General features: G+C 39.8%; 1 protein-coding gene across 1 annotated transcript; it reads right to left on the bottom strand.

The window, feature by feature from the left end:
* Positions 1-34,990: 34,990 nt before the first annotated feature.
* Positions 34,991-108,942, bottom strand: LOC138423415 (ribosomal protein eL22-like). Its single transcript, XM_069559304.1, has 3 exons — positions 108,784-108,942; positions 36,539-36,851; positions 34,991-35,109 (listed from the first exon to the last, which is right to left on the bottom strand). Exons 1-3 carry the CDS (start codon positions 108,940-108,942, stop codon positions 34,991-34,993), a joined length of 591 nt encoding a protein of 196 aa, XP_069415405.1.
* Between the last annotated feature and the right edge of the window lie 35,237 nt (positions 108,943-144,179).

Below are 144,179 nucleotides of genomic sequence, written 5' to 3'. Positions count from 1 at the left end.
ATATTTTAATCACAGATGAGATTGGTACATAGATTACAATCTATGTTTTAAAATTCGTTAATTTTAACAAGCCTAAAATTTATTTTGACAAGCTATTTAAGGTAGCCTGTGATCCAGGTACTATATCCTAAGCACTTTGGCACTGTATTAGTTTTTATTTACTTAAACATCATAACTGTATTGGTACTATATTTATCATTAGCAATCCCATTTTCAAGATGGGTACTTGCTCATGTCTGAGCTGGGGTACAAGCCGAGCAGGCTGACTTGAGTCTGGGAGTCACACTGTTGCTCCCCAGTGCTAGCGACTATTGTTGCTCCACCCTTCCCTTAGTGGAGGGGTGGAGCCTGGAGTCATAGGGCTCACTAGACTTGACCAAGGGTCCATCATCAAGCTTAATGCCCACTGTGATCACAAGCCCTCCCAAGAAGTTCTTTTTGTGTTAATTCAACAAAATTACTATATTGCTCTTGGGGAGCAGCAAGTGGGAATTTCCATTAAAATGGAGGGAGAGGAGAAGTTAAAGAAGTCAATTTAAGGAGAAGACAGAGGATGAGATGGCTGGATGGCATCACAGACTCGATGGACGCGAGTCTGAGTGAACTCTGGGAGTTGGTGATGGACAGGGAGGCCTGGCGTGCTGTGATTCATGGGGTCGCAAAGAGTCGGACACGACTGAGCAACTGAACTGAACTGAACTGAATCTTTCACATGTAGTATGTGTTCTACCTTGTCCTGACCTTTGAAGAGAAGTCAGCAGATGCAAGAAGAAAGATTCTGAGCAGGGGAGGAGAGGTGATTGGTAAGGTAAGTAGGAAAAGAGGAAAGATCAGAGTGGGTTAGATAGATTGGTAGGAGATTACTGACTGACGGAACCATTCTATCACTTCTAAATGCAACTTCTGTTCCCTTTTCAGAGAGGTTAACCCATTAGGCATTATTTCTACCCCAAATCCCATACACTGCACTCTCCTTATTTAGCCACCTATTTCTGAATGTGACTCTGAGAGACTTCATGGAAACTTTCACAGTTGGATACCTCTTGGGTTGGTAGTTTGCCCAAATGTAGCTAGTAACCAGAGTCTTTTGAGGTAAGGATTAATGGAAAGTAAGAGAATGGCTGTGAGCCCTTAAACTGCTGTTTCAGTCTCTTAAAAGCTGCAAATAGCAAACTTGTGCAGGCAAGTTACACTATTAGAATTCAAATCATTGGCAACCAAATTTATTTTCTCATTCTGATGTCTTTTGGTAACAAAAAACGGCTTTGAAAATAAATTCTTCTAATCATCATCATTAAGATGTTTAGAAACCAAGTTTTTCAGGATAAAGATGTTTATACTGTTTTAGAATAGTGGAATTCTGGCTCCAGAGATTTTTCTAAATTGAAGCCAGGATACAGAAACATTGTCAAATAACAATTTTGAAGCATTGTAATTTAAATTTTTTTTTTTAAATTTTGCACATTCGAAAATCCCTTTTTCTGAGTCTAGGTTAATTATAGTGCATTTCGTCTATGCTATTTTTGTTTTTCTTTGAATTATCAGTAGTGGTAAATAAAACTCAAAACACTGTTTCTTTTTTCCCTTTGGCTTGAAATCTTTGCTTTAGGTGAAATAGAGACTGCTGTGCTGACCCTGGGCTTTTTAAAGCTCTGTTGTATAAGCTATAAATGGTTTCTTAACATGCCCCTCACATCTCAGATATCTTCGTCCACAAGGACTGCAGAATAACAAAATGTCCATCCAAGGCTCTGACACACAAATGAAAATAAAGAGAAGAGAAGGGAATTCATTTCATTATTAGAGTGGCTTAAGCAATGGAGAGGAAGAGGCAAAGGAATGAATGCCCTTATTGGTCTTCTGTAAAAGAATTGGGGTGTTTTCTTTTCCTGGTCTCTTAAGGATTCAATTACACAAGTTGGTGCATAAAACATATCCAGATGTGTAATTTCTAAGGGACTCTTTTCTTGACTGTATCTTTTGTCCTCTTCGTTCTTATTTCAGACAACCCCTTTCTCATGAGTATTTCTTTCGATTCTGTAATGGAAAAAAGGAAACAGATTTACTCCCGTGAGACATCACCATGGAGCAAAGGTAAAGAGAAAAGCGGAGAACTGGGAAAGGATGGGAACAAATGGATAGAGGAGAGCAATTAGCGGGGCGTTTGGAAAATGTTTTGCCTCAGGTCCCAGTGGGATCAATTTTAGAGCTACAGTTTCTAGTCTGTATGTAGGAGAGATGCATAAAATAACTTGCCTGAACACTTGTCTATGACTGCATCTCAGGTCTTCTCTGCTGGTTCCAATTCTACACGTAAAATGTAAGCTTAGTCTTTATTGAAATCCTGCTTCAGTATATTCCTGAGGCTTAGTGGGCTACAGAGGAAAGCAGAATTCCAAAAGACTGAAGCTTTTAAAATATTTCTTGGTACAAGAGACCCTTGACACATCAGTCTTGATCTTACAGATTCTATTGGTGTGAACCTTGGCAAAATTGATGAGAGTTACTTGCCTAAGGTCTAGGGCTATAACCCTGAGCTCATATGGAGCTGAAAACATTTAATCCCTGGTTTCCAGATGTCCCTTTTAGTATTAACAGCAGCAATAAAAACAAACCAGTATCTGTAATAAGCAGTGTACACAGGAAAGTGAAAAACTCAGTAAAGCATGATTCTGTGGAGCGGTGCTTAGTTGGCTTTATACCCTTGGCGTCCTCTTTCCCCCAAAGTCTGAGTATGGTCAGTAAGACCAACCCAGTTAGGCCCTGGAATGGTTTCTTTATTCTAGATTTTGATGAAAACACAAAAGGATATGTTCAGTTCAGTTCAGTTGCTCAGTCATGTCCGACTCTTTGCGACCCCATGAATCGCAGCACACCAGGCCACCCTGTCCATCACCAACGCCCGGAGTTCACTCAGGCTCACGTCCATCAAGTTGGTGATGCCATCCAGCCATCTCATCCTCTGTCACCCCCTTCTCCTCCTGCCCCCAATCCCTCCCAGCATCAGAGTCTTTTCCAGTGAGTCAACTCTTCACATGAGGTGGCCAAGGTATTGGAGTTTCAGCTTTAGCATCAGTCCTTCCAATGAACACCTAGGACTGATCTCCTTTAGAATGGACTGCTTGGATTTCCTTGCAGTCCAAGGAACTCTCAAGAGTCTTCTCCAACACCACAGTTCAAAAGCATCAATTCTTTGGTGCTCAGCCTTCTTCACAGTCCAACTCTCACATCCATACATGACCACTAGAAAAACCATAGCCTTGACTAGACGGATCTTAGTCGGCAAAGGAATGTCTCTGCTTTTGAATATACTATCTAGGTTGGTCATAACTTTTCTTCCAAGGAGTAAGTGTCTTTTAATTTCATGGCTTCAATCACCATCTGCAGTGATTTTGGAGCCCCCCAAAATAAAGTCTGACACTGTTTCCACTGTTTCCCCATCTATTTCCCATGAAGTGATGGGACCAGATGCCATAATCTTAGTTTTCTGAATGTTGAGCTGTAAGCCAACCTTTTCCTCTCCTCTTTCACTTTCATCAAGAGGCTTTTTAGCTCCTCTTCACTTTCTGCCATAAGGGTGGTGTCGTCTGCATATCTGAGGTTATTGATATTTCTCCCGGCAATCTTGATTCCAGCTTGTGCTTCTTCCAGCCCAGTGTTTCTCATGATGTACTCTGCATATAAGTTAAATAAGCAGGGTGACAATATACAGCCTTGACGTACTCCTTTTCCTGTTTGGAACCAGTCTGTTGTTCCATGTCCAGTTCTAACTGTTGCTTCCTGACCTGCATACAGATTTCTCAAGAGGCAGGTCAGGTGGTCTGGTATTCCCATCTCTTTCAGAATTTTCCACAGTTTATTGTGATCCACACAGTCAAAGGCTTTGGCATAGTCAATCAAGCAGAAATAGATGTTTTTCTGAAACTCTCTTGCCTTTTCGATGATCCAGTGGATGTTGTTAAGGATTATAAAAACAGTAACACGAGGAAGATACACATTTTTATGAGGTATACATACATCTATACACAAACCTTAAGCTTCACAAGGAGAGTTATCATGGTGTAGGGTTCATCGTTGAATCCTTAATTCCTAGCACAGTGCCTGAAGCCAGAGTCACGTGTGTCTGTTAAATAAAGGAAAGAAACAGTGAATTCTTTAAAAAACTTTTTTTAATTGAAGGATAATTGCTTTACAATGTTTTGTAAAGCATGGTGGTCTCTCATGGTTTCTGCCATACAACAGTGTGTATCAGCCATAAGTATACATATGTCCTCTCCCTCTTGAACCTTCCCCCACCGCCTCCCACCCCATCCCACCCCTCTAGGTTGTCAGAGAGTCCTGGGTTGAGCTCTCCGTCTTAGGCAGCAACTCCCCCTGAGCTGTCTGTTTTACATATGGTCATGTATATGTTTTAGCGCTACTCTCTCAATTCATCCCGCCCTTTCCCTCCCGCCTCGGGTCCACCAGTTTCTTCTCTATGTCTGTGTCTGTATTCCTGCTTTGCAAACAGATTCATCAGTACCATTAGAAACAGTGGATTCTGACAATAGTTTCTGTACGGATACTAACAACATTTACTTAGTGCCACTAAGCGAATAGTTCTGAATGTTCTGTGCATTTCAGATTTCCCTTCCCTTTTCTTTCCTTTCCATCTTTTCCCCCTTCAATTTTCCTTCCTTTTTTCTTTCCCAAATATCCTCTCTTCCTCCAGTCTTTCTTACCTTTCTTCCTCCTCTCTTTCACCCCAGGGATATTGTCTTACCTTTCCCATGCCATCTATCCTGGACTGTCAACCTTTTTTTTTTAGAACCCTAATTAAAATCACAGAAATTTCTTAGTCTTTGCTTAGTATTTGCTCAAAGTATAGTCTAGGCAATGAGCCTCTGTCTCTTGGTATTTAGGGAAAGGTTGATTTCTTCTAATATGTTCTGCGAAATACTGGAGTCCCACTTGATTACTCCTGGTGGGTCTTTGTTACACAGTTTTTTGACAGCTTCTTCTGTAACACCATTAAGAGTTTTAACAGCTCAAGTAGCAATTCACATGAATTAATTATGCTTTAATTACTATAAACTCAGTATCTTGTAGATTACATAGTTGTTCGCTGAATGCTTACCTTATGTTGGCGACGTTTGGCGTTACAATAAAAGATGAATTTTAATCCCTGGTTTCACATATCAGGTTTGGAGACCAGAAAAATATATGGAAGATAAATTTTAAAAATGCAAATAATTTGTAAAAACAATAAGCTTTCAATATTTCCTGATTTGGAAATACCAAGTTTTTTCATATTTGAAGAGACATTTTGCATCCTCTAATTCACCATAGTGTTGTTTTTAAGAAAGGTTGATGGTGCTCTTTGACAGCCTAGAGGGGTGGGATGGAGTGGGAAGTGGGAAAGAGTCTCAAGAAGGAGGGGACATATGTATGCCTATGTATGCTTATGGCTGATTCATGTTGATGTATGGCAGAAACAAACACAATGTTGTGAAACAATTATCCTCCAATTAAAAATAAATAATAAAGAAGGTTGAATAATTGAAACAAGAAATAGGTGATTTTAGTGGAGGAAATTTAATGTTTGAAGCAGGTAAATTGATTTCATTTCCCCAGCGTGTCAAAACCCTGTTTTTAATTTTTTTGAAATGAGTCATTTTATACTTTGTATTTTTCTCTTTTCTAGTTAGAATTTCTGAATTGTGGATTGGAAATTACTTTCTTTTGCTGCCATCCTGATGATGGACTATGTCTTAGGATCCCATCTCTTCCTTTGTTTTTTTTTTTTTAATTTCCGTTTTTAAAAATTTAAAACTTATTTTATTTGGCTGTACCAGGTCTTAGTTGTGGCATGTGGGATCTAGTTCCCTGACCAGAGATTTAACCCAGCCCCCTGCATTGGGAGCACAAACTCCTAGCCGCTGGACCACCAAGACAATCCTGATTTCTGATTTATACAAAGGAATTCTTCAATAGCTGCTTGAGAAAGGATGTTTGAGAAATAAATTTTTATGCTCTTTTGCATGTATGAAAATATCTTTATCTCATCTTCCTATGTTTAAATTTTATTTATAGCATTGTGGATTAAAATTGTATTTCCCTCAGAATATTGAAGATGTTTTCTTATATTCTACATTTCAGCATTGCTCTTGAGGCTTGCCATTCTGTTTCTTATGCCTTGTTTTATATTGATATCTGCTTGTTATTATTATTTTCAATATATATATTTCACTCTGGATTCTTTTTTTTTACCTTTTTATACCAATATTTTCTATACTTTAAAAAATTACTTATTGGAGTATAGTTGATTTACAGTGTTGTGTTAGTTACTACTATACAGCAAAGTGAATCAGCTATTACATATATCCACTTTTATAGATTCTTTTTCTATATAGGTCATTACACAGTATTGAATAGAGTTTTCGATGCTATAGAGTAGGTGCTTATTAATTAATTATCTATTTTATACACAGTAGTGTGTATTTGTCAATCCCAATCTCCCAATTTATTCCTTCTATCCTTCCCCCCGGTAGCCATAAATTTGTTTTTTACATCTGTGACTCTAATTTTGTTTTGTCAATAAGTTCATCTGCACCATTTTAAAAATGATCTTTCTCAGAGACACATGTACCCCAATGTTCATCGCAGCACTGTTTATAATAGCCAGGACATGGAAACAACCTAGATGTCCATCAGCAGATGAATGGATAAGAAAGCTGTGGAACATATACACAATGGAGTATTACTCAGCCGTTAAAAAGAATTCATTTGAATCAGTTCTGATGAGATGGATGAAACTGGAGCCGATTATACAGAGTGAAGTAAGCCAGAAAGAAAAACACCAATACAGTATACTAACACATATATATGGAATTTAGGAAGATGGCAATGACGACCCTGTATGCAAGACAGGGAAAGAGACACAGATGTGTATAACGGACTTTTGGACTCAGAGGGAGAGGGAGAGGGTGGGATGATTTGGGAGAATGACATTCTAACATGTATACTATCATGTGAATTGAATCACCAGTCTATGTCTGACGCAGGATGCAGCATGCTTGGGGCTGGTGCATGGGGATGACCCAGAAAGATGTTATGGGGAGGGAGGTGGGAGGGGGGTTCATGTTTGGGAATGCATGTAAGAATTAAAGATTTTAAAATTTAAAAAATAAAAAACTAAAAAAAAAAAAAAAAAAGATCTTTCTCATCAGTATTCCGAATCTCACAGCTGTCAGTCTTAGAGAGAGAGTGTATGTGTGTTGTTCATGACATTGGGCACTTAGTTCACCTTTGAAAATCTGGAATATATCTTTCAGTTTGGGAGATTTTCTTGAATTATTTAGTTTATTAGTTCCTTTCTTCTGTTCTCTCTTTCTTTCTGGAGCTATTATCCATCAGATAATGAATATCTTGAAAGAATCCTTCAAGTCTTTTCCTTTTTTTCTTATTTGTCAACTCTTTATATTTTTATTCAACTTTCTGGGAGAGTTCTTCAGCTTTATATTTTAAATCATTAAAAAACTTCCAATTTCTACTGTCATTTTTTCATTTCTAAAGGCTCTTTCTTTTCTCTAATTTTACCTTTTGTAAAAAGATTGCTCATATTGTTTTTGCTCTTAAAAGTGCTCTACTTTCTTTTTATTTTATTAAACAAGTTTTTATTGAAGTATAGTTGACTTATAATGTCATGTCAGTTCAAATGTACAGTAAAATGATTTTGTTACACACACACATATCCACATACATATCCACATATATGTGTATATATATATTCTTTTCCAGGTTATTTTCCTTTATAGGTCATTATAAAATGTTGAGTATAGTTCCCTGTGCTATACAGTAGGCCCTCGTTGGTCATCTATTTTTTTTTTTTTTGGTCATCTATTTTATATGAAGTAGTGTGTGTAGGTTAATCCCAAACTCCTAATTTATTCTTCCATCATTTACCCTCCATTCACGGTAAGTTTGTTTCCTATGTCTGTGAATCTGCTTCTATTTTATAAACAAATTCATTTGTATCATTTTTCTAAGAGTCCACATATAAGTGATATGGCTGATTCATGTTGATGTATTGCAGAAACCAATACAATATTGTAAAGTAATTATCCTCCAATTAAAAAAAATGAATAAAAGCTGAAAAGTTAAAACAAGAAATAGGTGATATTTCATATTTGTCTTTCTCTTTCTCTGTCTGACCTAACTTCATTTAGTACAATAATCTCTAGGTCCATCCATGTTGCTACATATGACATTATTTCATTATTTTTTATGACAGAGTGATATTCCATTGTATATACGTATCTCATCTTTCTCCATTTATCTGTCAGTGGAATTTAGGTTGCTTCTATGTCTTGACTATTGTAAACAGTGCTGCAATGAACATTGGGGTGCATGTATCTTTTCAAATTATAGTTTTCTTTGGATATAGGCTCAGGAGTGGGATTGCTGGATCATATGGTAGCTCTAGTTTCAATGTTTTAAGGAATCTCCGTATATACTGTCCTCCATAGTGGCTGTACCAATTTATATTCCCACCAACAGAGGAGGAAGGTTCCTTTTTCTCTACACCCTCCCCAGCATTTATTATTTTAAAAAAACGCTATCTTTTCTTATCTCTTTTAAGGTATTACTTGTAGAGTTTTATTTGTTTTATACTTGTCATTGTATGTTTCTTCTAGGCTACTGTTTTCTACCTGTTTGTTCTCTTCTACGCCTTTCATTGGAGAAGGTGATGGCACCCCACTCCGGTACTCTTGTCTGGAAAATCCCATGGACAGAGGAGCCTGGTAGGCTGCAGGTCACGAAGAGTCGGACAGGACTGAGCGACCCCACTTTCATTTTTCACTTTCATGCACTGGAGAAGGAAATGGCGACCCACTCCAGTGTTCTTGCCTGGAGAATCCCAGGGATGAGGGAGCCTGGTGGGCTGCCGTCTATAGGGTCACACAGAGTCAGACACGACTGAAGCAACTTAGCAGCAACAGTATGCCTTTCATGTTAGAGATTCAACTTTCTGGAGATCTGCACATGTCTGTTTTTATTTATAGCAGGGAATTGAAAGCCTGGCTGGAAGCTTTCTGCATGTCAAGCCAGGGCTTATTTACTAGCGGGTATCATTTTAGGGCAATTAGGAAGAAAGCTAGAGTTTGAGCTGGGATTGGGGATGAGGTTAGCTCTTAGATGTCAGCATTTCTAAGTCCTTTTTCTCGAGTTGTCAGTTTTTATTAGAGAAAGATTCAGTTTCTAATCAGTGGCCATAAGCCTGGCTGCCAGTATTCTGGGAATAGCATGATGCAAAAGATTAAGGTGGTCCTAGCATTCAGGATGCTAATGTTCTATTCTAGCACTTCTCCTCACGTCCCTTCTCTGCCTCTGGTATCCTAGAATCTGAGCCCTCTCGGGTTTATTCTACAGAGAATTTCCTCCTGGTCTCACCTGTGAGTGGAATATGTGTGAGAGATGGGTGAGTGGGGTTAGAAACATGGCAGTTTGCAATAAGGGAGTGTGCCTCGGGAAAATCAAACTACTCTGTATACAGAATTTCAATCTCTTTCCCTGTTTTCAACCTTCTGCCTCACTCCCACCTCTCATTGTCTTTGCGTTTGTTACATCTTTTTTTTTTTTTAAACTCCTATTATTTTAGTGTGATCATGATTTAGAAGGAGATATACATATGCCATTCATTTTCAAAATTTAATAGTAAGTTGAATGGTAGATTCTAAAGAGCTGTGTTGATGATAAAAAGCGATCTTCTGATTGGCTTTGGAAGGACTGAGGATGAGTGGATCTTCAAAGCTCTGCCTGGGTTGGACCCGTGATGTAAGCTGGACAGATCAGGAGGTTGGGTACCCTTGTCTGACGTGGAAGATGTTGAAGGGAAAGTTAGGATATAGAATGAGACAATGGGAAAGAGGAGGTTTGGGTTTTATGTGTGCAAAGGCAAAATTGGAAGGTTTTAAGATATTTAGGGATCTTTGATCAGGTATCTTACATAGTATTGTGCCAGAGTAAAAATGGATGAATACGGAGAGCTATTGTACTGTCTTTAGCTTAACTCAGCAGGCTTAGTTGGTCATAAAAGGACAGTGAAAAAGTCACTGTTTGATCAGGTCAGCTTTGTACCATGGGACTTATTCCTCATAGTTATAGACTCATCTCTCATTGTGACTTTTGGTGACACTGACATACCAATGCTCCAAAGAGGGTGTGAGTCAGTGCTACTGTTATTGGGAGGGTGACTGAAGCCAATGTCCCATTGGGACAAGTGGGCATGACACCCACTTGTATAGAAAGAAAAGAACCATTATTTTTATTAGAACATTTTTTCACATAGTTGGAATTTAAAACATGATGGCTGACATACTTACTGACTTGTATCAAGTTTATCCTGGTAGCCATTGATATTCCAAGTGTTAAATTTCATTTTTTAAACAATCTCATTTTTAGAAGGCATATAACCTAGTGAGGACTAGCATATTTTCCTTACAGATGAGTACTGAGCAAAACAGAGCAAAATTCAGATCTATTTTACTTTCATTTGACTCTGGGCATTGAGGCCTTTCCTTGGGTTTTAATTCTGTAATCTCCAAAATTCTACAAGAGTGATTTCTGTATAACAAAAGCTATCTGCATTATTATTTTGTTTCCTTTTATGTATTTGAACATTAAAATGCAAGCTTATAGGTTTAATCCCCAGTTTTGTCTTATAAGTGGTTATTAGACAGTGTTATTTTCAGATGTGTACTAGGCTTAGTCTGTCAGAAGTGGCTAAGGGATTATCAAAATGTAATGATCCCTAACTTTTTAATTTAAAGGGACAGTTAACAAAACTAAATGAAGTTAGGTTGCCAAGATTTTGCCAATGAACAAGTCATGCGTTCAGATGCTTTAGACTGGCAATCTAGTGATACTTGGTGGCAAATTCCACCTTCTCATCTGTCCATCTGTGTGTGGGTATTACAACCCCTGAACAGGAAATGGGAGTCACTGTTAAGTGCAGATCTAAGATTTGTCCATGCTGAGTGAGAATACTGTCTGATAGACTGGCATGTGCCAGGCACATAGGATCCTGATGTGTGAGCTGAGAATTTGATGGGCTGTAAAGGGAAGAGGAAGCTTTGAGAAATGCCGGGAGTTAAGAAGAATAAGAACGTTAAGGTCTATAGGACCCAATTTGTAGAAAATGAAAGCATGGAGAAAATACTTTCGAGGCACTGGGTTCCTCCAGCGTGTGCTTTGAGTCACTTTTGTCTGTGCCCACCTAGGCAATTTTAATTAGGGACAGGCAGAAGTGGACACAGAGGATTTGAATGGCAGCTAATCCTGGCTCTGCCACTTTACTGTGAGATCAGACATTATCTGTCTTATTTGTCAATTTCTTAACCTGTAACGTGGCCTTAATAGGGTTTTTAATGCAGTGTTATATATAAAAAACTTAATGAAAAAACTTGATGAAATGCTCAAGGGACATAAATTTGAGCAACCTTCAGGAGATAATGCAGGCCAGAGGAGCCTGGAGGGCTACAGCCCACAGGGTGGCAAAGAGTCAGAAATGACTTAGCAACTAAACAACAGGAACAGCACCAACAGTCAAATGCTACAGAAAACAGGCTCCATAAATGCTAGCTAGCCATTTGAAAAACATTGTGAATAGTGTTTTCTAAAATTTTTTTTGTGGTAAAAATCATATGATATAAAACATTCTATTTTAACCATATTTAACTTTACAGTCCAGTGGCACTAAGTACATTCACATTGTTCTGCAACTCGTCATCCCTCTCCTGAATTTATCATCATCCTTCTCCTGAATTTATCATCATCCATCTCCTGAATTTTTTACCTTCCTAAATGGAAACTGTCCTGATTAAACACTAACTCCTCATCCCCCCTCCAACATTGTTATTAATGGGGATTAAGAACCTTAAAGAAAGGTTCACTTGTCCTCAAGGAAGTAGACTAGGAAACAGAATGATTTAACTAACGGAGCACGCTAGCTTGGGAGACAGGGGGTTAATCACACTGCATGCTGATATGACAGTAATTGCACCCAATCTAGGGCTTCCCTGGTAGCTCAGATGGTAAAGAATCTGCTTGCAATTCAGGAGACTGGGGTTTGATCCCTGGGTGGGGAAGATCCCCTGGAGAAGGAAATGGCAACCCACTCCAGTATTCTTGCCTGGAGAATTTTATGGACAGAGGAGCCTGGTGGGCTACAGTCCATGGGGTCACAAAGAGTTTGATATGACTGAGAAACTAACACACTGGGTAGATAGAATTTGTTATCCCAGTGATCAGATGAGCCAAGAAAGAACCAATACTTAGTTAGATGGGAAAGAAGCAAGTTCAGGCTGGGGCACAGAACAGAGAATGAGCAGAGAGCAGAAGGGCTTGGTAAGGTGTGGGTAAGGGAAAAGACTAGGAATTAAGGGATAAACAAGAAAAGAAACTTGAATTGTACCTATGAAAATATATGTTAAGGATGTAACTTTTAAGTCATTTTATAATTTTCCTTCCCTAAAGCTGATCTTTTGCAAAGCAGTGTAAGTAGGTAAGCTCTGTGGTTTTAGGGGACTAGCAAATTATTTTCTTCTCTCTCTTTCATGTAGGTGATGATGGTGGCTGGAAGTCCTCTTGCTGCTGCTGCTGCGGCTGCTAAGTTGCTTCAGTTGTGTCCTTCTCTGTGCGACCCCATAGACGGCAGCCCACCAGGCTCCCCCGTCCCTGGGGTTCTCCAGGCAAGAACACTGGAGTGGCTTGCCATTTCCTTCTCTAACGCATGAAAGTGAAAAGTGAAAGTGAAGTCACTCAGTTGTGTCCGACTCTTTGCGACCCCATGGACTGCAGCCTACCAGGCTCCTCCGTCCATGGGATTTTCCAGGCAAGAGTACTGGAGTGGGGTGCCATTGCCTTCTTGGGGAAGTCCTCCTAACATATGACAAATATTTTCTTTGTACAACTAGTAGTTACACCTCAAATGCAAATACTCACAGGAGTGGTAACTTGAGGTAACTTATGTATTTAATTTCATATTAAGGTACAAATGACTAATAGAGCATTTTTAAAGTATGGATATTCATCACAGAGAGTGAAAGACCATTTGGCATCTGAAAATTAAGAAATAGGAAGAGCAGTACAGAAGGTATGTTTTCTTCTAGGGCTACTTACATGTATACACATTTTGAAGGTTTCATGAAGCTATAACATTATATCCACATTGGCTGACTGAGATTAGTAGCTGAGCTACCATTCAGTACATTTTATTTGGGGAAAGGTTTCTGGCCAATATAACCTAGAATATTGCTTATATTCTCTATTTAAAGATTTCCCTGGTGGCTTAGACGGTAAAGCGTCTGCCTACAATGCGGGAGACCTGGGATCGATCCCTGGGTGGGGAAGATCCTCTGGAGAAGGAAATGGCAACCCACTCCAGTACTCTTGCCTGGAAAATCCCATGGATGGAGGAACCTGGTAGGCTACAGTCCATGGGGTCACAAAGAGTCGGACATGACTGAGCGACTTCACCTCTTCTCTATTTCATTATTCCTTTGTAGATTCAATTTAAAGAATGCCCTAAAGCAAATGCATGCCATGTTGGAGGTTTGGCAGGAGCAGAAGTAGGATTCTGGAGCGGGGGGTGACTGTGATTGCAAAAGTTCCAGAGGGAAGAAAGCCTGAAATAAACTGAGGCCCAGGGCCTTGGGAAATGAGTGGTCAGCTCCAGGTAAGATGCAACAGGCAGAGTGCTTGTCAGTGAGCTCAACCTCAGGCAGTGACACCTTCTCTAGATGGTGGTTTTAGGTGTGCTCACACTCAATGGAAAGACAATGAAAATCTACTCCCCTCAGCGAGTTAAAAGTTCAAATCAGACAAACAGAATGTTTCCTATTTTTATATGGTTTTGCGAGAAGAGGTGGCAGGAATACACAGAAGAACTGTACAAAGAAGATCTTCATAATCCAGATAACCACAGTGGTGAGAGCCAGACATTCTGGAATGCAAAGTCAAGGGGGCCTTAGGAAGCATCACTACAAACAAAGCTAGTGGAGGCGATGGGATTCCAGTTGAGCTATTTCAAATCTTAAAAGATGATGGTGTGAAAGTGCTGCACTCAATATGCCAACAAATTTGGAAAACTCAGCAGTGGCCACAGGACTGGAAAAGGTCAGTTTTCATTCCAATCCCAAAGAAAAGCAATGCCAAAGAATGCTCAAACTACTGCACAATTGTGGTTATCTCATATGCTTGCAAAATATTCTCAAAATTCTTGAAGTTAGGCTTCAACAGTACACGAACCATGAGCTTCCAGATATTCAAGCTGGATTTAGAAAAGGCAGAGGAACCAGAGATCAAATTGCCAACATCGTTGGATCATTGAAGAAGCAAGAGAGTTCTGGAAAAGCATCTACTTCTGCTTTATTGACTATGCCAATGCCTTTGACTGTGTGGGTCACAACCAGACCACCTTACTGCCTCCTGAGAAATCTGTATACAGGTCAAGAAGCAACAGTTAGAACTGTACATGGAATGACAGACTGGTTCCATATCGAGAAAGGAGTATGCCAAGGCTGTATATTGTTACCCTGCTTATTTAACTTATATACAGAGTACATCATGTGAAATGCCAGGCTGGATGAAGCACAAACTGAAATGCCAGGCTGGGTGAAGTGCAAGCTGGAATCAAGATTGCCAGGAGAAATATCAATAACGTGATATGCAGATGACACCACCCTTATGCCAGAAAGTGAAGAAGAACTAAAGACTTCTTGATGAAAGTGAAAGAGGAGAGTGAAAAAGCTGGCATAAAAATCAACATTCGAAAAACAAAGTTCATGGCATCTGGTCCCATCACTTTATGGCAAATAGATGGGGAAACAATGGAAAAAGTGAGAGACTTTCTTTTGGGGGGCCCCAAAATCACTGCAGATGGTAACTGAAGCCATAAAGTTAAAAGATGCTTGCTCTTTGGAAGAAAAGTTTTGACCAACCTAGATGACATATTAAAAAGCAGAGACATTACTTTGCCAACAAAGCTCTGTCTAGTTAAAGCTCTGGTTTTTCCAGTAGTCATGAATGGATGTGAGAGCTGGACTATAAAGAAAGCTGAGTGCTGAAGAAATGATGCTTTTGAAGTGCGTTGTTGGAGAAGACTCTTGAGAGTCCCTTGGACTGCTGGAGATCGAACAGTCAATCCTAAAGGAAATTAGTTCTAAATACTCATTTGAAGGACTGACGCTGAAGTTGAAACTCCAATACTTTGGCCACCTGATGCGAAGAACTGACTCATTTGAAAAGACCCTGATGCTGGGCAAGATTGAAGGTGGGAGAAGAAGGGGATGACAGAGGATGAGATGTTTGGATGGCATCACCGACTTGATGGACATGAGTTTGAGCAAGCTCCGAAAGTTGGTGATGGACAGGGAAGCCTAGCGTGCTGTAGTCCATGGGTTTGCAAATAATTGGACATGACTGAGCTACTGAACTGAACTGATAAACATTTTCACATTACTAGCCTTAGTGTTTTTCTTTTCTGAATCAAGAAAGGTATACTAGATGATTAAGACTCCCCTTAAATTCTAGTGTGTGTGTAGGGAAGGGGAACGAGGGAATGGGTTGTTGTTGTTTAGTTGCTAAGTTGTGTCTGGCTCTTTGCAACTCCACAGACTATAACCTGCCATGCTCTTCTGTCCGTGAGATTTTCCAGGCAATAATATTGGAGTAGTTGCCTTTGCCTTCTCCAGGGAATGTTTCTGACCCAGAGATCAAACCCGCATCTCCTGAATTGCAGGTATATTCTTTACCCATGAGCCACCAGGGAAGCCCAGGGAAGGGGACCACGGGAGTGGGTGGCCAAAACATTGTACTGATATCCAGTGAATTATGGACATGAGCTCATTTTAATTCTCCCAGTGTACCGCATGAGAGAGGTACTGTGTTCCCATAGTACAGAGAAGGAGATGGGGATCTAGAGAATTCAAGTCACTACCCAGAGCAAGTAAGTTTTAAGGCCGGATTAGATTACAGAGCTGAGGCCACTTTTCTGATTCTGTAATTGAATGGTCTGAAAGCCAAGGGCTCCAAGTTTGTAGGAGAGCTAGCAGTTTCTCTGCTGTTTAAAAATTAGAATTGGGTGAAAAAAATCCGTAAGCAAAAGAAATAGCAATAGGATTCATTTAAATACCCACCCCCAAGATATTAAAAGAATATGATCTATGTAAATGAATAAACCCTTGAATCATATATTGGTGTTGGGGAACCTACTTCTCCTATAGTTGGTGTATTTGTTGTAACACTCCTTTGTTTTCCTTCTTAATGCTCTTGACTAAAGCTGACCTTCCCTTCTATGCCTTCTCTTTCCTAAATCCTATTCCTCTTTTTCCAATGATACCTGCTCTCATTTTGACCATTTGCTAATAACCTTGATTTAGGAGTTTTTTTCTAAACTCAGATGGAATTTCTTTTTATACACTCAGCTTAGTTAACTATTGTTTATAAGTTGGTAGCACTAGGTATGTTTCCATGGATGTATGCTTATGTTTCTTATCTTTGGGTCACTATCTTGGCTACCTCTCATCTGGCAGTGCCTTACTTTATGCACAATTATGTATCTGTAGAGTAACAGATTCACATTGTGTAGATGTAATTCACTTGAAGAAAATATAGCACCAAGAACGTAGGTTAAACAGCATGACAGCATGGTTAAAATCCAGGGTCTGGAGCCCATACTGTCAGGTCTGAATCCTGATTCTGCTACTTACCAGCTGTGTGATGTGGGACAAGATACTTAGCTCCAAGTTGCTTAGTTTCCTTGTCTGTTAGGTGATAATGGTAATTAATGGTTTTAGAGCATTTGAAATAGTATCAGCTATTACAAGTACTATACAGATTATACCATGATTGTTATTAAAGACAAAGATGAAGAAGATGATTGTCATCATTGATTTATTTAGAAATCTACAAATCAGTGGACCTATAAATTGGATTGGTTTAAATGGTTTTAATACTAATTAAAGTTCTAAGATCTAATTGAATATGTGTTAATTGATATGAATATTGAGGGAAAAGATGAGTCAAAGTAACATATAAGGTTTTGAAAATAAACACAAGCATTCTAAAATCTATTCTCTCATCTTCTAGAGTGGTAAATTCACAAATACAAGAAGTACCTGAAGGAAATGGCAGGATGCCTGTTCTGGCTCCCTTAGCTGTGAAGAGGTGATGATGGCCACCTCAGGCCACATTCAAACTCCTGAGCCGGGTAGGAGAGCTCTTCACAGATCCTTATTTGATATCAACTTTTCCAAAGGTAGCTGAGTTCTCCAGCTGGATAGTTTGAATGCAATCAAGTTCTCTGTGGGAGAACAAGAGGATAAATGACTCACCCCAAGCACATGGGCAGTCAAGATACATTCATTTTAGAGCAACGAGCTGAAAATCTTAATGTAGCAGATTTTAGTATTCTTATATCTACATTTCAGTGGGGCAATTGGAATGGTATAAAATCTATCAAAATAAAATTTCCATTTTGATACACATTACAAACTTCAATCTACTATTTCTGACTCCTAAGAATATAACCCTTCTAAGGGATACTCTTTCAGACATACTCCTAAATTGAGACAGGCGCTTAATTTTCTTCACACAAGCAATACTCTCTCAGAAAATTACTTGTATTATAGGATAAAAATCTTCTAAAGGTTGAAACTAGTACTTAATACGTCCAGTACAGTTTTGAAACCCTGAGATTTAAAAAGTGCAAGAAATATTTGAGTCTACTCCTTTTTAAAAATTGATGACAATATGAAAATATTGTTCTTTTGTGACCAGTTATTTAAAAGCAAATTTTCTTATGATATATCAAGAATTCTATTGTTGTTATTGTTTTAAAAAACATTCCTTTAAGAACCATCCCTCCTCCAATATCACCGCAAACTGTGATGCTCTAACGTAAGCTTTTATGTTATGGATGAATGTTGATAAATAGGTGTGCTGTCTGAGGTGTGACAAAGTCACATTGTTCTCAGATTAGTGCTTTATTCCCCTCTAGCCTGTTGGCCTCCAACTATCCTCTGAGCTGCATGTGAAGTAAGCACGCCAGCTTCCCAGCTTCGGCTCATTTCCCCTCCCCCACTGACCTGGAATGTTCTTTCCCCAGATATTGACATAAGCTGTTTGCTCACTCCTTTCAGATCTTTATTAAAGTCATCTGGGCTTCCCTGGTGGCTCCAACGATAAAGAATCTGTCTGCAGTGCAGGAGACCTGGGTTCTATCCCTGGGTCAGGAAGATCTCCTGGAGAAGGGAATGGCTACCCACTCCAGTATTCTTGCCTGAAGAATTCCATGAGAGAGGAGCCTGGTGGGCTATAGTCCATGGGGTCACAAAGAGTTGGACACAACTCACTGACTAACTTAAAATCACCTCAGGGAGGTTTCCTCACTGTCTTATAGCAAATCATACCTAGTCCTGACATCTCTCAACTCTCCCCTTTTTTTCCCTCTTTAGCACTTATCACTGTCTAACTTGTGTACATCTGTCTCCCCTCCTCTGCTTCAGACTATGACCTCCTTAGTAACAAAAACTTTGTCTTCTTTTCAGCCCTGTCTTCAGGACCTAGAATAGTTAGTGTCTGGCATAGACTGGTCATTTAAAATATTCAGTGAAAGATACAATGAATTAAAAATCTGTTATATATGACTTGGTGTTTATGAATATGTCCGATGTTCTGAGAATTTCAAACAAAATAATGAAGTCACAATGTAAAGAACAGAAAAACAGAACAAATCATTATTTTTGTAACACTCTACACATTTCAGAGGCTCTGGTGTTCATAGTCTTTTCCTTCCTTTTTTAAACATAGTCATTATTTTCTGAAGCAGCTCTGTTGGCCTCTGCCTAATCCGTTTCCAGTTCTCTATTGTGGAGGAATCTGTCTCTGAGGCTGCTGACTTTCCTTTCTTTCATTGTCTTGCTTCTTTACTATATACTCTACTCTTTTTTTGGGACCTACTCTCTCAAAAACTTTTCATTTATAGACAAAATTGGATCTATCTAATGACTTTTATTAAAGTGCTGAAATTTAAAATTTAATAAAACCCATGGGTGAAAGCAGCGCCGTTCTTTTGTGCAGATAGGTACGCAGTGTAATTCTAGTAACTGGCACTGTTGTATTCGTACAGATTTCTCGGGGATTCGGTTCGGCTGCATGAAACAAAAAACTCAAATAACAGTGGCATACATAAGAATAGAGGCTTGTTTTTTTTTTTTCCTTATGTAAAGAGAAGTCTCGTTGATGGTGTTGCCTTGGTGGCTGCTGGTGTCGGGGCTAAAATGTCTGCAATTCTTTGGGGCCTTTTTTCAAGACCTAAAGAAGGAAGAAGGGATAAGAGCAAAGTTCAAAAGTGACTTTGTCAACTGAGTTAAATTTCCTATTTTGGAGCTTTTCCGGAAGACAACAACAAATTCCATTTCCATGGCACTGGCCTGTTCTGTCTCATGACCATCCCAATCTTCAAGGGAGGTAGGAGATATAGGTCCTGTTTTTTCTTTTCTCTTTTTGAGCACATGGATGCTGCCAACAGAATTGGAATCCCATTAATGGCGAAGAGGAGGAGAGAGTGGATATTGAGTAGATAACCAGCAGTCTCTGACAAAGTAAAATATACCTGAAAGGTAGATAAAAATGTCTATTTGTAGGACTTCCCAGGTGGCACAGTGGTTAAGAGTCTGCCTTGCAATGCAGGGCATGTGGGTTCAAACCCTGGTCAGGGAACTAATATCCCACATGCTGTGGGGCTGGAGCCTATTATACAGAATGAAGTAAGCCAGAAAGAACAACACCAATACAGTATACTAACGCATATATATGGAATTTAGAAAGATGGTAATGATAACCCTGTATGCGAGATAGCAAAAGAGACACAGATGTATAGAACAGTCTTTTGGACTCTGTGGGACAGGGCGAGGGTGGGATGATTTTTGGGAGAATGGCATTGAAACATGTATATTATCATGTGTGAAATGAATGGCCAGTCCAGGTTCGATGCATGATACAGGGTGCTTGAGGCTGGTGCACTGGGATGACCTAGAGGGATGGGATGGGGAGGGAGGTTCGAGGGGGGTTCAGAATGGGGAACACATGTACACCCATGGTGGATTCATGTCAGTGTATGGCAAAACCAATACAATATTGAAAAGTTAAAAAAAAAAGACTGCTACACAACTACTTAGAATTTAAAATGCTCTTTACAATATAGTGTAGTTGGTAGATGTAATTTAGAGATAAAAAGATTTGTTAAATTCTTCAGAAGAACAATGGGTTTGACATCTATGTTGTTCTATCTATTGAAAGACTGCTCAGAAAAAGTTTTAAGTATCATCAGAGGTTCAAATTACAGTTCCTAATAACTCTGGACGGGCCAACATGGATAATAAAGATCACAGAATTTAGTAACAGATTGTATAATAGTTATTTAGATTATGTTACAATTTAAGGTGCATTGTTTAATAATTAAAATTTTATATTTTATAAGACATTATATAATAATAAAGCAATTATATATTTCAAACTGTTTATATTATTTGTAACTCAACTCTGATGCCAAAACAATGAAGAATATTGCAAATAATAAGCTTATATATCTGTAAGTTGCTATTAATTAATTTAGGATTACTTTATTGCAGAGGAATTTTAAATGTTTTTTATCATAGAATTTAATTTTTTAACTAAGAGTCATAGTGACCCAGAATATACATTGGGTAATCATAGGCAATGATAATTTAATACTCCTAGGAAAAACTTGATTTAATTTAAATTTCTTTTATTCTAGTAGTTACTTAGGAAATGACTTTAGGAGGCTTATCATATGTGCTATAAAAATAGTAAATGGAATGGAAGAAATCAAGTCCCTAAAGAATCAACACACTTCAATTTTTAAAATGTAGTCTATAATTATACAATAATGTGTTTTAATCCTAGGGGATGAGTTTTTTTGGATCTTATTTTTCCTTAATTTTAAATGAATGGGAACCTTGCTGAGTTTGAATTAACATAGCATATTGAATTTTAGTTTTCTTTGTTTTTCTTGATTTTAAATGATGGACAAAGAGTTACCTTATTTTCTCTAATTTTGTGGCTTAAGAAATGTATTGCAGGTGTTACGATAAAGCAAGACTCAGGAGATATAGTGTGACTCACACATGGTCTTTACATTTAGGAAGCTTCTTGTTTGATGGAAGAGATGTATGGGACATTAACTTCCTTTGCAATTAGGGACTATGTTAGAGACATGGACAAAAGTACCTTGGATGTCAGGAGGATGCGGAGATGATGCCAGAGGAAGTCAGGGAAAAATACAACATTTGGCTTGGATCTTGAAGCCATTTGACCAGGTACAAAATTAGAGGATGGAATTTCAGAGAGGGAACAGATGATGCAGAAGGAGAGTTTCCTGAATTGATGCTCAGTGGGGAGGGGCAATTAGAGGTGGCACTTGGCAAGAAGTTGAGGCTGACTGAGAAGGGTCTAGAATGTCTAGCTAAGAAATTTGGATTGCACTGGTAGGAGTGAGAGTTAACAGTTTTTAAGCAGTACAGGGACACGATCAGACTCAGTTTTAATGTATATGGCAGTTATGACTATTAAGAGGACAGACTGGGGCAGATAGTGATTGCTGGTGAGAGAGTCATTCATTTGCAGCCCAGGGGACCTGAAAGCATGAACAGCAGGACCATGAAGACAGACTCAAGAAGACTGCTCGGGGATCGTTTCTTTCAGGATTAGGTACCTGCTTATGGAAGAGTGTGTATTTGGCTGTGGGAGTTCTGAATCCCTGGAGCTGAGTGTAACTCTGTGTTTCTAGCTTGGAAGATGATGCAGCTGTCGCTTAACAAAGTCAAGAATTTAGGAAGCAGAGAGATATTTTAAAGTAAGATAATGATTCAATTTGGGACATTTATTTTCGAGAACATCTATCTAGTAGGCATTTGGAAATACAAATCTAGAATTAAAATTTAAGAGAGACAGATTCTGTAGTCATTCCCACATAGATAATAGTTAATAAAAGACCAGAGAGGAAAATATGTTGTCTTCATTTAGAACATCAGTTCATACTGAGAGAGGTTAACTGATTTGTTTAAGGTCACCAGGAGATGGTGAAAAGCCAACATCTAATCTAGGCCTTCTGTCCCAGGTCTATTATCAAATTTCTTTTAGCCTCAGTTTCTTCATATGTAAGGTGAGCATAATGATAACTTCCTTATACGATTACTGTTGCTGCTCACTTACTCAGTTGTGTCTGATTCTTTACAACCCCATCGAATGGAGCACTGTGCCAGGCTTCCCTGTCTTTCACCAACTCCCAGAGTCTGCTCAGACTTATGTCCGTTGATGGTGACTGCGGCCATGAAATTAAAAGACACTTGCTCCTCGTAAGAAAAGTTATGACAAACCTAGACAGCATATTAAAAAGTAGAGACTTGACTTTGCTGACAAAGGTCCATATAGTCAAAGCCATGGTTTTTTTCAGTAGTCATGTATGGATGTGAGAGTTGGACCATAAAGAAAGCTGAGTGCTGAAGAATTAATGCTTTTGAAGTGTGGTGTTGGAGAAGACTCTTGAGAGTCCCTTGATCTGTAAGGAGATCCAACCAGTCCATCCTAAAGGAGATCAGTCCTGAATGTTCATTGGAAGGACTGATGCTGAGGCTGAATGAAGCTCCAATACTTTGGCCACCAGATGCGAAGAACTGACTCATTGGGAAAGACCCTGATGGTGGGAAAGATTGAAGGCAGGAGGAGAAGAGGATAACAGAGGATGTGATGGTTGGATGGCATCACCGACTCAATGGACATGAGTTTGAGTAAACTCCGGGAATTGGTGAAGGACAGGGAAGCCTGGCACGCTGCTGTCCATGGAGTCACAAAGAATCAGACACGACTGAGTACCTGAACTGAACTGAGAGTTATCACTTATGCCATTTTTGTTGTTTAAAGACTAGAATGAAATAATATTAATATTAAAATCATGTTACCATAGTTGACTTTGGGAAGGGGCACAGATTATTTAGAAGGCGTTAGCTTATGGGAAGACTTAAAAGCTTCCTTTAAGGATGTCAGTAATTGTGCTATAGGTGTGTTAAGGGGCTGATGGATAGAGTCCTGGTGTTTCTAGTGCCCCTTAACTCTAATGAGGGCTTCCTGTGTGGCCCAGTGGTAAAGAATCCACCTGCCAATGCAGGAGATGCAGGTTCGATCCCTGGGTCAGGAAGACCCCCTGGAGGAGGAAACGGCAACCCACTTCAGTATTGTTGCCTGGGAAATCCCATGGATAGAGGAGGCTGGCAGGCTACAGTCCATGGGGTCGCAAAAGAGTCAGACACAACGCAGCGACTAAAGAACAGCAAAACTCTTTTAAGACTGACCTAAGGAAAAGGCAGAGTGAGGAAGTAAAGAGAATTGCAAGAGTCAGACATAAGGGGAAAGGATATTTGAGGGCAGAGTCAAAATAGCAGCTGCAGCGAATTAGTGTCTACTCAGGGAAACTTGTCAAGGTTCAGAGGGCTGCACAATGCATGAAAATTGGTAATTCAGAAGAGATGGCAAGGTGTGAGCTTTTATGAGGTCCTTAGGGTCTTGGCTTTGCATATGTTGCCTCAGTACATGCATACATGTACTACATGTACATACACCCATATCCGCATCACCCTCCCAATGCCGCACATCCATCCACATTGTAATTTTTAATGTCTGCTGCATTATCCAGTTACCCCAAAACTTAGTTGTTTAAAGCAACCAACATCTGCTTAAATGAATCACAGAAATCACAAGCCTCAAATAGGGCAGAATTTACAAACTCATACGTATGCTTGTTGGTGGGAATGTGCTCCTGGTAGGCCATTGGTCTGAGATCTCAGTTCCTCACTTGTTGGCTGGAGGCTACCCTTAGCCATGTGGGCTTCTCCACAGAGCAGCTCATAGCAGCTGGCCTCTATTAGAGGAAGTGAGAGAACAAGAGGGAAGATCAAGACAGAAGCTAGAATCTTTTTACACCTCAGTCTCAGAGGTAACATCCTGTCACTTTTGCCATATTCTATTAATTAGAAGCAAGTCACTAGGTCCAGCCAGCATAAAAAGGGATGATGAGGATACAATGGCCCAGGTATCACTGGGGCTGTTTTAGAAGCTGCCTACCACAAAATTACTTAACCAGTCTTACATCGCTGGACATTTAGATTGCTTCCAATCACATCACATACCTACAACATTCCACTGTTTTTCTCATGCCTATACTATACCTCAAACTTCCAAAAATTCAAGTTTCAAAGGAACCCTTTCTTCAAGTACAGACTGCAGAGAAATACATTACTCCCCTACCAACTCCTCTGGAATTTTAATTAATAATGTTTTCTTCATCCTGTTGCAGGTATTTTAGATCAAAGGGATATTGGTCATTTATCCCTTAATAAATTCTCAAGTTTAGAGTTGATATTCTGTACATACAGAGCTCTTCCAGTTCAAGAAATGAAAGACAATGTCCTCAATAGAAAATCAGGCAAAGAGACTAAACAAGTGAAAAACAGAAATGACAAATTAAGATATGAAAATATTAAATAAGAAAAAAGATAAATTATAACAAGATATTATTTTAATTAATCCAATTGACAAAGATTTTAAAATAGCATAATACCTAATGTTGGGAAGAATGTATATAACTATGTATTCTCAAACATTGCTGGAAGGAGTTTGCATTTATACCTTGAGACCCATGAATTCAATTTGCCTGGGTCTTCTGGGCCTTCTTCTGTATCTTGTAGTTAGAATTGGATTGTTGAATTTTTCCAGTGTTAGCTGTCACTGTGGGATCACTGTCACTATATTTGAGACATCAGACTATATCTGTCAAAGACGATCAAAACAATGGGGACTGTCGTAACAGAAACACGCCTCATTGCTTGTGATGAGGGTGTAGGTGCTATAGAGCAGAACCACTGGTATGTGCCTGCGAATACTTGAATAGCGCTGCATAATACAACAAGCTCTCTCCATTAGGTGGGGAAAAATGTTTTGTAAAACTTCACTTACATAATCTAAAGTTTCTCCAACTCATTTTCATTGTCTTTTGTCCTCATTTTAGTAGTTAATATGATAAATCTGGATCGAAAATAATTGATTTCTAGATCACTTGGAGGAAATGCCATATACGTAAATGACTATTTCATTCAAAGGGTGTGTTATTCTCTGTTGCTCTATCTTGCAAACAGGCTTATGTATCCCTTATAACTGTTCTCCAAGCATATGATGGGACTAGGGCTAGAAGCTGTTTACCATCTGTCTTTCTGTTCATGGTATAATCCTTGACACTTATGTAATACAGTGATTAAGTCATTTGACATAAAAGATAATTTGAAGATTAAGAAGGGAGAGGTGAATGTACAGGAGCACTTTGAAATTATAGGCCATGATTCTCTTCCAATTGAATATATCTGCTCATTGCCCTCTTTCCCTGGTCAAAACAGAGAGGAGACTTGATTTTCCTTGTGTATTGACTATAAAAAACCCACTGATAATATGAGTGAATGTGTAATATAAAAGCTTAATAGAAGTCTTTATTCTGGTTCTCAGAAGCTTGATATCTGAGAATATAATTTAGCCTTAGGACAGGAAAATTATTCTGCTTCTGTTGCCCCATTTCCTTTAAATCTGAAGCGAAAAATTCTACTTCCTTTCATGCCCCACTGGGACCAGACCAAAAAGCAAACAGAAAATTTATTGATTCTCACATCTTTTAAGTGTATCATGGCCCTGTGTGTATTTTACTTCTTGAGGTCCTTCCTTTTTTCTCAAGTTTTCTTTTTCCCTACCACATTGCATATTTTGTGTGGAACTCTAAGTAGTTCCATCTAATGGATTAATGACATATCCTTAGGAATTGTGTTGTGAAGTGGAATGAAAGTCACTAAGTTGTGTCCGACTCTTTGTGACCCCATGGACTATATAGTCCATGGATTTCTCCAGGCCAGAATACTTGAGTGGGTAGCCTTTCCTCTCTTTGGGGGATCTTCCCAACCCAGGGATCAAACCCAGGTCTCCCACATTGCAGTCAGATTCTTTACCAGCTGAGCCACAAGGGAAGCCCAAGAATACTGTATTAGACAGCCTATCCCTTCTCCAGCGGATCTTCCCAACCCAGGATTTGAACGGGAGTCTCCTGCATTGCAGGTGGATTCTTTACCAACTTGAGTTATCAGGCTGTTATTTGCTGATTAACTAATGGTGGGAATCCTTTTCTCACTTCTACCAGCCTGGCAATGTTCTACTGGCCCTTCTGAATTTCCAGTTACCACAGATAAGAGAAATTAATAACCTCTTGAATTCAAGAGGCTTACCCTATTTGTCTTCATAGCTGCAAAAAATTTCCAGTTAATATATACATTTTTTTCTCATATTTTGTAGAAAATTAACAAATTCTTATCAGTCTATCTTAATAAACAATAAACATGTTCTCCTTATAAAGTCGATAATTTGAACATTCTTTAGGGCTCCTTTACCTCATGTTTCTTTCTCTTTTACTTGTAGACCCTTCTACACAATTAAAGCAGCCAGAAAGCTCATCATGTCTTTCAGGTTTGATCCTTATGTAATGTTTTTTATTAGCTAATTTATTTATTTGGCTGTGCCTGATCTTAGTTGTGACACACAGGATCTTCAATCTTTTTCAGTCTTCTTTGATCTTTGATGTGGCATGCGGGGGTTTAGGTTGTGGCATGTGGGATCTAGTTTCCTGACCAGGGATGGAACCTAGGCCACCTGCATTGGGAGTGTAGAGTCTTAGCTGAAGGACCACCAGGGAAGTCCTAATCCTTGTCTAATTTGTGTTTCAAGATTGCAGAGGTCTATGTATTTAGAGATCCAATTGTATACTTTATCTAGATGTCTTATGGGCAGACTGTAAGCCTCCTGTTGTTCAGTCGCTCAGTCATGTCTGACTCTTTGCGACCCCATGGACCGCAGCACACCAGGCTTTCCTGTCCTTCACTATCTCCTGGAATTTGGTCAAATTCATGTCCATTGAGTTGATGATGCTATCCAACTATCTCATCCTCTGTCACCCCTTTCCTTTCTGCCCTCAATCTTTCCCAGCATCAGGGTCTTTTCCAATGAGTCGGCTCCTTGCATCAGGTGGCCGAAGTATTGGAGCTTCAGCATCAGTCCTTCTAGTGAATATTTAGGGTTAATTTCCTCTAGGGTTGACTGGTTTGATCTCTTTGCTGTCCAAGGGACTCTCAAGAGTCTTCTCCAGCACCACAGTTTGAAAGCATCAATTTCTTCAGCGCTCAGTCTTCTTCATGGTCCAACTCTCACATTGGTATGTGACTACTAGAAGAATCATAGCTTTGACTATATTGACCTTTGGTTGCAAAGTGATGTTTCTGCTTAAGTAAGCCTCCTGTGGGCCAAATAATTTAAGTAATGGTAAGCTAATTAACAGGCTTCCCTGATGGCTCAGTGGGTAAACAATATGCCTGCAGTGCAGGAGACACAGGAGATGTGGGTTCCATCCTTGGATCTGGAAGATGCCCTGGAGGACCAAATGGCAACCCACTCTAGTATTCTTGCTGAAAAATTCCATGGATAGAGGAGCCTGGCAGGCTACAGTCCAAAGAGTCACAGAGACACGACTGAGCAACTAAGCACGCAGGCATGAGCTAATTAACATTCCACATATTTGTTTGAGTGAGTAAAGTGTGGAAAGCCATTCCTCTGTAAGTATTGAGATTACTGCTGCTACTGCTAAGTCACTTCAGTTGTGTCCGACTCTGTGTGACCTCATAGATGGCAGCCCACCAGGCTCCCCTGTCCCTGGGATTCTCCAAGCAAGAACACTGGAGTGGGCTGCCATTTCCTTCTCCAACTGCGATTATCAGTATTCTAAATTAAGTGGCAAAAGGCCACACCAGGATAGCATGATATTTGGGAGTAGCACATTGATTGATGGGGTGTGTTAAAATTCTTACTATAAGATCTGGCTGAGTTGATGTGATCACTTCTGATAGAAAAGCTTGTAAGGAAGAAGATTCATTCATTGTGACTTGCATAGAGATTCTATATAGAATTAGTCAATTTAAAAATATCTTTTAAGTGCTTTAGTCTTTAAAGTGGCTTACATTTTTCTGCTGCTTGCTTGATTTTAGCTTATATTGTGTGGCCAGGAGACAGAAGAGCCTGGTTTTAAGTCCTAAATCTGCCATTAACTCACAGTGTGACTTTGAGTAGATGTTTATCTTTTCTAAGCTTCCTCATTCATGAAATAAGGGAGTTGTGCTAAACGATCTGCAAGGTACCACTGGCTTGAAACCCCTATGATCAGACCTTGTCTAAACGGTGTATCCTCAAATTTCTGATTATTTGAAGATAGTACCCAGTTGATTTAAAACACAAAACAAATGTGACCATCTAAAAATTTTCTATGCTATTACTACCATTTTAATTGTGAGGTCTACTTCTTATTTATGCCTTAGTCTTTGAGAAAGCTGAGGCTGGCTGTTAAATAGTTCTTCTAATTAGTATGAATGGTCACAGCATTTAAAATCCTTGTCCTGTCTTTGATAAGATCAAAATTAGAGTGAATAATATGCCTTGGTTGAATATTAGCATGCAAACCGTGTAGCTTGAAAAGATGTGTTTAGGCTCTGAGAATAAAGCAGAAGCCCGCACATTCTGACAGCTGTGAGAAACACAAAAAATATTAATGGTGGCAGTTAGAGAGTCAGACAGAGAATAGCAACGCACAGGTGCGTTTTCCCTAGTGCATGCGTCTCTTCTTTAGTATTCATGATAAGTTTTCAATACCTTCATCTTTACACAGGGATTAGAAAACAGTTCAGACTTATTAGTTTGACTGAGAAACAGCCTAGGACAGCTGAAAGAACAATGTCTAAAGGGGTATATATATCTTAATAAAGTAGTCTTCTATGATAATGCTTTAAATGTCACTATAATGCCATTTTTCTTTTCCAATAAAGTCATCATCATAAAAGTTTTATGGTTCTTTTAACACCTTACCTGAGTGGAGTGAAAACTTACATTAATTGTAGACTGTTTTATGTCACCGTGTCCACTACCTTTATAATTTTATTCGTCTATCTGGCTGTGTGGGTCTTTGTTACTATACAAGCTTTTCTTTAGCTGCAGAGTGTGGGGCTACTCTTCAGTTGTGATGTGCAGGCTTCTCATTGTGGTGGTGGCTTCTCTTGTTGTGGACCACAGGCTCTAGGGCACTCAGGCGTCTGTCGTTGCTGCATGTGGGATCAGTAGTTGCGTTTCCTGGGCTCTAGAGCACAGGATCAATAGTTGTGGAACATGGGCTTACTTGCTTCACGGCCTATGGGATCCTCCTGAATCAGAGACTGAACCTGTGTCTCCTGCCTTTGCAGGCAGATTATTTACCACTGAGCCACCAGGAAAGCTTGGTCACTATCTTTAAATCCAACTTTTCAATATCTATCTATCAACATTTTGATTTTAAATGCTAAAGTGTCATTTATGGTTTAGGATAATTATGTGAAAAAACTTTTAAGTCAGTATAGAAACTCATCACTTCAGACTAGCAAAAAACACAGAAACAAGAAGCATAAATTCTCACTAGAATATGTCTGAGCACATGATCACATTGAATCCCTGTGCACAGTCCACAAAATCCCCAAACAAACTTAAATAGATATTCTGAGTACTCTGTTCTCAGAGCTGTCAGGAGATATGATTCAATGTACATAAGGCAGGTTACTAGTGATATTGTATATCTCTCAAATTCACTGTCAATGAGCAATGTGAAATATCTGAGTCTTGAATGTCTGTACAGATCTCCTCCTTACCCTCAAACTTCTAGTCAACTCAGCTACTTGAAGAAAAATGATGAAAATGGTGTTATGCTGCCATAGACACATTACTAGTAGAATTCAAACAAGCCATTGAAGAAAATTTTCTTTTAGCTACAAAATCCAGAATGAAAGCTTGTATGTTAGTTTTTCTTTTAGGGAAAAATATTAGTTCTCAAGTCACCTTTCGTAATTAAAACCAAATGTCTTAGAATATGTACCAAAAGTACCTATTTAGAATTTGTATTGAAATGTAAATTAGGCAGATGGAAATTTAATTTTTAACTATCTCTTTAAGACTACTATATATGTGGGTCTGGTATATTCTAACAACAGCTAGGTGACTAACATTGGTCACTGTTATGATGGCATCACATATGACACTTTTGGAGTCTATCATCTTGGGATGTGTATACTTTATAATTTTGGAAGAAAGAACATATCTTCCTTGAAGACACATTTTCCCCCATTTTCCACCTTCCCTGCCCCACATTTCTCTTTCTCTAACTGTTATGTTCCTGAAGTTCTTCTGAAATTTTCCCTTGCTTGCTTATGATGTGCTGATACAGGGTGATATGACTTCATCAAATTCCTAATTACCAGATGTGATGTGTCAAGTGAGACTTAAGATTGGTTATGCAATCAGCAATGACTATATACACACATATGCACATATACACACATAATTTTAAAAATAAGAAAATTGTTCCAACTCTGTTTGAATTGATTTTGAGTATCAAGTTTCAAATGAGATGTTGTTGTGTTATATAGCAAACTGTATAATAGAATCTATATTGCCAAATTTTAAGCCCCGTTCTTAGAAAAGCTGATATTAGCTTATTGACTGAAGATTTTTCTTCTGGGTAGACACTTGATGATTATTATTTTTTTAATCTATAAAATTTTTTAGTTGTTTCCAATTTGAAATGGTATACCATTATTCGGAGAAGGCAATGGCACCCCACTCCAGTACTCTTGCCTGGAAAATCCTATGGATGGAGGAGTCTGGAAGGCTGCAGTGCATGGGGTCGCTAAGAGTCAGACACGACTGAACGACTTCACTTTCACTTTTCACTTTCATGCATTAGAGAGGAAATGACAACCCACTCCAGTGTACTTGCCTGGAGAATCCTGGGGACAGTTATTTTCATGACAAAGTCTTTTTATCTTTTTTATTCTGCTGTGGTGGATTTCCAGGTGGCACTAGTGGTAAAGGACTTCCCTGTAGCTCAAAGGGTAAAGAATCTGCTTGCAATGCAGGAGACCAGGGTTCGATCCCTTGGTCAGGAAAATCCTCTGGGGAAGGGAATGGCAATCCACTGCAGTGTTCTTACTTGGAGAACCCCATGGACAGAGGAGCCTGGCAGGCTATAATCTGTGGGGTTGCAGAGAGTCGGACACGACTGAGCAACTAACACACAAGTGGTAGTTATATACCTGCCTGCCAATGCAGGAAACATAAGAGATGTGGGTTTGATCCCTGGGTCTGGAAGATCCCCTGCAGGAGGGCATGGCAACCCACTGTAGTATTCTTGCCTAGAGAATCCCATGGACAGAAGAACCTGCTGGGCTACAGTCCATAGGGTTGCACAGAGTAGGACATGACTGAAGCAACTTAGCACACATGTGGTGGATTTCACCATAATAAGGTTAATTATTTCTTTGATTTAAAACTATCAATGAACTCACATGCCCTATTCCCCTTTTCTAAACAATCAAACTTTGAGGAAATCCAGCACAGATTTATAAAGAATATTTTTACTGTATGGATTTGTCTGGAGTTTTGAGCAGCAAAGCAGGTTTTTTTTTTTTTTTAAATAAAGCAGCCGTTTTATATTATATCATATTATTTCACATATGATATGCAAATAGATGTCAGCTCTTCTGTATTTTAAATTATTTTTGCCATTAGAACTTGTTCTGTAGCCTCTCTGATTCATGGTGATGCATTATGAAGACAGTATAAACAAATGGGTAGGTGGTACTGAAGCCTTTTCATTTAAGACATATGGTTTGAGCTCAAGTGACCACCGTGGAGCTGCTGTGATAAAAAGTCCCCTCTGATATCACAGCAGGTGATTGATTTCCTGGGCTACTCAGGAGCCATGAGAATCAAATCTTTGTCTCTGCTTTGATTTTACCACAGCTGGATCTCACATCCTCATTAATCCTTATCCTGACAAATAAATCAGTTCCATTCCCCAGTCCCAAACTATCTCCCAAAACATGATGCCCCTCATGTTTTTGATAGGCCACAGAATCCACAGCTACTGGCCTGACTGAAGGAAACTGCCCCTACAAGCATGCTTTTTCCTACCTTCAAGCCTGTAAATACTTCATTTACAAAATCAGACCTATATCATGAATGCTTTATGAAGCCTTAAAGCAATTAACTTTGCTTCCTCATTCCTAAATGCAAACAAAATCCACTCTTCAGACTAGTCTTACAGTATTTTGGACATGTGGTTAAAGATAAGGACAAAATTAAAAGCAGTTTTATAGATAATGTTTGGGTAAAATTATGTGTCTGTAAGGGAGAAAACGTCGGGTAGGAGAGAGAAAACTAAAGCCTTATGGATATGAAGTGCACCTATACTGGTGAATGCTGGGAAATATTAGAAGGCTATCATTTATTAATGCGGGCATAATGTAAATCACTGCAGATGGTGATTGCAGCCATGAAATTAAAAGATGCTTACTCATTGGAAGGAAAGTTATGATAGCATATTAAAAAGCTGAGACAGTACTTTGCCAACAAAGGTCCCTCTAGTTAAGGCTATGGTTTTTCCAGTGGTCATGTATGGATGTGAGAGTTGGACTGTGAAGAAAGCTGAGTGCTGAAGAATTGATGCTTTTGAACTGTGATGTTGGAGAAGACGCTTGAGAGTCCCTTGGACATCAAGGAGATCCAGCCAGACCATCCTAAAGGCGATCAGTCCTGGGTATTCATTGGAAGGATTGATGTTGAAGCTGAAACTCCAATACTTTGGCTACCTGATGCGAAGAGCTGACTCATTTGAAAAGACCCTGATTCTGGGAAAGATTGAGGGCAGGAGGAGAAGGGGATGACAGAAGATGAGATGGTTGGATGGCATCACCAACTCGATGGACATGGGTTTGGGTGAACTCTGGGAGTTGGTGATGGACAGGGCGGCCTGGCATGCTGCAGTTCCTGGGGTCGCAAAGAGTCAGACATGACTGAGCGACTGAACTGAATGCACAGAAATGTAATCTGACCACAATGAGATATCTTTATGCACCATTATAATAGCTAAATAAAAAATAGCGTTAGTACTAAATGCTACCAATAACATGGAGAAACTGGATCTCTCATATATTGCTATTGGAAATGTAAAATGGTGCACCCACTCTGGAAAACAATATGATAATTTTCTTGTAAAGTAAGTGTGCATTTATTGTATGATCCAGAAAATGCTCTTTAGGGCATTTTGCCCAAGGAAATGAAAACCTATGTTCACACAAAAACACGTGGATGAGTGTTCACAGCGTTTTCTTTGTAACAGCAAAAACTAGAAACCACCCAACTGTCCTTTCGTGCTTGAATAGAACAAACTGTGGAACATAGATACAGTGATATGCTACTCAGCAGCAGAAGGAACCAACTATTGATAATTATAACAACCTGGGTGGATCTCATGAGTATTATTTTTAATGAAAAAGATCTTAAAAGGTTATATACTATATGATTGTATTTGTATAACCTTTGTTAAACAATAAAACAGACCTAGTGGTTGGCAGGGAACAGGGATATAGTAGGGATGGGGGTACTTGTGTGGTGTGAACATAAACGGGTAGCTTGAGGAGTTCTTTGGCAGTGGTAGAACAGATTTGTATCGTTTTTTTAAATCTAAATATTTTATTATATAGTTATACCTAAAATTTTGCTTTTTTGCTATATACTTTTAACTTGAGGACATCTATAAAATCAGTACATTACAGAAATCCTGAAAGAAATTCCACTAGCTACAAGCTATTTAAATATTGCTTATACAAAGTATTTTAAGGGGAGGGGGACAAATGGTTATTTACAAAACAGAAGTCGGATGTAGAAAACTTAACGATTACCAGGGGAGACAGGGGAGAGGGATACATTGGGAGACTGATACTGGTGTATACACACTTGGATATGACTGAGCGACTTCACTTTTACTTTGTGCTTTCATGCATTGGAGAAGCAAATGGCACCCCACTCCGGTATTCTTGCCTGAAGAATCCCAGGGAAGGGGGAGCCTGGTGGGCTGCCATCTATGGGGTCGCACAGAGTCAGACACGACTGAAGTGACTTAGCATCATCAGTATACATAAAACTGGAGAAGGCAATGGCATCCCACTCCAGTACTCTTGCCTGGAAAATCCCATGGACGGAGGAGCCTGCTGGGCTGCAGTCCATGGGGTCGCTAAGAGTCGGACATGACTGAGTGACTTCATTTTCACTTTTCACTTTCATGCATTGGAGAAGGAAATGGCAACCCACTCCAGTGTTCTTGCCTGGAGAATCCCAGGGACGGGAGTTGGGGGAGGGGGGCTGGTGGGCTGCCGTCTGTGGGGTTGCACAGCGTTGACACGACTGAAGCGACTTAGCAGCAGCAGCAGCAGTAGCAGCAGCTTACATAAAACAGATAGAGTAGGAAATGGCATCCCACTCCAGTATTCTTGCCTGGAGAATCCCATGGATAGAGGAGCCTGGTGGGCTACAATCCATGGGTTTGCAAAGAGTCGGACACAGCTGAAGTGACTTAGCATACATAAAACATAAACTAAAAAACTGCTGTATAGCATGGGGAACTCTACTCAGTACTCTGTAATGGTCTATATGACTAAAGAACAAGTGGATATATGTATAACTCATTCACTTTGCTGTACACCTGAAACTAACACAACATTGTAAATCAACTATTCTCCAAAAAAAATATTAAAAAGTACTAAAGGAAAGCCAGCACCATATAAACAGCATATACTTAAATAAAAGCGATGGATGTTTAACATACAGAGTAATGTTTTTTATTCACTGATAAGCTAAAGGTCCATTTCCAGAAGTTTCTTGCTTTGATATGCTCAATTTGTTTTATTAGCAAGTAAAGCCCTATAAAGGATGGCATCATCTAGTCCTCAGACTCAGATTCATCTTCATCTTGACTAATCTGGAAGTAATGAAGCTCATAAGTCTCCTTGTCAGATGCAACCATAGGAAGCCAATCACGAAGATTGGTCTTTTTAAGGTGTTTCTTTGTTCAGTTCAGTTCAGTTCAGTTCAATTCAGTTCAGTCGCTCAGGCGTGTCCAACTCTTTGCAACCCCATGAATTGCAGCACACCAGGTCTCCCTGTCCATCACCAACTCCCGGAGTTCACTCAGACTCATGTCCATCGAGTCAGTGATGCCATCCAGCCAATCATCCTCGGTTGTCCCCATCTCCTCCTGCCCCCAATCCCTCCCAGCATCAGAGCCTTTTCCAATGAGTCGACTCTTCGCATGAGGTGGCCAAATACTGGAGTTTCAGCCTTAGCATCATTCCTTCCAAAGAAATCCCAGGGCTGATCTCCTTCAGAATGGACTGGTTGGATCTCCTTGCAGTCCAAGGGACTCTCAAGAGTCTTCTCCAACACCACAGTTCAAAAGCATCAATTCCTCAGTGCTCAGCCTTCTTCACAGTCCAACTCTCACATCCATACATGACCACTGGAAATACCATAGCCTTGACTAGATGGACCTTTGTTGGCAAAGTAATGTCTCTGCTTTTCAATATGCTATCTAGGTTGGTCATAACTTTTCTTCCAAGGAGTAAGCATCTTTTAATTTCGTGGCTTCAGTCACCATCTGCAGTGATTTTGGAGCCCCTCAAAATAAAGTCTGATACTGTTTCCACTGTTTCCCCATCTATTTGCCATGAAGTGATGGGACCGGATGCCATGATCTTTGTTTTTTGAATGTTGAGCTTTAAGCCAACTTTTTCATTCTCCACTTTCACTTTCATCAAGAGGCTTTTTAGTTCCTCTTCACTTTCTGCCATAAGGGTGGTGTCATCTGCATATCTGAGGTTATTGATATTTCTCCCGGCAATCTTGATTCCAGCTTGTATTTCGTCCAGTCCAGCGTTTCTCATGATGTTCTCTGCATAGAAGTTAAATAAGCAGGGTGAAAATATACAGCCTTGATGTACTCCTTTTCCTATGTGGAACCAGTCTGTTGTTCCATGTCCAGTTCTAACTGTTGCTTCCTGACCTGCATCCAGATTTCTCAAGAGGCAGGTCAGGTGGTCTGGTATTCCCATCTCTTTTAGAATTTTCCAGTTTGTTGTGATCAACACAGTCAAAGGCTTTAGCATAGTCAATAAAGCAGAAATAGATGGTTCTCTGGAACTCTCTTGCTTTTTCCATGATCCAGTGGATGTTGGTAATTTGATCTCCAGTTCCTCTGCCTTTTCTAAAACCAGCTTGAACATCTGGAAGTTCACAGTTCACGTATTGCTGAAGCCTGGCTTGGAGAGTTTTGAGCATTACTTTACTAGCGTGTGAGATGAGTGCAATTGTGCGGTAGTTTGAGCATTCTCTGGCATTGCCTTTCTTTGGGATTGGAATGAAAACTGACCTTTTCCAGTCCTGTGGCCACTGCTGAGTTTTCCAAATTTGCTGGCATATTGAGTATTGGCATATTTCTTGGTAAGGTACTTTAAATACCTTTTGGAAAACTGTTTCTCAGAAATGACTATGATTTTATTCTTGACAAGTTCAATGTGAATGACATTCCCAAGGTTTCCAGTCCTTCCATTCACTTTAACCTTCTCCCACAGAAACTGTTCAAAATTTCCAGAATCAAAAATTCCATCTTCTACTGGACGAGTAAGATTCAAATTAAACTTCCAGGTTGACTTCTTAGGCTTCTTGTCTTTCTTCGGTGGGATCTTGAAGGCTTGCCACACGATCAGAGAGCAGATTTGTGTCTTGATTGTGGTGGTTTTAGAAATCTATATGTTTGGGATAAAATTTTATAGAACTACAAAACACATACATACATATAAACATGTGAATGTAAAATATTATAAAAACAGAATAAATTCTGTAGTCTCTAGTCAGTAGTCCAGTGAACATATTTTACCAATGTCAGTTTCCTGGTTTTGATATTATACTACAGTTGAATAAGATGTCACTGTTGGGGGAAACTAGGTTAAGGGTACAAGGGACTCTATGTACTCATTTTACATCTTCCTGAGAGCTTATGATTATTTAAAAAATATAAACAAACATCAAAACCAGGCTGTTTTTGTTTTAATGATGAATATCACAGGTCTCCTTGCCTCTACAGTATAAATACTTACTGTGCTGGTCATTTATAATGCATCTTGTACTATTTTTGGAGGATTACATTTGGTAATTATATGAGAAAAAGACACGGTCTTCCAATGCCAGATAGAGATGTAAAAATGGTGTTAAACTGAAATACAGACTAATTATCACACTGAAGCAACTCTCTTCTCTGGGTGCTATAATAGAAAACTGGATCTTGCATCAGTACCATGTTTGATCAGTGGACAAGAGTAGGTACATGTATTCTTTTGTTCTAAGGAAGGAAGGAAGTGAAGAACTAAAGAGCTTCTTGATCAAAGTGAAAGAGGAGAGTGAAAAAGTTGACTTAAAACTCCACATTCAGAAAACTAAAATCATAGCATCTGGTCCCATCACTTCATGGCAAATAGACAGGGAAACAGGGGAAACAGTGGAAACAGTGTCAGACTTTATTTCTCTGGGCTCCAAAATCACTGCAGATGGTGATTGCAGCCATGAAATTAAAAGATCCTTACTCCTTGGAAGGAAAGTTATGACCAACCTAGATAGCATATTGAAAAGCAGAGACATTACTTTGTCAACAAAGGTCTGTCTAGTCAAGGCTATGGTTTTTCCAGTGGTCATATATGGATGTGAGAGTTGGACTATAAAGAAAGCTGAGCGCCGAAGAATTGATGCTTTTGAACTGTGGTGTTGGAGAAGACTCTTGAGAATCCCTTGGACTGCAAGGAGATCCAATCAGTCCATCCTAAAGGAGATCAGTCTTGGGTGTTCATTGGAAGGACTGATGTTGAAGCTGAAACTCCAATACTTTGGCTACCTGATGTGAAGAGCTGACTCATTTGAAAAGACCCTGATGCTGGGAAAGATTGAGGTCAGGAGGAGAAGGGGACAACGGAGGATGAGATGGTTGGATGGCATCACTGACTCGATGGACATGGGTTTGGGTGGACTCCGGGTGTTGATGATGGACAGGGAGGCCTGGTGTGCTGCGGTTCATGGGGTCACAAAGAGTTGGGCACGACTGAGCAACTGAACTAGACTGAAGGAGGGATCATGGTACATGGAATGTTACTTCCTATGTGCAAAACATCGATGGTCTGTGAATAAAACACCGAACAAGAGCCTCACTGCCAATCCACAATTGGGCCAAGAAATGTGCAATACGTAAATGTGCCACTTTACAACAGTAAAATTAAAGCTAGTCCAGAGAAACAAGTAGGTCCTTAATTTCCATTATCAAATTAGTTTATTTTAGGGGGGAAAAAGTGGATTATTTTGATGGAGAAAGATAAAGTAATAAGGTGAGCTTTGGCACATTCTGTTAGGCATGAACAAATAGAAGACAAATAACAAAATGAAATAAGATTCAATGCTTCCCTTTCCTGTTTGTATAGTAACCACCTTAACACACTGGAACCCCTGTCAGACAAGATATTGTATTCAATCAACAGTGGTTTCCTAATTATTTTGGCTCAGAGTATGTCTCAAGGGTTTTCAAATTGTTAAAAATCCAATAATCGCTTCCAAAGGCTGCACACCTGAACACCCCCACACTACTTCTTTTTGCCTGAGTTCCATCAACTAAGACAGGTTTTGGTTTACGTATGATGAACTATGTTTAGTTTCTTTTTTACAAGCAAATAAATAATTTTGCGGCTCATTAGGCTGATCATTTTTTTGATTTGTTCGACCTTTGCTGTGCTTTTTTATCAGCTGGTTTTCTCAGACCTCATTTTCCCCTGTAAGGCTCCAGTAATCAAATGAATTCCTGGACTTGTCAATCTGATGCCATGACCTGTTAAAATGGGATTCATCAGGAGAATTTCATTATGGTTTTGTTAGAACAGTTGTCAGAAATCTTTCATTCCTGCTCTCTGTCCCATTGAGTGATAGGTGACAGATACAAACATGAAAGAAGTGAAACATTTATTAAGAGTTTTAAGTTGAGATGCCAGCTGAGTCAAAAGCTTCCTACATATAGTATAAATACTCTGCAGAAAAGATTTTCCCAAAGCCTTTTGTGGACAATTAAACTTGGAATCTCCTCTTGTTGAAGGATTTACCTAGGTGGGAGAGTACTCTCAGTTTAAATATCGAATGGAATGTGCTTTTGGTTTGTAGCAAGTCCCCAAGGAGGATTTAAATTGCATTTGCATTTGCAAAGAGGATTTTAGTCTGATTGCTGTTTGCCTTAAGAATAATCATTCACTGAAGCAATTAACCTGCAAAATAGAATTATGGGACTAAACCAGAGAAAAGGGGGATCTTTATTGAACCAGATGCAGATAGTTTTCATTATGTTCTTTCCAAGGCTGTAAATAGTGACCTGGGTGGCTGTAACATTCCTCTCAGCTAGACTAAACTTTGGAAAGTTTCTTCTTGACAATAGACCCTGACCTCTCTTTTCTTTGGAGAAGGAAATGGCAACCCACTCCAGTATTCTTGCCTGGAGAATCCCATGGAGGGAGGAGCTTGGTGGGCTACAGTCCATGGGTGGCAAAGAGTCAGACACAACTGAGCGACTTCACTTTCACTTTCTCTTTTCTTAGAGTGTTTACTTTAGAAAACTTGCTATTGTAAATTCTCTCTTTGCCTTTTGAGATGTAAGTCTTCTACAAGTCTAGAATGTTTTTCTCAACAACGTGGGAGCCGGTATTTGAAATATGATCCACAAGAAAAATAGAGTCCCTGTGTCCCATTCTTTTTGAGAGGGTAGAAGTCTAATTTCAATAAACATCAATTAGCAAACACAAATGCATAATCACATTGACCAATCTCTACACTGATGTCCTCCAGAACTTTCCTGTTAGCTCACTGCCACACTTAAAAGTCTTCCTGCATTTTATTCACTGAGCTGTGTTCATTCTCTCCCTATTGCAATAGTCTCTCTCCCCCATTACAACAGTCTTGAATTAAAGTCTTCCTCGACTGCTTGGCCTTCCCAAGTGCTGCTAGTTAGTGGTAAGGAAACTTCCTGCCAATGCAGAAGAAACAAGAGATGCAGGTTCCATCCCTGGGTCAGGAAGACCCCCTGGAGGAGGGCATGGCAACCCACTCCACTATTCTTGCCTAGAGAATCCTGCAGACAGAGGAGCCCAGTAGGCTATACTCAGTTCATAGGGTCTCACAGAGTCAGACATGAGTGAAGTGACTTAGCATGCACTTGACTGTATGATTGCTCTGGTGCAATTCTTCTTTTACAATAGATCCCAGATAATTTTTTTTTTTTTTACTTTATTTGCAACCTCTACAAATCTGTTTTGATATATTTTAAGAATGAAAAGTTTGTGCATTCAGTTTTGACTCTGTCATTAGATTACTTAAAAAAGCTCTAAATGAATATCATTTAGGAGTTAAGCCCATCTTTCTATCTATCTACGTATGTATACATACATATATATATATATATATATGTCAAAGGCATATCTATGCCTGTCAAAGGCAACTGTAGGCATTGTATAATATACTCCTCTCCTTCTGGCATGTTTCTCCTTGGCTATGTTGGGTCTTAGTTGCAGCATGCAGAATCCTTGGTTGCAGTGCATGGACTCTCTGGTTGTTGCATGCAGGCTCAGTAGTTGTGGCATGTGGGTTCTTTTGTTGAAGCACGTGGGCTCTCTAGTTGTGGTGCAAGGGCTCCAGAGTGCTGGACACAGTAGTTGTGATCTGGGTTTAGTTGCTCTGTGGCTTGTGGGATCTTAGTTCCCTGATCAGATATCAAATCCACATACCCTACATTGCAAGGTGGATTCTTAATCACTGGACCACCAGGGAAATCCACAGTAACAAGTATTTATTGCATCCTTACTATGTTCCAGGTGCCAAGCATCACAAATGTTGCTCTTGTCTTTCTTATTTTCAAATAATTTACTTCCACTAGCTCCTTCCTTTAAGCTTATGAAATACTGTTCAGATCTCTGCAATTGTTAGAAAAGAAGGAAAAGTAAACAGAACACCTATTTTTTGATCCTACGCACTTCGACTCAACATCAAGTTCTCCATGCAAGAATCCGGAGAGTTATCCTAAATCCCAAATTCTTTATTATCTCCCATATCCAGCTGATCAGGTCTAGAAATATCTTTTCAGTTCATCCTTTCTTCTCATCATGAAGGCACTGCCTTTGGCCATGCCATATTATTTATTACCTGGCCATGGAACAGTCTCCATTATATTGCTGGTAGAATGATCATTATAAATGTATATCTGATTCTCATTTTTCTTCTTAAAATCTTTCAGTTCTCTCATTGTAGGATAAGGTGCAAACTGTTGAATATTGCTTATAGGACTCTACAATTTGGGTCCTACCAAGAACTTCCTAATCTCTTCCACTCCTTCCCCTCACTGTCTTTGAATTCTATCTTCCAGTCTGTTGACCTCTTACCATATTGAGAAATCCTATAAAGGAGATCTGATAAGTCAAAAGCAACCTCCTTCTTGGTACTTCTGTTTTGCATAAGAAATCAGATCTGCTTCAGTTTTATACACATATTTGCATCACTAATTTAATCAGTTAGTAGGCCACATTATTCTTTGTAATCAACATTTAAAAAAAATTGGATCATGAAACTTGGGGGTCATACCCTCATCTAATGTGGCATAGTCAAATCTTCCAACAATGCAATGCCTTCCACTAATAAATTCTGGTGATTTAAATTTTCTTCCTCTTACTATGTAATTATTTTCTTTACCTATTTCTCCAAGAATCTGTTATCATCATTGAGGGAAAAACTTATCTTCAGTCAGTTCAGTCACTCAGTCATGTCTGACTCTTTGTGACCCCATGAATCGCAGCATGCCAGGCCTCCCTGTCCATCACCAACTCCTGGAGTCCACTCAGACTCACATCCATCGAGTCTGTGATGCCATCCAGCCATCTCATCCTTGGTCGTCCCCTTCTCCTCCTGCCCCCAATCCCTCCCAGCATCAGAGTCTTTTCCAATGAGTCAGCTCTTCGCATGAGGTGGCCAAAATATTGGAGTTTCAGCTTCAGCATCATTCTCTCCAAAGAAATCTCAGGGCCGATCTCCTTCAGAATGGACTGGTTGGATCTCCCTGCAGTCCAAAGGACTCTCAAGAGTCTTCTCCAACACCACAGTTCAAAAGCATCAATTCTTCGGCGCTCAGCTTTCTTCACAGTCCAACTCACATCCATACATGACCACTGGAAAAACCATAGACTTGACTGTATCTCCTGGACCCAGTATATTGCTCAACAAAGGTTTGCTGAATGAACTTAACAAATTTAGAAGTTTTTTTTAATTGTTTTGTAGATCTTCTTGTAAAATTTTCACTTATCTCATCCCAATAACTAATTTACAAGAGAAAAAAAGAACAGAAATTAGCCAATAATTGCAAAGTAAATCTTACAAGTCTAGAGTTAGAAGCTTTGTTCATACCTCACTGACAATGATGTAGTGAACATCTTTGAATGATGAAGATTAAAGAAATGATGGCTTACACCATAAATTCTTGATGTTATCAAAGTAAAATTCTCAGCAGATAGACAGACTGTTGTTTCACCAGTGTTCATGGTTGGCAAATATCTTGTATGTTTGTTATACTACTGTGTTAATAACAGAATTTCATTTTTTCTTATGTGGATATTAAATATAAAGAGAGAAAAGTGAAATTGGGAAACAGCCCATTTTAATTTGTCTTTTCCTGAAAAAAGTCACATCTTATTTTTAACTAATTACATTTCAACTCTAAAATTTCAATTTACTTAGCTATTTCTCAGAATGCATGAAAATACAAACAGGTTTGCTGATGAGCAATGAAATGTAATTAGCATATGAGTTCAAAAATTTTTTTTCTAATCAATCCCTGGACTAGATTTTGTGCTTTAATAGGTATACTTATCAGTCACAGGTCAACTTTTAAAGTAATCTCAGATAAGTAACAAACAGGACAATCCTAAAATAGTTTTTAATAATTTTTGGCTTGAATACTAGTTGACTACTTTCAGTTCAGTTCAGTTCAGTTCAGTTCAGTTCAGTCGCTCAGTCCTGTCCGACTCTTTGCGACCCCATGAATCACAGCACGCCAGGCCTCCCTGTCCATCACCAACTCCCGGAGTTCACTCAGACTGGCGTCCGTCGAGTCAGTGATGCCATCCAGCCATCTCATCCTCGGTCGTCCCCTTCTCCTCCTGCCCCTAATCCCTCCCAGCATCAGAGTCTTTTCCAATGAGTCAACTCTTCGCATGAGTCGTTCCTCGACTGACTTGACTGACGTCGCTCAGTTGTGTCCGACTCTTTGCGACCCCATAGACTGTAGCCTACCAGGCTCCTCTGTTCATGGGATTCTCCAGGCAATAGTACTGGAGTGGATTGCCATTTCCTTCTCCAGAGTATCTTCCCAACCCAGGGCTTGAACCCAGGTCTCCTGCATTGTAGACAGACGCTTTACCATCTGAGCCACCAGGGAAGTCCTATAGCATCATTCCTTAGAGAGATAAAAATAAAAATGGCTTAAACAAAATAGGAACTTTTTTTAAAAAGTGAAGCTTGGGATAAGGGTTGCAGGGTGCATGATCAGCTCATGGACTTTCTTCTGATTGGTTGGTGGTAAGATAACAGCGTGATGTATTGGGAATCATAATCATCAATCTTGTGGCTCCAACTGAGGCAGGAGGCAGATGCCCTCACCCCCACCTCCCCACCACCAGGGTAAAGCTGTCAGAGATTCATTCTCTGTTAACTGAAACTCTAAGATCAGGATAGCAGAGCAATTAAGGGAGAAGGTTGGGCCCTGCCCAGAACACATATCTCTCATTCTCCAAGTCAGGAAACCTTCCTGACCACACATACACAGAAAGGCTCCTTGCAGGCCAAAAAGGTGAGCAATGGCAAGGGATGCTCTACTCAGATGCCTTTTAAGTAAACTGCATCTTGGCTAAGAGATGTGTGTGCACACTTGGGCAGATCCTGAGATATACCAAATATGGACTCTGAATCAGGCAAATCAAAATGATTGGCCAAAGGAAACTCAGAAGAAATGCCCCATAAAAGTAGTTCAGACTGCCACAAGGGCACCACTCAGTGATTCTCTCTCTCCTTGAGTCTGACAGTGAGTCTATACACAGACTCATTTTTTCCCCTCTTAATAAATACTTTACTTGCCTCACTATTTTCCATCTTTGTGGAAATTCCTTGCTGCAAAACCAAAGGGCCAGGGACCTTGTCACTGACCACTCTGTCTAGGCTAGGATCTAGTGCTTTCATCGCCTTGACTCAGTCCAGTCTCTGTCTGGGAATCCAAGCCCTGCTCCAAGCCATTGCAAGCCAAGGTCACCCAAGATCACAATCTGGGATCTGTACATGTGGTCAACAGTTTCTATCTGGTGGGGGCCTGGTTTCTGTACAGCAGCTCAAGGATGTGCATCTAATTATTGTCTATCTACACTGAGAAGGAATTAGGAGTACCGACTGTATTATCTATCATTCAACTAGTATTTAAGCTACTATTACTTTTCTTACTTGACTGCTCTTCCTTTGTTTCTATATCTTTTCAAATCTCGAATCATTAACAATTTGAGTCAGCTTTGGAAAGTTGAGGAAGGCCTAGGAAACTAAATTTTTTTTTTTTTTTTTGGTGCAAACAAGACATGGGAGACACACAGAGGTCCATCACTTGCAGGGTCCTGCTCCATTTACTTGGTTGCCTGTTTTAAGTTAGTTCACGACCAATACATTAGAGTTCCAGTGCTGAAAGGGAGAAAGAAGTGGCTTATGTGGCTTTCACATTACTTTAGATCATCCTATTGGCTGCAAAGGGGTGCTGAGGAATATAGAACCCTTATTTAACTGCAAGGGAACTAGGAAGTATAGTCTGTACCTTGGACACAAAATGTCCACTTAATACTAAAAGAAAGAAAGGGATAATGGATAGTAAAAGGCAGTGAACAGTTTTTATCACAGTTGTGCAAACTCAAAGATAGAAAGGTTTTCCATAGATAAATAAATGCCTAGTCTGTAGTTTCTTGGGGTAAATCAATGTTTAGAATTGAAGAAGTCAAAGAAGAATGCCAAAATACTTGTAATTCTTTGCTGGCAGCAGTCAATCAGATGAGGAGGATATAAGCATTTTATCCACTGTAGCATATCTCAGTCTATTGTTCATACATAGTTCAGTGATGTACAACGTGGAAAAAAATGAGAAGCAACAATAGCAATGTTTGGATTGCTAAATGTGATTCTACATAGTGTAAATCCTTTTCTTCAGAATGTTTAAATGGCAACATCAATGCCAAGATGAATTCTTCAGCAGCTACCTGCTTAAAAATCAGGAAAACAACCCCCCCTGGAAGTGTGCCTGGAAGAGAAATGACCAGAGTTGTTTTATATTACTCATTGTCCATTATAGTTACTTCCTAATGAAATTTCAGGTCTGTCCTGATTTCATCGCAGTTGCTCCTGAGGAAGAGAAAACTCTCCTGGGAAAATACAATTCTTTCAAGTTCTCTAACAGGTTTCTGTCGATCTAGCTACCCTCAACTTCAGATCAACCAGATTTCCTTGCTTGTTTGTCCAAATTCTCTATCACATGGTGACTAAAGCATAGCTTCTGACATTTCACATAGATCATTAGAAACACCTTTAGGCAATGGATGACATCAGAACAATTTGCATCTGAAATCCTATTATTCACTGAGATTAATTAACAGTGTGGTATTTAGGGAATTAACATTACAATTCCTCTTGATGCTAGTTGCAGCTTGTGTCCCCTGCAGGGATGACACTGAATGAAATCTTGCAAGTCATTTCAAAATAAAATAACTATGAGAAATAAATGTGTGCTGAGCTAGTCCCAGAAAATACTTGAAAAAATTGCTTGCAAAGCTCCCTTATTTAATATGTTAGATTTTGGTTAGCTTTGCTCTAATTATAAGTTTATAACCAACCTGAAAGTGAGAAAAAGTAAGCAACTAGAGCTGAATACAAAAACATTCCCTGCCCTCCCTGCCACCACCCCAAACTGTGTATGGTTTTGTTAAAGGATCCGTTCTTTGCACTCCTTGAAATGTAGTTGGTATCTTCAGTCATGTCCGGAGTGGATAGCCTTTCCCTTCTGCAGGGGATCTTCCCAACCCAGGGATCAAACCCAGATCTCCCACATTGCAGGCAGATTCTTTATCAGCTAAGCCACAAGGGAAGCCCAAGAATACCGGAGTGGGTAGCCTATCCCTTCTCCAGTGGATCTTCCTGACCCAGGAATCGAACCGAGGTCTCCTGCATTGCAAGCGGATTCTTTACCAACTGAGCTATCAGGGAAGCAGTTGGTATCTTCAGCCTGGTTATTTGTCTCAGTCTTGGTTTAGGTCTGTGAAAATTAATAAATAGAAGCCTCATTTAAAAAGCACTCAGGAGGTCAGAAGGGGGAGTGCTCATGTCTTACCATTCCATACTGATTTCAGACCCAACAGGAAGAAAGTTCAGTTCAGTTCAGTTCAGTTCAGTTGCTCAGTCGTGTCTGACTCTTTGCGACCCCATGAACTGCAGCATGCCTGCCCTCCCTGTCAACTCCCGGAGTTCACCCAAATCCATGTCCATTGAGTCGGCGATGCCATCCAACGATCTCATCCTCTGTCATCCTCTTCTCCTCCTGCCCTCAATCTTTCCCAGCGTCAGGGTCTTTTCAAATGAGTCAGCTCTTTGCATGAGGTGACCAAAGTATTGGAGTTTCAGGTTCAGCATCAGTCCTTCCAATGAACACCCAGGACAGATCTCCTTTAGGATGGACTGGTTGTATCTCCTTGTAGTCCAAGGGACTCTCAAGAGTCTTCTCCAACACCACAGAATTTTTTATAGAGGTGGGTAATTTCATAGACTAATGAGTAGGAGGAGTATGCCAGCTATTTTGAAGAAGAGGTGAGGATTTCCAGGAATTGGGTGACTGCCCACTTTTTGACATTTGTGGTCAACCTTGGAACTGCCATGGTGCCTGTGGGTGTGTCATTTAGCTTGTTGATGTGTTAAAATGAACATATATTGAGGCTCTGCTGCTGCTAAGTCGCTTCAGTTGTGTCCGACTCTGTGAGACCCCAGAGACGGCAGCCCACCAGGCTCCCCCATCCCTGGGATTCTCCAGGCAAGAACACTAGAGTGGGTTGCCATTTCCTTCTCCAATGCATGAAAGTGAAAAGTGAAAGTGAAGTCGCTCAGTCGTGTCTGACTCTTAGCGACCCCATGGACTGCAGCCCTCCAGGGTGCTCTATCCATGGGATTTTCCAGGCAAGAGTACTGGAGTGGGGTGCCATTGCCTTCTCCATTATTGAGGCTCAAGGTCTAGTAAAAGCCGACTTCTTCCCCATCTTGGACCTATTTGGTTCTAATCAGTTTATGTCTGTGCCTTCTGGCTCTGTCGGTCTTTTAAAGGTCGTGCCCTGCCCTCTTCCCCCCTGTTTCACAGGAAGATACTTTATCCATTTTTCAAGGTTGTTTGCTATACAAACTTCCTTGAAGAGACAGTCTGGAACAAAACCTGTCGGTGCTTCTGCTTGCAAGATTTGAAGAAACATGAGAGAACCACAGAGAATTTTCTCTCAACATAACAATACAGATTTGAATTTCTAAGTGCAGATGTTATTTTATGTATAACATTACCCATCTAATTGCTAAATCTTCACTTCCTAATCAGCTGCAGTGATAAAGAGAAATTATTCTAATCTCTTGACTGTGTTCTCATCTTATTTTACAAAAATGGAGTGCGTATAAAAAGCTTGTTAGATGAGATTATATCTGCTCTCGTTTCTTATTATTTTGTATCTACTGTTTAAAGTATTGCACAGATATTTAGAAAACATGGGTGCTATTTTTGAGTAATTTATGTAACCAAGAGGTAAAATAATAACCACCTCAGGCACTTATTAGCTATGGAATAGTTTGCCTTACTTGTCGAGTGGAGAAGGAATGTTAAAGATGCCCTTGATATTTTATGCCTGGAAGAAGCCTCGAGCAGTAACCATTGCTCCATGAATATTTTGATTCGATGACTGAAGTTGCCAGATGTCTTTGAATCCTTCATTTCCTCATCCATTTTCCACTTTATCATGTTTCTGCTTCTACTCCTTTCATTTCCTTAAAGCCTATAAACTCCTGTTGATTCTAAATTCAAATAATCAAAGAACCTAGATGCTAAATTTGTGTGTGTGAGTTATAGCATACTTTTACAAAAAAATCAAAATAGAAAGATAATATGTAACAAAGTCCTGACAAGGCTTAGTTCAAAAGCATGACTTCCACAGCATATTTCAAGGTCAGTGCAGTTTCAGTTTGTCTTCCTAATTCTAACGATAACACATCCAACAACTATAACAGTAACTGCTATTTACTGAAGGCAAATTATTTGCAAGCTACATGCCAGAAGCTTTGTTATTCCTAATCCTCAGAATAGTCCTTCAGTGCAGGTGTTATCCCTAATTTATGGATCAGAAATTGAGGTTCAGGGGTTAAAGTTTACTTACCCTAGGTAACAACCCAAGACCTTTTAGGACCATGCAATTCTTTTGAATTATCAAATGCAGAGATCATTATGTTTAAGGTGTCTTTTGAAAATTGATAACCCCAAACTTGCTATCCCTTACTGTTTCTGTTCCAAAATGTTCAATTCATTTTCACATCCATTTTAAAGGCATACATCATGCATTTACATTAGCTAATATCTGAATTTAAATATGTATACATGTATCTCTTTTTCTCACTATGTATATGTATACATATATATAAAACATTTCATCACCAATTAATGACATGGATTTTTTTCTCTTTGGAAGTCTTCTTTGACATATGTTGTTCTTTATTTTCTTACCCCTCTGTGATCACTTAAAGCTATATTTAAGTGAATATATTTATATAAGTGAATATATATTTATATATTAAATATATGTATATATTTTTAATTGAAGTAAAATATTTTATAATTAAAATGATAATATAATATATACAAAATAATAATGTAATTAAATATATTTACATATATTAAACACATATTTATATATTTATAAGTGAATATATTTATATTCCCTCAACTATAGCATTTAATGCCTTGTCCTGTAATCAGATTTTTAGGTGATTACTGGGCCTCTTAAGGCCCTGTAGAATAGGAACCATTTCCTATCTATCTTTCTATCTGTGGGGTCTAGTCTAGTAACTGGAACTTCAGTAGTGATAAACTTGTTTTTAAATGAAAGAAAAAGTGACTGTTTTACACTATACACATTACAGGCACTGCTGGGGCCTTAATTTTTAATTTATAAAAAGGGCTGTTATGCTTCACCAGTTTTATTTTAATAGTTTTAAAGAGTCACTGTGAATATTAAAATAACCAACATATTCTATAGAATTTGCTGATTAGCCTAGAGTATGAACCATACTGCTTTTCTCTGTGACCTATTTCTTTCTAACCATGGTATTATACTAAAGAGTGTAAAACCATAAGTCTGGAGGAAATTTGAGTGGTTATATAATATAATGCCTTATCATTAGGCAGCTTGTAACCTAAACCAGATTAGACACCATTCTCTTCTCAAACACTGCCTGAAAAGACAGTTCTACAACCTTCCTTGGCACCACATCCTGAGATTTTGTGTCATTGAGAAAATGTTTCTGAATACGGAATCTGGATCTTCTAATTTAGAATTTAAGCACCATGTGTGCTAAATTGCTTCAGTTGTGTCTGACTCTTTGTGACCCTATGGACTGTAGCCCACCATGCTCCATGGGCTTCTCCAGGCAAGAATACTGGAGTGGGTTGCCACACTCTCCTCCAGGGGATCTTCCCAACCGAGGGATCAGACCTGCATCTCATGTTTCTTGCATTGGGAGGCAGGCTCTTCACCTCTAGTGCCGCCTGGGAAGCCCTTAAACACTAGAGGTTAAGCACTGCAGGGTAGGTCAAATGTTCTACAGAAGTGTAGAAACTCTGTAGAGACTTATTAAATAAGAAAGTCTGGTTCATGCTCATTCAGCAAAAGCAACCCATAGTTTCAGTGGCTTAAAACCACAAAGGTTTATTTCTCACTCATGGTATGTATCCAACATGGGGCAGCACTAGGGGCTTTGCCCTGCTTTGTCTGGGACCCAGGTTGAGCAGCTGTTATTATCAGGAGCAGTGCCATAGCAGAGGGTAAAGAAAGGTAATGGCAAATCACTCACTAGCTCTTAAAACTCCTGAATACAAGTAACACATGTCACTTTTCATGTTTTATTGGCCAAAGCAAGTCATATGGCAACCTCTAACTTCACACAGACAGAAAAGCGCAATCAAAAGGCACATTCCCGGAATGAAAGTCAGAATATTTGTGAGCAGTTCCCATGACTATCATAGATTCTCAACAATATTTTCTCCAGGCCAGCATGAAATGAATTCTAGAACAAAATATTTTTGGCTGCCCTGGTACAACAACTAGTTTTAAGAATAAATATTTTTAGAGCATATTTGATTTTTTGGTCTTGTTTGAATATTCTAGGTATTAAACAATATAGAGTAATATAATCACGATGTTTCTATCGTCTCAACTCTACTGTTAAATTCTACTCCGTTTCAGACACCAGTGAGTATAGAGACTTAACCGTTAATCAGAAATATTCCACAACCATGTTTTCAGACATATGACCTTCACATTGACTATAATCTTCTATTATTCATTCATCAAGTACATATAGAGTGCCCAGCTCTAGGGGATGCAACGGTGCACAAAGTAGACTGCCCTCATGGAAATGTTTTGGTGTTCTGGAGTTTTACCATAGTGGGCTTAAGTGTAGATCTCCTTTTATTTGTTCTATTGGGACTCTCTGGATTTCTGGATTCATGTATTTTTTAAAAAATCATCTCTTTTCCATATCTCTTCAAAATAGACTCTTCCTTTTTTTCTCTTTCTCTCCTTTTAGACTTAAAAAGATTTCTGTTAAAACTTCTCAACTCACAGTTTTTTCAGGTATATTTTAAAGTTCACAAGCTATCTTTTTATCTTGTGTCTAATCTGTTGTTGAACCTATCTTTTGAGTTTTATATCTCAGTTATTACTGTTTTCACATCTAGACATTGTATTTGGTTCTGTAAAATAGGGGCTTGCTTATTCTTTATAGTATTTAGTTCCTTGCTTATTCTTTATAGTACTTGTTCCTTGCTTTAAATCTAATGTATTTATAATTACTGTTCTATATTCTGGGTTTGTTGGCTCTAATATCTGAAATAATTGAAAGTCTATTAATTCTCAGGTTTGGTGCCTGATTTTCAGAAGTGTTCACTAATATTTAAATGTAAGTCACTCATTTTTCTTGGAATATTGGGAATTCTTTGGCTTGCACATCTATGTGTATTAACAGTCCAAGACTAATTTAAATTAAGCTTTTGTCCTAAGTTTTTCCCCTTACAGATTGGCAACAGTGATGAAAATGTTATTTTAGTTTTATGTAGTAGTTTCCCTCTTTATACAGAATTGTGATAAACATATCTTTGAATTCTGTATATAATGTTAACAAAATAATCTTAATTTTTGAAATCTCACCAAAACATGTATTTAAAAAATTCACTCCAAATGTTAAAACTGTAAAAATGAAAATGTTTTCTATGTATAGATTGTTTACAGCTTTATATAAAGAAGAAAAAAAAATCACATATGCTTTGTTAAGGAAATCTACCCAGAATAAGGTTTTTAGGATAAAAGACCAAAGACAAAAATCTGTCTTTTCTCTTGAGACCTTCAACTAATTTGATGAGGCCCACTTATTATGAAAAGTCATGTATTTTACTCAAAGTCTACTGATTTCAACAGTAACGACATTTAAAAGGTACCTTCACCTTTGATCAAACAACTGAGTACCATAGCTTAGTCAGTGTGACACGTAAAATTAAGCATCGCACGTGGCCGGAATCTTGGCAGGTTGTTTGGCACTGGGCAGGTGCTCCAGTACTTTGGAAGGTGTACGATAGGTCTGCTTTACTGATTCTGTTTACTAGCTGCTGCTCCAAACTGAAACTTGCTCACCTTTCCTTCTAATATCTACATGCAATTTTCCCTAAATGGCAGACTCTTTCTGGTTAGAGGTAGGTGTATCCAGTGATGAAGGGTCCCTATGCGATCACCCACCGTTCTGGCTCATGGCCCCATGACCCTGGGAGGGGTCACACCAACCAGATTGGCTCCCTTTCCGTCTAAAATGCAGTCCTGTAGAGACATTGGCGTCTACAGGAACATAGTGCAAGGAGTGCTGGACAGGGTCTTCCACTCACAAGACACTATCAGGTTGAATTCACCTTCTGCATAGGATGAACTCTCCATAATTTTCTACAGAGGCTACAGATGACAGTGGGGATTTAGGTCTTGAAGAAATAAGTCAAGCAGGAACAAATCATGCTAAACAATTTAGGCTCTTTTTGGCATGGTGAGGCATCCAACCTCATGCTCATTATCCCAGAATATAACCTCCGTGGTCCTGATTCTCAAGCTTCTGGAGTTGGCCAGGTGAACTTTTCATGAGGAATTTTTCCGATAAATCATCCATGTGGAAGTCTTATCCTTGAGACCAATGTCAGTCTGGTTCAGTTGCTCAGTTGTGTCCAATTATTTGTGACCCCACGGACTGCAGCACGCCGGGCTTCCCTGTCCATCACCAACACCTGGAGCTTGCTCAAACACATGTCCATCAAGTCAGTGATGCCATCCAACCATCTCATTCTCTGTCATCTCCTTATACTCCTGCCTTCAATCTTGCTCAGCATCAGAGTCTTTTCCAATGAGTTGGTTCTTCACATCAAAGTTTCAGCTTCAGCATCAGTCCTTCCAATGAATATTCAGGACTGAATTCCTTTAGGATGTACTGGTTGGATCTCCTTGCAGACCAAGGGCCTCTCAAGAGTCTCCTCCAACACCACAGCTCAAAAGCATCAATTCTTCAGTGCTCAGATTTCTTTACAGTCCAACTCTCATATCCATACATGACTACTGGAAAAAACATAGCTTTGACTATCTGGACCTTTGTTGGCAAAGTAATATCTCTGCTTTTTAATATGCTGTCTAGGTTCTTCATAGCTTTTCTTTCAAGGAGCAAGCATATTTTAATTTCATGATTGCAGTCAACATCTGCAGTGATTTTGGAGTCCCCCCCAAAATAAAGTCTCTCAATGTTTCCATTGTTTCTTCATCTATTTTCCATGAAGTGATAGGACCAGATGCCATGATCTTAGTTTCACATTCAAGAAGCTCTTTAGTTCTTCTTCACTTTTGGCCATAAGGGTGGTGTCAATCTGAGGTTATTGATATTTCCCCAGCAATCTTGATTCCATCTTGTGCTTCATCCAGCCTGGCATTTCACATGATGTAAAAAAAAAAAGTGAAAGAGGAGAGTGAAAAAGTTGGCTTAAAACTCAACATTCAGAAAACTAAGATCTGGTCCCATCACTTTATGGCAAATAGACAGGGAAATAATGGAAACAGAGAGAGATTTTATTTTTGGGGGCTCCAAATTCACTGCAGATGGTGACTGCAGCCATGAAATTAAAAGACACTTGCTCCATGGAAGAAAAGCTATGACCAACCTAGACAGCATGTTAAAAAGCAGAGACATTACCTTGCCAACAAATTTCTTGTTACAAAGACATTAGTTTGCATACAGATTGCTCAGGAGGCAGGTCAGGTAGTCTGGTATCCCCATATCTTTCAGAATTTTCCACAGTTTGTTGTGATCCACACAGTCAAAGGCTTTGGCATAGTCAGTAAAGCAGAAGTAGATGCTTTTCTGGAACTCTCTTGCTTTTTTAATGTTCCAACGGATGCTGGCAATTTTATCTCTGGTTCCTCTGCCTTTTAAAAACCAGCTTGAACATCTGAAAGTTCACGGTTCATGTACTGTTGAAGCCTAGCTTGGAGAATTTTGAGAATTACTTCTCTAGTCTTTCCCATTCTGGTATTTTCCTCTGTTTCTTTACATTGATCACTGAGGAAGCCTTTCTTGTCTCTCCTTGCTATTCTTTGGAACTCTGCATTCAAATGGGTATATCTTTCATTTTCTCCTTTGCCTTTAATTTCTCTTCTTTTCTCAGCTATTTGTAAGGCCTCCTCAGACAACCATTTTACCTTTTTGTATTTATTTTTTTGGAGGGGAATGGTCTTGATCACTGCCTTCTGTTCAATGTCATGAACCTCCATCCATAGTTCTTCAGGCACTCTATCAGATCTAATCCCTTGAATCTATTTATCACTTCCACTGTATAATCATAAGGGATTTGATTTAGGTCATACCTGAATGGTCTAGTGGTTTTCCCTACTTTTTTCAATTTAAGTAGCCTGTGTCAGTAGCCTCAATTTTGTAACTTAAATTTTTGTTTCTGACACTTTCCTAAATATGGGGAAGAGAAACAGAAATGGAATATAATTTACATTTTAAAAAGAAGAGGAGTTATAACCAAGTTTATCTCATTCAGATTCCTAGTTGGATGCCTCTGTAATGGTTCTTAACCAATATGTGGATATTTGCCATGAGTGAAACTTGACTTAATAAGACCATAGGTAGAAAAAGAGTTGTGCTCATGTTTAGGAAAGTGATATCAACAAACAAAAAGATACACCAAAAAATGTAATTTTATATCCATAAAAAGAAAAGCCAACTTCAGTTGTAGAACTTTCATAAACCAAGTCCTTAAAATATCCCATTACTCATAATCACACAGCTGCTAAGTATACTGTGCATATATGTACATAAAGTTGTTGAAAATTTAAGCATATAGGCTTGAGGCTTTCTGCTCCATTCAGATAGTATGAATTTAGGCTATAAACCCACATGAAGGCCAGCTGTGTTTACAAATAAATTTGAGATAAGCAGTTTTCTTTGCAAGTCTTAGTGGAGATTAGGGATCATTACTAATTTATTAGTTTGGGAGTATTGTTCTTTAGAGTCCCATATTTATTCGTAGAGAGTTGCTGTTCTTTTTTTTACAATTATTTATTTTTTAATTGAAGTATAATTGCTTTACAGAATTTTGTTGTTTTCTGTCAAGCATCAACAAGAATCAGCCATAGGTAAACTCATGTCCCCTCCCTTCCGAACGTCCATCCGAGCTCCCTCCCCTTCCCACCCTCCTAGCTTGTTACAGAGACCAGTTTGAGTTCCCTGAGTCATACAGCAAATTCACATTGGTTATCTATTTTACATATGGTAATGTAAGTTTCCATGTTACTCTCTCCATACATCTCCACCTTCCCCTCCTCCCCTCTCCCCGTGTCCATAGTCTGTTCTCTATGTCTGATAGTTTCTTATTAGATACCTCAATTTAAGTCTTACTTCTCCGGCCCTCAAGGGTTGTAAAAAATGAAAAACTCAGGTTCACCTGGTTTGGCAAATGGACTCAAGGCCTAAATTAACCTCACTGTCTTATTTTCCCCTCTAGGTTTCAGTTTTACTATGTTTTTTGCTTGCATGGGTGCATGTTCAGGTGCTCAGCTGTGTCCAACTCTTTGCAGCCCTATTGACTGTAGCCCGCTCAGCTCCTGTGTCCATGGGATTTTCCAAGCAAGGATACTGAAGTGGATTGCCATGCCCTTATCCAGGGGGTCTTTCTGACCCAGGGATCAAATCCATGTCTCCTGCATTGGGAGGGGGATTCTTTACTGCAGAGCCATCAGGAAAGCTTATTCTTTAATTCCTTGCCATCTTATCCATCCAATAAGGTTTTAAAATATTTTATCCAGCATTTTATGTTTTCAGTACAGTGTTGATCAATGTATTTAAATTTACCATATTGCAGTTGTGTATATAGATTTTCAAAAATTATAAATATGTGAGTAAATCAGTACAAATTTGAGCTTTACAAATAAAGCTGTAAATATCAATATTGATCAATATAAATCCATGAAAGATTCTTGAAAATAATAACAGCTAATATTTATTATATTCCTCCCCTACTGTGCCAGGCACTGATCTAAGCATTTAAAATTTGCTAAAACATTTAATCTTCATAATAATCTTATGATATATATGCTATTATTATTTCAGTTATATATATGAGACACTGAGGCACAGACAAGTTATTTTTCTGTTTTCTTAAAATGCAGTTCAAGTTATGCTATTAAGTGATAAAATGAGAATGCAAATCTAGGCAGTCTGAATCCAGATTATACTGCTTCACATTTAGTTAACTATTAATATATACAAAAGTCCAATGAAAATGGCATCGAGTGGGGTTAATGGTGATTTAGTGATTTTGAAGGAAGTGAGTAGGAGCTTGGGAGGGTTCAGGAGGAGGAATATTAACTAGAACTTTAAATTCTTTCATCTTATCTCTAGGGCTGCTCATTTCCACTGAAATAATTTAAATTATTGAGATGAAGTCCTCCAACCTCCTTTTTAATCTAAATCTATTGACATTTTCACCCTTCCTCTTGTTCTCTGCTCCTGACCCAAGAAGGAGTCTTCATCTTTCCTCTCCAAGAGTGACCCTCCATCTGGGTTCCCTTGGACCCACTTTGTAAATATTTTCTTCTTTCATTGTTTCCTTCCTTCTTAACTAGTTTATTTTTCTGCCTACCAAATGCACTTCCATTATATTTTTTGTTGGGACTTCCCTGGTTGTTCAGTGGTTAGGACTCTGCACTCTTAATGTAGGGGTCTGAGTTGGATCCCTGGTCAGAGAACTTGATCTCACATGCTCTAACTAAAGATCTGGCAAAGTGAAAGTGAAAGTGAAGTTGCTCAGTCATGTCTGACTCTTTGCGACCCCATGGACTGTAGCCTGCTAGGCTTTTCCATCTATAGAATTTTCCAGGCAAGAGTACTGGAGTGGGTTGCCATTTCCTTCTCCAGTGGATCTTCCCGACACAGGGATAGAACCTGGGTTTCCTGCACTGCAGGCAGACTCTACCATCTGAGCCACCAGGGCTTCCCAAAGATCTGGCATCCACAGCCAAATAAATAAAATAAACTTTTTGTCATTCAAAGTATCAATGCCATAAACTGTCTTCCTTCTTTATTAAGTGTTTTGAATGATAATCGTGGTCAGAGAATAATGACCTCCCTTGGGTGTTCAGATCCTTGTCCCTGGCAAAAGGTATTTTCATATATATATGATTGAATTAAGGATCCTGAGATGGGGAAATCCTGGATTATCTGAATGGGCTCAATGTAATCACAGGGATTCCTAAAAGATGGAAGAGTGAGGCATAAGATAAAAGAGTTTCAAAGATGTTACACTGCTGGTTTTGAAAATGTGTGAAGAGGCCATAAGTTAAGAACACAGAATGCCTTTAAAAGCTAAGAAAGGTGAGGAAATCAATTCTTCCTCAGAGCTTCCAGAAAGAAAACAGCTCTCCTAACTCCTCGATTTTAGCCCAGTGAGATTCATCTTATATTTCTGACCTTCAGATCTGTAAGAGAATACATTTGTGTTTTTTTCAGACACTCAGTTGTACTTTCTTTTTTTTTTTTGCAACAGCAGCAATAGGAAAGTAATACAAGAACCTAGGACTCTGCCTCTGTATCTTCACCACCAGAAATTCTGTGCTCAGCTTCCACCAGTCTACCCAAAGGGCTCTCTCTGAGGTTTCCATAATCTACTCATCAATCACTGATGACTTCTCTGAGATTGGGGAGGCTTTCATTTGCAGAAAAAATAACTTTGATATTTAAAATTATCATTCAATTTTTGAAGTTACAAGTGAAAAAGGAAATCTCAAACTAACAACCAAAAACCCCAGAAGTTCATGCATTAACTCTCAGGTTCACCTTACAAATCTTATTCTTTTTATAAGTTTAGCAATTTTCAGCTATCACTTTTCAAGGAGTTTTGGATTAAGATTTAGGAACATTCACAAACATAGTTAATTAGACTCACTTAAACCTTTCAACCTTTACTTTTGAGTTTAATACCTTTGATTTATCTCACAAACACTGTAATCTATTTTTATAAGCAAAATCTTCTCAAGGCTCTTAATTCTTATAAATCTGAAAAAAATGAGTAAACTTGTTAATATAGTAAAATCTGATTTCTCTTAATAGTAAGATTCCAACTAAAATCACCAGTCTAAATCAATTATTCAAGTACTATTTAAAAATTCATACTGTACAACCTACAGATAAACATCAGGATAAACAGTTTAACCTAGCATTTCCAAAATTAAGTGAATGAGGACCATTTCCCCCCATCACATCACTTATTAACACCCACACAGCTAGCAGTTTGGGAGATGCTGCTCACCTCTGTCTGTTTCGTTCATTCTCATTATCTCACTTCAGCTCAGTCCCTCATTAGCTCCCACCTAGACTAGTCTATTTAGTCTTCTAAATAGAATCTCAGCTTCTTTTCATTCTCATTTTACATCTATTCTTTAAATGCCACCAGGTGATCTTTGCACAGCACATTTCTTTTTTTTTTAATTGGAGGATACTTGCTTTATAATATTGTGTTGGTTTCTGCCGTACATCAGTATGAATCAGCCATATTCATATTGGCTGAATCAGAGGTATATATATGTCCTCTCCATCCTGAACCTCCCTCCCACCTCCCACCTCATTCCACTCCTCTAGTTTGTCACAGAGCACCTGATTTGAGCTTCCTGCATCATACAGCAAATTTCCATTGGCTATCTATTTTAAGTATGGTTATTTATATGTTTCCATGCTACTCTCTAAATTCTTCCCACCCTCTCCTTGCTCTACTGTGTCCACAAGGCTCTTCTCTATGTCTTCATCTCCATTGCTGCCCTGCAAATAGGCTCATTAGTACCATCTTTCTAGATTCCACATATATGCATTATTATATGATATTTGTTTTTCTCTTTCTGACTTCACTCTATACAATGGGCTCAAGGTTCATCCACCTCATTAGGATTTACTCAGATGTGTTCTTTTTATGGCTGAGTAATATTCCATTGTATATATGTACCACAGCTTCTTTATCCATGCATCTGTTAATGGATATCTAGGTTGCTTCCATGTCCTTTGTTGTTGTTGTTCAGTCGCTCAATCATATCTGACTGTTTGAGACCCCATGGACTGCAGCATACCAGGCTTCCCTGTCCTTCAGTATCTCCTGGAGTTTGCTCAGACTCATGTCCATTGAATCGATGGTGCCATCCAACCGTCTCATCCTCTGTTCCCCCCTTCTCTTTCTGCCCTGAATCTTTCCCAGCCTCAGTGTCTTTTCCAATGGGTTGGCTCTTTGCTCAGGTGGCCAAAGTATTGGAGCTTCAGCTTCAGCATCAGTCCTTCCAATGAATATTCAGGATTGATTTCCTTTAGGATTGACTGGTTGGATCTCCTTGCTGTCCAAGGGACTCTCAAGAGTCTTCTCCCACACCACAACTTGAGTGTGTCAATTCTTTGGCACTCAGCCTTCTTTATGGTCCAACTCTCACATCCATACATGACTACTTGAAAAATCATACCTTTGATTATATGACTTTGGTGGCAAAGTGATGTCTCTGCTTTTTAATACGATGTTTAGATTTGTCATAGCTTTTCTTCCAAGGAGCAAGTGTCTGTTAATTTCATGGCTGCAGTTGCTGTCTGCAGTGATTTTGGATTGTCAAAACTCTTTGTGACCCCATAGATTGTAGCAGGCCAGACTCCTCTGTCCATGGAATTTTCTAGGCAAGAATACTAGAGCAGGTTGCCATATCCTACTCTAGAGGATCTTCCAAACGTTTGGGATTTAGGTTCTTCTTTTTTCTTTTGTTCGAGTGATAGTCCCTTCTGTAGAGGTTTATAGCTCTTTAATTTTCTGTCATGTTTCTTTGAAAATGGTACTTAAAGTGAATAAATGTCCCTCTATTGACAGGAAAAACAAAAGCTGGAATAATGCTGTCAGTTTAGCTATTTTATTACTTCTGAATTTATCTTTGTCTGAGATCTGAACCCTTCATTTGAACTTCATCTTGTTGGTATTTTTCAGACATTACATTCCAAGTCCCACAGTAGTCAAATTAAGCCACAATAATTGTAATTAATTACACCAATCCTTCATGTTGCTTTTATAACAAAACAGAACAAAACAAAAAGCTTTAAGCAGCACTTTCTTGTGTTTCTTGAATCTTCCCAGGGGGCGCTAGTGATAAAGAACCTGCCTGCCAGTGCAGGAGATAGGAGAGGTGGGTTTAATCTTCCCCTGGGTGGGGAAGATCCCCTGAAGGAGGTCATGGCAACTTACTCCATTCTTGCCTGGAGAATCCCGTGGACAGAGGAGCCTGGTGTGGGCTACAGTCCACAGGGTTGCAGAATCATACACAACTGAAGTGACTTAGTATACATGCACAGACATATGTATATATATTAGAAAAATGAAATCCTGCCATCTTAAATTTCTTCTAATAGATTAAACATGATTTTTTCCCCCCAAGAACCTTGGCATAGCTTCTGTTAGGAGATGATGCTGTGATTAGAGAAGGGAACAGTGTCGTGTCTGCCATTTAAATAAGGAGGCAGTAAGGTCTATAATGCTGAGCTTATCAAAGGGGAAGCTTGAAATATACATTAAATATACATCAAAGGGAATTTAATATAGGCAAAGTTAAAAATAAAAAGGTCCATTTCATGGAGAAGTGCTAATAAAAATTTGCAGAGTGTGAAGAAGAGACTTATCATCTGGGAAAAACTGTCTGAAAAGGGAAGATATAACATTAGCTGGTGACAAACACCATCATCCAAGATTTTATGTATCAAAGGACTAGAGTTCAGACTGAAATATGTGCTAATTTAATGGATTTTTTTAGTTTGGCTCTTTAGGAAGCTGTTTGGTCTTCCCCAGTGGTTCAGCCATAAAGAATCTGCCTGCAATGCAGGAGACTCAGGAGATGCTGGTTTGATCCTTGGGTCAGGAAGATCCCCTGGAGGAGGGCATGGCAACCGACTCCAGTGTTCTTGCTTGGAGAATCCAATGGACAGAGAAGCCTGGCAGGCTACTGCCCATAGGGTCACAGACATGACCAAAGCAACTGAGCACGCATGAGCACGCAGGGAATCTGTCAGTATTCATCAATGAAATTTAATTTTTAAGTGAGAACAACCATGTTTATGATATTACTATCTCTGGAAACATCCATCCAGTTTTATTTCTGAATGTGTAATTTGCTTTATTGAGTTATGGTTAGCGTACCTTTAAGAATAGTTATCTTGATTGGTTGAACTCTACCATTCATGAGGCCGAAGTCAAGGTCATCAGTTCTATCCTTTCAAATGCCTATTATGTAGACTAAATCTCTATTATGAGGCTATAGACAATGCAAGAATTCCAGGTGGCCATCTCACACATACCAGCCACTGATCAAAAGTGGGTGGCTAAGAGAAAATCTATTATTCCTGTTTGAAAAAAAGAACTCAAAATACAAGTCACACTGGTGGCAACTCAGTATCTTCATTTTCATACATAAAATAATAACACATGCCTTAATGTGAAAGGCATTTCAAATTATAATACAGAGAGTCTGCTAATTTTTCATGGGGCATACATGACTTATTCAAATAAAGGGTTTTTCAAGAATTATAATATTTAAGTTAGATGCTGTGTTTCTAGTACAATGTTCAGGAAGAGATCTTTTATGTTTATTTGGAAAAATATGTATCCAGTATTTTTGAAAATAGGAGATACTTAGCAAGTTAGAGAAAGGACTATTTTTGTCTTTTGGACTTGAATATTAATTTTGTTTAAATAGTTGCTTACCAGCAAGTTGAGCAAATGATCTTTGACAAATGAGTATGTTACATACCTTTAGAGGATTTAGCTCTGCAGGACATTTTATGAGTTTTTTATGTGTTTTACAGCATAATGATCTCTGAATTTGGATATGTCTAGCGAAGTTACAATTTGAAAAAAAATTGACTTTCATTGCAATTCCAACTGAGTTTGGGTTGGAGTCTGGGATCTCTCCATATCTTCTATTTCAAAATTTTTGGAAGAATTGTTTGAAAATAACAACTACTGCTAAGATCATCCCTTATAAAATACATACCATACAACTTAGAATTAATTCTGGCAAAAATAATAAGTGTTAATGCACTAAATATCCCAGGATCAAGGCTGAAAATCATTATCATTATGTAAGCTTCTTTTTATTTATAATACAAAGGAAATTGATGTTCATAATTATGCCTATGAAGCATTCCAAGATATGAAGAAGGTGCTGAGTCAATAAAAGTTAACTTACATTTGCTGCAGTCCATGGGGTCACATTCAAATCGGTATATCTATTCATTTCCTGCTTTGCCTTTAGCTTCTTTTCTTTTCTCAGCTATTTGTAAGGCCTCCTCAGACAACCATTTTACCTTTTTGCATTTCTTTTTCCTGGAGATGGTCTTGATCACACCTCCTGTACAATGTCACGAACCTCCGCCCATGGTTCTTCAGGCACTCTGTCTATCAGATCTAATCCCTTGAATCTATTTGTCACTTCCACTGTATAATCATAAAGGATTTGATTTAGGCCATACCTGAATGGCCTAGTGGTTTTCCCTACTTTCTTAAATTTAAGTCTGAATTTGGCAATATGGAGTTCATGATCTGAGCCACAGTCAGCTGCCAGTCTTGTTTTGATGACTGTATAGAGCTTTGGCTGCAAAGAATATAATCAACCTGAGTATGGTATTGACCATCTGGTGATGTCCATGTGTAGAGTCTTCTCTTGTATTATTGGAAGAGGGTGTTTGCTATGACCAGTGTGTTTTCTTGGCAAAACTGTTAGCCTTTGCCCTGCTTCGTTTTGTGCTCCAAGGCCAAATTTTCCTGTTACTCCAGGTATCTCTTGACTTCCTACTTTTACATTTCAGTCCCCTGTGATGAAAAGGAGAGCTTTTTTGGGTGTTAGTTATAGCAGGTCTTGTAGGCCTTCACAGAACCATTCAACTTCAGCTACTTCAGCATCACTGGTTGGGGCATAGACTTGGATTACTGTGATATTGAATGGTTTGCCTTGGAAATGAACAGAGATCATTTTGTCATTTTTGAGATTGCACCCAAGTAGTTCATTTTGGACTTTTATTGACTATGATGGCTACTCCATTTCTACTATGGGAATCTTGCCCACAGTAGTAGATATAATGTTCATCTAATTAAATTTGCCCATTCCAGTCCATTTTAGTTCACTGATTCCTAAATTGTCAGTGTTCACTCTTGCCATCTCCTGCTTGACCACTGCTAATTTACCTTGATTCATGGACTTAACATTCCAGGTTTCTATGCAATATTGTTCACTACAGCATCAGACTTTACTTCCTTCACCAGTTAGATCCACAACTGGGGGTTGTTTTCGTTTTGGCTCTGTCTCTTCATTCTTTCTGGAGTTATTACTCCACTTTTCTCCAGGGGCATATTGGGCACCTACCAACCTGGCCAGTTCATCTTTCAGTGTCCTATCTTTTTGGCTTTTCATACTGTTCATGGGGTTCTCAAGGCAGGGATACTGAAGTGGTTTGGCATTTCCTTCTCCAGTGACCACCTTTTGTCAGAACTCTCCACCATGATCTGTCCATCTTGGGTGGCCCTACACAGCATGGCTCATAGTTTCATTGAGTTAGACAAGGCTGTGGTCCATGTGATCAGATTGGTTAGTTGTCTGTGATTGTGGTTTTCATTCTGTCTGCCCTCTGATGGAGAAGGATAAGAGGCTTATGGAAGCTTCCTGTTGGGAGAGATTGACTGTGGGGGAAACTGGGTCTTGTTCTGATGGGTGGGACCATGCTCACTAAATCTTTAATCCAATTTTCTGTTGATGGGCGGGCCTGTGTTCCCTCCCTGTTGCCAACCCATGCCTCCACCAGAGACTCTTGGGCACTCACAGGCAAGTCTGGGACAGTCTCTTGTGGAGTCACTGCTCCTTTCTCCTCGGTCCTGGTGAACACAAGGTTTTGTTTGTGTCCTCCATTTGAATGCAGAATTCCAAAGAATAGCTGGGAAAGATAAGAAAGCTCCTCAGTGATCAATGCAAAGAAATAGAGGAAAACAATAGAATGGGAAAGACTAGAAATCTCTTCAAGAAAGTTAGTGATACCAAAGGAACATTTCATGCAAAAATGTGCTCAATAAAGGACAGAAATGGTATGGATCTAACAGAAGGAGAAGATATTAAGAGGTGGCAAGAATATACAGAAGAACTATACAAGAAAGATCTTAATGACCCAGATAATCATGATGGTGTGATCACTCATCTAGAGCCAGATATCCTGGAATGCAAAGTCAAGTGGGCCCTAGGAAGGATCACTGTGAGCAAAGCTAGTGGAGGTGATGGAATTCCAGTTGAGTTGTTTCAAATCCTAAAAGATGATGCTGTGAAAGTGCTGCACTCAATATGTCAGCATATTTGGAAAACTCAGCAGTGGCCACAGGACTAGAAAAGGTCAGTTTTCATTCCAATCCCAAAGAAATCAATGCCAAAGAATGCTCAAACTACCGCACAATTGCACCCATCTTACATGCTAGCAAAGTAATGCTCAAAATTCTCCAAGCTAGGCTTTAACAGTACATGAACTGTGAACTTCCAGATATTCAAGCTAGATTTAGAAAAGGCAGAGGAACCAGAGATCAAATTGCCAACATCCATTGGATCACTGAAAAATCAAGAGAGTTTCAGAAAAATACCTACTTATTCTCTATTGACTATGCCAAAGCCTTTGACTGTGTGGATCACAATAAACTGTAGAAAATTCTTGAAGAGATGGAAATACCAGACTACTTGACCTGCCTCCGGAGAAATCTGTATGCAAGTCAAGAAACAACAGTTAGAACTGGACATGGAACAACAGACTGGTTCCAAATCAGCAAAGGAATAAGTCAAGGCAGTATATTGTCACCCTGCTTATTTAACTTATGTGCAGAGTACATCATGCAAAATGCTGGGCTGGATGAAGCGGAAGCTGGAATCAAGATGCTAGGAGAAATATCAATAATCTCAGGTACACAGATGACACCACCCTTGTGGCAGAAAGTGAAGAGGAATTAAAGAGTCTCTTAATGAAAGTCAAAGAGGAGAGTGAAAAAGTTGGTCTAAAGCTCAACATTCAGAAAACTAAGATCATGGCATCTGGTCCCATAGCTTCATGGCAAATAGATGGGGAAACAAGGGAAACAGTGAGACTATTTCTTGGGCTCCAAAATCACTGCAGATGGTGACTGCAGCCATGAAATTAAAGGACACTTGCTCCTTGATAGAAAAGCTATGACCAACATAGACAGAATATTAAAAAGCAGAGACATTACTCTGCCAACAAACTTCTGTCTAATCAAAGCTATGGTTTTTCCAGTGGTCATGTATGGATGTGAGAGCTGGACTGTGAAGAAAGGTGAGCACTGAAGAATTGATAGTTTCGAACTGTGGTGTTGGAGAAGACTCTTGAGAGTCCTTTGGACTGCAAGGAGATCCAACCAGTCAATCCTAAAGGAAATCAGTCCTGAATATTCACTGGAAGGACTGATGCTGAAGCTGAAACTCCATACTTTGGCTACCTGATGTGAAGAGCTGACTCATTGGAAAAGATCCTGATGTTGGGCAAAATTGAAGGCAGGAGGAGAAGGGGATGACAGAGGATGAGATGGTTGGATGGCCTCACCGACTTGATGGACATGAGTTTGAGCAAACTTCAGGAGTTGGTGATGGACAGGGAACCCTGGTGTGCTGCAGTCCATGAGGTTGCAAACAGCCAGACATGACTGAGCAACTGAACTGAACTGATGGGATTGCACAGAGTCAGTGATCATGACTGAGCAACTGAACAACAACTTACATTTGAGGCAGTTTTGGAGTTAAGGTACTTTATTGTATTCTGTTTGACAGTTAATTATTTATGTGTGGTGTATGAGGTGACTTTCAATATCCCAGAATAGAGTCTATACAACTTCTGAGCAGATTGAGCTCACAAAACATATTTGTAAACCAATTTGTTTGGAACTAGGAAAATATACATCTATGAAAAGAGTTATATCATTATACAGAAAAATTTATTGTATATTTATTATGTGCTAGGTAGTACAGGGATAAAGGAAAGATGACTAATACTTCCTCAAAGACCTTACAACAGTTGGTGAGTGTGATAGAGGCAAATGTTGAATGCTTTGGGAACACATACAGTGGGCACATAAATTATTCTAGGGGCCAAAAAAGACTTTCCTTGGAGGGCAAAATCGGAATAATTGTAAAGAATAAATAAGCATTAGCATATTGGTTGTGTGAGGAAGGAGGAGGGTAACCCAAGAAGAGGGGACAGTACATGTGAAATCACGGTGACATGAAGCACTAGGATATATTCTGGTAACTACTAATGGTCTGATGGAGCCCCAGTCCATCAGACCATTAACTTAATGAAGTTAATGGTTTTGAAAGACTACCCTTGTAGTTCTGTGGAGGGTCAGTTGAAGGAGTGTTACAAGATACAGGAAAACCAGGTGACTGATAATGCATCCCATTCTCTATACAGGGTCAAAATAGTCCCTTTGAACTGATTGTGAAATAGATACTATACTGCTCTTATTTCTATACTATTTCACTATCTCACCAGACTGATCTCCTTTCTCTTTCTTCAGTTTCCCAAGCCCCTGAAGGTTAAGAGAATAGATTCCCATGTGAATTGGAGGTGAGAAGGTGGGCATAGAATTGAGGAGGTCTGTAGCAACTTGTGGAGAAGGCAATGGCACCCCACTCCAGTACTCTTGCCTGGAAAATCCCATGGACGGAGGAACCTGGTGGACTGCCGTCTGTGGGGCCGCCCAGAGTCGGACACAACTGAAGCGACTTAGCAGCAGCAGCAGCAGTAGCAACTTGTGTCATATTTCTGCTGGGGTCTGCTGGGAACATTCTGGTATAACAGATCCTTAGGATTGGATCTTGGATCACTGATTGGATGCTTGGGGAATTAGAGAAAGGGAAAAACATAGGATAATTCTCATGTCCAGTTCAGGTAACAGAGGTGTCATTTATTAAGGTAAGCTTCATAGGAGGCTTTATAAAATGTTAGGTGAAGAAGGTAAGTATAGATGTGAGTCTTTGGGACCTCCCGGGGTGTGGTGGGGGGTGGGCAGATAGTTTTATGGTAGTAGGACTCAGGAGAAATGTGAATGGAGGTGTAGACAGTGGAGTCCCCTGCATTCTGGGTCTCAGTGAAAATGTACTTCAGATCAACTCAGAAGATTGCTTAAGGTAATCTGGGAGATGGAGGAAGGAGATACGAGAAACACTGAAACTTAAGGGGCAAGTTGAGGAAGAGGCTTTTTGGAAATGGATTCCTTTATTTAAACTAGAGAGATCACTTATTAAACCTACTCCAAGTACCTAAAATATTACCTTCAAGGGAAGAATGCAATTCCTTTCAAGAACATGTAACAGTCTTGTTTCCCTGATAGAAGTGACTATACAAACATAATTACGAGCGTACTCAGAACTTACATACAAATTATAAATTGCACAGTAGAATTAAAACACAAGCAAAAAGTTATGAATAGGGTATAATAAATATATATAATCTCTTCAAAGATCTTATTTGTTCTGTGAACAATTGTCCAATTGCTAAGTCATGTCTGGCTCTTTGCAACCACAGGAATTGCAGCACACCAGGGCTCTCTGTCCTCCACTATCTCCCTGAGTTTGCTCAAATATATCCATTGAATTGGTGATGCCATTCAACCATCTCATCCTCTGTCACCCTCTCCTCCTCCTGCCTTCAATCTTTCCCAGCATCAGAGTCTTTTCCAATGAGCTGGCTCTTAGCATCAGGTGGCCAAAGTATTGTACTCAGAGCAATTTCAGCTAAGTTGCAGACAAATATGACAAAAAGAAACAAAATATACAGAATTCTACTGAAAGAAATTCATTTAAAAATATTTTATTCTAACAGTCACAGGATAATCTGAAATATTCTGAACTTAGCAATTCCAAAGAAAACTTCCTTTTTGCCAATTACAACAGAAAAACGTAATGTATAATGATAAGAAACCAAGGCTAGCAAAGGTTTTCTTCCTAAGAGTTGCTATTTGTGAAAATTGTCCTTTAGTCCTGTTCCATTTGTTAAAAATATTTTTTGTAAGTAAACAAAGTTGAATGGCTATACTTAGCAGAAAAGAGTGACCCTTTACACAAACCAAGAAGTATAATCCTTAGTAGGTTAACTCAAGGCTCTGTTGCTACACCCGGCCTTTCAAAATTTCTCAGTTTTAGGCATCTGCAACACAAGGTTAATTTTAATTGGGAAAAATATCTTCTAAGAATTTTTGGTGAAATACAGCATTACAGAGTCTTTGCCCATTTTCACATATTTTAATATTCATTCTTAAAGTTTAGGGTTCTGTTAGATGGACAAAAACTATTTACTGAATCACTTTCACAGAAGGGTAATCATTCATAATTAATAGATAAACTTTATTGAATGGCCAATAAAATTGATAGCATCTTTTTATCACTACCTCCCAGGATTGTAGGTGTGTATGACTGAATCTTGTTCCATACAGTTGAATGATAGGATTCAGTACTTTATACTGCATTGCTTGGCATATAATATTCTCTTTGAGAAGTTGACATCCTCCCTTCAAGACATATGACCAGCTCAGGAAAACGTTGCTGACATCAGGCTCTATTCTGCTGATATTACACAAAACTGTAGGACTTCAAACATGGCGCTGCTCCAGAAATGTGTGCTATTTTTCTTAGACAGCATGAAGTATACAATAAAAAAGTCAAATCTGGTGTTAGTTTTCATCTTATTTATCAGTTCACATCTTCATCATCATGGCATCAACTTTTTAGGTTGTAACTGTAGATTCATGGGTCAGATGAATTAAGGCATCTGAGCAGAGTAGTCCTTCCAGGATGGGTTTACATTTCCAGGTTATTTACAGGTTGTTCGGCACTCAGAGTATATTTTCCTATTGAAAAACTGTATTATAAATGATAGCTATATTCCAAGCCTATTTAACCTATGATGCAACTGAAATACTTAAAAATATTATATAAACTACATGAAAACAGTGTGACATTTTTTCAGGATCTTAAAACATAAACACAGAATATGTTAAAAGAATTTAGAGAATGCGTTTCTGACATTTTCAGCATCAATAATGAAGGAGATGCATAAAAGAAAATAAGGTGTTTAAAAATTTTTTCCAAATGTCAGTGCTTTTAGGAAAGCAGACTTGACTGAAAGGTGATGGAGTGGACAGAAATGTTTGAGGAGGATTTTGAAAGAGACTTTTGGCTTTTTTAAGGAATTTGAAGCTAAAGGGCACTGTATCTTTTCTATGTATAATTAACTTTAATTTTCACTTTTTTCTAATAAAGTTACATCATTATCACTTTTTTTGTGCATATAAACCATGAATAGATTAAATTTTTTGATTGTTTTTGGTGAGAGGAAGGAAGTTCATAAATGGAATACATTCATAAGCCTTTAATTTAGAGACTAAAATTTACTGTATTACTGTATTCTCTTAAAGAATACTCTTAAGAGAATGCTCTCAAGAATTACTGTATTCTCTTAAAGTAGAATTTCTCTTTTAATTTTTAATTTGTTATATATTAATTTCATGAGCTCCCTTTTCCCAGTAGGTTGACTCCCACTGTCTCCCTTATCTTCCAGCCCACTTTCCCATCCCTTCTCTTCCCTCCCTAGATCTGTTTCCCAGAAAGAACATAAGAGATTTATGATTTAACTTTCTTATTGTTGTTCAGTCACCAAGTTGTATCATACTGTTTGCAACCCCGTGGACTGCAGTAAGCCAGCATCCTCTGTCCTCCACTATCTCTCAGGGTTTGCTCAATTTTATGTTCATATGTCTGTCACCTGTACAGTCAGTGATGCTATCTCACCATTTCATCCTCTGCTGCCCCCTTCTTTTGCTTTTAGTCTTTCCCAGCATCAGAGTGTTTTCCAATGAGTTGGCTCTTGGTATAAGGACGGTTATACTAATTATCAATATGTATTCTTTACTTTGACCTCCTGATGTGAAGAGTTGACTCATTGGAAAAGATCCTGATGCTGGGAAAGATAGAAGGCAAGAGGAGAAGGGGATGACAGAGGATGAAGTGGTTGGATGGCATCACTGATTCAGTGGACATGGGTTTGAGAAAAACTCCAGAAGATGGTGAAGGACAGGGAAACCTGGCATGCTATATAGTCCATGGGGTCTCAAAGAGTCGGGCACAACTGAGCAACTGAACAACAAATTCTTTCTCTCTTCCCAATGACTATGTCACTACAGTATTTTAAATTTCTTCAGTTCAGTTCAGTTCAGTCGCTCAGTCATGTCTGACTCTTTGCGACCCCATGAACCACAGCATGCCAGGCCTCCCTGTCCATCACAAACTCCCAGAGTTCACCCAAACTCACGTCCATTGAGTTGGTGATGCCATCCAGCCATCTCATCCTCTGTCGTCCCCTTCTCCTCCTGCCCCCAATCCCTCCCTGCCGGGGGCCAGCTTGAGGAACTCCGCCCATGGCAAAGGTCATGAGGAAGGAGGCTTGGCATATGCAAAGGCGGGATCAAGCCTCAGGAAACCCCCTGTTCCCGAGCATCTACCCCAAAACCAGAGTCTGTTTTATGCTCTCACCTACACCTCTGACTTTACGGGGGGCTCCTCCCCACAACCGTTTCTCTCGGAGAAGGAGTAAACGTGCAGCTCCAAGGCAATAAAAATTCCTGGGCGTGACAAGAGTGTTTCAGCTTACGGACTCCTCTGAAGGTTATCTAGCCCACCTGTATAGGTTCCTTTGGCCACATGTGATTGTTTACAGCCTCCCAATCTGAGAGGCATGAGATGTTTTAGACTTACTAAAGGCAACTTCTTTTGGGGAGTTAGAAATTATTGGTATAGTGGGTTGGTTAGGAATTATATTGGTGAAGGGTTTTTCATTTGTTGTGTCAATAATTGCTGCTAATTCCTTCCCCTGGGTGGGACAAGGATGTCTCAGGTCAAACCTCTCTGCTGACAGACTAGCTTGTGTGACAGGATTATCCATACTCCTGCCACATGATTGTTTACTACCTCTTAACAATAAATAGCACAGAGAGTTTTGGAGTATTTTGAGAGTCTTAATTAGCATAGGGCTTTTCTTCTTGTTGAGTCAATGATTGCTGCCAGGCCTCCATATCCTTAGGCACCCAGGAATATATTAATCAATGTATTTGGAATATAGAAAAGGAAATATAGTAGTTTTTGATGTTAGCAATACTAGACTTTTTGAGTTAATGGATTTTCTCTTTTGTAATAGATCACTGTGCTTTGTTATAAATCACTGTGTCCTTGCTATGTAAAAATGTAACTTTATCACTATCTTAAGACTAAATAGATCTTAAGGGGAGCATTGGTGAAAGGATTTTCATTTGTTGGGCTGATGTTTGCTGCTAAATCTCCATGTTCCCTGCCCTTATAATGAATATAACTAGCATATAGGAGAAATAAGTATTAACCTTTAAGCATATAGGAGAAATAAGTATTAACCTTTAAGATTAATCATGTTAACCTTGGGTTAAATAGATTCCTTTCTTGATTGTAACTACACCCTCACCCTATAGGAATGAAACTTTATTTAAAGAGTGGTGCCTGGTTTAAGAAAAAACACCCTTGGAAGAAATAAGTTTTTTGGTTATCAGAAAGAAAGGATTATAAAATGTCAGCGGGTCTCATGGCCAGAAGATGATGTAATATTCCTAAGACCTTTTTTTATACATTTATGTGAAGCACCTGATTTTGATAAAGCTCAGGACTGCTGACCCCCGCGTGACTCTGTATTCATCCCTATGTGTAACAAAAGGTATATAAGCAAACCCAAAAATAAAGAAATCAGATCAATTTCTGCAAAGACTGATTCCCTCATGTCGTTCTTTTCTGCTCCCTGTTTTTCTGGCTGAATTCCCATCTGGAGTGTGGGTGCCCTCCAAGTCTACTTATTTGCCCTGGTTTTCAAGCCCACGAGAGAAGGAGCCCAAGGAGGGGCACTTTCCAATATTCAAGTGGCACCGGTGGCCCAATGTAGATGGTGCAAATTCCTTGTCTTGGAATTTTATTGGTATCCCACGTAAACCAAGTTATTCAGCCCCTTTTTCTCTCCTACTATTTTCTGGCCGAATTCCCATCTGGTGCATGGGTACCCACCAAGCCTATTAATTTTGCCTGGGCTCCTAAGATCGGATCGGGGGGTCTCAGTGCCTCCTCTCCTTCAGGAGAATGGGAAGACGCCTGCGGCCTACGTAGGTGGTGATTTGTATCCCATGTAAACCAAGTTATTCAGCCTCTTTTTCTCTGCTAATCTTCTAATCCCTCTCTATCTGTAATTAAATAAGTTATTTCCAAAGATGCCAATGCCGTCCCCACCTTCGAATTCCCTGGATCCACCGGGGCTGGACCCCGGCACCTCCCAGCATCAGAGTCTTTTCCAATGAGTCAGCTCTTCGCATGAGGTGGCCAAAGTACTGGAGTTTCAGCTTTAGCATCATTCCTTCCAAAGAACACCCAGGGCTGATCTCCTTCGGAATGGACTGGTTGGATCTCCTTGCAGTCCAAGGGACTCTCAAGAGTCTTCTCCAACACCACAGTTCAAAAGAATCAATTCTTCGGTGCTCACAGCTTTCTTCACAGTCCAACTCTCACATCCATACATGACCACTGGAAAAACCATAGCCTTGACTAGATGGACCTTTGTTGACAAAGTAATGTCTCTGCTTTTCAATATGCTATTTAGGTTGCTCATAACTTTCCTTCCAAGGAGTAAGTGTCTTTTAATTTCATGGCTGCAGTCACCATCCACAGTGATTTTGGAGCCCAGAAAAATAAAGTCTGACACTGTTTCCACTGTTTCCCCATCTATTTCCCATGAAGTGATGGGACCAGATGCCATGATCTTCGTCTTCTGAATGTTGAGCTTTAGACCAACTTTTTCACTCTCCTCTTTCACTTTCATCAAGAGGCTTTTTAGTTCCTCTTCACTTTCTGCCATAAGAGTGGTCTCATCTGCATATCTGAGGTTATTGATATTTCTCCTGGCAATCTTGATTCCAGCTTGTGCTTTCTCCAGCCCAGCATTTCTCATGATGTACTCTGCATACAAGTCAAATAAGCAGGGTGACAATGTACAGCCTCGATGTACTCCTTTTCCTATCTGGAACCAGTCTGTTGTTCCATGTCTAGTTCTAACTGTTGCTTCCTGACCTGCATACAGGTTTCTCAAGAGGCAGGTCAGGCGGTCTGGTATTCCCATCTCTTTCAGAATTTTCCACAGTTTCTTGTGATCCACACAGTCAAAGGCTTTGGCATAGTCAATAAAGCAGAAATAGCTGTACTGAAATTTTTCTGTAAACATAAATAATATTTCTTCCTTGTTTTGTAACTATTTATACACCTCTTTTCATGTCCCTTTCCTACTTTCATCTTCTAATTTCTATTATCTGTTCTTTTACATTGCCATGGACCAAAAGGGTAAAGCTGGTAATTGTCACCCAATATCCATTCCTCACCTCTACATTTGTAATAGAATTTCTGTTTAGCTGGACAGGTGGCTGCCCAGAATAGAGACCACCTTTCCCAGTTTCCCTGTGATTAGGTGTGACCATGTGGCTGGTCAATAGGATGCAAGTAGAAGTGTCCAGTGTGGCTTCCAGGAAATGTCCCTTCCTGCTATCTGGAATGTGGATGTTATGTCTGACGCTTGAGCATCCATTGTGGGTCCTGAGTGGAAGCCTCATTTTGGTAGAAGAAGCCTGGGTCTCTCCTGATGGAAATGTACAAGCCCTAGACCTCTTATTTATAGACTCTTTTCGTATGAAAGGACAATAAACTCTCATGTTTAAGGCACCAGTAGTTTGATTTTTTCTCGTGGCTGAATCCATAACACTATAATAGTTACAATCTGTTTTATAACCCAAATTAGGTCTTTTGTGACTAATCCATCAATTCAGTTCAGTTCAGCTGCTCAGTCGTGTCCAACTCTTTGCAACCCCATGAATTGCAGCACGCCAGGCTTCCCTGTCCATCACCAACTCCCGGAGTCTACTCAAACTCATGTCCATCGAGTCAGTGATGCTATCCAGCCATCTCATCCTCTGTCATACCCTTCTCCTCCTGCCCCCAACCCCTCCCAGCATCAGGGTCTTTTCCAATGAGTCAACTCTTTGCATAAGGTGGCCAAAGTACTGGAGTTTCAGCTTTAGCATCAGTCCTTCCATAGGTTGGTTAAAAAAGTTGAGAGCCATAAATAGTATTCGTAATTATACTTGGGTAAATATTTTTCAATACAAAGTCAAAAAGTTCTTTTTTGGGGTGCATATTTGTAAAATTAGCCTACATTTTTTGACCCAATCTGTCCCTCAACTTTCCCAAAATAATACCTGTTTGTTCTAGTCTCCCTTTGTTTCCTTCCTCCTGGAGACCTGCCTCCCAGAGCCCTGTATCTTCTTGTCCCACCTTTGAACTTGATGATTTCTAGACCTGCTGAACAGCTGTCATACTGGACGTGCTTTCAGAAAAAGTCTATTAATAAGGCTAAGTGTGAATATGACATCTGCCATTCTTCATTTAACAGGTTAGTTGTGGGGAAGAAGCTGGTATGGAAATCCCTTTTGTATCAGTAAAATGCCTTTATGGGCAACCACCCCATTACTTTCCTTAGAACATTATCCACCATTCCTGTTTTTTGATCACTTTATTTTCTGGCACAGTGCCAGGATACTGCAATTCATTTTGTGTTTTGATTTCCACTTTAGATTTGTGAGCTCCTGTTTTTCTTAGTAGGTTTTTCTCTCTTACTGTTTTTATGTTCCAGAAAGTCAGTGTAATGAATTGCCCAAGTGCATGATCTCTAGTGTTAGATAGCCTGGGTGCTATCCCAGCTCCATTACTATTTGAGTATGTAATTTTAAACAAGTTAACTATTACTTACCTTTTCTCTAAGCCTCCATTTCCTTATCTGTAAAACTGAGATAATAATAACACCGAGTTCATAGATTTGTTGTAGAAGTGAATTAATCCATGTTTAGCATTTATTGCAGTGCCTGGAACATAGAAAACACTCAATGTTACTTATAGCTGATATAATTAACAGTAGCATTAAAGGGTGAACTGGCCAAGATCACACATGTAGGAGCCTGAGTTCAAAGCCAACCTGGCTCCAGAGCCTCAGATTTTAACAACCATACTGTGCTATTTTGTGTGGAACACATGGTTTGAATATTTCTGTTGGGGAACCAGCTGCCATTTAGAATAGTAGTTTGTAGTTATGTGTGTGTATGGTTGGCGGGAGATGAGGGCTTAATGTGAGATGAGTTGTAGAATATCCCAGTCCCTTGAGGAGACTCTTTGATTAAGTACATGTGCCTGGAGCCCCTTCTGAGAAAGTCTGATGAACCCTTAGGACTGCGCTATGGCAGGGATGTACATATTGAATCAGCTCCCCTTGTGATCTGATGTGCTCTCTGGTTAAGAAAAGTGTTTTGGAAGAATTTGCCACATTTTGCTGTAGTACAATCAATCTGCTAACAGAAATCCTAGGAAAATATCCAAGAAGAAAGTTAAATGAAATGGAAGAAAAATGTTGTAGGCTCAGTATGGCCTGTGGAAACATTCATAACAATCAACACTTTTTTTTTTCCCATACGTTCACTGCTGTGACTCTTATTTGTAGATGCAAAGCATATTTTTGTGGGGCTTCCCAGGAGGTACTAGTGGTAAAGAACGTGCCTGCCAATGCAGAAGACTTCAGAGTCACAGGTTTGATCCCTGGATTGGGAAGCTCCCCGGGAGAAGGGCATGGCAACCCACTCCAGTATTCTAGCCTGGATAATCCCATGGACAGAGGAGCTGGCAGGCTATAATCCATGGGGTCGCAAAGAGTTGGACATGACTGAGCACACACAAATACACACTTTTGAAGATGAGGAAATGGGAAGAGGTTTATGTGTCCAAGTTGCATAGCTAATATAGTGAGGGAGTTAGAAGTTTCTGGCTCTGTACTTAACCATGGTGCCTTCCCTAAACCAAAGGAGAAAGAATGGAAAAAGAAGTCTGTGACAAATAACTAAATATATCATAAGATGACCATAAAGTAAATTGAACATTCCTTAATTATTTTAAATATATTTCTGATTTTTAGAGGGTTAAATCTATCTTCTGCTAAGTCATTTCAGTTGTGTTGGACTCTTTGTGACCCTATGGAGCATAGCCTGCCCGGCTCCTCTGTCCGCAGGTTTCTCCAGGTTAGAATACTGGAGTGGGTTGTCATGTCCTTCTCCAAGGGATCTTCCTGGCTTAGGGAACAAACCTGGGTCTCATGTCTCCTCCACAGACAGGCTACTTTACCAGTAGCGCCACCTGGGAAGCCCACAACTATCTAAATTTCAGCTCATCTTTTTTTAAAATGTATTTTTGGTTGCACTGGGTCTTCGTGGCTAAGCTCATGTTTTCTCTAGTTGTGGCAGGGCTACTCTTTGTGGAAGTGAGGGATACTCTTTGCAGTAAGCAGGCGTCTCATTGCAGTGGCTTCTCTTGCTGTGGAGCAGGGGCCCTAGGCACTCAGGCTCAGTAGTTGTGGTACGTGGGCTCAGTTGCTCTGGGGCATGTGGGATCTTCCTGTGTCCCTTGCATTGCAAGGGGAATTCTTAACCACTTGATCACCAGGGAAGTCCTAAATTTCAGTTAAGTTAAATTTTTTCTTATAGGATAGCTTAGCTCATCATGGCATCTTGGGGCATTTCTTTCTTCTTGCTCTCCCTTTCTCCCAAGATCTATAAGGCTGTGAGGTACTGTGCATATGCACACAAATGCTTGTGTTCTTTTGGGCTAACCCACTGGTTCTCAAATTTTAGTTTATATCAGAATTACCTGGAGGGGGTGGTGGTCCAAGATGGCAGTGTAGGAAGATCCTGAACTTACTTCCTCCTATGGACACACCAAATCTATAGCTACATATGTATCATTTCCCTCTGAAGAAGATCTGAAAACTAGACAAACTGCTTCTCCACAATAAAAGATAAAAGGACTGCATCAGGTTGAGTAGGAAAGGCAGAAACACAGTCTCAGCAAAACTGCACCCCTGGCACGGCAAAACACAATATGGAACGATTTCACTAGTCCTTTGCTTCTCCCAGAGGACCGAGGGGTTGGTGTCTCACATCAGGGGACACTGATGGGGTCTGCACTGAAGAGGTGAACCCCTACAATGTCTGTTAGAAAACCAATGGGGCTAATGTCCAAGGACTCAAAGTACTGTAGGAAACTGAGGTGCCTCTTCCAAAGGGCTTGCCTGCAGTTTCACTTGCTCTGAGACCCAGCAAAGAAAGAGCAGTTTGAAAAATGCCTCTTCCATGGAAAGGGGACTCATTTGCTGATCTAAAGTCATCTGTGGAGAGTCAGTTGAAAGTCTTCCTGGAGATGGAGGTGTTGGTGGATGCCCTTACTCTACCTACCCTGCTTAGCAGGTAGATGGGTTTGGAGGTGGCACCCTTCTACTGCCTTGCTAAGACAGGCAGGGCTGAGCGGGCAGGGCATTATTCCCCTGTCCTGCAGTACTCCCTGACTCCCTGGCTGGAGCAGGCATGTGTGAGTGGTTGCCTGGTTCTCCCATTCCTAAGGCTGACGTGTGCACAACAGGCAAGGCACTCTCCTGCTGCCTTGCTGAAACCTGTGGGTGCACTGCGGAGACATTCTCCTGCCGCCAGCTCAGTGTCATTTATCATTTCTATTGCTTTTCTAGTCTCAATTCTGTTTATTTCTGCTCCAATCTTTGTTATTTCCTTCCTTCTACTAACTTTAAGCTTAGTTTATTTTTCTTCTTCTTCTTTTTTATTTCCTTGTAGTGTAAAGTTATGTTGTGTATTTGTGATCTTTCTTTCTTAATGTAGGCATTTTTTATTATAAACTTCTCTCTTAGAACAGTTTCTTTTGCATTGCATATGCTTTGGTGGGTTGTATTCCCATTTTCATTTGTATCAAAGTTATACCTTTTATTTTTTGACCCATAGATTGTTCAGGAATGTGTGGTTTAATTTCCATGTATTTGTGAATTTTACAGTTTTCTTTCTGCCTCTGCATAATTTCAGAGAGTATGTGACAGACATATCTTGGAAGGTTCACATTTATTTATTCATAAACATTTACTTCATCAGCAAATTCTTTAACACACTCTGAGTTCATAGTATATACTATTCATTATTTGCTCTAAATCTAATATTTAACTTTATATCATGTGCTTTATTTTTGGAATTTCTGCTAAATATAAATTTTCTTATATTAGTTCTCTCAAAATATTTTTAAAGCATTTTATGTTCTGAACATGGATTTGAAAGTTCTGCATAAAATTATGTTCTACTGACAAAAAGTCACAGAAACAAAATCTGCTGATCAGTAAGGGCTAATTTTCACGGACTATTTGAAATAATTACAGTTCTACATTTTAAAGAAATGTATTACAACAGAAACCTTATTGTGTTTATTCTTCAGAAATACATTTCTTGGCTTTTTTTTCTTGTTTTGATGACATGATAAAGTGATAAATTAAAATTCACAGCTTATCAGTTTGACAGAAGATTTAAAATAGAGGAATTTTAAAACAAACCTCTATATTTTGAGAAATATAAGAAGCGCTTCTTTATTAATTCTCTACAGTTTGTTTTTCTATGGGGAAAAAACACATTTGATCAGCATTTGATTGACTGCAAGACAAAAGTCAAGTTGGTCTAATTTAAAGTGATTTGCTCTTATCATATGATATCATCTCTTATTTTCAGCAGAGATAGAAGAAATTGAGTGAGAAAATTGAAAAATCATTTTAATGCTCCCCAAAGAAATTGTAACATGAGCTGGAACATATGGGTAATTTGTGAGGTAAAGTCAGCTATGAAGTCTAATCCTTTTCAAAGTAATTTTTGTGGCTGAAGTGTTCTAAACCAAGAAAAGCTTTCTTTTTTTTTTGAAGACAAAGCTCTGATTGGACCTCTTCAAACTTTTGTTTCATTTGTAACTGGGGTATGAACTAGCATGACTCATGAGCTATGATAGTGTCTTTCTGTTGGATCCCAATGACCCTTCCAGGTAGTTGACTTAGGCAGGCTATCAGCTGACTCCTGTGAGACCATCTGGTGTACATTCAATACTCACGTATGATTTGAATGCAAATGCAGATACCTTTCATATGCAGCAAAAGTCCATCTTTGCTTTGATACCAAAGCAGCTCTCCTAGTGTTGCTAGGGAGAGGCCAAACTCTGTGTCCCAAGCTGCTAGAAGTCAGATCTCCATCTCTCATGGTGATCTCATGGAAGCACTCTTTGCTGTAAGCTTGAGGTGAAGGAGCAGAAACCGCTTCATCCTTTCTTTTTAGTGATCTGAAGGGTTAGAGCTCCTGATACAGCATTCTCATCTTTCTTATAGAGTCCTCTCCCCAGCTGTACTTTTTCAAGTATTTTATATCTCCCTATTGGTACAAACCAGACTTTGATCTGGTCTTTGGATAATGTCTTGAAAGTATGATGCAGTTTTTTTTTTTTTCCTCAAAAACCTCTTTGGTATTTAACTATCTATTCTAACTCAGAGCCTCAGCCGAAACTCTTAAATTAAAAAATTCTGTTCCATGTAAATTATCATACTGGGTGCAAATCATGCTATGGGCACAGGTTTGGGTATGTTAAATATTTGGTTATTCTGAATGCCTGTGAATCTTCTTCCTTAGGACAATATGCCCCTAAGCTTTCAATCTATGAGCTTGGAGCTCATAAAATAGGGATGCAGAACACAAGCAAGCTCATTATTTTTTGGTCTGAGGAATTCAAGCATTTTCTATATACTCTGTATTGATAGCTCTTTGCTAATGCTTCACCTGAGACCAAACTATTTATGTGGAGATATATGCTGAAGGGAAAAAAGTGGAGTTCTAGGGTCAGAGATCTGATTTCTGTTTTTTTCTATTTCTTACTTTATTACCTTCTAGAAGTTATTAGACCTCCCTAAGCTGTTACTTCCTCATATGTAAAATGGGAGAATAATACTAGTTTTCTTAGATTATTTGATGATATGATATGTGTGAAAATTCCAGAGATTCAACCAAAGTTACTTCACCTGATGCACATTAGTAATTTGGTGGGGAGTTTTAAGTTTATTTGATAGAGAAGAACAATTGTTATTTAAATAGTCACTGATGACAGCCTCTTCTTATAGGAATAGGACATATTGCCTTTGGTTTAGCACAAGCCTTTTTGATGGGGCTATGGAAATATAGGCCTTAGGGTATGCACAAGAATTTGAAGAGATGTGAGAACTAAAGTGTTCTGTGAAATAGAGTAAGAAATTTAGAGTTTTTAACCCAAACATGTCTATAGTGTCACTTCTATCCCTGTCTCCTATCCAAGCAAACACATACCACTAGGAAATTGTGAGTAATGTAAACTTTAGGAAGATGAAAGTATGTTTTAAGTCTCAGGGGAACAGCGTTGCATTCCAAAAAAAGAAAAGCCCATCAGATATATCTTTTATCTGCAAAGTAGCTCTTCTCAGTCTCTAGGCAGCCTCTAGCTCCTGGTTCCAGACTCTTCCCAACTCCTTTTTTTTTTTGATTGTTGCCAGATTACAGCAGGTTTAATAGTGGCCCACAAAGGTATACCCAAGTTGTAACCCCCAGAATCTGCAAAGGTGACCTTATTTGGAAAAACAATCTTTGCACCTGTAAATTGTGGATTTTGAGATGAGATCACTCTGGATTTAGGGTGGGCCCTTGTTTGTTTGTGCTCAGTTGCATCCTACTCTTTGTGACTCCATGGACTGTAGCCCTCCAGGCCCCTCTGTTCACAGACTTTTCCAGGTGAGAATACTGGAGTGGGTTGCCAGTATTTTTATATCCACCAATATTTTTAATTCCCTTTGCTTAAACAAAGGAATTTAGCTTTCCCCAAGTTTTTCTAATTTTTCATCTTCACAGTCTCCACTGAACTCTTTCATCAAGTCTGTGAAAGACCATTGCATTACAAATTGTGTGCTCAGCAGAAAAAAACAGTTCTTTAACTTCTAGGATTTACTTTTCTTAGAATTTGTAAATTGTGAATAATAGTAGGCTTTTCATCATTTTTTTTCTTTCTTGTCATAGGATTTTCCAAGAATAGCTTAGACGTCAGAGAAGGTGGCCTGGAAAGCACTGTAAAAGGGCAGAGAGCTTCAACTACCCCAGATGGCACTTTGTGCAGCATCAGGCAGCTGAAGGCCTGCTGAAAGACGTGTGCCTGAGTGTGGAACAGAATATGAGCTGAAGTGCAGCCCTTTACTCACCCATTTAGCCAAGCACTCTTGTGCAGAGCCCAACCGGCTCGACTTTGTGTGCTGCCCCTAAAGAGTGAGGAACAAAGTCCCAAGTGGAACCTCTGTGAAAGGTGACCTCTGAGAAGTTGCCAGTGCTTAGGGGACTGAAATAATTTTAAGGACACAGAACTGGCTAATGTTCAATTTTGAAGACATCTGCTGAGAGGCAGTACATAATTTCAGTTACCCTGGAGCCATCAGTAAAACTGTCTGTTAATAAAGTCTTGAGTTGGTGGTACTTTGAAGAGTGAAGGGATAGAGTCTGAGTTCAGCTGATTAAACAGTGACCTGAGGTATAACTATGATTGGGGAGTAGAAACAGCTGTAATATGGGAGTGACTAGGGAGCAGCCTGCAGCCTATCCACCCTTCTGTGAATATCCTGGAGAGGAGTGCTTTGATTATAGGGCATGCCCAATGCTTGGGATCTACCTCTGTGACTGGAATCCACAACTAGATCAAGAGAGGCAGAGAGTATAATGCTGAAAAGCATCAACCCAGCCCACTGGAGCTATAACCCAGTGTGGTATGTCCAGTGTGGGGAATGACCCCCAACAATGCCCACTTCTTGGTATTCACACCCTTGTGTAATCTCCTCTCCTAAAGTGTGAGCTGGATTTGATCATCAACTTTTAGGAAATAGAATACAGCAGACTGGGTATGATATCCCCTGTGACAGTACATTACAGAAAGATTATGGCTTTCATTTTGGGTACCCTATTTTTATTCTCTCTTACTTGCTCTAAGGGAGGACAGCTAGCTGCCATGTCTCAAGCTGCCTTATAGAGAGGCCCATTGATAAGACAGTGAAGGAAGTCTCTGTCCAATCACCAGCAAAGAACTGAATTCTTGCCAACAGCTGCAAGAAATGAGTTTAGAAACAGGTCCTTTCCCATCAACACTTCAAATGGAAACCTCAGCCTTGGCAAACATCCCAACTACAATCTATAAGAAGATTTGAGATGGGAGTACCCAGTTTCACTGCTTATGTCAGTTATCTATTTATTTTTTTAATATAAATTTATTTTAATTGGAGGTTAATTATTTTACAATATTGTATTGGGTTTGCCATACATCAACATGAATCCACCACAGGTACACACATGTTCCCCATCCTGAACCTCCCTCCCTCCTCCATCCCTGTATCATCCCACTGGGTCGTCTCAGTGCACCAGCCCCAAGCATCCTGTATCATGCATTGAACCTGGACTGGCAATTCATTTCGTATATGATATTATACATGTTTCAATGCCATTCTCCCAAAGTATCCCACCCTCTCCCTCTCCCACAGAGTCCAAAAGACTGTTTGATACATCTGCGTCTCTTTTGCTGTCTTGCATACAGGGTTATCATTACCATCATTCTAAATTCCATATATATGCATTAGTATACTGTATTGGTGTTTTTCTTTCTGGCTTACGTCACTCTGTATAATAGGCTCCAGTTTCATCCACCTCATTAAAACTGATTCAAATGTATTTTTAATGGCTGAGTAATACTCCATTGTGTATATGTACCGTAGCTTTCTTATCCATTCATCTGCTGATGGACATCTAGGTTGCTTCAATGTCCTGGCTATTATAAACAGTGCTATAATGAACACTGGGATGCATGTGTCTTTCAGTTCTGGTTTCCTCGGTGTGTATGCCCAGCAGTGGGATTGCTGGGTCATAAGCCATGTCTAACAAGAAAACAACATTTACTATCTTATAGTTTCTGTAGGTCAGGAATTTGGGAGTTGTTCACCTGAGTAGTTCTGGCCTAGGGTGTCTCATGAGGTTACAGTCGAGATGCTGCTGCTGCTGCTGCTAAGTAGCTTCAGTTGTGTCTGACTCTGTGCGACCCCATAGATGGCAGCCCACTAGGCTCCCCCATCCCTGGGATTCTCCAGGCAAGAACACTGGAGTGGCTTGCCATTTCCTTCTCCAATGCATGAAAATGAAAAGTGAAAGTGAAGTCTCTCAGTCGTGTCCGACTCTTTGTGACCCCATGGACTGCAGCCTTCCAGGCTCCTTCATCCATGGGATTTTCCAGGCAAGAGTACTGGAGTGGGGTGCCATTGCCTTCTCCGAGTCAAGATGGTAGTTAGGGCTATTATCACCTCATGAATCAAGTGAAGCTAGAAGATTCATTTCCAAAATGGATTGCTGACGTTGCTGGCAATTTGATGGTGGTTAAGAGGCCTCAGTTCTTTGTCACATGGCCCTCTTCTTTTAAGTTGTGTATTCTCACAGTATGGCATCTGGCTTGACTGATAAAGAGTGATCCAAGAGAGCAAAGTGGAAGTTGGTGAAATTATTCTTATGACCCAGCATCAGAAGTCATTCACCAAGTGCTAAGTCTCTTCAGTCGTGTCCTACTCTGTGTGACCCTATGGACTGTAGCCTGCCGGGCTCCTCTGTTCATGGGATTCTCCAGGCAAGAATACTGGAATGGGTTGCCACGCCCTCCTGCAGGGAATCTTCCTGACCTTGGGATCAAACTTGCGTCTCTTACATCTCCTGCATTGGCAGGCAGGTTCTTTACCACTGAACCACCCGGAAAGCCTCTCATCATTAATTTTGCTATAATGATTGACCCCACGGACCATCCCTGACACAATGTGAAAGGGAACCACCTAGGGTATGACTATCAGGAAGCAAGTTATTAGATCTTGGACTGGCTGCTCAATGTTGCTAAACTTTAGTTTGAAGTTTCAAAGCAACAGCTTTGAAATGGGGATATAATGGTAACTGAGTTTTAGGACTGTGAAGATTGTGTAACCATTTCAGGTAGTTGCACTTAGTAACTACTACATGCAAATTCTCTTTCCCGGTCTAGTTTAGTTTAGTAAGTTTTCTAAAAAGTGTGTGAATGTGTGTGAGAGTAGAAAATGATGGGCATTTCTGGTATAGCCATTTTTAGTTATAAGAGAACCTTATGTGTGTGCTCAATAAATGCTAGCTGTTTTAGTCATTATTATTACTAGTTATGAGGGTATTATTACTTGCATTGCATAACTGACCTGTCTTTCTTAGCACAGTTTCAGAGGGATTCCACAGATGATTTGTTATATGATCTTCTTACATCCAAGGTTCATTGGGAAGCTATCTAATGGCAGCTCTTGATTAAACCACATTTAACACGTTATGACCTAATAAGATATTCTGGCTAGTGAGACTGCCTCATTACATGTCACAGAAATTAAAAGTGCAGCTTCTAATATAAGTGTGCTGTCCTTAATGTGCTGCCAGAGAGCTTTTTGCTGACAGGGTCAGCAGAATACAGAACACGCCTGATCTACAGCATCTGCAGGTCAGCTCAGACACTGTGAGTCTTATTTAGATTGTAGAGGGGTGTATTATATTTGCTTTCAGTCTCAAAGCTGGAGTACAGATTCTGCAAGAAAATAGGATTTAGTTTCAGGAATAATTTGGTTATAAAGAGCAGTAACTCCATTGAGCTTGCTAAAGAGTAGATGCATTTATTTTAAATGTTCAGAAACATCTTACAGGAGGAAACTACTAGAAACCGCTCTCTCTCATGAGACTGGAAATTCATCAGGTGATACTTCCTTCTGTCTTGCCACATGGTCTCCATCTCTCATTTTGGGGTCTTTGAATCTTTTGAATCTTTGAATCTTTTGAAAGGCAACTTCTAAAATGATCCGTAATGACCACCCTCTCCTGGTGTTCACGCCCTTATGCAATCTTCTTTCATTGAGTGTGGGCTGAAATTATTGATCCACTTCCAAAGGTGTGAGCAGGGGGATGTTACTTTTGCAGTTAGGTTAAAAAAGATGGTGACTTCAATCTCGGGTATGTACACTCTCTTTCACAACTCTTATGCCAGGGGAAGCAAAGTGCCATGATTTGAGCAGCCGTATAAAGAGGCCCAGATGGTGTGGAGAAGAACTGAGGCCCTCGGTGTGAAAGTCCACGAGTAACTAAAGCTTGCCGATAGTCACAAGAACTTGGAAGTGGATATCTTACTCCCAGATAAATAGTTGAATCTTGATATAGTAGTAGCCTTAGCTGTAAGCTTGACTGTGAGACATGAGACACTGTGAGTCAAAATTATGTAGCCAAACTGCTTCTGATTACTGACCTCCAGAAACAATGAAATAATAAATATTTGTTGGCTTAAGCTGCTAATTTTTGGTGTAATTTGTTATGCAGCAATTATAAATACAGATTTTGGTGTCCAGAAATAGAATGCTGCCATGATGAAAGCCTACAATGTAGGAGTGGTTTTAGAACTGGAATTTGAGCAAAATGTTAGTGAAATTCTAAAGTTCCTGAAGAAGCTGTTAGTAGAGTCTTCTTGGTCTTTTGCTTATTTATTTATATATTTATTTTAAATTGGAGGATAGTTGCTTTACAATGTTATGTTGGTTTCCATCATATAACAATGTGAGCCAGTCATAAGCATACATATGTGCCCTCCCTCTTGAGCCTCCCTCCTGTTGCCTACCCTCTCCTACCCTTCTAGATTTTATAAGACTGAGGATGAATGGTGGTAAAAATGGAAGAAAAGGGGAATCTTTGTTATTTAGTGGCAGAAAGCTTAGAAACATCATTTCTTGTAGTAATGTGAAATATAGAAAATGTACTTTAGAACCGGGTGATCTAGCTTAGGAAATTTCCAAGCAAAGTATTGAAGGTGCTGTCTGTTTTTTTCTTGCTGCTTATAGTAAGATAGGAGAAGAATGAATTAAATTGAAGTAGGGATAAAAAGTATAAAAGAGCCAAGACTTGATAGTTGTGAAAATTCTGTTTTTCCTGATGGCAACTGGTACCAAAATTAAGAAATAACTTTTGATCAAATATCAAATCTAGAGCACTGCCAGGAGAACAACAGTCTAAAGAAGAAGCAAAGAATATGACTGTCTAAACTACTGTTAAAACCAAAGGTCATGCCCCAGGGTAGCATTCAGTCACATAAAGGGCCCTTTAAAAGAGATTAATGGTGTGTCTCAAAAAAGATGTCCTTTTCATTATAGGGGACTGGAATGCAAAAGTAGGAAATCGAGAAACACCTGGGGTAACAGGCAAATTTGGCCTGGAGTACGGAATGAAGCAGGGCAAAGGCTAATTAATTGAGTTTTGCCAAGAGAACACACTGGTCATAGCAAACATCCTCTTCCAAAAACACAAGAGAAGACTCTACACATGGACATCACCAGATGGTCAACACCGAAATCAGATTGATTATATTCTTTGCAGCCAAAGATGGAGAAGCTCTATACAGTCAACAAAAACAAGACCAGGAGCTGACTGGGGCTCAGATCCTGAACTCCTTATTGCCAATTCAGACTTAGATGGAAGAAAACAGAGAAAACCATTAGACCATTCGGGTAGGACCTAAATCAAATCCCTTATGATTATACAGTGGAAGTGAAAAATAGATTTAAGGGACTAGATTTGATAGACAGAGTACCTGATGAACTATGGATGGAGGTTCGTGACATTGTACAGGAGATAGGGATCAAGACCATTCCCATGGAAAAGAAATGCAAAAAGCAAAATGGCTGTCTGAGGAGGCCTTACAAATAGCTGTGAAAAGAAGAGAAGAGAAAAGCAAAGGAGAAAAGGAAAGATATTCCCTTTTGAGTGCAAAGTTCCAAAGAATAGCAAGGAGAGATAAGAAAGCCTTCCTCAGCGATCAGTGCAAAGAAATAGAGGAAAACAATAAAATGGGAAAGACTAGAGATCTATTCACAAAAATTAGAGATACCAAGGGAACATTTCATGCAAAGATGGGCTCGATAAAGGACAGAAATGGTATGGACCTAACAGAAGGAGAAGATACTAAGAAGAGACGGCAAGAATACAGAAAAGAACTGTACAAAAAAGATCTTCATGACCCAGATAATCACGATGGTGTGATCACTCACCTAGAGCCAGACATCCTGGAATGTGAAGTCAAGTGGGCCTTAGAAGCATCACTACGAACAAAGCTAGTGGAGGTGTTGGAATTCCAGTTGAGCTGTTTCAAGTCCTGAAAGATGATGCTGTGAAAGTGCTGCACTCAATATGCCAGCAAATTTGGAAAACTCAGCAATGGCCACAGGACTGGAAAAGGTCAGTTTTCATTCCAATCCCAAAGAAAGGCAATGCCAGAGAATGCTCAAACTACCGCACACTTGCACTCATCTCACACACTAGTTAAGTAATGCTCAAAATTCTCCAAGCAAGGCTTCAGCAATACCTGAACCGTGAACTTCCATATGTTGAAGCTGGATTGAAGAAAGGAAGAAGAACCAGAGGTCAAATTGCCAACATCCACTGGATCATGGAAAAAGTAAGAGAGTTCCAGAAGAACATCTATTTCTGCTTGATTGACTATGCCAAAGCCTTTGACTGTGTGGATCACAATAAACTGCGGAAAATTCTGAAAGAGATGGGAATACCAGACCACCTGACCTGCCTCTTGAGAAATCTGTTTGCAGGTCAGGAAGCAGCAGTTAGAACTGGACATGGAACAACAGACTGGTTCCAAATAGGAAAAGGAGTACATCAAGGCTGTATATTGTCACCCTGCTTATTTAACTTCTATGCAGAGTACATCATGAGAAACGCTGGGCTGGAAGAAGCACAAGCTGGAATCAAGATTGCCGGGAGAAATATCAATAACCTCAGATATGCAGATGACACCACCGTCATGGCAGAAAGTGAAGAGGAACTAAAAAGTCTCTTGATGAAAGTGAAAGAGGAGAGTGAAAAAGTTGGCTTACAGCTCCACATTCAGAAAACGAAGATCATGGCATCCGGTCCCATCACTTCATGGGAAATAGATGGGGAAACAGTGGAAACAGTGTCAGACTTTATTTTGGAGGCTCCAAAATCACTGCAGTTGGTGATTGCAGCCATGAAATTAAAAGACACTTACTCCTTGGAAGGAAAGTTATGATTAACCTAGATAGCGTATTGAAAAGCAGAGACATTACTTTGCCAACAAAGGTCCATCTAGCCAAGGCTATGGTTTTTCCAGTGGTCATGTATGGATGTGAGAGTTGGACTGTGAAGAAAGCTGAGTGCCAAAGAATTGAAGATTTTACATTGTGGTGCTGGAGGAGACTCTTGTAAATCCCTTGGACTGCAAGGAGATCCAACCAATCCATTCTGAAGGAGATCAGCCCTGGGATTTCTTTGGAAGGACTGATGCTGAGGCTGAAACTCCAAAACTTTGGCCACCTCTTGTGAAGTGTTGACTCATTGGAAAAGACCCTGATGCTGGGAGGGATTGGGGGTAGGAGAAGAAGGGGATGACAGAGGATGAGATGGCTGATGGCATCACCGACTCGAAGCACATATTTGGGTGAACTCCTGGAGTTGGTGATGGAAAGGGAGGCGTGGCATGCTGTGATTCATTGGGTTGCAAAGAGTCAGACACGACTGAGTGACTGAACTAAACTGAACTGAATGGTGTGTCTCACAGATCCTCTCAGTGAAACAACAGTGCTTCCAGGAAGCCCAAGTCATTGTGTTTCAGCTGTCTTGAGGCAGGTGATAGATGGATTTCAGGCTGAACATCTGGAGTTGGTCTCCTGTGGACAGAAACTCCCAAGATGAAGATAATAGCAGGAGCAAGAGAGGAGCTGAGCCCTGTCCAAATAAGAGACCACATATTTCTCAATGTTGAGGTCAAGGAAGTTTTCTTGCCTACATATGTGCACAAAACGCTCCTCAGATGTCAAAAGGGAAGAGACATGCCCTCATAGTAAGTGGTGTTAATCTACCCATAGGCCTCTTTGTTAGAAGCCATCTTGGTTAAGAAATCTGTGCACACACAGGAAAAGGACTCTGAGATAAACCAAATATAAACTCAGAGTCAGGCAAAGCAATATGATTGGCCAAAGGAAACTAGGAAGAAATACCCTGTATAAGTGATTCAAACTGCCACAAGGACATGCAGTAATTTTGAAGAGGCCATTGGCATCTTTGACCTGAGAATTTGGCTCCCAGATACTAGATTTATGACTGTTGCATGAGAAAGGAGAAAAAAGAGGCTTCTCTAAATATTGGGATTGTCCCAGGGGACAAAGAAGTCACTGTGAAGTGGGAGGCACACCACCTGAATTTACTGTTGGCCTAGGCTCCTGGGGAACTTGATGTAAATTTTGGCGCAGAGGATTTTATAAAACTTAAAAGAGTAGGACTATATTTTAGGGCCAAAGGAGCTATAATCATGTAGATCAAAGATCATTAAGAAAGTCTTATTTTTGCTGTTAACTTGAGGCAGAAGGTACAGTAAACTCACAACAAGACAGGTGCCATTAGTGCCTTCAAAAAAGCGTTGGCCAAGACAGCAGTAACCTGAGCTTCATAGGATCATGTGAAGGGGACGAGGGAAGGAGCTAATTAGCCACACACCTCTTTCTACTGATTATGATTCAGTTCAGTTCAGTCACTAAGTCATGTCCGACTCTTTGCGACCCCATGGACTGCAGCATGCATGACTTCCCTGTCCATCACCAACTCCTGGAGCTTGCTCAAACTCATGTCCATCGAGTCAGCGATACTATCCAACCATCTCAGCCTCTGCTGCTCCCTTTTCCTGTTGCATTCAATTTTCCCCAGCATCAGAGTCTTTCCAATGAGTCAGTTCTTTGCATCAGGTGGCCAAAGTACTGGAGTTTCAGCTTCAGCGTTGGACCTTCCAGTAGATATTCAGGACTGATTTCCTTTAGGATTGACTGGTTGGGGTGCCAAGGGACTAATTGTCCAAGGGACTCTCAAGAGTCTTCTCCCACACCACAGTTCAAAAGCATCAATTCTTCGGTGCTCAGCTTGCTTTATAGTCCAACTCTCACATCCATACATGACTACTGGAGAAACCGTAGCTTTTAACTGATTATGGTGGTATGATCCAATTCTTTTCCAAAAAGCTTTTCTGTTAATTCTAGCTGGGGGCCAGGAGGAAGAATGAATGGGTGAGTTAAAGAAAAAAAAGAAAAAGCACCACCAAAAAACTGGAACCACACAGTCTAATCTTACAGTCATTCAGTCCCTTGAATTTGTCCTTCAGGGGGCTGACATAGTCTGAAGAAAGAATCGTTAGGCTTGCCCTGTGGAAAACTGCTCCTTTTCTTATCAGAAGTAATAGATTCTCATTCAAACCACTAAGATACCCTGTTTTAAGATGCATGAGAAAATGGAATTAGAATGCCATGCTGATATCCAAGTTTGCAATATTCATATGTGGCAATAATTGGGGCAGCTAAAACGTGGTCTGTGCAGAGCAAACAGCCTTGTATATGCTAGGTCATCTGCTTTTACATGACTGGGGCAGGCTGGCACTCACAACCCAGTTAGTGTCTTTTAACTTTCCTCTTGTTGCATATCATATGGGCCCCGTCGATTTGCATCCAATGGAAACAAAATTCTCATTCTTTCTCTTGCCATTATTACAAAAGAATTCTAGAGAAAGAGTAGAAAGAAGATAGAGTACACAGTCCACGTTTCTGTTCTACAGATACCAACACTGTGAAATGTGCTTATAAATTAAGATTCAGTACTTAAATCTTTAGTACCAAATACCATATGATATTACTTATATATGGAATCTAAAATACAGCACAAATGAATTTGTTTGCAAAACAGAAACAGACTCACAGATATAGAAAATAAATTTATAGTTACCAAAAGGGAAATGGGGTGGGGAAGGGATAAATTAGGAATTTAGATGAGCAGATACACACTACTATCTATAAAACAGATCATAACGTCCTACTATACAGCACAGGGAACTATATTCAATATCTTATAATAAACTACAATGGAAAAGAATATGAAATATATGAATAACTGAATCACTTTGCTGTACACCAAAAACTAGCACAACATTGTAAATCAACTATATGCTGTGCTGTACTTGGTTACTCAGCCATGTCCAACTCTTTGTGACCCCATGGACTGCAGCCCAACAGGCTCCTCTGTCCATAGGGATTCTTCAGGCATGAATACTGGAGTGGGTTGCCATGCTCTCCAAAATATGGGGTCTCCTGCATTGCAGGTGGATTCTTTACCAGCTGAGTCACCTGAGAAGCCCAAATCAACTATCAGTTCAGTTCAGTTCAGTTCATTTCAGTCACTCAGTCATGTCTGACTGTTTGTGACCCCATGAATCGCAGCACGCCAGGCCTCCCTGTCCATCACCAACTCCCGGAGTTCACCCAAACTCATGTGCTTCGAGTCAGTGATGCCATCCAGCCATCTCATCCTCTGTCGTCCTCTTCTCCTCCTGCCCCCAATCCCTCCCGACATCAGGGTCTTTACCAGTGAGTCAACTCTTCGCATGAGGTGGCCAAAGTATTGGAGGTGGCCAAAGTATTGGAGCTTTGGCATCAGTCTTTCCAATGAACACTCAGGACTGATCTCCTTTAGGATGGACTGGTTGGATCTCCTTGCAGTCCAAGGGACTCTCAACAGTCTTCTCCAACACCACAGTTCAAAAGCATCAATTCTTCGGTGCTCAGCTTCCTTCACAGTCCAAACCTCACATCCATACATGACCACAGGAAAAACCATAGCCTTGACTAGATGGACCTTTGTTGACAAAGTAATGTCTCTGCTTTTGAATATGCTATCTAGGCTGATCATAACTTTCCTTCCAAGGAGTAAGTGTCTTTTAATTTCATGGCTGCAGTCACCATCTGCAGTGATTTTGGAGCCCAGAAAAATAAAGTCTGACACTGTTTCCACTGTTTCCCCATCTATTTCCCATGAAGTGATGGGACTGGATGCCATGATCTTCGTTTTCTGAATGTTGAGCTTTAAGCCAACTTTTCACTCTCCTCTTTCACTTTCATCAAGAGGCTTTTTAGTTCCTCTTCACTTTCTGCCATAAGGGTGGTGTCATCTGCATATCTGAGGTTATTGATATTTCCCCAGCAATCTTGATTCCCAGCTTGTGTTTCTTCCAGCCCAGTGTTTCTCATGATGTACTCTGCATAGAAGTTAAACTTATACCTCAATATAAAAAAAAATTTGATACTTCCCATTGCATTATACAATAAAGTGCAAAGGCCAGTCACCTTTGTTAAGACTAGAAAGAAAGAAAAATTCTCCAAAAATGTTCAGTTATAGCAGTGGAATTAAAAAAAAGAAAATCTTGATTTTCCTTAACAATCAGTTTAGAATCCAAACATGAATATTTATTAAGCCCTTCAGGTGATTTCAATGTAAAGTTAAAGTTAAGATTACTGAATTACAGTGTCTATGCTCCTCAGAGCTCTAAATATGGAGCTCAGAAATATGTACAGAAAGCCACCCCTACTAAGTCATATTTGTAACCCCAAACATAAAGTCAACTTGTTCTTATGACTAATAGTTTAAGGTCTGAGTCCATTTTCTATCTATCTATCTACCTGTCATCTATCTGTCTATCTATCTACTTATCTATCTGTCTAGCCATCCATCTATCCATCCATCCTGGAATGGAAGGTTGTAGTTATTTTTTGGAGAGTCTTAAATGAAAAAGTGATCCAAGTATAAGTAATCTAACAAGCAATTAGCCACTAAAGATTTTTGGACAGCAAAGAAACACGATCAAACTTGCTTTAAAAATTATCTGGTAGCAGTATTAACAGTAGATTTCATGATGGGAGAGTGGACTAGGTTAGGCTAGAAAAATGGTTTTCTTGCAATAGTAAGGTGAGAAGAAAGGAAGTAGATTCTTGATGATGAAAATGAATAGGGGACTAATAAGAAAGACTAATAAAATCTTCCTTAGTGGCTCAGAGGCAAAGAATCTGCCTGCCAATACAGGCGGTGTGGACTCCATCCCTGGGTTGGGATGATCCCCTAGAGGAAGGCATGGCAATCCACAAATATTCTTGCCTGGAGAATCTCATGGACAGAGGAGCCTGGCGGGCTACCGTCCTTTGGGTTGCAAAGAGTTGGACATGTTTGAAGCAATTGAGCGTGCAAAACAGAAAGAGCATTTAAAAAATAATGCTATTTCCTTGACTGAAAGATTAGAATGATCCAAGGAAATCTGTTCGAATAAGTCCTGGGGAAGCATTTGGAGCTTTCTTCTGTTGAACCCAGAGGACTTTTTCAGGGCCAGGCTAATTTCCCCCATTCTCCTTCCCACTTGCTGCACATCCAGGCCTTCTGCCTGGTTTCCCTTCTGTTTTCAAGCTGCCACTGCTCAATTCATTCCTTAGATTTTCCAAGACTGAGTTTGTAGTGGGACACAGTCCTCTGTTCCTTAATGCATTGAAAGGCAAGCACCCAGCCCTTGGATAATTTTAATATTTTACTTTTAGTGTTTATCACTCTGTATAGCCTTTTTCACCGACAAGGACTTATGGCACCTGTCGTCTCACTGTTTCGTCTCAGCACCATATCAAATTCTGTATGAGTTCAATGGTGGTGGTGGTTTAGTTACTAAGTCATGTCTGACTCTTGCAACCCCATGGACTGTAGGCTGCCAGGCTCCTCTGTCCATGGGATTCTCCAGGCAAGAATACTGGAATGGGTTGCCATTTCCTTCTCCAGGGGATCTTTCCAACCTGAGGATTGAACTTGGGTATCCTGCACTGCAGGCATATTCTTTACCAACTGTGCTACAAGGGAGGCCCTAGTGCCACATAATGCTTTGTGACAACCAGCCAGAACTCAGTGAGTAAAGCAGTACACTTATTTAACTTATGCATTTTCAGGTGAAAATGGCCTTGGCTTTTGGCCTTGGCTTGGATAATCATGTATTGACTGATCATGATTGGGATCTTTCACAATTCTAGTGTTGGACGGCTTATAATCTAATCTAGGAAAGTCTTAGCTAGGACAACTGAGGCTCTGTTCCATGTCTCATCCTTTAGCAGGCTAGCTTGGGCATGTTCTTGTGGCAGAGGCAGAGGAATAAAAAATCAAGGGAAATGTGTGCTTTTTCATGCTTCTTAATAACATCCCCAAAGCTAAAGCAAGTCACTTGGCTGAACCAAGAAACTAAAGGCGAAACAGAATATCCTGCCTAGAATGGAAGAGCAACACAAACTTACAGGGCAAAGACAAATGTACAAGAAGGGATGTGTTGGGGGGATAACTAATACAGTCAACCCTTCACATTCTTTTTTCTCATTCCCTCCACTACTTAATTGAGTGGTCAGCCTTTATTCCCTGCTCATACTCAGAGTCCTTGTGGAAACAGCCCAAGGGGAGATTCTATTAAATCTTTTGCCTTTAATTCTGACGTTGATGTTTTAAACCAATTTTCTGGTTTCTTAATAATAACAGCAACAATAAACTAGTAATGATGCTGAAGCTGAAACTCCAGGACTTTGGCCACCTTATGCGAAGAGTTGACTCATTGGAAAAGACTCTGATGCTGGGAGGGATTGGAGGCAGGAGGAGAAGGGGATGACAGAGGATGAGATGGCTGATGGCATCACCGACTTGATGGACATGAGTCTGAGTGAACTCCCGTAGTTGGTGATGGACAGGGAGGCCTGGCGTGCTGCAATTCATGGGGTCGCAAAGAGTCGGACATGACTGAGCAACTGAACTGAACTGAACTGAGTAGTAATAATGATCAAATCTTTCTATGTAACACATATTTTCAGATTTCTTTACTGGTATCATTTAGTCTTCTCATAATGATTCTTTTAGAAATTGCTTCCCTGGTGGCTCAGTGGTAAAGAATGTGCCTGCCAGTGCAGAAGATGCAGGTTTGATGCCTGGATCGGGACGATCCCTTGGAGAAGGAAATGGCAAACCACTCCAGTAACCTTGCCTAGAAAATCTCATGGACAGAAGAACCTGGCAGGCTACAATCTGTGGGGTTGCAAAAGAGCTGGACATGACTTAGAGACTACAGAACAACAACAAATCCCTATGTAACTGCTTAGCATTTTGATGAATGGATTCTTTTATTACATATTCTAAGAGCAGATATACCAAGGAATGAATATTTTAGTAACTGAGATATGAGAAATTAGCTCTATTGATAATACTGACTTTATATGAACAACATGAGGCTGCATTTATATGGAGCTGAAATCAATAAGGTACCCTTAACTCTGCCCCAAACTACAATCCATCCTCCTCTCTCAACTACACACGATTTACCTATTGACTTTAATTTTACTTTATTTTCTCATGTTGATAAAATTTTTTCCAACCTTATGATGATATGCAAAACTTAACAGGTTGTATGAATATCATAGCAGAAAAAATTACAATTAGAAAATTATACAAAAAATGTTCTTCATCACCTTGCAGGAAGCATACAAAGTGGTCAAAGATAAGTTTTATTCATTTGCAGGAGCCTGTAACATATAAGTACAAGAAAATGATCAATATTATTCCAACACATTTCAACTCAGAGCTTCTATCAGAATAAGAAGTAAGATTAGATTCATGTAAAAAGGTTTCATAACTGCCATTTCCCAGATTTTCTTCTAGTATGGGATTGTATTGGGTCTTGATGAATTTGGTTCAAAAGCATAGTGAATACCAATAGAAGTTCTCTGAGAATTACCCTGTTGATGATGATATCATTAAGAGAGCTATAAGTGTGCCACTGAAATGAATGTTCCAGATTATTAAATTTTATCACTTTAAAAGCCAAATTAATTATTTTTATTTTAACCATTTTTTGAAAGAAACCCAGCACAAATGTGCTATCTATTTTTCTGCTTCTTGAGCTGAGCACACTAAATATTTTATTCATTTTGAAATGACTAGGTCTCAGGTTACCATTATGAATAATTTTTGTTTTATATGTTAATATAGTGTTTCCCTCAGGGGCTAGTGAGTTATGTAGGTCTGCTTGATTAATTACCTTAGGTTTTTTAATAAGTTCTGGTGATTCTTTTGCCTATATTGTCTCTTTTTACTCTAGGCCATTTCAATTCCCTTTCCTTGACACTCTTAATCTATTTTTTTTCTGTAACCCCTCTTTCAGTACAAATCAGATAAGCATTCAAAATCAGTAGATTAAGTTGTATATTAAGCTATAATTCAGTAGCCATTTGCCCAAGAGCTCGAGCCCCACACTTCTTAAAATATGATAAATCAAATTTATTTGTTCATTTGAAATATGTTTTGAATGCAAATACCATATTTCATTGAATCTAAGGTGTCAATTATAATATAGACCACTATTATATGGACTACTAAGAAAGAAAAGAAGTTGCACATTATAAGATGCATCTCCAATTTAGAGATACTAAAATGTATAAAAATGAAAGTCTTGGAGGAGATGAAATGTGATGTGTGTGTGTGTGCTCAGCTGCTCAGTCATGTCCAACTCTTTGCAATCCCATGGACTGTAATCTACCAGGCTCCTCTGTCCATAGAATTTTCCAGGCAAGAATACTGGAGTGGGTTGACATTTCCTTCTCCTGGGAATCTCCCTGCCCCAAGGATTGAACCCGTGTCTCCTGTGTCTCCTGCATTGGCAGAGGGATTCTTTACTACTGCACCATCTGGGAAGCTGAAATGTGGTAATGTGAGTGAATAATGGTCTGGGTGATGAGGGTATCTCAGTGATCAAAGCAGTCAGTATCCCTACTTTAATAGAGCTTACATTCTAATGTGGGGGTGGTGGTGGTTTAGTCACTAAGTCGTGTCCAACTCTTGTGACCCCATGGACTGTAGCCTGCCAGTCTCCTCTGTCCATGGGATTCTCCAGGCAAGAATACTGGAATGAGTGCCATTTCCTTCTCCAGGGAATCTTCCCTAGCCAGGAGTTGAACCTGGGTCTCCTGTATTGCAGGCAGATTCTTTACCAACTGAACTACAAGGGAAGCCCACATTCTAATGTGGGGTGGGGGGAGCAAATCATTCTGTCAGGTGTTCATTAGCTCTGAAGGAGAAGCAAAGCTAAGCAAGGGGAAGGAGAGTGGAAGTGGGGGTGTTCTTTTCTTGTAAAATAGTTAGATAGTCAGTTTCCCAGATGATTCAGTGGTAAAGAATCCACCTGCTAAGCAGGAGATGCTGGTTCAATCCCTGGGTGAGGAAGATCCCCTGGAGAAGGAAATGGCAACACACCCAGTATTCTTGTCTGGGAAATCCCATGGACAGAAAAGCCTGGCTGGCTACAGTCCATGGGATCACAAAGAGTCAGACACGACTTAATGACTAAACAGCAGCAGCAGTCAGAGAGTCAGGGAAGGTACTCTGATCAGGGATATTTGAGAAGAGACCAGAAGGAAGGGAAAGGATGAATCATGAAATAGGAGATAACTCCAGGAAGTGGGAACAAAGACTCTGAGATGGGAACATCTAGGCTGCTGGAGGAGCAGAAAGTAGGCCAGAATGGATACAGTGGAGGAAAGGGGGCAGAGAGTAGCAGGAGATGACATTAAAAAGATGGCGAGCTCCAGAGTAGGTCAGGCCTTGGAGATGTGATAAGAAGAACTCTGGACTTTATGATGCACAGCAAGTTGTGCAAGGGTTTTGAGTGGAGAAGTGACATGGTCAAGTTGTATTTTAACAGAAGCATTGTGATTTCTATGTGGATAAAGACTGTTGAGGAGTAAGGGGATGAAGACAGGAAGATTAGTTAGGAGACAATTGCAGTTATGCATACAAGACATAATGGAAGCTTAGATAGTAGAACAGTGGTGAGAAGTGATCAGATTCGAGATATATATTTGAAGGTCAGTATTATAGGATTTTATGATGGATTTAATAATGAGGTCTGAGAAAAAGAGTCAAAGATGACTTCAAGATTTCTGGCCCACAGAGGAATAGAGTTGACATTTATTGAGACTGGGGAAAACAGAGGGAACAGGGTGTAGGAAGAAGAAATGAAGACTTTGGTTTTGTAAATGTTCAGTTTGAAATGCCTTAGTTGTCAAGTGAAGTGAGATAGGCAGTTGGCTACATGAATCTGGGCTTTAGGGGAGAGGCCCAGACCAGAGAAATAATTTGGAAGTCAAGAAAAAGAGTCAACAGCGGAGCCAATTGCTGCTCATAGAGTGAGTAAAATAACAACCAAGAGTCGACATTGGATCTGTCAACGTATAGTTTGTGAGACAGAACAGACTGGAGTGAATTCAGGAAAGAAGAGAGGAAAATATGTGGAGGCAATTCTTTCCACAGGTTTTTGTTGTAAAGGGGCCAGAAAATGGAGTAATTATTGCTTTTTCACATAAGTTTGAAATTTTTCCCTATCACTTTTGATATCATTCTGTGAGAAGGCATAGCAACAAAATGTTTGGGCTGCAGGGTACATTACTTCTTTGATGTCATATCTCAAAGGACTTGGTCAAGAAATGAAATAAGCTCAAATATAATTTCCATTAAAAGCAAAATCATGTGTTCTTTATAATTTATATTGCTTCTTGAAAATTCAGGGTAGCATTGAAGATAAAAGAATAAGATTTTCAAATACAGGGTCTAAAAGAGTCAAACACTTTATATTTTAGAAATCCCCACATTAGTCTGTATGGAGATATTTGTATCAATAGATGCCTAGGCAGATATTAGCCTGGGCTTCAGATACTTCTGGATGTATCAATACTTCAGACACTACCTGTCTGAAAGGATGACTGGGGATTCAACAGGAGCTCAAAACAGCTGAAAAGATAGGGAGGTTTCCACATGAATTCATGCTGGGACTTCAAGTAGCTGTTGTCCATCTAGAGTGGAGAGCTATAACCTTTTAGAAATAAGTATTTGAGGATTGAGTGATTGTTCTTCAGTAACCTGCAATATCCAGAAATTATAAACACAGTCTTGTTATTTTTCTGACAAGACTGTATTTGGGATACTATATTTGGGATATAGTAATTTGGGATAACTCCCAATGCTGACCTCAAGGTGGGATGACAACCCCATTCTCTAGAGTTTCTTCAATCTAGTCTTCTTGTGGGTCTCTGGGTATTTTCACAAGTGATCAGGGATCATTCACTGCTGCCACTGCTGCACTGGATACCACACTATCTACTCTGGCCTGATTGCCCATGGTATCAGTTCAGTTCAGTCCTTAGTCATGTCTGACTCTTTGCGACCCCATAATCACAGCACTCCAGGCCTCCCTGTCCATCACCAACTCTTGGAGTTCACTCAGACTCACGTCCATCAAGTCAGTGATGCCATCCAGCCATCTCATCCTCTGTCATCCCCTTCTCCTCCTGCCCTCAATCCCTCCCAGCGTCAGAGTCTTTCCAATGAGTCAACTCTTCACATCAGGTGGCCAAAGTACTGGAGTTTCAGCCTTAGCATCATTCCTTCCAAAAAAATCCCAGGGCTGATCTCCTTTAGAATGGACTGGTTGGATCTCCTTGCAGACCAAGGGACTCTTAAGAGTCTTCTCCAACACCACAGTTCAAAACCATCAATTCTTTGGCATTCAGCTATCTTCACAGTCAAACTCTCACATCCATACATGACCACTGGAAAAACCATAGCCTTGACTAGATGGACCTTGGTTGGCAAAGTAATGTCTCTGCTTTTGAATATGCTATCTAGGTTGGTCATAACTTTCCTTCCAAGGAGTAAGCATCTTTTAATTTCATGGATGCAATCACCATCTGCAGTGATTTTGGAGCTCAGAAAAATAAAGTCTGACACTGTTTCCACTATTTCCCCATCTATTTCCCATGAAGTGATGGGACCAGATGCCATAATCTTCATTTTCTGAATGTTGAGCTTTAGGCCAACTTTTTCCACTCTCCTCTTTCACTTTCATCAAGAGGCTTTTTAGTTCCTCTTGACTTTCTGCCATAAGGGTGGTGTCATCTGCATATCTGAGGTTATTGATATTTCTCCTGGCAATCTTGATTCCAGCTTGTGCTTCTTCCAGCCTAGCGTTTCTCATGATGTACTCTGCATAGAAGTTAAATAAGCAGGGTGACAATATACAGCCTTGACATACTCCTTTTCCTATTTGGAACCAGTCTGTTGTTCCATGTCCAGTTCTAACTGTTGCTTCCTGACCTGCATATAAGTTTCTCAAGAGGCAGATCAGGTGGTCTGGTATTCCCATCTCTTGAACAATTTTCCACAGTTTCTTGTGATCCACAGAGTCAACGGCTTTGGCATAGTCAATCAAGCAGAAATAGATGTTTTTCTGGAATTCTCTTACTTTTTCGATGATCCAGTGGATGATGGCAATTTGATCTCTGGTTCCTCTGCCTTTTCTAAAACCAGCTTGAACATCTGGAAGTTCATGGTTCACATATTGCTGAAGCCTGGCTTGGAGAATTTTGAGCATTACCTTACTAGCGTGTGAGATGAGTGCAATTGTGTGGTAGTTTGAGTATTCTTGGCATTGCCTTTCTTTGGGATTAGAATGAAAACTGACTTTTTCCAGTCCTGTGGCCACTGCTGAGTTTTCCAAATGTGCTGGCATACTGAGTGCAGCACTTTCACAGCATCATCTTTCAGGATTTGAAATAGCTCAACTGGAATTCCATCACCTCCACTAGCTTTGTTCGTAGTGATGCTTTCTAAGGCCCACTTCACTTCACCTTCCAGGATGTCTGGCTCTAGGTGAATGATCACACCATCGTGATTATCTTGGTTGTGAAAATCTTTTTTGTACAGTTCTTCTGTGTATTCTTGCCACCTCTTCTTAATATCTTCTCCTTCTGTTAGGTCCATACCGTTTCTGTCCTTTATCGAACCCATCTTTGCATGAAATGTTCCCTTGGTGTCTTTAATTTTCTTAAAGAGATCTCTAGTCTTTCCCATTCTGTTGTTTTCCTCTATTTCTTTGCGTTGATCACTGAGGAAGGCTTTCTTATCTCTCCTTGCTATTCTTTGGAACTCTGCTTTCAGATGCTTATATCTTTCCTTTTCTCCTTCGCTTTTCTCTTCTCTTCTTTTCACAGCTGTTTTTAAGGAATCTTCAGACAGCCATTTTGCTTTTTTGCATTTCTTTTCCATGGGGATGGTCTGATCACTGTCTCCTGTACAATGTCACGAACCTCCGTCCATAGTTCATCAGGCACTCTATCTCTCAGATCTAGTCCCTTAAATCTATTTCTCATTTCCACTGTATAATCATAAGGGATTTGATTTAGGTCATACCTGAATGGTCTAGCGGTTTTCCCTACTTTCTTCAATTTCAGTCTGAATTTGGCAATAAGGAGTTCATGATCTGAGCCACAGTCAGCTCCTGGTCTTGTTTTTGCTGACTGTATAGAGCTTCTCCATCTTTGGCTGCAAAGAATATAATCAATCTGATTTCGATGTTGACCATCTGGTGATGTCCATGTGTAGAGTCTTCTCTTGTGTTGTTAGAAGAGGGTGTTTGCTATGACCAGTGCATTTTCTTGGCAAAACTCTATTAGTCTTTGCCCTGCTTCATTGTGTACTCCAAGACCAAATTTGCCTGTTACTCCAGGTGTTTCTTGACTTCCTACTTTTGCATTCTAGTCCCCTATAATGAAAAGGACATCTTTTTTTGGTGTTAGTTCTAAAAGGTCTTGTAGGTCTTCATAGAACCGTTCAACTTCAGCTTCTTCAGTGTTACTGGTTGGGGCATAGACTTGGATTACCGTGATAGTGAATGGTTTGCCTTGGAAATGAACAGAGATCATTCTGTCGTTTTTGAGATTGCATCCAAGTACTGCATTTCGGACTCTTCTGTTGACCATGATGGCTACTCCATTTCTTCTGAGGGATTCCTGCCCGCAGTAGCAGATGTAATGGTCATCTGAGTTAAATTCACCCATTCCAGTCCATTTTAGTTTGCTGATTCCTAGAATGTCGACATTCACTCTTGCCATCTCCTGTTTGACCACTTCCAATTTGCCTTGATTCATGGACCTTCATTCCAGGTTCCTATGCAATATTGCTCTTTACAGCATCGGACCTTGCTTCTATCACCAGTCACATCAACAGCTGGGTATTGTTTTTGCTTTGGCTCCATCCCTTCATTCTTTCTGGAGATATTTCTCCACTGACCTCTAGTAGCATATTGGGCACCTAGTGACCTGGGGAGTTCCTCTTTCACTATCCTATCATTTTGCTTTTTCATACTGTTCATGGGGTTCTTAAGGCAAGAATACTGAAGTGGTTTGCCGTTCCTTTCTCCAGGGGACCACATTCTGTCAGACCTCTCCACCATGACCCGCCCATCTTGGGTGGCCCCACAGGGCATGGCTTAGTTTCACTGAATTAGGCAAGGCTGTGGTCCTAGTGTGATTAGACTGACTAGTTTTCTATGATTATGGTTTCAGTGTGTCTGCCCTCTGATGTCCTCTTGCAGCACCTACCATCTTACTTGAGTTTCTCTTACCTTGGCTGAGGGGTATCTCCTCACTGCCACCCCTCCTGACCTTGAATGTGGAATAGCTTTTCTAGGCCCCCCTGCGCCTGCGCAGCCACCACTCCTTGGACTTGGGGTTGCTCCTCCTGGTTGCCGCCCCTGACCTCAGACGTGTTGTAGCTCCTCCCGGCAGCCCATGGTATACTCTGTTGTAACTGCAAGCTGCTTTTAGTTCACTTTTTTCTGGATATGGGCATGTTCAAATGCCTATTTCAAGGCAGCCATAACTGACACTTTCCTCTAAACTTTAGGCTCTGTTGCTGAGTCATCGTGCCAGATACCTCCATCTTCGCTTGGAACGATTTCTTTTCTAGGGCCTCTGTAGGGCTCCCAGGCAATTTGCCTTCTCCCTCTGCTCACTTTTGTTGGCCAGATATGCCATCTATGACTGAACTCTAATCTTGGACCATATTTGAGTTGTTTGCCTTGAAGGCTCCTTATCCCTCATGTAAATCAGTGAATGTAAAGGGATACCAGAAGCTATGAGTGACCCAACCCTTCATGCCAGATGGATCCAAGTCTCCAGACAACTGGGGACTGTTCAGAGCAACATATGGATTTTGGAGAAGGGGAGAAGTGTTGTTAGCCTGAGGTCTCTGTGTTTCTACCCTTCTTACTATGCTAAGTAACCGCAACTTAGATCTCTGGAGAGGCAGAAAGAGAAATGGAGTTCAGATTCTCTGAACTACCGCGAAAACCTTTTGGGGGCGAGTATTGCTGAGATCTAGAAAAGAATCTCAGTATTTGTGTCTGTGACTGTGTGTGGAGAAAGGGTTTTATTTGCTTTTTCCTTTACAGAGTATAGGACATAGCTTGAAAATAAATCCCTTGAATGATTTTGTTCTTGAAACTTTGAGAGTTCAGATGGGTGGGGAATGTGTTGGAGTTTCATTTAGAATTGCTATTAAAAAGCCTTTGTGTATACATGATGATGATACTGACATGTACTGCTGGCAAACGAAGTGTTTAGTGGCAATTTTTGTTCTTCGCAGCAGCAGGGATGAGTCTGAGCTGAGGCATCCTTGCTACTCTCCAGTTCCCCATTTGTGAAATGGTTGGCCGCTTCTGGGGAGGAAGCTGATGGCTGGGAACCGTTTTCTCTGTGCAATGTTAAGTGCTCCTTGTGGACACTGCTGCCAGAGAGATGACCAAATGCTGGCAAATTATTGTTCATCTCAAGCAGTTCCTAATGTACTTTCCTACTGAGGGGAAGTCGGAAAAGAAAAGGAGGCTGCAACTGGCAGGGGCCAGGGCCTTCCTCTCTTTGGCTGCTCCCCAGCTCCTGGGTCTTGCTTTTGTGGATGCGGTGACCACGCAGGCAGCTCAATCCTTGCACTTAGGACAGCTGCTTATAAACCAGCTGAAGCAGCTGGCAGGTGAAACATTAACACGTTATGCTATAAAATATTTAAAGAAAGCTGTGAATTTAGTTTTCTTTTGATTATTTCTCCAGATCTATACTTCAGTAGCTTTGCCGAAGGGCCAGAATCAAACCTGAGATGCCCCCAGAGCCCATTTAAGTACTTTGCAGTGTTTACTTAATATTTTAAAGATAAAAAACACTTTGAAACATTGAGCACTGCAAAAGAACAAAACCTATTTATGGACCCCCAGGGCATTTCACCTTTAAGACGACTAAGCAGTCAGGAAACTGAAGAAGTCTTTCATTTTTATAGCATTAGATAAATTATGGGGTGAGTCAGCTTCAGTGGGGTCTTTTAACTCTTTCTGTTCTGCTTTCTGGTGTGTGAAACATAATTTCTAGAGAAAATACTTCCTTTTATTATGATGCCTTTTGACACTTTTTATTTAAAATGTTTTAATGAATCTAACAACCAAATGTGTTTTGCCACGATCCAGGGCTTGAAGAGGAAACAAAAGAACTGTAATAGATTTGTAATAGATTTCTGATTCAGAATCAGAAGACAGGGGTTTTAGTCTGACTCTGGTGCTTAGTGGTTATGTAACCTCAAGAAAACCTAAGACTATGCTGATTCCTAGTTATGCAAAGGTGGGCATGTTACTTGTTTTCTGAAACATAAGGAGAATTAATAATATTCCTCACTGGACTGCTGTGAGAATTAAGAGTGCAGATACAAAGACTAGTGCAAACCCTTTTTGATGATTTCAAGTGTTCAATAGTGTTAAATGTTAATAGATCTGAAAGAAAAGCATTTGGTTTTAACTATTGTCTTTATTTATAAAATGATGATAAAATACATCACCTAAGGTTATTATCATATTTAAATGCATATGACATGTGTGGGCACTTTGAACACTGAATACCATGTAAATGGAATATACATTGATAATCATAATGAATTTTGAGAACTGTCAGAGAAGATGGGTATGTAAGAGGAAACAAGAAGGCAGAGAAGACAGCAGGAAAGTTGGGAACAGACCCATGGAGAGGTTTGCACATTATTAGAAGTGGAAGAACAGAATGAACACTGGCCCCCAAGGCAAATCACACCAAATCCAAATGCTCAATTGAAACCAAAGCAAAACATAGAAACAAAACAAGACAAAAAACTCAATGACACTCAGCTCGCTGGTGCACAGAGCACGCTAGCTGCTCATCTCCATCTTAAGAAAACATTCTTTATAGCTTTATTCTCAGGAGAACCTGCTGGATAGTGCTGCTGGTTCTGGGATAATTATGAAGAGTACTGAGAATATAGAATGAACACAGCTGCTGAAGAACATCACATGGACCTTCCTATTTTAGTCCCAGAGCTGTTTCTCTGGCCCAGCATGGCTCCTCCTTACCCAGGCAGCTCCAGGAGCCCCTGTTTCATATTTCTCTTCTTAGGAGATAATCACACCCAACCCAGCACTTTGAATTCTAGGACTAGGGAGATGGGTTTCAGTCCCTAACCCCTTACTTTCTTCCTATGCCAGACACAGGCAACAAGATTTTTCTTTTAAGAAATTTTCTGCTAATAAATGTGTGGTAGTAAACAGGGGATATCAAAAATGAGAAATAGCAAATATGGAAATGTTACAGAGTTTATAACAGTAATAGTTCCACTATTAACCGTTGTGTCTAACTCTCTGTGATCCCATGAATTGCATCATACCAGGCTTTCCTGTCCTTCACTGTCTCCTGGAGTTTGCCCAAACTTATGTCCACTGAGTCAATGATGCCATCCAATCATCTCATCCTCTGTCACCCCCTTCTCCTCCCGCACTGAACATTTCCCAGCCTCAGGGTCTTTTCCAGTGAGTTGGCTCTTCACATCAGGTGGCCAAAGTATTGGAGCTTTATCTTCAGCATTAGTCTTTCCAGTGAATATTCAGGGTTGATTTCCTTTATGACTGACTGGCTTGATCTCCCTAATGTCCAAGGGACCCTCAAGAGTCTTTTCCAACACCAGTTTAAAAGCATCAATTTCTTGGTGCTCAGCCTTCCCTATGGTCAGACTCTCACATCTGTACGTGACTACTGGAAAAACCATAGCTTTGACTATGTGGACCTTGGTTGGCAAAGTGATGTCTCTGCTTTTTAATACATTGTCTAGATTTCTCATAGCTTTTCTTCTAGGGAGCAAGTGTCTTTTAATGTCAAGGCTGCTGTCACTGTCTGCAGTGATTTTGGAGCCCAGGAAAATAAAGTCTATCACTGTTTTATTTTCCCCCATAAATTTCCCCCATTTTTTCCCCCAATTTATTTGCCATGAAGTGATGTGACCAGATGCCATGGCCTTAGTTTTTTGAATGTTGAGTTTTAAGCCAACTTTTTCACTCTCCACTTTCACTTTCATCAAGAAGCTCTTTAGTCTTCTTCACTTTCTGCTATTAGGGTGGTGTCATCTGCATATCTGAGGCTATTGATATTGATACTAGTATTTCTACTATTAATATGAATGCCACAATTTCCATTATATTTTACATTAGGAATGGAACTTAAAAGATAAGTTTGAGTCAGGTTCACTAAAGTCTTTCTTTTAAGAAAGAGAATGTGAATATCTCTCTTATATGCTGCATACATTAGGATTAGAAATTTCCCATGTATGCAGGCAGATATAGGAATCTTTTCCCCTATCCAGTCATTGTTGGGCAGATGTTACTTTGGTATCTCTTGAAATAATTTTTCTTTCCTCTGGTCATGCACACAAATCTGTAAAGAAGCCTAAAGAATGCTTGTGCAAAATAGAGAAATTTATGTGAGTTGGAGAGGAGTAAACTATCAAGGAGGTGGGGATAGCTTTTCAGAATCAGTGAGGCCATTGATGATGAATTAATCACTATAAATTAGCCTAGGATCACAGACCAGGATTCAAATAAATCAAGCTGATGCAGATCACAAATTTAATAATTTGTAAAATATGGCTCACAATGGTAGTTCATATTCAGGCTCCTGATATTTACTGCTCTAAGATATAAAGGCTTGAAAGAGGTGGGTAAACCCTTGAAAGGGTTTTAGGCCTGTATGAATTTTTAGGAGTAGAATTTTCTGGACCAGTTCTTATGGTTTTCAGTATGACATTCTGTCTAGTATACAATGCTGTTTGCAGATAGATCCTGTTTCTCCTGACATCTGTGGATGCTGGTGAGCCTGATAAGTAAGTCTCTTATCTAGGTGCTCATAATAGTATATAAATTGTAATTTCAGAAATCCTGGGAGTTCTGTAAAAATCTTCTATCCTTCAAAATGGCAGGGGCCTCCATGAGGGCTTAACTGAACCAAGCATGGGGGCCAAAGACAGCTCTTTGATGCTGAAATTAAAAGATTAGGAACTATGCTTTCCTTTATTAATCCTCAACAACATGTTCCCTGCCTTCCCAGGGAAGCCAAACACATGACTCACAAGATCAGGCAGTTTCCTGAGAGATGAGAGTGGAAGGAAAGTATCTACAGATGGAAGAATGGAGCCATGAGACTAGAACTGGAATGAAGGGCAGAGGCAGTGCCCCTTAATTTTCCTCTGTGTTTTGTTAGCAACAAGTTTTCAATGGGAGCTTTCAAGACTCATTAGTTTGAGTAAGAACAAATTAGACAAAAGATCTAGTGTTAGATATAAATTAAAAGCTGTTTCTATGCATTGCAAGTCTCTCTCTCTTAAAAGGAGAATGGATTATTTTTTTAAGCCAAAATTTGAAGTTTGGCATTTGTGTCTCCCCATTCTCAGATCATTTATCACAACTTTTCTTTTTTGAGGTGTTAGAATAATGCTCTGAAGAGTAGGGATAATGGCACATGCTTTTCTAAGCCTCTGGGGACCAGGCAGAGTTTGGAGTGATTTAGGGGCAACCAGACAATGCTTCATTACCCAGGAAACTGACCCTTCTCCCATCTGCTGTAAATGAGATCTGAAAACTTTCTCCATCCTATTATCTTGTCAATTCCTAGCATCAGTTTCTAACAAGAGACTTGAAATGCAATATAGCTCTTTGGCTGGAAAAAAAAAAAGTACTTAGGATTTAGTGGACTGTAACTTGGTTGCAAATCCAAATTTAGCTTGTAATATGATTTCCTTCATGCAGATTGCAATGTTTACATCTTGTAATGAAGCCTATGTTTCTTTGTATCAGTGGTTCTCAAATGGAAAACAGTGGAGAAGAGCAACATGGATGTAAAGATATATCTCCTACATACCTCTGCATGAACATTGACTATTACAGAGTGAAAACTGAATATGAATACAAGAAAATTCATAGAATTTTTATTCATGAAAATTAACTGTATTTTGTCACTTGTGTGCTGTACTATTTCAAAGCTTTCATTATCAGATTCTTGCTTCTCTCAGTCCCAAATTTGTTCATGCATCCAAAATGCACTTTATTTCTCATTTTTTAAAAAGGATAGGTGGCTTAATTCTGTTTAGAAAGAAAGAAAAAGGAAAAAAGATTGCCCATACGTTTCTCATAAACTGATCTGGTTAGACTTTTGGTTGCGAAGAACTCAGCCTGAATAAAGCTGGGGCTTATTGTAGGGCTCTGTATGGATTAGAACTGGGAGTGAAAGGCTGGGTGGAACAAAAACAGCTCTAATTTCCCGCTTCTTTCTTGATCTTTCTCAGGGTCCCTTCTATGGCATCACTGTGTCACTCTTGGTGTCTGAACCATTTTTTCTCTTCCTGTTTTAGTTGCTTTGGGTCATATGGAGCCTGTTGTAGCTACTGTTTCATCTCCAGCTGAAAGACTTCTTTCAAGCTTCAGCTCTTACTGTACATTTCTCAGGCTTGTGTTTCAGGCCTGTGTTCCTGAGAGTCAGGATCTTATTGTCGTAGCTCACCTTGTATTCTACACCATGCCATAAGTCATCGGCTAGCCAACAGATGGTATGGTAGACTGCAGAAAGAGCCACAATTTTCTGTAACCACATACTTGCAATGTGATTTTGTAGCCTCTTTCATCAAGAGATGGAGTCTATTTCTCTGTCCTTAAATCTAGGCTGGCTTTGGCTAGTAGGAAGAAACAGAAGTGAGGTTGCATACTTGGTCCTTTGGAAGCCTTAAACTCTTCTTCTATTTCTCTTGGAACTCTGCCATATGCCTTGGCTAGGCTGATGGAAATTGAGAGACCAAGTGAATAGAGATAAGCCCTCTTAGACTAGCCAGCCTCCAGGCGCTGGCAGCTTACTGAAAATTATGAATGGGCCCAACCAAGTCTAGCCCAAATCAGCCAAATCAACTAGTCTAGTCCAGGACAAATTGCTGCCCTATTTAACCAAGAGGCTGTTGCTTCAAGCCTTAGGACCAAGTATTAGCATAGTTTCCTATACAGTTGTTGTTCTTCAGTTGCTCAGTTGTATGTGACTCTTTGCACGCCCATGGGCTGCAGCATGCCAGGCCTCTCTGTCCTTCACTATTTCCCAGAGTTTGCTCAAACTCATGTCCACTGAATTGGTGATGCCATCCAACCAACTGGTCCTCTGTCTCCTCCTTCTCCTCCTGCCTTCAATCTTTCACAGCATTAGGTCTTTTCCAATGAGTTAACACTTTGCATCAGGTGGCCAAAGTATTGGAGCATCAGCATCAGTCCTTCCAATGAATACTCATGACTGATTTCCTTTAGGATTGACTGATTTTGTCTCCTTGCTGTCCAAGGGACTCTCAAGAGTCTTCTCCAACACCACAGTTTAAAAGCATTAATTCTTCGGCACTCATCCTTTTTTATTGTCCAGCTCTCACATCCATACATGACTACTGGAAAAACGGTAGCTTTGAGTATACACACCTTTGTTGGCAAAGTGATGTCTCTGTTTTTTAATACACTGTTTAGGTTTGTCATAGCTTTTCTCCCTAAGAGCAAGCTCCAATCACCATCCACAGTGATTTTGGAGCCCAAGAAAATAAAGTCTGCCACTGTTTCCATTGTTCCGCCATCTATTTGTCATGAAGAGATGGGACCAGATGACATGATCTTCAATTTTTGAATGTTGAGTTTTAAGCCAGTTTTTTTCACTCTCCTCTTTACCTTCCTCAGGAGGCTCTTTAATTCCTCTTCACTTTCCACCATAAAGGTTATGTCATCTGCTATCTGAAGTTACTGATATTTCTCCCAGCAATCTTGATTTCAACTTGTGCTTCATCCAGCCCAGCGTTTCTCATGATGTACTCTGCACAGAAGTTAAATAAGCAAGGTGACAATATACAGCCTTTACGTAGCCCTTTCCCAGTTTGGAACCAGTCCATTGTTCCATGTCTGGTTCTAATTGTTGCATCTTGACCTGCGTGTAGGTTTCTCAGGAGGCAGGTAAGGTAGTCTGGTTTTCCCAATTTTTAAAGAATTCTCCACAGTTTGTTGTTATCCACACAGTCAAAGGCTTTAGCATAGTCAGTGAAGCAGAAGTAGATATTTTTCTGGAATTCTCTCTTTTTTTTTTTTTCTATGATCCAATGGATGTGGCAATTTGATCTCTGGTTCCTCTGCCTTTTCTAAATCCAGCTTGTATGTTTGGAAGTTCTTGGTTCACATACTGTTGAAGCCTGACTAGATGGATTTTGAGCATTACCTTGCTCGCATGTGAAATGAGTGCAATTGTGCCATAGTTTGAACATTCTTTGGCATTGCCTTTCTTTGGGATTGGAATGAAAACTGATCTTTTCTAGTCCTGCGCTGAATTTTCCAAATTTGCTGGCATATTGAATACAGCACTTTCATAGCATCATCTTTTATGATTTGAAATAGCTCAGCTGGAATTTCTTTACCTCCACTAGCTTTGTTTATAGTGATGCTTCCTAAGGCCCACTTGACTTCACACTCTAGGATGTCTGGCTCTAGGTGAGTGATCACACCATTATGGTTATCTGGGCTAGTCAAAACAGTAAAAAGTAAATAATAAAGAGATACAGCTCACCCTCTATATTTGCTGGTTCCACATCAATGGATTAAACCAACCATGGGTAGAAAATATTTGGGGAAGAAAATTCTAGAAATTTTCAAAAAGAAAATTTGAATTTGCCATGTATGAGAACTATTTATATAGCATGTACATTGTAGTTACAACTATTTATATAGACTTTGCATTTTATTCTGTATACTGTAAGTAATACAGAGATGATTTAAAGTATATGGGAGGATGTACATAGGTTATATGCAAATACTATGTTGTTTTTATATAAGAGACTTGAACATCCTGGATTTTGGCATCTGCTGGCATCCTGGAACTTGTCCCCTATGGATACTGAGGGAGAACTCTATTCTTTTTGGTCTAACCAGCCCTGGTAGGCAGTTTGCTGGCATTAAGGCAAAAAATGTGACTACTTGCCTCTTTCTCAGTGGCTATGAGCAAGGCAGTTTTAGTTAGGAAGAATGTAGTCTTTAGTAGTTCAGCAAATATTTGTTAACTGCCTATAATGTGTTGTGTACTATGTTAGGCAATAGAAATCAAGGGTGATAAAAAAATATACCTATTTAATTAGTAGTGATGAATAAACTGAATTTTCACTTAGTAGAGGAGACAGACATTAATCACATAATCACCCTGAAGAATATTTAATTATAAACAGATAAGGCTGTTACGTGAAGACATACATGTTTACGAGGGCAACAGCAAAGTCTTAGACCGGGTCTTAAAGGCTAAGTGGTTCTTGAGCGAAGATCGTTTTATTAGGGAAAAGGATAAGGAGAGTGGTTTGTGGATGAAAGGAAGATCTTTTCAGCATGTCCAAAGATTCCATGATGGAAGCTAATATGATACATTCAAAAAGTTGAGTGAAGTTCAGTGTGAGTGTGACTGGAATAAGGGTCTGCGGTTGGGGCTGGGAGTGAGGGGAACTGTGAAGAAGTGTGAGTGGGGAGTTGTGTAGGGCTTGAGCGCATGGGGGCTTGTAGGCAATGGTATGGATTTGGGGGATGTGCAAAGCTATTGGGACTGGATGGAGAAGGGAAGCATGGCGCATGATCAGTTTTGTGTTTTGGAAAGATCACACTATACTGCATGCAGCTGAGAAATGATTGAATTGAATCCAAACTGAGTGAATGTGGAAAGATCAGCTAGTAGGCTATTGCATTGTGATGGTGAAGAGATGATCATAGCTGGGGATAAATTAGTAGCTGTGAGAAGGCAGATTTAATTGATGCTTAGGAAATAGAAGGCTTTCCTGGTGGCTCAGACAGTAAAGAATCTGCCTGCAATGCAGGAGATCTGGGTTTGATCCCTGGGTTGGGAAGATCCCCTGAAGAAGGAAATAGCAATCCACTCCAGCATTCTTGCTTGGAAAGTCCTATGGACCAAGGAGCTTGGCTGGCTATAGTCCACGGGGGTCACAAAGAGTTGGATACAACTGATCGACTAACACTAGGAGATAGAACCAGTAAGGTAAGACAAAGATGCTAGGAGATAAGATTGTGGGACTTGGATATAAAGGCTGAGGGACAGGAAGTTGTTGAAAGAGACCTTTAGCTTTCACAAGCAGATGAATGAGTGTGCTACTTCCCAAGGTTAGAAATGCTGGAACAGGAAGGAGTAGGTCTGGAGACTGAAACTGTGAGACTTACAGTCATGTTGAGTTTGAGGTGCTCTGAGGTCTCCAGATAGAAATATTGATTAGGGTATTGGCTAGCCAGTTGTTCAAGCTGAATTTAGAAAAGCCAGAGGAACCAGAGATCAAATTGCCAACATTCATTGGATCATAGAAAAAGCAAGAGAATTCTAGAAATACAGCTACTTCTGCTTCATTGACTCCACTGAAACCTTTGAATGTGTGAGTCACAACAAACTGTGGAAAATTCTTCAAGAGAGGGGAATACCAGGCCACCTTACCTGACTCCTGAGAAACCTGTATGCAAGTCAAGAAGCAATAGTTAGAACTGGACATGGAACAAAAGACTGGTTCCAACTTGGGAAAGGAGTACATCAAGGCTGTATGTTGTCACCCTGCTTATTTAACTTCTATGCAGAGTACATCATGTGAAATGCCAGGCTGGATAAAGCACAAGCTGGAATCAAGATTGCCAGGAGAAATATCAATAACCTCAAATATGCAGATGATGCCACCCTTATGGCAGAAAGCTAAGAGGAATTAAAGAGCCTTTTGATGAAGGTGAAAGAAGAGAGTGAAAAAGCTGGCTTAAAACTCAACATTCAAAAAACGAAGATCATGGCATCTGGTCCCATCAGTTCATGGAAAATAGATGGGGAAATAATGGAAACAGTGATAGACTTTATTTCCTTGGGCTCCAAAATCACTGTGGATGGTGACTGCAGCCGTGAAATTAATAGAAGAGCTGTGATAAACCTAGACAGCATATTAAAATGCAGAGACATTACTTTGCCAACAAAGGTCTGTCTAGTCAAAGCTATCTGTGGTTTTTCCAGTAGTCATGTATGGATGTGAGAATTGATGCTTTTGAACTATGGTATTGGAGAAGACTCTTGAGAGTCCCTTAGACTGGCAAGGAGATCCAACCAGTCAATCCTAAAGGAAATCAGTCCTGAATATTCATTGGAAGGACTGATGCTGAAGCTGAAGCTCCAACACTTTGGCCACCATATACGAAGAACTGACGCATGAGAAAAGACCCTGATGCTGGGAAAGATTGAAGGCAGGAGAAGGGGATGACAGAGGATGAGATGGTTGGATGGCATCACTGACTCAATGGCCATGAGTCTGAGCAAGCTTCAGGTATTGGTGATGGACAGGGAAGCCTGGCATGCTACAGTCTGTAGAGTCTCACAGAGTTGGACACAACTGAGTGACTGAATTGAACTGAACTGAGAGGTCCTGTAATGTTTTCTCTCGGCCAAAACATGTACTTTGGGACTTCCCTAGTGGCTCAGACAGTAAAGAGTCTGCCAGTAATGCAGTAGACCTGGGTTTGATCCCTGATTTGGGAAGATCCCTTGAAGAAGGAAATGGCAGCCCATTCCAATATTCTTGCCTGGAAAATCCCATGGATGAAGGAGCCTGATGGGCTACCGTACATGGGGTCACAAAGAGTTGGATATGACTGAGCGACTAATGCTATGTAAGTTAGAGGAGAAGAAAATTTGGCAAACATTGGTATTGAGTTAGCAACTGAAGTTGTGGACATGGAGGGATTCTGAGACAGACACTGTAAATGATAGTCCATAAACCAAAACTGAACCTCATAGCTTGTCAGCTTAACACAGTATTAAAAATAAGAATTGAGCCCTTGATGTGGCAGCCTGGATGGGAGGAGAGTTTGAGGGAGAATGGATACATGTGTATGCATGGCTGAGTCCCTATGTTGTTCACTGGGAACTAACGCAACATTGTGAACTGGCCATATCCCAATACAATATAAAAAGTTTAAAATAAAAAAAATAAAAATTGAGCAGACACATAAATATCAGAATTATTTCACAGCAGTTCAGTAGGAGTGGGATTAGGAAGTCTGGAGTCTATTGTTATTTTTATAAGAATACTAGTCTTATTGGATTAGGGTTCCACCCTTATGAGTTCTTTTAACCTTATCTCCTTTGAAGGCCGTGTTTCCAGATACAGTCACATTGGGGGTTAGAGCTCTAACAGATGAATTTTAGGAGGATACCTTTCAGCCCATAACATGGGCTTAATGATATTCTCTGGTTCTTTGACCCCTTTACTTTCTCCAAGTCCATCAATCCTCTTTTTTCTTAATTTTCCTCCTTAGGTAGTATGGAGTCCATAGTTCTTCATTTCAGTAAAATTATGACTCTATAAATTCCTATCCCTTTGTCTTTCCATTATAACCATTTGATGAAATTCTACTCTTCAGTGAACCTTACTCTTCAATTCTCTATACTTACACTGCAGCAGCCAAGAAGTTCTAGGAAAAAGCATACAATGTCTAAATACTATGATCAATTTTTAATTCTCTCTTTCTTTGTTGCGTCCTATCTTTTTCTTCTACATGTGCCCAAACTTCTGCAAATATCTCTGTACTCATGGTTTCAATTTTCTCACTCTGTATATTAGCTTCCTGGCACTGTTATAACAGTAGCAGGCATTATTCTCTCACAGTTCTGGAGGCTAGGTATCCAAAATCAAGGTGTCAGCAAAGCTGCGCTCCTTCTGAGGTCTCCAAGGACGAGCCCTTCCTTGTCTCTTCTTCACTCTTGGTGTTACCAGAAACCCTTGGCATTTCTTGGCTTGTGGATGCAATCTCTATCTCTGTCTTCTCATGGTGTTCTCCTCTCTAATGTCTTTCGATGCCCTAATTTTCTTCTCTAAAGACAAGAGTCATTTGACTTACTCCAGTATTCTTGCCTGGAAAATCCCATGGAGAGAGGAGCCTGGCAGGCTATATAGTCCATAGTGTTCCAGAGTCAGACGCAACTGAGCTACTGAGCATGCATGAGCAATCTAATATGACCTCATCTTAATGCAATTGCATCTGCAAAGGTTTGACTTCCGAAGTCACAATTTCCAGGTGGACATGAATTGAGGGGTAGGGGTTGGAGAGCATTACTCAAGTCAGTAATTTCTGAAGTTCCTAACCCACTTCTATATAGCTGCAGAATCCAACTTAAAAGCAAAATGAAACAAACCACCAAATACAAAACAACAACAGAAAACCCCACAAAGAAGGGTAAAATTGCCAGCTTCTAAGATTCTAAATTCAGTGAGTATATCTCAGTTTTTGTCTCATTTGTTCTCTTGGCCACACGTGAAACACACTGGTCACTCTCCTTTTCTGACAACCCTCTCTTCACATCACTTCCAAGTTGTCCTCCTATCTCTGTGACTTCTTCTCAACTTCCTCAGCAAATCTGTCTTTCTCTTTCAGGCCATTGCATGTTAGAATTTCTTAAGGCTCAATCTTATAGAGAAGGGCTATGGTGATCAAGTAGGGAGCATAAATGAAAGAAACAGGTCAGGTGGAAATGTGTCACTCTAGAGAACTCATGAACCATTTAGAGGGTGCCTGCAACCCAGCTCTAGCCAATTTTTGCTGCACGGGAGAGGGAACCCAATGTTGTCAGAGGTTCTAATTCTTTTGTTTGAATCCTAAAGCCCAGCCAGCCTCTTGTAGAATTGAGAGGAACATGAGTAGTGAGTGATAAGGATAATAAGAATGATAATTTATGAGAGAAACTAAGGATGGGAGTCTCCAGTCAGTCACTTATTATCATCTTCTATTTTTTGACTCCCACACTCCCATTTTTTTGGTGCATATGAAAAATAACATAGATTCTATGGAGTCAGTAACAATGGCATTAAGATTTTAATTATTATAACATCTAGGGAAATGTTAATATTTTTAGTAGATACATCCTTCACATAAGTCTTTAAGATTAATCTTAGACACATGGAACTCTGCTCAATGTTATGTGTCAGCCTGGATGAGAGGGGAATTTTGGGGAGAATGGATACATCTATATGTATGGCTGAGTCCCTTCACTGTTCATCTGAAACTATCACAACATTGTTTGTTAATCGGTTATACTCCAATACAAAATAAAAATTTAGAAAATTATGCTTAGAATGCAGACAATGAAACTGGAAAAGTCCCATGTTAGTTCAATGAAAATAGCAGCACAGATGATGTGTCAATTATATTTCATAAGAAATGAGTTAAAAGTCATTGTATATTAAGGGGAAGTGGTTCGTATCTTTTATTTTGTCCCCAACAGGTCACTAACTTTGTGTCCTATGCACACCTGTCATGAAAATCTCTTGGAGTTTTCTTAGCCAGCTGCAGTTTCCCTTCCAAGGTTGTATTGATTTCATAGCATTTTGTAGTTGGCACATCTTGACATGAACCATAGATGCTATTTTGAATTCTCAGTGCCTTTTATTAGATCTTTAAATCAATTACTACTAATATGATTAGAAATTCAGGGTTTTCAACCACAGGCACTGTTCTCAGTACTTCAGCTTGACGGCATATGAGATTGGAAAATAGATGAATTGAATTGAACCCAAGCTTTCTGACTCCTAAATCAAGTTTCTTTCCAGCTAACTGTTCTGCTTAATAAATGGTAATTTACTTTGATCCTTACAAGTTAAGTGAGTTGGAGATCATAACATGAGCACTTTAATTCATATTCACATGCTTATGTGAGAGGAACTCAGAGATCAGAAACAGGGCTGAGGGAGTTATGGTGGGGTGGTATAGTGGGGAAACAAGAATCACTCAGGATTAAAAGGATCTGGATGTTTACATTTTAACCTAAATTTATGTGTGAGCTTATGTCCATTTTTATTTTTCTTTCTTCTATTAAAATTTTTTTATGTCTTTTTCTCCATCTTATATGTCTTGTTTTTCCATCTCTACTTCCCCCATTTCTTCTTTTATCTACTATTTATAAAACTATAGCCGTTTTTGTTTGTTGAATTTAGTGGCTAAAGTACCTCATTTGAATTATCATTAAACAGCAAATGCATAAGCATCTGTATTTCTTTCTTTCGAAAGAGAAATATAATCTCTTTTTAAAAACTAATTTATTTCTTATCGAAGGATAGTTGCTTTACAGAATTTTGCTGTTTTCTGTCAAACCTCAACATGAATCAGCCATAGGAAATGTACAGTTCAGTGGTTTTTGTATATTTAAAGAGATGTATAGCCATTACCACTATAATTCAAGAACATTGCCATCATCATTAAAAAACCCTACCTAATATGATCCCATAATTTCACTTATGGGAGTAAACCCGAAGAATTGAAATCAGGGTCTTGAAGAGATATTTGTGCATTCATGTTCATAGCAGCATTATTCACAATCACTGAAAGGTGGAAGCAAGTGGAGTGTCCATCAGTGGGTCAATGGATAAAGAAAATGTGGTACATATATACGATGAGACGGTACTCATTTTTAAAAGGGAAAGAAAGTCTGACAGATGCTGCAACATGGCTGAAACTTGAGGTGTGTGTCGCTGTCAGGGGGTGAGGGGGTGGGGAAAAGTGAATTAGTGTTTAATAGGTACAGAGTGTTTGCAAGGTGATTTCTAGGGATGGATGTTGATAATGGTTGTACAACAATATGAATGCATTTAGTGCCATCAAATTGTACATTTAAATATGGTGGTGATACATTTTAAATGTATATTTTAACACAATTAAAGAAAAGAAAAAACTCTGTACCCATCATTAGTCACTCTCTAGTCTTCTCTCTTCCCAGCCCCTGGCAACCACTAATCTGCTTTCTGTCTCTATAAACTGGCCTATTCTGGACATTTAATAGAAATGGAATCATCCAATATGTGGCCTCTTATGTTTTGTTTCTTTTGCTGAGAATTATGCTCTTAATATTCATGTTGTTGTGTGAATCAGTCTTTCATTTTTCCTGAATTGTACTTTTTTCCCTTTGGCCACGCCGCACAGCTTTTGGGAGTTCTCCAACCAGGGTTTGAACCTGGGCCACACTGGTGACAGTACTGAATCCTAACCAATAAGCCACCAATAAGCCACAACAAGTCCTTCATTTTTTATGACTGAATGATTTTCTAGTGTATGAATGTGCCACACTATGTTTACCCATTTATCGGTGGCTGGATATTTGGGTTGTTTCCACTTGTTTGGCTGTTGTGAATGGTACTGCTGTGAGCATTTGTGTATAAGCCTTTGTGTGGACATATGTTTTCATCTCTTCTGGGTAAACACCAAGGAGTTGAATTGTTGGGTCATATGGTATTCTATATTTAATATTTCAGGGAACCATCAAACTGTTTCTCAAAGTGGCTGCATTTAACAGTCCTACCGGCAATGTATGAGTGTTTCAGTTCCTCCACATCCTCGCTGATGCTTGGAATACTGTTAAGATTACGGCCATCCTAGTGGGTGTGAAATGATATCTCATAGTGGATTTGATTTGCATCTCCACAGTGACTAGTGACATCTTTCACTTGTGTATCCTTTTTTTTTGGAGAAATGTTAATTCAAATCCGTTGCCCATTTTAAGATTGTCTTTTTTTTTAAATTGAGTTGTAAGAATTATTCATATATCTGTAATAAGACTTTTATTAAATATATGACTTGTGAATATTTTATCCCATTCTGTGGGTTGTTTTCTCACTGTTTACATGGTATCTTTTGAAGTAAAAAAGTTTTTAATTTGAGAAAGTTCAATTTGTCTATGTTTCTTTTGCTATTTATCATATTTAAGAAACCCAAGGTCACAAAGCTTTATTCCAATAATTTCTCCTAATGGTTTTATAGCTTTTGCTCTGACATTTATGTCTGCTGTCCATTTTGATTTATTCACTCATTTATTCATTCACATGTTCAGTAATCCAGTTGTTTCAGGACCACATATTGTAAAGATTATCCATTTCTCATTGAATTTTCTTGGCACTTTTGTTAAAAATCAATTGACCATAAAAATATGGGTTTATTTCTAAACTCTCAATTCTACTTCATTGACCTATATTTCTGTCTCCTGTGAGAGTTGGACTATAAAGAAAGCTGAGTGCTGAAGAACTGATGCTTTTGAACTGTGGTGTTGAAGAAGACTCTTGAGAGTCTCTTGGACTGCAAGGGGATCCAATCAGTCCATCCTAAAGGAAATCAGTCCTGAATATTCATTGGAAGGACTGATGCTGAAGCTGAAACTCCAATAATTTGGCCACCTGATGCGAAGAACTCACTCGTTGGAGAAGATCCTGATGCTGGGAAAGATTGAAGGCAGGAGGAGAAGGGGACGACAGAGGATGAAATGGTTGGATGGCATCACCAGCTCGATGGACATGAGTCTGAGCGAGCTCTGGGAGTTGGACAGGGAAGCCTGGCGTCCTGCAGCCCATGAGGTCGCAAAGAGCTGGACGTGATGGAGTGACTGAGCTGAACTGAACTGACACTGTCCTGGCTACTGTAACTTTGTAGTAACTTTTGAAATTAGGAAGTGATCGCGTCCCTTGTAATTGGGTCACTTCTATCTCCACATAAATTTTTGGATCAGCTTGCCAATTTGTGCATATAAGCTGGCATGGGTTTTGATAGGGGTTGTATTGGATATGTAGATTAATTTGGGAGAGTATTACAATTTTAATTGCTGGTGAATCTCAGGTTTTCGTTTCATTGCAAAAGAAGTTGGAGACCAAGTGATAGTAAAGAGTGGATTTATTTAGAGAGAAACACACTTCACAGAGTGTGGGCCACCTCAGAAGGCAAGAGGCCCCAAAATATAGTGCGGTTTGTGTTTATGGGCTGGGTAATTTCATAGGCTGGGCTTCCCAGGTGGCTCAGTGGTAAAGAATCCACCTGCCAATGCAGGAGATGTAGGTTTGATCCCTGGGTTGTGAAGATCTCCTGGAGAAGGAAATGGCAGCCCATTCTAGTTTGCCTGGGAAGTCCCATGGACAGAGGAGCCTAGTGGGCTACAGTCCACCGGGTTGAAAAAGAGTCTGACATAGCTATTAAACAACAACTTCATGGCTAATGAGTGGGAGGATTATTCACCAATTATTTTGAAGAAGGGGCAGGGAGGGTTACCTTCCACTTTTTGGCATTTTTACGATTGGCTTCAGAACTATCATAGTGCTGGTGGGTGTGTCATTTAGCTAATGTATTACAATGAGCATATGAGGCTCAGGGTCCTCTGGAAGTTGAATCTTCTGCCATCTCGGACCCAACTGATGCTAACCAGTCTTTGTCATGTCCTATGGTTATTATCAGGGCTTTCCTGATGGCTCAGTGGGTAAAGAATCTGTCTGCAATGTGGGAGACTCAGGAGATGCAGGTTTGACCCCTGCATCAGGAAGATCCCCTGGAGGAGAAGATGACAACCCTTTCCAGTATCCATGCCTGAAAATGCCCATGGACAGAGGAGCCTGGTGGGATATAGTCCAAAGGGTCACAAAGAGTCAGACATGGCTGAGCACGCACCATGACATGGTTATCATCATTCTTTTAAAAGTTGTACCTTGCCCCCTTCCCTCCTGTTCCACTCCTCCCTCCCACATTCTTTTTTTCTTTTCAGTTAAAAAAAATTATTTTAATTGGAGGCTAATTACTTTACAATATTGTAGTGGTTTTTGCCATACATTGACATGAAGCAGCCATGGGTGAACTGTGTTCCCCATCCTGAAGCCCCCTCCCACCTCCCTCTCCGTCCCATCCCTCAGGGTCATCCCAGTGCACCAGCCCCGAGCACCCTGTATCATCCATCGGACCTGGACTGGCGATCTATTTCACATATGATAATATACATGTTTTAATGCTATTCTCCCAAATCATCCCACCCTCGCCTTCTCCCACAGAATCCAAAAGTCTGTTCTTTACCTCTGTGTCTCTTTTGCTGTCTTCCATATAGGGTCATTGTTACCATCTTTCTAAATTCCATATATATGTGTTAATATGTTGTATTGGTGATACTCTTTCTGACTTACTTCACTCTGTATAATAGGCTCCAGTTTCATCCACCTCATTAGAACTGATTCAAATGCATTCTTTTTTAATAGCTGAGTAATATTCCACTGTATTCTCACAGTCTTATAGGAAGCAGAGGGGCAATGGTCCATCTTCTGTAACTGCTTCAAGGTTGAGTAGGGACGTTGACTCTGACTATCAGGATGCCTGATCTGGAGCAGAGCATTTCTTGTTCCAGGGTTCAAAACTCCCACAGCAGAAACTGGTTCCCTTCCCTGGAGGGGGTGTTCTGGGAGTACTTGTGGGGTGATCAGGAGGTGGGTTATGACAGCTACCAGAAGCCTGGCTTGCCATCATTCCTTCCTTAAGTCAGGCTTTTCCTTCTTTTCCTGCTCAATCTGGTCTCTACTGTTAAGAACACTGAAGTCGTGAAGTGGTACCTCATTGTGGTTTTGATTTGCATTTCTCTAATAATGAGTGATGTTGAGCATCTTTTCATGTGTTTGTTAGCCATTCGTATGTCTTCTTTGGAGAAATGTCTATTTAGTTCTTTGGCCCATTTTTTGATTGGGTCGTTTATTTTTCTGGAATTGAGCTGCATAAGTTGCTTGTATATTTTTGAGATTAGTTGTTTGTCAGTTGCTTCATTTGTTATTATTTTCTCCCATTCAGAAGGCTGTCTTTTCACCTTGCTTATATTTTCCTTTGTTGTGCAGAAGCTTTTAATTTTAATTAGATCCCATTTGTTTATTTTTGCTTTTATTTCCAGAATTCTGGGAGGTGGATCATAGAGGATCCTGCTGTGATGTATGTCTGAGAGTGTTTTGCCTATGTTCTCCTCTAGGAGTTTTATAGTTTCTGATCTTACATTTAGATCTTTAATCCATTTTGAGTTTATTTTTGTGTGCGGTGTTAGAAAGTGATCTAGTTTCATTCTTTTACAAGTGGTTGACCAGTTTTCCCAGCACCACTTGTTAAAGAGATTGTCTTTACTCCATTGTATATTCTTGCCTCCTTTGTCAAAGATAAGGTGTCCATATGTGTGTGGATTTATCTCTGGGCTTTCTATTTTGTTCCATTGATCTATATGTCTGTCTTTGTGCCAGTACCATACTGTCTTAATGACTGTGGCTTTGTAGTAGAGCCTGAAGTCAGGCAAGTTGATTTCTCCAGTTCCATTCTTCTTTCTCAAGATTGCTTTGGCTATTCGAGGTTTTTTGTATTTCCATACAAATCTTGAAATTATTTGTTCTAGTTCTGTGAAAACCACAGTGAGGTACCACTTCACACCAGTCAGAATGGCTGTGATCCAAAAATCTGCAAGCAATAAATGCTGGAGAGGGTGTGGAGAAAAGGGAACCCTCCTACACTGTTGGTGGGAATGCAAACTAGTACAGCCACTATGGAGAACAGTGTGGAGAGTCCTTAAAAAATTGCAAATAGAACTACCTTATGACCCAGCAATCCCACTGCTGGGCATACACACCAAGGAAACCAGAATGGAAAGAGACACATGTACCCCAATGTTCATCGCAGCACTGTTTATAATAGCCAGGACATGGAAACAACCTAGATGTCCATCAGCAGATGAATGGATAAGAAAGCAGTGGTACATATACACAATGGAGTATTACTCAGCCGTTAAAAAGAATTCATTTGAATCAGTTCTGATGAGATGGATGAAACTGGAGCCAATTATACAGAGTGAAGTAAGCCAGAAAGAAAAACACCAATACAGTATACTAACACATATATATGGAATTTAGGAAGATGGCAATGACGACCCTGTATGCAAGACAGGAAAAAAGACACAGATGTGTATAATGGAATTTTGGACTCAGAGGGAGAGGGAGAGGGTGGGATGATTTGGGAGAATGACATTCTAACATGTACACTATCATGTAAGAATTGAATTGCCAGTCTATGTCTGACGCAGGATGCAGCATGCTTGGGGCTGGTGCATGGGGATGACCCAGAGAGATGTTATGGGGAGGGTGGTGGGAGGGGGGTTCATGTTTGGGAACGCATGTAAGAATTAAAGATTTTAAAATTAAAAATATAAAAAACTAAGAAAAAAAAAGAAAAAAGAAAAAAAAAGAACACTGAAGTCTGTGTCAATAAGAAGGCTTAGAAGAGTTCAGGGCCTATGGCAAGCTTTTGAGTTGGAATTCTTTGGTGAACCAGCTAAGGTTGTTCGAGAATCTGCCTAAGCAGGTGTGACATTGGTTAAAGTCAAACAACAAAGAAGGGGTGTGGACTCTGGTAATTCCCAGAGGCCCACCTACTGCTTCCAGAAGGAGGAAAAGAGGCTCTGGCTGCATTTCTGGCATGGAAAGGTACAGAGGCTTATAGGGTTGAGGAGAAGATGAAGATGGTGGGAGAGTGGAGGCTTGGGTCTTCTGTCTGGGGCTCCTGTTCTTCTAGGGCTGCCCCTTGTGAGGGCTTTTTTTTTTTTTTTTTAGCATGAATGGGTCCCAGTTGGCGAGGTTCTCCAACATAGGACCTACATAGCTCCGGGTTTTCTCTTTGCACTGTAAAAGCCTGTACATAAGGAACTTCTGTCTGTTTCCCCCATCCTTTGCAAAAGATGTCTAACTGTAGGATGGTATTATAGTTGAGGCTCCCATTTTCTAGCTAGGCCTCATTGTCTTCAAGTTTATAGGTGGATGTTCCAAAAGAAAATGAGCTTTTTTTGTTGCTGTTTTAAAGAATCTAGAGAAAACTTTTTGCAGTGGCTAAAGATGCACCTGAGGGATGAGTCCTTGGGGATGGAGGAAGTGGTCACTATTGTCCTTTCAGGGAGAGAATAGTCCTGTACCAGAGAGGAGCACTAGCATTAGGAGGTCCCATGGAGGGTCTCTAAAGCAGGACTGGTTCCAGGCATCCCCATCCACCACTTAGTCCTGTTGACTGAATCCACAGTGAGGGTGGTACTGCCCATGTGGCCAGGACCCAGCATCTTAGGGCCTATGTCCTATCCTGCATCTGTGGTAACCCGGGATGATTGACCTTCCTGAAGACTTCTTTATAGATTTTATAGATTAATCCCTGTGTTCTGGGAAATGTTCCTCTGGAATGGACATCCTCATGGTTCTGAGACTTATTTAAGTTCCAGTCTTTTTCTCTAAAAAGGTGGTTAAATTTTGGAAAACAGGCACTGGCCATTAAGAGAGATGGTTTGTGGGAAAACACCACCACCACCACCACCAACTCTCTTCTCCCTTCCCTGTTGTGGGCAGCACCCCTGGGCCTCAGGGTCATTGTTCCCCTGCCCCTTTCCACACAGGGTCTCTGGATAGCTGCTAGCTGGCGGTGGGACTAGGTGCATGAATGGACATGGAAACAGAGGCAGAGGCACTGAGACTGTAGCCAGGGGGATGGAGAGTTCTGACCCTGGAAGGACACTCCCAATCATAGGACTGGAGGGGAGGCAAGCACAGCAAATGTGGGTCATTGCCTGGGCATGTATCCCTGGGGGGGCAGCAATGTGTGAGACCCACCCATCTTGAATTGCCTGCCCCTCCCTAACAGGGTGGGAGAGGGGTGGGGTCAGGGTGGCCTTGGATGGGGCCAGACAAACACCAGGAGGTGGGCAATGAAGGATGTTTCCACCACACTGGATCCCAACCGCGTGGCACTGGACCATCCCCTGCCAGCCCCCTTACATCCTGAGGCTTGAGCACAGATCTCCAGCTGGTGAGGGAGCTTCCAAATGGATTGCAGTCTCTGTGACCATGGCACAAACTCCAAGTAAGGCAGTATTTTATATTTTTACATAGTCGGAGCTGTTAACAGTTAGTTAAATGGTGGATAAGGGAAACCTTGAGTGAAAATTCCTATGGTCTGGGTCCCTAGCTGCCTGGGAGGATGGCTGGAAAAGTTCCCTGTCATTGCCTGTGCATATGTAACAGTAAGAAGTAGAAAACCTAGCAACAAGGTTGAAAAATGCCTGCCAGATTTCTTTTTCCCATTTCCAGCAGAGTAAGGCCGCACCTCTCAAGCACAAGGGAGGTGAGAGGTTGAAAAGGCAACAGAATAAGAAAAAGAAGGAGAGAATAGGAGAGCTGGAGAGCCTTGGTGGGAAGTAGAGGAGCAGCGAAGCTGTGCTTACCCAGTTCTCCTGGTTGGCTTTTCTAATTCGTTGCTTGTGAATTTCAGGCTCTTGCTTCATCACAAAAGAATCCGGAGGTGAAACGATAGTATGAAGTAGATTTATTCAGAGAGAAACACACTCCACAGACAGAGTGTGGGACCTCTCAGTAAGCAAGAGAACATTGAAATTTGGTGTGGTTAGTTTTTATGGGCTGGGTAATTTCATAGGTGAATGAATGTGAGGTTTAGTCCGATTATTTGGGGGAAAGGGTGGGGATTTGCACCACTCGCTTTTTGGCCTTCAGTGGGTGACTTCAGAAGTATCATGATGCTGGTGATGTTAGTGTATGCTAATGTAGTACAGTGGGTGTCACATGAGGCTCAAGGTCCACTGGAAGTCAAATATGCTGCCATCTTGGACTCAGTTGATTCTAACCAGTCTTTATTATATCCTATGGCTTTTATCATTCTTTTAAATTTTGTGTCCTGGCCCCTTCCCTCCTGTTTCAACCTCAGAGGTAGTTAATTCACATAACTTTTTAAATCAGAAAACTTGGTATTATTCTCCCCCTTACCATCTGTCCCAGTTACTCACTAACTCACCGTTAATTAGCTTTGAAGTCTGTGCTTAAACTTTCCTTGTGACTCAGCAGGTAAAGAATCTGCCTACAATGCGGGAGACCTGGGTTCCATCCTTGGGTTGGGAAGATCCCCTGGAGAAGGGAAAGGCTACCCACTCCAATGTTCTGGCCTGGAGAATTCCATGAACTGTATGGTCCATGGAGACACAAAGAGTCAGATGCAACTGAGTGACTTTGACTTTGCATGCCTCTCCTTCTCCACCACCTTAGCAACAGTGCTATTTTTATTCAAAACCTTGCTGGGGTTAATTCAGTGGTCTTCTGCTCAGTCTCTGCATCTCCAATTTCTTCTCATACAATCCGTTCTGTACACCAGGAACAACATGTATTTTTCTAAAGCATGTTTCTTATCATGTGGCTTTTCTGCTAGAAACTTCAAGTGGCTTCCTAGCCTCTGGATAAAGCCTAAAAAATCCTCTCCAAACTTCTTGGCATAATGGTACAAGGCCACACAAAAACCGTGTCAGGCCTATTTTTTCTAGCTTTGTTCTCGGCCACCCTTCTGGTACAGTCTCACCTTTGCTAATACTTTGGAAGGAAGAGGGATACAGTGCTGATGGTTTGTCGTGTTTCACCTGAATTGCTTGTTATTCTCAGAAACATCATAATTATCATGCTTCCGTATGTAGCACTTTATTTCTTCTACTTGGAATATTTCCTGCTATGTGTGTAGAGATGTTCCTCAATCTATGCTTCTAAGACCTCTGATTTTATTCATATCTCTTATAGCTCATTGGAATAGCTTATCTTTTTAGAAATAAGATTGTATTACTCTCTAAATTGTGAATGCTTTCAAAATCCCACCTTAGCCTTATTTCTCTGTTTCTTTAGATTCTGGCAGTTTGGTGTGTGCAGCATGGATATTAATAAATGTTTGTTGGATGAATGAATAAATGAATGAACATAAAACACAGGGGTTACCTAGTAATTTATTTTCTGCTGATTACACTGTGATAATACTTAGTATGGTTTTAAGGGACCAGGGGGTTTGAAGTTTCAGAAGGCTGTTACATGTATTCTTGTGATATTTGACATGTTAATCTTATGGAAATGGATTAATTACAAATGCTATTTCAAAGGGCTTAGTTTCTTATCATAAGGTCATTGCTAAAGGATAAAGTTGATGAGATTGTGCAGAATAGTAATGTGCAAGCCACATTTCTCTGGTTGATCAAGCTGTGAGTTATAATAAAAAGGAGAAAGATTTCATATTGTGGGTTTGAGACTCTGCTTATTGGTAATACCAGTCCTGGCAGCACATGGATGCTGCAGATTAAAACTTTCAAGCATTTTGTAGTTTAAGGATGCTAATGTTGATGAATTGTTTTTTTTTAATGGATGCATGTATATATGTATGGCTGAGTCCCTTCATTGGTCACCTGAAACTATCACAACATTGTTTATTGGCTATACCCAATATGAAAGAAAAAGTTTAGAAAACAAACAAGCCTCAGGAAATGTCACGTGTACCTCAAACACTTGATATGCACCAAAATGAAGGTGTATATGTACACATGAGCCATGTTTCTCCTTGATATTGTTGATTGATGTTGCATAGGTGAAACATGCTTTGCAAATGCGGTTATTCATTTAGGAGGAACAAGGCTTAGTTCATGGTTTGTGTTCACAGTCATAAGATAAATCATAAGATAATACTTCAGTGGTGGTGTGTTAGACATGGCCAGTTTTAGGTGAAGAACAGAAATGTAACTACTAAAATATCAGGAACTCCAATATTTTACATAATATCTAAACAGAAGAAAAAATAATTTTCAAAAGTTTAAGTAAAAACAGTGAAAGTACATTTATTCCTCTTGCATCCGAACATAACTGACTTTTGAAACTTAAAGAAAGTATGTACCCTTGCTGCTGCTGCTGCTGCTAAGTCGCCTTAGTCGTGTCTGACTCTGTGCGACCCCAGAGATGGCAGCCCACCAGGCTCCCCTGTCCCTGGGATTCTCCAGGCAAGAACACTGGAGTGGGTTGCCATGTACCCTTAAATTATATGAAATATTTCAGATTCTTCATACTTTGATTTAAATCAGATTTTTCCTTTCCTTTGTGATGAAGAGAAAGATGTGAAACTTAATGGGGATTAGCGATCTTGGAAATGTATAGAGAAGACACATGGTAAAGCGGAAGGACTGCTAAACTAGAGCTCAGAAGATGGGGACTCTAGACCTGGCTCTGACTGCAGCTTTCTAGCTCAAGAGGGCAAGTCTCTTGACCTCCGAGTTTTCCTCTCCATGTGAAATGGACATGGTCATAATGCTGTCCTTCTCTCCTTCCCTTCCTTAGAGTTCTTTTATTAAAATCAAATGAGATAATATAAATTAATTTTCTCCTTTCCTCTACTTTTTATCTATAATGTTCAGCAAAGAGGTCAGGGTGACAACCAGTCCTTCAGAGTTTGTGGAGAAAATGTGAATTTAAATACTTAGATAGACGGCGTGTGCTGTGTTTAGCCGCTCAGTTGTGTCCAACTCTTTGAGACCCCATGGATCCTCTGTTCACGGGGATTCTCCAGGCAGTACTGGGGTGGGTTGCCCTTCTCCAGGGGATCTTCCCAACCCGGCGACCGAACCCAGGTCTCCCACTTTGCAGGTGGATTCTTTTCATCTGAGCCACCAGGGAAGACCAAGCATACTGGAGAGGGTAGCCTATCTTTTCTCCACGGGATCTTCCTGACCCAGAAATTGAACCAGGGTCTTCTGTACTGCAGGCAGATTCTTTACCAGTGAGCTACCAGAAAAGCCCTAGATAGATGGTACATGATAAAAAAAAAAAACCACAAAAGACAAACAAACAAACAGACAAAAACAAGGAAGAAAGCAGTAAGATAAATGGGGTCCCCATGAAAACTTCAATGATATGAGATTAAAAATTATTCTTTCCCCAGACTTTATGAGCTATTGAATATTTTATGTATATGGACTGTTTGTGAAATAGTCTGCTTTCTTCAGTTATACCCTTCAGTTCATTTCAGTTCAGTTCAGTCGCTCAGTCGTGTCCGACTCTTTGCGACCCCATGAATCGCAGCATGCCAGGCCTCCCTGTCCATCATCAACTCCCGGAGTTCACTCAAACTCACGTCCATCGAGTCAGTGATGCCATCCAGCCATCTCATCCTCTGTTGTCCCCTTTTCCTCCTGCCCCCAATCCCTCCCAGCATCAGAGTCTTTTCCAATGGGTCAACTCTTCGCATGAGGTGGCCAAAGTACTGGAGTTTCAGCTTTAGCATCATACCTTCCAAAGAAATCCCAGGGCTGATCTCCTTCAGAATGGACTGGTTGGATCTCCTTGCAGACCAAGGGACTCTCAAGAGTCTTCTCCAACACCACAGTTCAAAACCATCAATTCTTTGGCGCTCAGCTTTCTTCACAGTCCAACTCTCACATCCATACATGACCACTGGAAAAACCATAGCCTTGACTAGATGGACCTTTGTTGGCAAAGTAATGTCTCTGCTTTTCAATACGCTATCTAGGTTGATCATAACTTTTCTTCCAAGGAGTAAGCGTCTTTTAATTTCATGGCTGCAGTCACCATCTGCAGTGATTTGGGAGCCCAGAAAAATAAAGTTTGACACTGTTTCCACTGTTTCCCCATCTACTTCCCATGAAGTGATGGGACTAGATGCCATGATCTTCATTTTCTGAATGTTGAGCTGTAAGCTAACCTTTTCACTCTCCTCTTTCACTTTCCTCAAGAGGCTTTTTAGTTCCTCTTCACTTTCTGCCATAAGGGTGGTGTCGTCTGCATATCTGAGGTTATTGATATTTCTCCCAGCAATCTTGATTTCAGCTTGTGCTTCTTCCAGCCCAGCGTTTCTCATGATGTACTCTGCATAGAAGTTAAATAAGCAGGGTGACAATATACAGCCTTGATGTACTCCTTTTCCTATTTGGAACCAGTCTGTTGTTCCATGTCGAGTTCTAAGTGTTGCTTCCTGACCTGCATACAGATTTCTCAAGAGGCAGGTCAGGTGGTCTGGTATTCCCATCTCTTTCAGAATTTTCCACAGTTGATTGTGATCCACACAGTCAAAGGCTTTGGCATAGTCAATAAAGCAGAAATAGATGTTTTTCTGGAATTCTCTTGCTTTTTCCATGATCCAGCAGATGTTGGCAATTTGATCTCTGGTTCCTCTGCCTTTTCTAAAACGAGCTTGAACATCTGGAAGTCCATGGTTCATGTATTGCTGAAGCATGGCTTGGAGAATTTTGGGCATTACTTTACTAGCGTTATACCCTTAAGAACACTTAATTTTTTTTCTTTTATTAATAAGAGTTTTTTTTTTTTTTTACAGTACAACCATAGAATTGCAAATGGAAATCAATTCCATTATAATTTCATTGATTTGGGAACGGTGAGTGAACAGCTAGAGCACAAGATGATAAATGGAGAAGAAATGTTGGCAGTACCCTTAAGTCAATATGTTGAAATCTTTCTTTTTTTCTGACATCAAAACTTTTGGCATTTAAGAGCATTATATGACCAGTTTGAGTATTTGTATCTTCTAAGTCATTAGTGAAGGGACAAGTTAGAAGAAATATTATAGGGAATTGTAAAAAAGAAAGTACTGCTTAAATGAAATGGGTAAGAAGCAAAACTTACTCTATTTTTTTTTTCCAAAAACGTGTTAGTGATACTTTGTTTCACTTTAGAAGGAATACTTTTAGCTGGTTTAATCTCTTCACAGCTCTTCATTAGGAGAAACAAAGCATGCTTTTTGTGGAAAGTAGGAGAGTAACAAGCACTACCTTTAGTCTTAAGAAATTGTGAAGCTGGGTGATTCCAAATTGGACAGATACTATTATCTATTCATTATCAAAGAATGGGATAATTTAATTTATTTTCACTAATGCTTCTGTTTAACACTGTCTAGTTGAGTATTACTATTAAGGAAAAGAGTTTTATATTTGAAAAGAGCCATGGATCTCTGATTGCTTTTGTAATAATGTCAGGGATCATAGACACTTAGATTTGGTTCTGCACCTTGGCACTTTAAATAGTTTCCAATTTTCTCCATGGTAGCATTCAATTGATTTCTCTTTTGGATTCTTTTATAACAGTCTTATTTCACATTCCAGAGTGAACTAAATAAGAATATTATAAGCCCCAACGACTCACCAATAGACAAGGTAAAGGGATGGGGGCTGTGAGCACCAAAGGATGCCCTTTTATCCAGTGATCCCTAGATTGTGTGTACAAAGCCTAAAGGGTGGACACTGGGAGCTATTGGACAATCCAGCTGTCCTTCTTTGTGCAGCTTTGAAAGCCAGAGGGACTGGAGGGTGAATGAGGTTCCTGTGTACATTTTGAAATATTTTTATGATACATTCTCTTTGTTCATTTTCTTTTCTTGCACATGACATGTTATTCAGAAATGTGATTAAAAAAGTAGAAATAAAGGTAAATTCTTGGATTTGTTGTTGTGGTGGTATATAGAGTTAAACTCTTTTTTTTTTTTTTTTTGGTAAGTAAAATTTAAGAGTAGTTGAATTAATGTTTTTCTCTTCAAATGAGAAAAATTCATTTTGGATTCAAAGAATATTCTTCCTATATAGGAACAGATAAATCTTATAAAATAGAGTTCAACGCTAGTTTAATTATTTCTCCTCCACTCAAAATTTGATCCTAATTTAGGTAAGCCTTTAAATAAAGGCTTTGCCATTTTCTTTTCAAAATATTTAGTACTAAATTATTCCTTCTAACCTTTTCAGAAAATGTAGGAAAAATAGATCCTTTAATAATTCATTTTTAAAATTATTCAAATTGACTGTTGCTTATACAAATGAGGATATTTGGGCATTTTATGTTTTATTTACTAAGAATATCCACTTATAAGTGAAAACCCAAGAATTTTAATTTTTCAGGAATCTGATATTTAAAGGCTATTTTATAAAATGTGCCTTGGCTCTCTCTCTTATTTGCCAGTATCTTCTTTTAAACACAATTTTCTTTCATTGTATTAGCTGACTCAGAGAAGATGAGCATCTGCACATAATGAATTATCTTAGTTTCTTTATAAATAGGAGATCTGGGATATGTAGCTCAGAGAGGCAGGGTACCATGCTAGCTGTCTACAAACATTCAGCAGTCTATCTAGCACATGGCTAGCAGTGAAGTTTATTTGTGCAACTCCAGAAGCCAGGTATAGGACCAGTGAGTAGGAGCACATATTGATTCAATATAAGGGATATGTGTTTAATAAATAGAATTGTCAAAAAGTAGATTGTGTTGGAAAATAATACATTTCTCAATACTAGAAATGTTGATTAAAAGTTGATTAATCACTTGCTCAAATATGCAGCAAATAGAGAATAGGGTTAGCAGACTTCTAAGATATGCAGATTTCAATATTATAGAATTTTTTATTGTGAAAACACAAGACAGTGGTAAGTAGAAGAGAATATTAGAGTTTCTTTAGAACTACCATTTCACTTCTCATTAGGCAACATTTATTACTCTCCCAGGCACATAGTTAACCGCTTTTTTTTTCATGCTTATTCTAACCCTCTGAGTTTTTCTTTATGAACATTGTTGTTATATTTATTGTTGAAGATATTCACTATATTGCTTGTAACAAAAATTTATCTCATATATATTTCTTTTCTTAGCTGGCCTATTGCTGTCCTATCAAAATAATGATATATTTAACAGTTTTTATTTTCTTTGTGTTGGTTACTGGAAATTTTTTTTGTTAACTTTGGGTTCCACCTTATAGAGTGCATTTTGTGTTATAAATTGATTTCTGGCTTTATCTTGACTTTCCTATTTTTCTTCTATCTTCTTACTGTGGCGGTCCCCAACCCATCCTATTTTTTCTTTGTTCCTCCTCTTTTAAATTGTATTTTATCTTGTAGTAAATATATTGTAACATCTTTGGAATATAGCAAAGTAGCAAAAGTATAAATGACCAAGTTCCTGATGTAAGCACTTTTTAAATTTATCCTCTCTTGAAAACCTTTTCTGAGGTATGATTTCCTTCATCAAAAAAAAAAAAAAAAAAAAAAAAGAAAGGAAGGAAGGAAAAAAGAAAGAAAGAGGATAAACTTAAAAGTAAATACAGAGACTGAGGTATAGGTATGAGAATGGAGTGGGACCGAGACCAGTGACTACAGACTGGAATTTCGAGTGGACTGGAACCAGGAGGGATGGATAAACACAAAAGAAGGAAGTAGCTGTTCAGAGTTACCTGTCTATGCCCAGGAAAAGGATGAAACTGAGGTGGTAGTCTTTTTCTTCTCAGGTGTCCTGGACAGGCTCCAAGTCTGTTTAGCTGTTAGGAGTCATGCCTTCACATCTCTTTTAAAACCACAAAGGTAAGAAGAGTCATGTCTATTACTGCCATACTTTTCTTCTGCTCAAATTGGTTTTGTGACTGCTCCATTAAATCGCGAGATCTCTCATTAACGACTGTGACTAACCCAACCTGATGTTGCCCATAAGATAAAAGTGAGACCAAAAAAAGCCCTTTTCAGGTTCCAGAAAGCATTAGTGCTAATTTTGAAAACTTAAGGAAGTAAGTTTATGAGTCACAGTCTCAAAAATTTATTTTTTGAAGTATCTATATACCAAAATATAAAGGACTTTAAGAGAGAGCAGTTATGTTTAAGTACATTTACTATAGGTACACTTAGACATGTTTAGTAGTAAGCATTCTCCTAGTTCAGAATTTGACCCAGCCATGAATTTGACCCTTTTGTAAGCTTTTATGAGTGATGCAGAAGAGGATAAGAGCTGATGGTTTCAGAGGCTAATGGTTTCAACTGAGATTTTTGTCTTCATTCGAATAGGGAGAGTTTCAAAGGAAAATGAGAAAAATACTGCTCTATTGGATCCTCCATACTCATGAGAAATGACAGGAGAGAATTAGTTTGGTTGAACTATTTTGATTTTAAAGGAGCTCTTTCAGAATTTAAATTGGTATCTGGTAGAAAGAAAGTGAACTTGCTCCGTTGTGTCCGACTTTTTGTGACCCTTCCGACTGTAGCCTGCTAGGCTTCTCCATCCATGGGATTTTCCAGGCAAGAATACTGGAGTGGGTTGTCATTCCTCTTCTAGGGGTTCTCCCCAACCCAGGGATTGAATCCAGGTCTCCTGCATTGCAGGCTGACTCCTTACCGTCTGAACCAAAACAATTTGTGTAATAACTTTATTGAGGTATAGTTTACATACCATAAAATTCACTCCTTTTAACTGTACAATTCAATGAATTTTAGTAAATTTACAGAGTTGTGCAGCCAATGTCACAATCTAATTTTAGAATATTTTCATCATTCCAAATGAAACCTTCTGTCCATTTTCTGTGACTCGCTATTCCAACCTCCAGCCCAAGGCAATCACTAATCTACTTCTAGTCACTATAGATTTGCTTATCCTGGTTGGTATATATAAATTGAATAATCTAAAATATGGTCTCTTGAGTCTGGCTTCTTTCCTTAGTGCTATGTTTTTGAAGTTCATCAATCTTATATCATATATTTCATGTTCAACATCCGTGTTGTATTAGTACTTTATTTAAAAAAATTTAACTTGGCTACACTGGGTCTTAGTTGTGGTACGTGAGATCTTCGGTTTTCATTGTGGTTTGCAGGGTCTTTAGTTTCGGCATGCAGGATTCTTTAGTGGGGAATCCCTTTTTTTAGTTAAGTGTGGCATGCGAGATCTTTTAAATGCAGCATATGGGATCTAGTTCCTGGCCAAGGATCAAACTCAAACCCCCTGTATTGGGAACACAGAAGCTTAGTCACTGGACTGCCAGGGAAGTCCCTAGTACTTGATTTTGTTCTCAAAACAGAGTAGACAGTTGGGCTGATTTCCATTTTCATTTTTCATATATTTCAGTTAGTGTAGATGCTGAAAAGGGACAATTAGGTAGGTAATATGAGGTTTTACAAATTACATCATGTATAAATTTTCTGAATGTTCAAGATAGAGAGGTTTTTTCTTTTTGTTCTGAGTTTGTCTTTTTCAGTTTGCCTCATTTGTCCAGTTATTTTCTATGTGTGGGCATAACATGATTAGTCTTTGAGGAAAATGATAATTACTTTTTTATTAAAAAAATTGAAGAATTTTTCTATCTTATAAATTGAGCATGTTTGTAGATTTTTCCTTGATTAATTTAAACTCTGTAATTTATCTTGTAATAGAAAATTCTCAGGGTTTAAAAAAATATTTTAAATTTATTTTATAACTTAATCATTTGTCAGTGTGACATACTGAAGTAAGATGGAAAGAAAATGATACCAAAGTAAGACACTGTAAAACACTAGAACAAAAAAGGAGAGTACCTTTTTTTCCTGTAGCCTTCCAGTTTCTTTTGAATACTGCCTCATTGTCTTTAAAATGTCTAAATTGTTTTCAAGTATGAAAAGATTATAGTTGAAATCATAGAAAATGAGAAATGTTTTAAACAAGGATTACTGGTTTCTGTAGTGAAACTATTCCTTATGTTTATACTTCTTTATATCAGCCAAGGGTACTTTATCCTGGTGTGTGTGTGTGTGTGTGTGTGTGTGTGTGCACGCTCAGTCACTCGGTTGTGTCTGACTTTTTGTGACCCCATGGACTATAGCCCGCCAGGCTCCTCTTTCCATAGGATTTCTCAGGCAAGAATATTGGAGTGGGTTGCCATTTGCTACTCCAGGAGACCTTCCTCACCCTGGGATCAAACCCATATCTCTTGTGCTTCCTGCATTGGCAGGTGGATTTACCACTGTGCCACCTGGGAAGCTATGTTACCTGTTGATTATTTATAAACTGTTTTATTTTTCCATTTGTTTGAGGCGTTAGTGGCTCTTGGTGATTACCTTTCTTACTTCATGGAAAATGTTCATTGAAAGTATTAAGTGCCCTTGATTTTATTTTCTTCATCTGTCCCTAAAATAACCATATTATTCATGTCCTCTAAAGTTGCTGGAAAGATCATTTAGCATTTGCATCAAATACTTTCTAGCTTCTTTGGCTTTGGGCACCATATTTCATAATTTTTCAACCTGTGTTCCTACAATCAATAGAATAAGAAACCTGTTATATTAAAAGTAATATTGAAAACAATCTTGGGATTTAGTGTCAGTTTGAATGCCTCCTACCTAACTTTCTAGATGTATAGCCATGGAAAAATGTCTGAGCCTCAACTTCTTCATCTCAAGGGTAGGGCTGATATCATCTCTGTTCTTACAGTGATAGAGAAATAACCAAAATAATGTACATAAGTAAAAAATGTATATTTTGAAAAAAAATGTATATTTTGGATATAGTAAGTGTTCAGCAAATATTCTTTGCTTAATTTTTGATTGAATAAATTGTTCTTTTTCCTGTTGTATTTGGTTTGCCTTCCTTTTCCTCAATGCATGATTTTACATTGCTTTCCAATGTATGTTATATTAACTTGGAGCCTTATTTCAGTTTCACTGTTGTGTCCAACTCTTTGCAACCCTGTGAGTGACTTTCACTCTTTACCACTAGTGCCACCTGTGAAGCTCCCTCTAGAACCTGCACCACACAACAAATTTAGAGACTCTCTTGGCCACCTAGAATCATGGCCTATGTTAGAGAAAGTGGTGTGGACTCAAAAGGTTTTGGTTTACCTTATTATTTTTTGTAATGTCCTCTCATTTTGCTTCTATATTATACCAGCCACTTTCCAGAATAAACTTCTCCATGTCTTTGCATATTGATGGTGCTATTGTCTGTCTTCAGAAGCCTATTCATGGTTTGGTGTCACTGTGTTAACAGTTGTTCTGACGGTGAAGTTTATTTTACAAATGCAGCTTCTAGTAACGTCCATGTCAACCATTTTTATCTATGAATTCTTTCTGCATTCGTTTTCTTCACAGACTTTTGGCATTCAGAACATCTACAGATGCAGTTAAAGATGTGTTGATTGAAGAGATGAAAGAAAGAAATCTCTATAGTGGCAGCTGCAGAGAAGCCAAGAAATCGGAAGCAGGTAGCATCTTTTTTCCCCATTCTTCTTCATACCACCCCCAAATGGAAGGTGAGAGAGAAATGAAGGTGGTAGGGGAGGTTCTGGGACTTCCCAGGTGGAGCTAATGATAAAGGACACGCCTGCCAATGCAGGAGACATAAGAGATGTGGGTTTGATCCCTGGGTTGGGAAGATACCCTGGAGGAGGACATTGCAACCCATTCCAGTATTCTTGCCTGGAAAATCCCATGGATAGAGGAGTCTGGTGGGCTATAGTCCATAGCGTCCCAAAGAGTTGGACATGAATGATGAGACAGCTCACACGCAGGATCAAGGTAGGCTATACTTGGTATATTTCCAATGTTTTACATATCAGGAAACTGAGGCTCAGAGATGTAATGTGACTTGCCCCCTTTCTACTTATAGCTTTTTGCCTTCCACAGTGGGGACTTTTTGTGAAACAGTATCTGCCATGACTTGGTTTTCCCATGGTTCTATCTCATCTCTTCTGCTGTTTATTTATTTATTTTTTTGCCACTATTGTGATAGAAAGACTATACTGGTCTGCAAGAGTTCTTCTGTTGACTGAGCAACTAGCCAACCTGGAAAATAGACAAGTTCTTCTTAAGTGTTCCACTTGTCATTTCTTTGGTTGTTCTCCCTTTTATAACTGTCTTTCCTCTTTTAGGCTGTGGTGTTTCATATTCCAACCAAAGAACTAAATGATTTAGTTCTCCTAAATGATTATCTTTTCAGTGTAGGATAATATGTAAACTTTTAGGAAATATTTCCCACTTAAAAATTGAATTTAGGATGAGTTCCCAGATGTGAAATTTCAGAGGTTGAAGTTTTTTACAATGAGAGAGGGAGTTTTGGGTACTGAGGATTTCCTGGAGTACTCAAATTTCCCAGCAGAGGTGAGTGTACTGTTTTTACACAACAAAGTTTAGCTCATCATTCAGCAATAATGAGCCAAGGTACAATATGTTTATAAAGATCTAGATGATTTAATTAAGTGTTTGAGTCCACAGGTTTTGCACTGGGGCACATCTCTGGCAATGGAGTTGTTGATGCCTTACAATAATAGGGATGCGTCAATGAATGTGGAATGCAAGGCCACTCCCTCCTCTGCAGCCATGTTGCTTAAGTACTTGGTGTGTGTTCCATGTAACTTAATGTAGACTTGATGTTACAGTGAATTATTGATAATCACTGGAGTGGGGATGCCTTGAGTTTGGGTTTCATAGCCTTTATTTCTGTAGTATTCCTATGCCACCAGTTCTATGAGTTAGTTTTAGATTATAGTGAAATCCTATTAGAAGTTCCCACAAAATTCTTGAAACTTTGATAATTAATTGGCTAATTAAAATATTTTAGTTAACAAAGCTGACATATTATTTAAAAATTTTTTGTGCTTATATTTTTCTTCTTCTGTAGGCTTTCCCACTTTACCTTAAGGTTGGGTCATAGGGACCATATGAGTCGGTCATAGGGACAACATTAGTGGAAGTTTGGCACTTTTATTAAACTGTCTCTCCAGAGCAAATATGTGTGAGAATTTTTCTAGCAACACAGTGCCCTGGTACAATGATACAGCAATTTGTAGTGGATAGACCTTCCCACACAATACCAAACAGCAGCTGGCTAGGAGAGCTAGCAGTGGTGGGCCCCACAGACCCGTCAAAACCCACTTGAAGCAGACTGCTATTGGCCAAGTATACTGCTATGGGACTCAAGGGACCCTGCAGAGTCAGGGCAGATGTTACATACAGTTATTTGCTGTCTAGATGAGCACAACTAAATATTTATTTCTCTGTGCTTTTTTTTTGGAAGGATGATTCTAATCCTTGCAGTGTCAGCTCCAAAGCCCTAGTGGGAAGAACCACACTTTAGAAAAAATAAAATAAAATGGAGGAGTTTTACAACTTGAAGAACTTAGACAAGATTTTGGTTGTGAACTCTGAATTTTTATACCTTAAAGCATCGAAGATTTTACTTCAGCCTGAAAATATTCAAGGTCAAGTATTACCTTGATATAAGAGAACTGTAGTTTGATCTTTGAAGAAGACTGAATTTTTATAAAAATCTATATTATTGGCTCTACTAGAATAAGTTAGCTGCAAAAATACTCTTGTAAAAGTGGGCTTATGAGATGGGACTATTTTGGTGTTATTTAATTAGTTGGAGGACAATATGCGACATATACAGTAGATTCAGTTTCAGTTCAGTTGCTCAGTCGTGTCTGATTCATTGCAACCCCATGGACTGCAGCATGCCAGGCTTCCCTGTGCATCACCAGCACCCAGAACGTGCTCAAACTCATGTCCATTGAGTTGGTGATGCCATCCAACCATCTCATCCTCTGTCATTCCCTTCTCCTCCAGCCTTCAATCTTTCCCAGAATCAGAGTCTTTGCCAGGGAGTCAGTTCTTCGCATCAGGTGGCCAGAGTATTGGAGTTTCTGCTTCAGCATCCATCCTTCCAATAAATATTCAGGGTTGGTTTCTTTTAGGATTGACTTGTTTGATCTCCTTGTTGTCCAAGGGACCCTCAAGAGTTTTCTCTAACACCACAGTTCAAAAGCATTAATTCCTTGGTGCTCAGCTTTCTTTATAGTCCAACTCTCACATCCATACATGACTACTGGAAAATCCATAGTTTTGACGAGACAGACCTTTGTTGGCAGAATCAGTTCAGTTCAGTCGCTCAGTCGTGTCCGACTCTTTGCGACCCCATTAATCGCAGCACGCCAGGCCTCCCTGTCCATCACCGTCTCCTGGAGTTCACTCAGACTCACGTCCATCGAGTCCGTGATGCCATTCAGCCATCTTATCCTCGGTCGTCCCCTTCTCCTCCTGCCCCCAAATCCTCCCAGCATCAGAGTATTTTCCAATGAGTCAACTCTTCGCATCAGGTGGCCAAAGTACTGGAGTTTCAGCTTTAGCATCGTTCCTTCCAAAGAAATCCCAGGGTTGATCTCCTTCAGAATGGACTGGTTGGATCTCCTTGCAGTCCAAGGGACTCTCAAGAGTCTTCTCCAACACCACAGTTCAAAAGCATCAATTCTTCAGCGCTTAGCTTTCTTCACAGTCCAACTCTCACATCCATACATGATCACAGGAAAAACCACAGCCTTGACTAGACGGACCTTAGTTGGCAAAGTAATGTCTCTGCTTTTGAATATGCTATCTAGGTTGGTCATACCTTTTCTTCCAAGGAGTAAGCATCTTTTAATTTCATGGCTGCAGTCACCATCTGCAGTGATTTGGGAGCCCCCAAAAATAAAAAGTCTGACACTGTTTCCACTGTTTCCCCATCTATTTCCCATGAAGTGATGGGACCGGATGCCATGATCTTCATTTTCTGAATGTTGAGCTTTAAGTAAATTTTTTCACTCTCCTCTTTCACTTTCATCAAGAGGCTTTTTAGCTCCTCTTCACTTTCTGCCATAAGGGTGGTCTCATCTGCATATCTGAGGTTATTGATATTTCTCCCGGCAATCTTGATTCCAGCTTGTGTTTCTTCCAGCCCAGTGTTTCTCATGATGTACTCTGCATAGAAGTTAAATAAGCAGGGTGACAATATACAGCCTTGACGTACTCCTTTTCCTATTTGGAACCAGTCTGTTGTTCCATGTCGAGTTCTAAGTGTTGCTTCCTGACCTGCATACAGATTTCTCAAGAGGCAGGTCAGGTGGTCTGATATTCCCATCTCTTTCAGAATTTTCCACATAGTGTCTCTATTTTCTAATATGCTGTTGGTCACAGATTTTCTTCCAAGGAGCAAGTGTCCTTTAATTTCATGGCTGCAGTCACCATCTACAGTGATTTTGGAGCCCTTCTGAGCCACAAGGGAAACCCATATATTAGATTAGGTTCAAAGTTATTTATTCTTTATGGCAATAATTAGCCAAGACATCTCCTTCTTGCCTCCTGATTAAATATTTCTTATGGGAACTTTTAGCTTGTGATAATAAGGACATGTCAGGACCAAGGAGAAGGCATATTGTTGTATTTCCAGGAGATACAATATGTTCCCAGGTGGAAAGTGAAGTGAAACATCTTGTGGGTGGAGCCCACTCATTTCTCTCACTGTGCCTGAAACCCAGTTGATCTATTTTTTCAGCACCTTCATTCCCCTGTAAAATGACTTCTAACTTACTAATGGGAATCTTTTGTATAGAAAATAGAAATATTTCGTGTGTACTCCTGAGGGAGCTAGTCCTTCCAATGACTGTATGACCCCATTTTTGTTTTCTTTCCTTTTTTGGTTTGACCTTTCTTTTGATCTGTCATATGGCATTCAGTTAAACCACATCTCTTGGGTTTCTCTGCTTTACACTGATATTTTGAAGTCCTTTAGGAGCCCAAATACTTGTTTTCTCAAGTGTCCTCACAATTCCAGAAGCCATTCTGTATTCTGTTAAGATGCAGAAATACAATATGTTTTCAGTTTTAGCTCTATTCTTTTCCATGTGTGTGCCAAAGCAGGGTTGCTTGTATCCCTATTCCCTTTCAACAACTGAAGCTTTGTTAACTGAAAGCAGTTTGTCTGCCTGGCCACTTCATTCCTTAGGGTTAGTTACCCCCAGGAGGGGCCTCATCCCTTCCTCCTACTAGATTTTTGATGAGTCTTACCTTGTATAGATTTATAGCTCTCACTCATAATGGAGTCAAGTCACTTCCACCACCAGCCTCCTTTTTGTTTGCTTCTCTCTCACCCCCTCCTGCTTCCATAAAATTAGTGATTGTATTTCCAAAAATAGGAATCTCTGTTGTCTAGGTGAGTAGAACTCAATGTTTATTTCTCTGTGCTACTTCTTCTATTTTTTGGTAAATGCAATTCTAATCCTTTGCAGTGGCAGCTTGAAGGCCCTAGTAGGAAGAACCACATTTTTCTTCTTATTGCCAAGAACAGAGCCATCCTATCATCACAAATAGTACCATCTCATTCAGGTCACCAAAAGGGAGGGGATATATTTATGGTTGGTTCATTTTGCTGTGCAGTAGAAGCCAACACAGCATTGTAAAGCAGCTGTACTCCAATAAAAATTAATTTTAAAAAGAGAATAGAGCCATCTCAATCAGGTGGGAGCAGTAGTGTCCATTTAATTTTTTTGTGTGTGTGTCCATTTAATTTCAAGGATTCTTGGGTGCTTGCTAGGAGAGTAGGTTAAAGTCATCTCTAGGCAGAAGAGTAGATGAACCAGGGTTAGACTTGACACAAAGTTATTGAGGTAGAGCTAGGGATGGATGGCAATAGGGCTGGTAGAGTGGAGGGGGCATCTAAGAAGTAGGAGAAATAAAATATGAACTCCCTTTCATTATGGTGGCAGATAAATCTTTTTACAAGACACTGAAAGAAGCCTAAAATAAAGCTTCCCAAGAGGGAGGTTAAAAAAAAATTTACAAAACTGTAGGAGCAAATATCATTGTATTGTGTTTTAAATTTTTTCTTTTTATACTATAAATACTAAGCCAAACACATGAAAATCTTCAAACATATATTAACTTTACTTAAAATAGTTTATATGAAACATTTATTTAAAGCACATAGATGACTGTCTATTCAGAGAAAAATACTGGTGTCATGGGAATTAGCAAAATAGGTTGTATTCGACGCACAGTTCTGAAGGAGATCAGCCCTGGGATTTCTTTGGAAGGAATGATGCTAAAGCTGAAACTCCAGTACTTTGGCCACCTCATGCAAAGAGTTGACTCATTGGAAAAGACTTCTGATGCTGGGAGGGATTGGGGGCAGGAGGAAAAAGGGACGACAGAGGATGAGATGGCTGGATGGCATCACTGACTCGATGGACGTGAATCTGAGTGAACTCCGGGAGTTGGTGATGGACAGGGAGGCCTGGTGTGCTGCAATTCATGGGGTAGCAAAGAGTCGGACACGACTGAGCAACTGAACTGAACTGAACTGAAAGATATTTTCAGTTCTTATAAGGTTTAAGGCAAAAAAATTTCAGGCTAAATGGGGCAGGTATGAAATAAAATAAACTGAAGTTATTTTCCTTATTATCTACCTTCCAAGGACTGTTTTTTTGACCCTCACAGCATTTTCATCTTGCTGCTGCTGAATTGTTCAAGAGGACAAAGCAGTATGGCAAAGGTCAACATGCTGGAGGTGTTTCCACACAGACTAAGTCTCTTCAGTGAGCTGGTACCACACTGTCTAAACCCAGCGCTCCAGGTCTTCTCAGGGTTTTCCTTGAGGGCCTGGGCACACAATTTTGTGCATTACTTTTACTCTTTTGAGCCTTCTCCCTCTTCCAAAAAAAAAAAAAAAGAGAGAGAAAATAGGATTTACTCAGCTGCTGCTGCTGCTAAGTCGCTTCAGTCGTGTCCACTCTGTGTGACCCCATAGCCGGCAGCCCACCAGGCTCCCCTGTCCCTGGGATTCTCCAGGCAAGAATACTGGAGTGGGTTGCCATTTACTCAGCTGGCGATCCTCAACTTTGGCTGTGAACTAGGATCTTCTGTGCCCAAAGACTCTTCTAGGAGGTTCTGATTGGTAGTTCTGGAGGTGTTGCAGTTTTTATCTTACCAGGTGCTTCTGAAGTGTTGCTAAGGTCTAGGGTCACTCAAGTAACTGATGTGTGGGTGTGTGTGCTAAGCTGGTTCAGTCCTGTCCGACTCTGTGTAACTCTATGGACTGTAGCCTGCCAGGCTCCTCTGTCCATTGGATTTTCCAGGCAAGAATACTGGAGTGGGTTGCTGTGCCCTTCTCCAGGGATCTTCTCAACTAGGGGATCAAACCCAGGTCTCCTGCATTGCAGGTGGATTCTTTACCACCTGAATTACTATGGAAGCCCCAACTGACTGATATTTTATCCCTAAGACGTGTGAATTTGGCCCAGAGAGAAGAAATTAGAGTCATCTGTGGACACTTTGGCGCTAGTGGTAAAGAACCTGCCTGCCAATGCAGGATATGTAAGAGATGTTGGTTAGATCCCTGGGTCGGGAAGATCCATTGGAGGAGGGCATAGCAACCCACTCCAGTATTCATGCCTGGAAAATCCCATGGACAGAGGAGCCTGGTGGGCCATGGTCCATAGGGTCTCAAAGAGTCAGATATGACTGAAGTGACTTAGCACAGCACAGCAGAGTGGAGACTTTGCCACCTTTTTAATAAGAATTTGTTAGTGTCAATGAGATGAGAAGGGTTTGCCTCTCTGACCTGA

This window comes from Ovis canadensis, chromosome 18 (genome assembly GCF_042477335.2).
Source record: "Ovis canadensis isolate MfBH-ARS-UI-01 breed Bighorn chromosome 18, ARS-UI_OviCan_v2, whole genome shotgun sequence".
Taxonomy (NCBI): domain Eukaryota; kingdom Metazoa; phylum Chordata; class Mammalia; order Artiodactyla; family Bovidae; genus Ovis; species Ovis canadensis.
This window is presented reverse-complemented; position numbering and strand designations above follow the sequence as displayed.

Bases quoted from the DNA above. Each gene is read 5' to 3' on its own strand.
- LOC138423415 (XM_069559304.1), bottom strand. From the start codon at position 108,942: ATGTGGTTACAGAAAATTGTGGCTCTTTCTGCAGTCTACCATACCATC. The intron at 36,852-108,783 runs GTAAGAGCTGAA...CCAAACATATAG, and splicing joins ACAAGCCTGAGAAATGTACA to ATTTCTAAAACCACCACAAT. The intron at 35,110-36,538 runs ATGCCAATACTC...GAACAAAGAAAC, and splicing joins AAAGTACCTTACCAAGAAAT to ACCTTAAAAAGACCAATCTT.